Genomic DNA, 143,416 nt, shown 5'->3' on the forward strand with positions numbered 1-143,416 from the left:
CATGGGAATAGATGGTATTCTGGCTCAATAGTAGTAATTGTGAATGGGATCTGGGAGTCCTGGTTTACAAACATCTTTTGCCTCACCACATACAGATTTTTTAGAAGCCATTCAAATTACTCCTGCAGTTGTAGAAACATTTTCTGCCTTTCAGCTTTCTAGCATAAGATCGTGGCAGAGGAAGGCATCCCATAAGATCCTATAGGAATGTTCCAATATCTAAAGATATTGCCACAAAGAAGAGGGGATCAACCTATTCTCCAAGTCACCTGAAGGCAGGGCAAGAAACAATGGATGGAAACTAATCAAGGACAGAAGCAACTTAGAGAAATTTCCTGGAGGTTAGAACTGGAAGACCTCTAAAGTCCCTTCCAACTCTGTTATTCTGTCATTTTCTTTTATTTCTGTGATTCTGGTACTTTATGAATAAAAAATATAAATAATATTCTTTCAAGATACCTTGAGGACAGAGAAAATCCTCCTGAAATATGTACATACATACTACAAATGGTCTAAGACAGTTCCACTAATGAACTTGAGTCACATGTGATCAGGTTACATACCTTGAACCATGATAAGATGGACCTAGAGACACAGAAGGTGCCCCTTCATTGCTCCAGAATGTCCAGAGGGAGATCAGAGGGACCCTGTTCTTGAAAACTCACACAGGTTCCTACAGACCCAAAGGTGCTTTTTACAAAAGGCAATTGGATTTTCTTTTTCTTCGAAAACATTTTGCTTCCCATCCAAGAAACTTTTTGGATGAAAAGTAAAATGTTTGAAAAGAAAAAAAATAAAAATAACTCCAGGTGCTTTTTTAAAAAAAAAGAAAAGAAAGAAAAAAAACCACCTTTGGGACAACCATGATCTTGATGATTGAGAATCTCCATAAATATCCTCCTACACAGAGGTGGGCTTCACATACTGTAGCAACCGGTTCGCCCAGCACCGGAAATGTGAGCTCACATATGCGCCATCCATGCGATGTCAACCAATGCGGCAATTTATTTGGCATATGATGTCACAAAACACAGCAATTTGCTCATATGTGCTGTCCGCACAAACATGCGACATCACAAAAAATGGCAATTCGCATGCACACGCCATCTGCACATGCATGTGATGTCAAAAACACAGCAATATAGGAAAGGATTGCGGCTGGGCAGGTGGGCGGGGCTGGCCCACCCGCAAGTGGCCACTACCGGTTCTCATGAACCGGTCTGAACCGGTTGAATCCCACCTCTCCTCCTACAGACTTCCTTTTTTTCTATGTGACAGTTTCAGCAAATCAAGGGGCAGAACTGGTAAGTATTTTTCTGAATTAGGAGGTTGTGAGATGAGAAGGGAAAACTTATCTGACTACTAATCTATTTCCTCCTCTTTTAACCAGCATGCAAAACTCAGTTTCCAAGATCTCAAGATCATTTCTATCTTGCCTGATGAGGAGCTGCCAAGAGATGAGTTTGGACTGTACAATTTCTTCATTTGGAAGAAGAGCTGAATAGCTTAGCGAAAGGGATTCATCCACCTTGTAATTATCTAAATTAATTAATTAAACTTGTTTTTTAGGGGGAGGCATAGAACCTAGGGAGACTTAATAGTTTAAAATTAACAACTCCATGAGGCTCCATAGGTTCAGTATGAATCACTCAGATGATAATAATTGTAATCTACAGTTTTAGTTGTGCATAAAACCAATAGAGGTTCTTTCATTGTTCCAGGCAAAGTGTTGTGATGATGAAGATTTGGCTGCACTGCTGTGATTGGAGCCAAATTGCTTCGGCATTCAAAGAGACTCACATACTTTGCCATTGGCTTTTATTCTCTCTCCTTGTCCTCCAAGCTTCTTTTAGCAAGACCTTCAACTCCATGTGTCGAAACAAAGAACATTTGCAGACTAATCTCCCAGCTCTCTCCAGTGAGATCGTCATTGCAGAATTTGTGTCTACTGTATATCCTGAATGGTCTTTCCTCCACTTTATGGAACGCCCAGTAGGGTCTTTGAAAGGAAGGCAAGTACTCCTTTGAAAGAAACTGTGATATGTCTTTCAAGGTTTTTTTTAACATGATTGTATTCAGGATATTCTGATTCTGAATTCATCTGTTCATAAGAAAAACTCACAATTTTAATAACATTGTTCCTCTATATATTTTATTTTTTATGCAAAAATAAAAATAAACCCAGGAAAAATATTTAGCATTTTAATAAAAATATATTATTTTTTGCGTCATTCCTGCTGTTTATTGACACTATTAGAATTTTATCACTTATTCCTTGTTTGCCTCCTTGCTTACTGCAGGGTAAGGAGAAATGTAGATCTGCTTAAATATGTGAATGTAACAAAATCTTACATCTTCAGCATTGTCATTAACAGTTGGCACAATCCATCAGTTTCTGTCCTCCACTTCCATTGCTGCCCTACATATGTTAAACAATCCTTTTGATTACCCACAGGATACTTAAGCGTAATTCAAACACTCCACCTCAGCTCCTCATTCCCTGCTTTCCTCACTTCTGGAATATCTTAACTACTGAATTTTAAGAACCAAACCTTCTTCTTCAAACCTTCTTTAGTTTTGGTTGCCACATTCTAAAAAGGCATTGAGACTCTAGAAACAGTGCAGAGAACAGCAGCCCAGATAATCAGGGGACTGCGGGCTAAAATATATGAAATGAATATGAATATCTAATTTAATTTTTAGAAAAAGGAAGGAGTAGGGGTGACAGGATAGCAGTGTTTCAATATCTAAGGCATTGTCACAAAGAAGAGAGAGTCAATCAATTCTGCAAAGAAGGCCGGACAAGAAGCAATGGAAGTTCTGAATGCTCCAACACTGGAAGATTATAAGAAGAGATTGGAGAACCACTTGCCTCAAATGGTATAAGGTTTCCTGGCTGAGCCACAGTTGGGCTAGAAGACCTCGAAGGTCCCTTCCAACTCTGTTATTCTGTTTATTCTTTTTCAAAGAAGTGCTTCAGAACATGAGTGCTTCCTTTATTTCCCTAATACTCATTAAAGCCGAGAGATACATCATTTTAGGCATGGAGAAAAACCTTATGAAAGATGTCTGTCTAAATCCAATTATTGTCACATTAGAATATGATAGAACTAAATGAAATTCTTCTTGCAGGCCATTGCCTAAAAGTTTCCAGCATGTCCTAGCCTTCAGTTTTGCCATTCAGGAGATCAACAGGAATGAGAACTTGTTACCCAACATCACCTTGGTCTCCAAGATATACGAGAATGGTTTTCAGGCAATGAAAGCCTCTGAGAGCCTTTTCACTCTCTTCTTTGTGGAAGACCGCTGTCAGCTCAATTACAGGAAGGGAAAGGAGCAAAACATCATGGCTGTCATCGGTGATCTCCCTTCCCAGAACACAATTCAGGTGGCCAACACCTTAAATGCCTACAAGATTCCACAGGTAGGTATCTGGGCTCACATAAATGCACAAGAAGAAGGAAAGGGGGGTAGTTTTTAAAAAAACTATCTGTGGACAAAAAGTGGGGGGGAGCCTTCAAAAACAGGTAAAAATATTGGGGAAGTCATTTTGGGTAGTTTTTATTCATTTATTTTGCCAGAGGAATGCAATGCATCAATTACTATTGTAACAGCAGTAATTCTTAATAAGTACAAACATTACATTTAGTATGTAAGAAATAGTGTAGCTGTCATTCTTCCTATCTTGATCCTTCTTCTTCTTCTTCTTCTTCTTCTTCTTCTTCTTCTTCTTCTTCTTCTTCTTCTTCTTCTTCTTCTTCTTCTTCTTCTTCTTCTTCTTCTTCTTCTTCTTCTCCACCTCCTCCTCCTCCTCCTCCTCCACCACCACCACCACCACCAACACCACCACCTCCTCTTTTATCATTTCAGGTGTCAAGAGATCTCTGTGTCTTGATCTTATGGCAGCCTTAGCCATTCTTAATTTATATTGTAGTAGGGTCTGATGTTGTCTCTCCATCTTCTGGGTATGCCTCAGTTATTTGACTTTCTCTCTTTTTGTTTATGCCACAACAATTTTAAATATATTTATCAGTAAAGTAATAGATATGTTATCCTTATAATATAAAATGCTAGTTGAAAGTTATTTGAGTGTCACTGTGGGCAATTAATACTGTCCAATCCTTAATGAATAAGCCTCCTCTCTTGTGACTCATTCCTATCTGCTGTCTATTTCTGCTTAGCACAATGAAAGATTGAGGTGACTTTGTCTAAAAAGGGATGAATGAAATGCTAATGGTGGTCTGGTTGCAAAAGCTCTCAGGAAACACTTGTTGATCCAAAGATTTAATATTTATCTCTCCCATTAATTATTTTTATGGAAATAAGGTACAAAAGAAATGTGCTTCCTTCATTCTTTTTGACATGTCTGCAAAAAGATTTCCTAGCCTGAAGTACATCATTATTATTCCCACTCTGCAGCTCAGTTATGGCACTTTTGACCTGACATTGAGTGATAAACAGCAGTTTCCTTCTTTCTTCTGGATGACTCCGAATGAAAACCTCCACTATGCTGGGATTATTCAGCTTCTGAAATATTATGGATGGAATTGGATTGACCTGCTCATTCCAGAAGATGCCAGTGGAGAGAGATTTCTCAGAATTCTGAGACCAAAATTCATCCAGAGTGATATTTGCATTTCTGTAATTCAATTTATTCCAAGATTGACAAATTATGACCCCAGTACTTTACGGAAGATTAATCTAGGTAAAATAGGGCATGTCCTCTGGTATAGTAAAACCAAAATAATATTAGTTTATGGGGACATTCAATCTATAGAAGGCTTACGAGTAATTCTTGAATGCTATGAACTTGATCATAGGCTCCCAATAGAGAGGGTTTGGGTCATAAGTGCTCTCTGGGATGTCACTTCTGTCTTTGAGTCACGCAAATTCACCCCATTGTCCTTCAATGGCAGCTTGTCATTTGCCCTACACAAAAATAGGGTCCCAGGCTTTCAAGAGTTCCTTGAGAAGCTAAATCCATATCACTCTAAAGTGCATTTCCTACCTGCATTCTGGGGTACCACATTTAGCTGTTCATTTCCAAAATACAATATATATGTACTAGACAAAGGAAGCTGCACTGGGAAAGAGGATGTGAGGAGTCTCCTTGGAACTGTCTTTGAAATGGAGATGTCTGGCCAGAGCTACAGTATTTACAATGCTGTCTATGCTGTAGCACATGGTCTCCATGCTATATATTCATCCAGAGCCAGGCAGAAGACAAGAGGCTATGGAAAGAAGTGGAATTTTCTGAAAGTCCAACCTTGGCAGGTTAGTAATGATGCCTTTCAATGGGAACATAGCCATAATAATATAGTAATTTCAATTTTTACAAAATTCACTAAGTATAGCAATTGCAATAGCACTTATGTACTGCTTTACAGTGCTTTACAGCCCTCTCTAAGCAGTTTACAGAATCAGCATATTGCCCCCAACAATTTGGGTCCTCATTTTACCAATCTCAGAAGGCTGGAAGGCTGAGTCAACCTTCACCCTGGTGAGATTTGAACAATCAAATTGCAGGCACCTGGCAGGCAGCAGAAGGAGCCGGCAGTATTGCACTCTAACCACTGCGCCACTGTAAACTTTTACGAATGAAGGCAAAAATACATGTCTCAGGATAATAATGCAAGATCAAATTTGGGTAGGTCAATGGGACCAGAGATTTACTCATCTGAGCTTTCAGATTCATGCTGGGGCCCATCTTCAGGAAATTTCTCTCTACTGAAATACCTGCTTTGGGTTGTTATGTCAGACATCTTTATGTGGTGTCTTCCTGTTGCTGCAAAATTAAATCTGTGTCCTTGGTCACTGCAATGTGAGGCTACCAGTGAGTTTGGGTCTCCTCATCTGACTTGTTGTATTGCAAGCTGTGCCATATAGTTGGTGTTTTTCTTTCTTTTTCCTTTTCTCTTCTTTTTCTGACCCACAATTTTTGTCACTTTGTCAAATATTACAATAAGGTTTGTCTGACATGATCTTTTTTTGACAAACCTATGTTGGCTTTTGGTTCTGACTTTTTTGCCTCTAGGTGTTCACAGATTCATTCCAAAAGATAATCATCTTTTCCAGAATCTTCCCAGGGGAAGGTTGAGGTCAGGCTGATAGGTCTGAAATTTCTTGGATTTATGTTTTTTCTCTTTTTTGAAGATGGGAACTACATCGGCTATTTTCCAGTCCTCTCGTAGTTCCCAGCTACTCCAGGATTTTTGAAAGATATAATTCATTGGTCCTGAGATCATGTCTGCCAGTTCCTTCAGAACCTTCGGATGTAATCCATCCGGTCCTGATGATTTGATATCATCTAGGCTGGATTTACCATTTTCTTATCTATTTTAAGTTGTATTCCTGATCTGTTTTTCACGGTTCTCTTTTTGATAGGTTGGGTTGTTTGTTCCTTTTTGGTTAAAACAGATGGAAAAAAGTGAATTAAGCAGTTCTTTCTCCCTGTTGCTCATCACTTGCCATTTTTTCCCATTGGTAGACCAATCATTTCCTTGACTTTTTCCTTGTTTTTTCCTTGATTTTAACATGTAAAGCTTTTTTTGTCACAAGATTTGGCGCCTTAGCTCTCCTGATTTCATCTTTGCAACCTCAGGTTATTTGTTGGTATTCTGCCTTAAATGGATGCCCTTCTTTCCACTTTTTATACTTTTTCTTTTTGTCTTTCAAATTTATAATTTTTAGTTGTCTAGAGGCTTTGTGGTAACCTCTGAAAGTGCTTATTCCTTGTGGCAATTTAGATTTTTATTTACAGATATTATGTTCAGATATTTACAGATCTGATTTTTATTTACCAATATTATAATTATGGAAGTAATTTTTTTCCCAGAGGCCTCTTGCTTCCTTTCCAATCTTCAATCCAAAAAAACTCTCAAATCCAGTAAAAGCCTACCATTGTTCAGCATTTTGTAATTGAGTAGTAGAAGAAAAAATCACTAAAGTAGAAGAGAAGGAAGAATTTTGCATAATAATAGTAATAATCAATGAAATGGGAGGCAGAGGTAGGATGGAAGGACAATACTTGTCTTTCTGTAAGATATGTTTGGTGTAAGAGTTCTCTATCCCGTGCTTGAAGAAAAAATTGATTTAATCTACCAAACTCATAATTGAATTTCCTAATCATATTTTCTGGACCAGAACTCCAACAAATACGTTTTGTTGTGATATGCATTATATACTGTATAATAGGCTGCCAAAAAGAAGAGCTGGTCAATCTATTGTTCCAAGCACATTAAGGCAGAAGCAGCAATGGATGGAAAACAGTCAAAGAGAAAACCAACGTAGAACTAAGGAGAAATTTCTTGACAGTTAGAACAGTTAATCCATGGAATGACTTGTTTCCAGAAATTGTGGGTGCTCAAACACTGGAGGTTTTTAAGATCAGACAACCATTTGTCTGAAATGGTTTAGGGTTTCTTGCTTGAACAGGGGGTGGGACTAGAAGACTTCCAAGGTCCCTTCCAACTCTGTTATTCTATATTCTGTTATATTTCTTAGCAATAGTTCTTATCCCTCATGAAGGTCAAATATGCAATATATCTAACAAAATCTCTATTAATAAAACTTAAACATAAAAATGTGAATATAGTCCAGCAAAATAAAATTTTGCCTTTGGAATGTAAAAAAAAATATTATTAACTCTACAATTTGAATGCTCATTAAATATTAAATGAGCACCATTTGATAAATCCCAGCATGGAACTATACATTCTATTGCCCGCTATTGGCATAAATTTCTCACTTATCTCTCTTATTTTTTAGCTCCGTTTATTTCTGAAAAACCTCCATTTCAACAATAGTGCTGGGGAAGAAATAGTTTTCAATGAGAATGGAAACCTGGCAGCAGCATACGATATCATCAACTTGATTACTTTCCCCAATCGATCCTTTCAGAAGGTCCAAGTTGGACGTGTTGAACCTCAGAGTTCTCAAAAGGAAGGCCTCACCATAAATACAACTGCCATCGTATGGAATCCCAAATTTAAGCAGGCGAGTTAAACAAACCAGCTAAAACATGGGGATATTTTCTCAATTTCTGGGATTTTAAACCAGTAATCTTAGAGTGGTTCCAAGGTCATTTGATATCTTTTTAATGATGTTAAAACACTTTTGTATCCTGGAAAAATGAAGAAGTTCTCAATTCTACATTACACTTTCAGATTGTAGGGAAAGAGCTCACTGGGGTTATGGAAACTCTGGGTTCAGTGGCCTCTTAAGAGCTTAGAGAGGTGGAAGATTGACCTTTTGAAAGGTGATACTGAAGGGAAGATTTACCTTTCTTTATTTAAAAAATATTTAAAATTACAGTTAAAATAATACAAACAAGAAGGGGAAAGATTTGAGATAGATAGATAGATAGATAGATAGATAGATAGATAGATAGATAGATGGATGGATGGATGGATGGATGGATGGATGGATGGATGGATGGATGGATGGATAGATGATAGACAAAGAGAGAGAGAGAGAGAAAGAGACAGACAGACAGACAGACAGACAGACAGACAGACAGAATTACTTTTCCACTAATGAGTTTATCTGACATTTTAGGTAGGCAGGCAGGCAGGCATTTTCCCACTAAGAAGTTATCGGACTTCTTAGTCAATGTTTGAATCAGTTGAAACACAAAGCACGAAAAAAGTCATCACACTTATTTTCCACTTCAGGCTAAAATAAACATCCCATTTCCCTGAAGTTTTGCAGGAAATATTTCTCTTGCCACTTCCATAGCCAATTCAAAAATCTGGGGACAGCTTCTGGCCATTTAGAGATTCAGTGGTATTTTCTCTTCTTTTTCCCAGAAAACTGAATAAAATTTCAGCAGGTTCTAGTGCTTATATATTTTGAAATACAGGCAAGATTGGATTATTGTGCTATCCCATATTATTGTTCATCATAGAATACTACAGATGGACTGTGGACATATACCAAAGTAGGCCATCACTCAAGACCCTTGCAACATTCTCCTAATTGTCAGATGGTTTTTTGATATCTGAGTATGTGCAGAACAACGGAGGCCACTGAAGCTGGACAATCTGCTTGTTTTGCTTCACCCATCCTGTACATGGAAAATCAGGATACCACTCTTGAGTGACAACATAACACAGGGATAATTGGAAAAGGATAGCAAATACTAGACGAGAATATTTTTGTGTCATCTCAGAAGTTTCAACACTATTTCCCATACATTAAATTTTATTTTGGATTTTCTTATTACTATTCGAATTTAAAACAGCTCATTAAGATTATGAGAAACATACTATTTTATGACCCCGTTCAGGACATCTCAAATTCCTTTACGTACTCTGTAGAGGCCATGAACTGATTTGTACTCAAATTTTCAATAGCAATTCAAAGATTTTTCAGATGTCAACTTCTCCTCTGACTGATCCTAGCAATCAGTCCTGGGAGTTCCAAATTTTGCATTATTCAAAATTATAAGAAGTTGGGGGGGGTTGGATTTATTTAAAGAGAATGACTGCTGACTGGTTGATTCAAAGCTTGATTATAATCCACTTTAATTCCTTACTCTGGCCATTCCCATTAGACTCCACCTGCTGCCACCTGTGTAGAAAGCTGCCATCCTGGGTACCGGAAATTGATTAAGGAGGGAAAACAGGTTTGCTGCTTTGACTGTGTTGAGTGTTCAGAGGGAAGCATTTCCACCATGATTGGTAAGAAAACAATATGGATATTTCTTTAAAAATACATTATGCTCTAACCAAGTTGGGTTCTTGAATATAGTTTTAAAGAAAAGCATAGATTAATTGGGAGCTCTCACTAGCCTTGTTCTCTTTCTTCTTTTTTTAAGTAAAAAACTTTTCCTTATTTAACTGTGTAATCTCTTGTTCAGGAAATGTAGTCTATTGAATAAAAAAATAAACTTTAAAAGGATTTTTTTAAAGCAAACATTTTAATAGCTTTATTCTCTCCAAAAACAGGCATAATCAGGAGGCATAATTGCTAAAAACTTAATCCAATTCAATGTGTAGAGTTTTTAGATATTTTATTTATGGTTTTTAGATTCCAACCAATGTGAGAGGTGTCCAGAAAAACAATATCCAAATGAGAAACACCATCAATGTATTCCCAAAATTATCACCTACTTATCCTACAAAGAAGCCCTGGGAGAAGTCCTGACTGGATTTGCTGTTTCTTTTGCTGTCATCACAGTTGTGGTGATGGGGACATTCATCTTCCACCAGAATACTCCCATCGTCAAAGCCAACAATTGGGATATCACCTGCACCCTGCTCGTCTCGCTTCTGCTGTGTTTTCTTTGCTCCTTCCTCTTCCTCGGATGTCCAGGGACAGTCACATGTCTCCTCCGGCAAGCAGTTTTTGGAGTTGTCTTCTCCATTGCGGTGTCTTGTGTGTTAGCCAAAACCATCACGGTGGTTCTGGCCTTCATGGCCACAAAGCCAGGGAACCGCATGAGGTTGTGGGTGGGGAAAAGGCTGTCCGTCTCAGTCATTGTTTTGTGCTCCCTTATTCAAACAAGCATCTGTGCTGGGTGGTTGACCATTTCTCCTCCTTTTCCAGACTTGGACATGCATTCCCAGGTGGATGAGATCTTAGTGCAATGCAACGAAGGCTCGGAGATCATGTTTTATGTTGTGCTGGGCTACATGTGGCTTCTGGCCCTCATCAGCTTCACGGTGGCCTTCTTTGCCCGGAAGTTGCCCGACACTTTCAATGAAGCCAAGCTTATCACCTTCAGCATGCTGGTCTTCTGCAGTGTTTGGGTGTCTTTTGTGCCCACCTACTTGAGCACCAAGGGGAAATCCATGGTGGCTGTGGAAGTCTTCTCTATCTTGGCCTCAAGTGGTGGCTTATTAGGCTGCATTTTCCTGCCCAAGTGCTACATCATCCTACTGAGACCAGAGCTGAATACAAGAGAGCAGCTAGTTAGGAAAAAGACAGATGTGATATCAAGGGCAACATGAATGATACCTGAATTTATATGATTTGGATGAAAATTTCTGAATTCTGAATTTTATTCAGAAATAATTGTCTTCTTCAATTTTTTAATAGCAATCACATTTATTGCCCCATAGTGCTTTATAACATTCTCTGGGTGGTTTACAATGTAAGCATTGTTTGCATACTGTGCCCAACAATCTGGGTCTATTCTTCCATCCTCAGATGGATGAAAGACTGAGTCAATCTTGAGCACCTTCATGATCAAAGTCCAGGCTCTGGGCAGAGTTTGCAGGCAAATTTGCTTTTACTATGCCACCAGGCCTCTTAATGTAAGAAACTTCACATATACACAATATCAAGGCGAAAAAATGTGCACAACTTTTTCTAGATGAAGATTTCTTTGTCTTTGACAAATAAACTGGAAACTACATTCAGAAATAAAATACTTGTGCTTTCCAAAACTGATTGTGTTTATTAAGTAAGATTTTATCTCATTTATATTTAGATTTAGCTTAGAATATCTTTATTGTCACTTTAAATTACACTAATCGGCATATATTAAAGTGAAATTTCATTGCATACAGCACTCAAATCGTCATCACCTCCAATATACACTTCATAAATATGACAAATAAATAAATAAATACCCACATACCCCATATATTATATGACACAGAGAAACAACACAGTTTCGTTTGGATGCATAAATGTACTTGGCGAGAAAAATGAATCTTGCATGGTTACCAGACGGATGGCATAGGGAACAAAGCTGTTACAGAATCAGGTAGTCCTGGTAAAAATACTTCAAAAACTCCTTCCGGAGGGGAGCAACAGAAACAGATCATGAAGTGTGTGTGTGGGGGGGTCTTTAACAACGCTTTGAGCTCTAAGCACATAGAGCTTATAAGGAGCATCCTGAATAATGGGAAGCGAGTTTCCTAAACTTTTTGTTTGTCCTTACCACTCTCTGTATGGACTTTCTATCTGAGGCGTTGCTACCCACCAAATCGAAGAGTGATGCAGTTTGTTAAAACGATCTCAATCGTGCCTCTGTAAAAAATGGCCAGGACGGAAGGAGAAAAATGTGCTCTCCTCATCCTACACAGGAAATACAGACACTGATTTGCATGCTACACTAAGAATGATGTGTGGAGAGACTAATTCACATTCTTAGTTGTCTGCACCCACAGATACTTAACCCAGTTGATTACCTCTAAAGCTGCATCCTTGATTCTGAGTGGAGTATGATATGCTTCCTAAAATCTCCTTTGTTTTATTAACATTTAGAACCAGGTTTCTTTTATTGCACCAGACCACCAGAATCTTCACCTCTTCCCTATAAGCATCTTCATTGTTCTCCTGGATAAGACTCAACACTGCCGTGCCATCCGCAGACTTCACAATATGATTCGTATTAGATATGGCACAGCAGTCGTGGGTCATCAAGGTGAACAGTAATGGACTCAAGACACAGCCCTGGGGGGAATCTGTACTCTGCAGATGGAGTTGGCAACTTCTCTTCCAACTCGCACAAACTGGGGGCTATCAATAAGGAAATCAAGTATCTAGTTAGATAAAGGAGTATTAAAACCTAATAGGCCCAGTTTGTTCAGCAAATGCTGAGGAATGATTGTGTTGAGTGCCGAACTAAAATCAACAAACAGCATTCGCACATGAGTATTCTTGTCCTCCAGGTGCACCAAGCTAACATGAAGCACACCCAAAAGTGCTTCGTCAATAGAGTGGTTTTCGAATAGAATAGAATAGAATAGAATAGAGTAGAATAGAATAGAATAGAATAGAATAGAATAGAATAGAATAGAATAGAATAGAATAGAATAGAATAGAATAGAATAGAATAGAAATTTTATTGGCCAAGTGTGATTGGACATACAAGAAATTTGTCTTTGGTGCATAGGATCTCAGTGTCTCAGGGCCTGGGCCTTCGGTTGTTGTTGTGCAATGCCAGGTCTACGACTAATAAAGCCCCCCGCATTCATGATTCAGTTCAAGAGGGGGGTGCGGACCTGGCTGGGATCACAGAGACCTGGCTGGGCCACGAGGGGAGGGTGTTCCCCTCGTGGAGATGTGCCCACCAGGCTTCCATGCATTTCATCAGCCGAGGGCCCAGGGGAGGGGCGGAGAAGTAGCGGTGATTATTAAAGAAAGTCTTAGTCCAAGGGAGGCCACTGTTCCTCAGATAGCTGGCTGTGAGTCCCTCTTTGTGGACTCTGATTGGATAGTTTCAGATGGGATGACGGAGGCAAGTCTTGAGATTGTTATCTGGGAGGAGTTTGAACCTGTGACTCCTGAGGACATGGACAGGATTTTGGGGAGGCTTAATGCTACCACATGTTTACTGGACCCGTGTCCTTCCTGGTTGGTACTGGCCTCCCGGGAGGTTACACGAGGCTGGTTTCAGGAGATTACCAATGCTTCGCTGGGTGAGAGTGTCTTCCTAGCCCCCCTGAAAGAGGCAGTGCTGAGGCCCCTCCTCAAGAAGCCTTCCCTGGACCCAGCTGTTTTAGCTAATTATCGTCCTGTCTCCAACCTTCGCTTCGCGGCGAAGGTTGTCGAGAGTGTGGTAGTGAGGCAACTTCCTCGATTCCTGGATGAAGCTGTCTATCTAGATCCATGCCAGTCGGGCTTCAGGGCGGGTTACAGCATGGAAACGGCATTGATAGCATTGGTTGATGATCTCTGGAGGGCTCGGGACAGGGGTTGCTCCTCTGTTCTGGTCCTCCTAGACCTCTCAGTGGCTTTTGATACCATTGATCATGGTATCATGCTGCGTCAGCTAGAGGGGTTGGGAGTGGGGGGCACCGTTTTACGGTGGTTCTCCTCCTTCCTCTCTGACCATACACAGTCTGTGTTGACGGGAGGGCAGAGGTCGACCTCGAGGTTCCTCACTTGTGGGGTGCCGCAGGGATCGGTTCTCTTGCCCTTCCTGTTCAACATTTATGTGAAGCCGCTGGGCGAGATCATCCGTGCTTTGGGATGAAGTGTCAACTGTATGCTGATGACACGCAGTTGTACATTTCAACCCCAGGCCACCCCAATGATGCCCTTGACGTGATGTCCCGTTGCCTGGAGGCCGTGCGGATCTGGATGGGGAGGAACAGGCTCAGACTCAACCCCTCCAAGACTGAGTGGCTGTGGTTCCTGGCATCCCGATATAGCCAGCTTACACCATCACTGACTATTAGTGAGGAAATCTTACCCCCCTCACAGAGGGCTCGCAACTTGGGCATCCTCCTGGACTCACGGCTGGTTTTGGATGATCATATGACGGCCGTGGCCAGGGGGGCTTTTTATCAGGTTCGCCTGATATCCCAGTTGCACCCCTTTCTGGATCAGGATGCCTTGTGCATAGTCACTCATGCCCTCGTCACTTCCCATCTGGACTATTGTAACACTCTCTACATGGGGCTTCCCTTGAGGAGCACCCGGAGGCTCCAACTGGTCAGAATGCGGCTGCACGAATAATAATGGGGGCAACCCGTTGTTCCCATGTAACACCCCTCATGCGTGAGCTGCACTGGCTCCTGGTGGTGTTTCGGGTGTGCTTCAAGGTGTTGGTTACCACATTTAAAGCGCTCCATGGTTTAGGACCTGGCTATCTACAAGATCGCATTCTGCCACCGATTGCCTCCCACCGACCGGTACGCTCACACAAAGAGGGCCTCCTCAGGGTGCCGTCAGCCAAACAATGTAGACTGGTGACCCCCAGGGGGAGAGCCTTCTCTGTGGGGGCCCCTGCCCTCTGGAATGAATTACCCCCAGACATACGAAGGATCCCCAACCTCCACACCTTCTGTCGTGCAGTGAAGACCCTGTTATTCCAACAAGCCGCTCTGATGGGATAAATGATTTTAATTTGGTCTTAATGGGGTTTTAAAATTGGTTTTAAAATGAGAGTTTTAAATTCGGCCCATGATTTAATTATTTTAATCTGCTCTTAAATTCTATTTTTGTACATTGTTTTTATTATGGCTGTTCACCGCCCTGAGTCATTCAGGAGAAGGGCGGTATATAAATTAAATAAAATAAAATAAATAAATAAATAAAGTGTACATAAAAGAAAAGATACGTTCATCAAGAATCATAAGATACAACACTTAATGATAGTCATAGGGTACAAATAAGCAATCAGGAAAAAAATAAATATAAATCGTAAAGATACAAGCAACAGAGTTGCAGTCATACAGTCATAAGTGAAGGAGATGGTTGGTGGGAAGGCAAGCTAGAATGAGTCAAATGTAGGGGGAAGGCATGAAACCATATAGTCCTTTACCAATCTCTCAAAACATTTCATCATAATAGAAGTGAGTGCAACTGGACGGTAATCATTAAGGCATGTGATTATAGTTTGGGGGGGGCACTGGTACAATGACAGCATTCTTAAAACATGTCAGCAAAGTGAGCAAAGAAGAGATATGCATTTAACTGAATTAGGAGATTGTGAGGTGAGAAGGGAGAATTTATTGGCTACTAATCCATCTCCTGTTCTTTTAATCAGCATTGCTTTCCTTCGGTTGAGAAAGCCAGACTCGGTTATGATCCCAAGATCATTTCTTTCTTCCCTGATGAGGAGCTGCCAAGAGATGGGTTTCGGTCATATAATTTCTTCAACTGGAAAAATACTTGATAATAGCTTTGGGAAAGAGAATTCCCTACCTAATGATTATCAGAATTAATGAATTAAACTTGGTTTTTGGGCAAGCACAGAACCTAGGGAGACTTAGCAGTTTAAGTTTACCATGAGCAACAGCTTCATGAGTAAGTGGCCTTATGAATCACTCAGATGATAATAATTGTAATCTACAACTTTAGCTATGCATAAAACCAGTAGAGGTTCTTTCATTGTTCCAGGCAAAGTGAAGATGTGGTTGCACTGCTCTGATTGGAGCCAAATTGCTTTGGCATTCAAAGAGACTCACACACTTTCCCATGGGTTTCTGCTCTCTCTCCTTCTCCTCCAGGCTTCTTTCAACAAGACCTTTAACTCCATGTGTCATAACAAACGACATTTGCAGTTTAATCTCCCTGCCCTCTCCAGTGATATCGTCATTGGAGAATTTGTGTCGACTTTATATCCCAAATGGTCTTTGCTCCACTTTATGGAACATCCAGCAGGATCTTTGGAAGGATGGCAAGTACTCCTTTGAAAGAAACTGTGATATGCCTTTCAAGGTTGTTTTTTTTTTTAATTGATTGTATTCAGGACATTCTGATTAATTTTTTTCCATTTTAGATGAGAATTAAAACTGGTTTAGGTATATTTTTTATTTATATATCTGTCTTGGTTAATGATATTTCAGGTGCTGAAATATACAGTAGCTGTTAAATGTTGCCTTGTAGACATGGTTTTTCATGTTGCTGTTGTTATACATCAATTAACCTGTTCATGAGAAGATTTGATTTTAATGACACTGTTCCCCTATTTTTTTTATTTAACATTCAAAATGAAAGCAAAACCATATCAAAACTATTTAGCATGAATATTTTATTAAAGGTTTAAATACATATCTATGATTCTCATACTACATAATGCCACTGTTAGGAATTTGTCACTTTTTCCTGATTTGCAAACACTTCTACATACCAAGACTTTTATTTTATAAAGATTGTGATAGCTTGAGTTTTCTACTTCTTATGCAGTAAGTCTCCTTAGTAGAAAGACGGAGCATATTTAAATATATGAATGTGATAAAATGTGAATTGTTGTTAACAGTTGGCAAAATCCATCAGTTTCTGCCCTTCTATTGCATTGCTGCCCTACATACACAAAACAATGCTTGTAATTGCATTAAAATTCTCAAAATATGATCACAGTTCCCACATGATCCTCCAATGAGATTCAAGCACTGCACTTCAGCCCAGATACATCATTTTAGATGTATCTAAATCCAGTTATTGTCACATTCGAAGATTATAGAACTAAATGAAACTCTTCTTGCAGGCCATTGTCTAAAAACGTACAGCATGTCCTAGCCTTCAGTTTTGCCATTCAGGAGATCAACAGGAATGAGAACTTGTTACCCAACATCACCTTGGTCTCTAAGATATACGAGAATGGTTTTCAGGCAATGAAAGCCTCTGAGAACCTTTTCACTCTCTTCTTTTTGGAAGGCCTCTGTCAGCTCAATTACAGGAAGGGAAAGGAGCAAAACATCATGGCTGTCATCGGTGATCTCCCTTCCCAGAACACCATCCAGATGGCCAACACCTTAAATGCCTACAAGATTCCACAGGCAGGTATCTGGTTTCACATTATGCACAAGAAAAGAAAGGATGGCAATTAAAAGTGAAGACAACCCCTCAAAAACAGCTGCAATATTGGGGAACTCGTTTTAGAGTTTTTATTTACTTATTTTGTCAGAGAAATGCAATGCATCAATTACTATTTTATGTGTAGTAATTCTTAATAAGCACAAACATATTTAGTTTGTAGAAACTGTATAGGTATCACTGTTTCGGACTTCTCCTCCTCCTCCTCCTCCTCCTCCTCCTCCTCCTCCTCCTCCTCCTCCTCCTCCTTCTTGTCTTTCTCTTTATCACTTTGGGTTCTTGTTCTTGCTCTTCTGGTGGCCTCAAGCATTGTTAATTGATATTGTAGTAGTGTATCTGATGTTGTCTCTCCATCTTCTGGGTATTCTATATTCACAAGAATTTTAAATATGCTTATCCTAATTATCTTACCCTCATAATATAAAATGGAAGATGAATACTGTCAGATCCTTAATGAAAAAGCCGCCTCTCTTATTACTCATTCCTATCTGCTCTCTAAAAGGCATATGGTGGCTCAGTAGCTGCTGACCTTGTCAATTTAAGTTCAGTGGTTCGAATCCCTAGTGCTGCATAATGGGCTGAGCTCCTGTTACTTGTCCCAGCTTTTGCTAATCTAGCAGTTCGAAAGCAGGTAAAAAATGTACATAGAAAAATAGGGACCACCTTTGGTGGGAAAGTAACAGGGTTCCATGGATGTTTGGCATTTAGTCATGCCGGCCATATGAACATGGAGACATCTTCAGACAGCACTGACTCTTTGGCTTTGAAATGGAAATGAGCACCACCCCCTAGAGTCAGGAACGACTAGCACATATGTGCGAGTAGAACCTTTATCTTTATCTGCTCTCTATTTCTACTTAGCACAATCAAAGATTGAGGTGACTTTGTCTAAAAAGGGATGAATGGAATTCTAATGGTGGTCTGGTTACCAAAGCTCTCAGGAAAGACTTGTTGATCTCCAGATTTAGTATTTATCTCACCCATCAAGATTTTTTTATGGAAAAACAGGTCCAAAAGAAATACTTCCATTTTTTTTTATGTGTCTACAGAAGCAGTATTTCATCTAAAAATACATCATTATTATTCCCAATCTGCAGCTCAGTTATGGCACTTTTGACCTGGCATTGAGTGATAAACAGCAATTTCCTTCTTTCTTCTGGATGACTCCAAATGAAAACCTCCAGTATGCTGGGATTATTCAGCTCTTGAAATATTTTGGATGGAATTGGATTGACCTGCTCATTCCAGAAGACACCAGTGGAGAGAGATTTCTCAGAATTCTGAGACCAAAATTCATCCAGAGTGATATTTGCATTTCTTTAATTCAACTTATTCCAAGATTGACAAATTATGACCCCAGTACCTTACGGAAGATTAATCTAGGTAAAACAGGATGTGTCCTGTGGTATAGTAAAACCAATGTAATACTAGTTTATGGGGACATGCAATCTATAGAAGGCTTACAAGTAATTCTTGAATGGTATGAAATTAGTCAAAGGCTCCCAATTGAGAGGGTTTGGGTCCTAAGTGCTCTCTGGGATGTCACTTCTGTCTTTGAACCTCAGAAATTTACAGCATTGTCTTTCAATGGAAGCTTGTCTTTTGCCCTACACACAAATAGGGTACCAGGCTTTCAAGAGTTCCTTGAGAAGCTAAATCCATATCACTCTAAAGTGCATTTCCTACCTCAATTCTGGAGTGCAGCATTTATCTGTTCACTTCCAATGTACAATATATATGGAGCAGGCAAAGGAAGCTGCACTGGGAAAGAGGATGTGCGGAGTCTCCTTGGAACTGCCTTTGAAATGGAGATGTCTGGCCAGAGCTACAGTATTTACAATGTTGTCTATGCTGTAGCACATGGTCTCCATGCTATGTATTCATCCAGAGCCAGGCAGAAGACAAGAGGCAATGGAGAGAAGTGGAATTTGCTGAAAGTCCAACCTTGGCAGGTTAGTTATGGTTCCTTCTAATGTAGTGGGAATGTAGCCATAATAACATATTGATTTCAATTTTTACAAAATTCAAAATTCATTAACAGTATATTTTACAACAGTCTGCATTCAACTGAAAGTGTCTGAACGAAACATCTTTTCATTTAGATAATGTAGGAGATTACAAGGTTGAGCCCGAGGGTAGAGTCAAATGCATCATCCGTTTGGTGTCTCTACACCCCCATAAAAGACCTAATTCCAGCCCCCATTTAAGTCCGTTGGCTCTTCTCTGGTGCCAATTCACCTTGACCATTGATAGTTCAGAATGTTGTAATAGGTAGCATGAAATAAACTTGTAGTACTTTTGAACTCTGTTCTGATTCCATGAAACAAGGAATAATATCATATTCTTTATTTAGCTGCTCCTCTAAAGTGTATGTATGTATGTATGTATATGTGTGTGTGTGTGTGTATGTGTAGAGATAGATAGATAGATAGATAGATGATAGATAGTTAGATAGATAGATAGATAGATAGATAGATAGATAGATAGATAGATTTAAAATATATGTTTAAAAATTACTGTTTAATAACAGCATAGTTGGAAGGGACCTTGGAGGTCTTCTAGTCCAACCCCCTGCTCAGGCAGGAAACCCTATACCAGTGATGATTAACCTTTTTGGTGCCGAGTGCCCAAAGCATGCGCGCACGAATGCATTCACATGAGGGCTTCCCCTGTACCCCATTTTTGGCCTGGAAAGCCTCCTGAACCCCCATGCATTCACTCTGCCCCCCCAAACAGACATGGACATGGACATACCGCACATGCGCCCCACCCCTGCACATGCACGGCAGAGACCAAAAGACCAGGTGGTTGGCTGGAGGCACACATGCATACGCGGTGGAGCTGGACTGGGGCGACTGCTGGCGTGCTGCAGAGAAGGCTTTGCATGCCATAAGTTCACCATCACAGCCCTACACCACTTCAGATAAATGGTTATCCAATATCTACTTAAAAACTTCCAGTGTTGGAGCATTCACAACTTCTGCAGGCAAGTGGTTCCACTGATTAATTGTTCTAACTGTCAGAAAATTTCTCCTCAGTTCTAGGTTGATTCGCTCCTTGATTAGTTTCCACCCATTGCTTCTTGTCCTCTTTCAGGTGCTTTGGAGAATAGGTTGACCCCCTGTTCTTTGTAGAACCCCTTATATATTTTTAAGATTGCTATCAAATCACAACTAGTCCTTCTTTTCATTAAACTAGACATACCTAATTCGAGCAACCTTTTTTTACACATCTTAGTCTCCAGTCCCCTAATCATCTTGGTTGCTCTGCACTCTTTCTAGAATTGCAACATCCTTTTTACAATGTGGTGACCAAAACTGGATGCAGTATTCGAAATGTGTTCTGCAGGATGAAGGCATCTTCCCATGTTTCAAACCAATATGGTCTGAGCTTTCTTTTGCCAATTAGACCCACAATATTTGGTGATGTCATTGATCCATCTTCTTTTTGGTCTCTTTTGTAGACACCTTTTATCAACAGTGAAAAGTGATTAGAGTTGATAAAACACTTTTTTATCAACTGGGATCCATTCTATGACTGCCTTGGTCCATCTGCCAAGTCATTGTCAAGTGGTATTAACACTTCAAATGATCTTGATTCTATCCTCTGTTAAGGCAGCCTAGGATTGAGTTGGCTTTTTTGGCAGCTGCAGCACACTGCTGACTCATATTGTCCACCAGACTCCAAGATCCCTGTCACCGTTACTACTGTTGAGTCAGGTATCGCCTATACTATACCTGTGTATTTGTATTTTCTTACCAAAATATAGAAACTTTGTTTTTTCACCATTGAATTTTCTTTTGTTAGATAGTGCCCGATAGGTCACGTCTGACAACATCCTTCTGTATTTTAAGCCTATCTTCTGGAGTGTTGGCTACTCCCGCCAATTTTGTGTCATATGCAAATTTGATGGCTTATCTATCCCTCATCCAAATCATTGATGAAGATGTTGAAGAGTACTGGGCCTAAAACAGAGCCTTGGGGTACCCCACTTCATATTTCCATCCATGTAGATGCAGTTCCATTGAGGACTACATGTTGAGTGCGGTTGGTCAGCCAATTATGAATCCATCTGGTGGTGATGCTGTCTAACCCACATTTTTCTACTTTAGCAAGTAGTAGGTTATGGTCTACCTTATCAAATGCCTTACTGAAGTCCAAGTAAATTATATCCACAGCATTTTTCTTGTTCACTAAAATTTGTCTGGCATGATCTGTTTTTAACAAACTGATGTTGGCGGTTCCTTCAGAAGCTTGGAGTGTAATCCATCTGGTCCTGTTGATTTGAACTCGCATAGGGTAGACAGGTGCTCTCTTACCTTTTTCTTATCTATTTCTTATCTATTTTAAGTTGTATTCCTGCATTTCCCATGCAGCTGCAAAAAATTAATTAAGCAGTTCTTCTTCTTCCTGTTGTTCATTACTTTCTTGCCATTTTCTCCCATTAATGGACAATAATTTCCTTGACATTTTTCTTGTTTTTTACATGTTGAAAGAAGCTTTTGTTGTTGTTGTTGTTGTTGTTTTTTACTTTTGTCGCAAGACTTAGTTCATTTTGAGCCTTAGCTTTCCTGACTTCATTTTTGCAGACTCAAGATATTTGTTGATATTCTGCTTTGGTTAGGTGCCTCTCTTTCCAGTTTTTATATTTGTCCCTTTTGTCTTTAAAATTTATAATTTTTAGTTGTCTATAGGCTTGGTGGTAACCTCTGAAAGTATGTATTTCTTGTTGCAATTTTGATTTTGATTTTTCACAGATATTATATTAGGTATATGGAGATATTTTTTTCCCAGAGGTCTTCTGCTTCCTTTCCAAGTTTCAATCCAGTAAATGATTACCTTTTATGCAGCATTTTGTGGTTGAATAGCAGAAGAAAAATTCACTAAAGTAGAGAGAAGGAAAAATTGTGCAAAATAATAATAATAATCAATGAAATTGGTGGCAGGGGTAAGATAATTAATTGTTCTAACTGTTCTAACTTTTAGAAATTGTGGATGCTCCAACACTGGAAGTTTTTTTTTATTATTGAAAAAATTTTCAAATACAAAATTTCCCCCCATTTTTCTCCCCCCCTCCTCCCTAACCCCCCCTCACCACCCATCCCCCCTGTGACTTCTTCACAACAAAAACCTAATTCATAACAGATTATATAATATTTTGCCATCCTCTTACTCCCTCCTCTAAATACTGACCCTTACATGCTAATAATATTATTAATATTATTACTTCCCCCTTTTACCATACGTTTCAAAATAACATTATATAATAACTTCTAATTTAGCATAATAATATTATTATAACTCCCAATCTAGCAACAATCTGCCTTTTTTTCTCCTCCCCCATACTTATATATATAACATTTCAAAGCAGCCTTCCCCATAAATCTTAATTTAACATTTATTCAACTCTATCCATTTCCTCCACTCCCCTAAATATATCACTTAAACATCCCTTTTCTTAAACTAAACAATCAGTAAACTAACCTATTTCCACCCACTTTCCTACAAAATTGCCATGCACAACAATTCTTAATATCTTTAATCAAAAAAGGAAAACAACCACCCGAGTGACATTATAATTATATTCCATATAGTATCTGTAATTGTGGCTTTCATTAGGATTATTAATTCCCATCATCATAATGGGTAACAACCAGAACTTCTGCGTGCCCCAGCGTAGCTCTCTTGCCTTATAGCTCAAGATAAATATAATACATTTATCAATAAAAAAAAGAAATCCAAAATAGATAATTCCAATCCAACAATTTAAGGCTCTTTTCACATCCCAAAGTTACGGCATTGCAGAGGTCTGTCACTCTCCTCAGGATAATGTTAACCAATACTTCGCCTCAACTATCTTTTCATATATTCATTCATTTTTTAAAAATAACTGGCTTCACTGTTGCTTAATTCAGAAATTTTTATTTTTGTGAGACCTATTTCTTTTTTTCTTTTCTTTTTGTGGGTTTGAGCTCCATCCTAATTTCCCTTCTACAAGTTGTATATCAACTGATCGATTTTCATTCTGCTTTATGACTTGATCTTGTTGGTTTCGCTTTTGTATCTCATATTTCTTTTTTATCAATTGTGTATCAGCTAATTGGTTTCCATCCTTGTCTGTGACTTGATGAATCATCACATTAGAGTCCGATACCACTTCTCTCATATTTGTAGATAATCCAGCTGAGGTGTCTAAAGAATCCAAAGGCAATTTGTCCACAGCAGCCTCTATAATTCGATGTTTTCCCTTTATTTCCAACTCCTTCTGCTTATCCTGTATTGTGCATAAAGATGTTAAGTTCATTTTCAAAAATTTTTGATAAAATTCTTCCGCTTTTTCAACAGTATTTAGTTGGTATCTTTCTCCTTGATATCTCAATATTATGCCAACTGGAGCATCCCACCTGAATAGAATATTTCTTTTTTTAAGCTCAGTCACTAGAAAACCAAATTTCTTTCTTTCCGATAACATCTTAGGCGGGAGCTCTTTGTAAATCCAAATCTTTCTTCCAAACAATTGCAAAGTAGAGTTGAAGGAATTTTGCACAATATTATTTCTTATTTCTTTATCTGTAAAATAAATCACCACATCTCTAGGCAATTGCCTTTGCTTTGCAGTCCAGGAATTTATTCTATAAACTCTATCGATCCTACAAAATACTTCCTCAGGTTGAACCTTTAAAATCCCAGCCAAAATTTCAGAAGATATTTTCCTTAAATCATCTCTGTTATTTTCCTGCAATCCTCTCAGTCTAATCGCATATTCAGTAAAATTATATTGCATCATTAAAACTTCTCTTTCAATCCGTTGTTGTATATTTTCTCCATTACAAGTCTTTTGATCAGCCTCCATTTTAGGTTTTTCTTCTGAGCTATTGTCTTGAGTGTTTGTCAAATCATTTTCAATTTTTTGTATTCTATTGTCCATATTGTCCTCAATTTCTTCCATTTTAGACTCTAATAAATTAGTATTTGCATCCAACTTGATCATAAATTCTGTAAAACCATTAGCCATTTTTATAATCTTTCGATCCAAAGTATCAAACTTTAATTGCACTAATTCTTTAATTTCCTGCTTAAATTTTTCAAAGTTCTGATTCACAATCTCATCCCTTCTTACAATCTTCTCCAAAAGAAATTCAATTATGTTAAAATCAGTTTTCTGAGACTGGAGATTTAGAACTTGTTCACGTAATTTATTAATGGGGGAATCCCCCCCCCACTGCTTGTTTGTCTCGCTTTGTAAGTTTTAATGCCATGTTTCCACACAGACAAACTTTTTTAGAAAAGAAAAGAGAGGCAAAGAAGAAAAAAAAACTTCTTTCCAACCAAGATCACTATCAGATCTCCAGGAAAAAGAGAACACAAAAGTAGAGCTTTATCTTCAATTGTAACCAGAGGTATTTATTCTGCTACTTTGTATCTTAATAGGAAACGGAAGGACTCTCCCTTTCAGCCCCTTCTCAAGCCTCAGCAGTCGCCATTTTTAAAAAATTCTTTTTTCCCTTTTCCTTTTCCTTCTTCAGTAACTGTTATAAAATAAATAAGATACTTGCGATTCAGGGTCACAGGTCCAGCTCACATCCTTTTTAATTATTCTGTTAATTTTGTATGCTTGTTCTTGTCGCCTAGCTCTGCATAAGCAGAGGTCTCCCAAAGCCGGAGCGGCGGCGAGGGAAATAGGGAGCTTCATCTGCTTCGTCCCCAAAAGTAAAAAAAAAACTTTTGGGGCTACACAGAGAGCTGGGGAATGGCCTGTTTTCCTTTCTTACCTGGCTCCAGATCCTCTCTATTTATCTGGGAAGGGTGAAAAACAGCCTTTCTCACTCCCTCGGAGGCCTCTCTAGGAGTCTCTGGAGACTGGGTACAGCAAAAAAGGTCACTTCCTGTCCCACCAGGAATTGAGAAATGGGCCCTTTCAGGCCTCTGGAGGGCCTCCGAGGGAGTGGGAAAGGCTGTTTTCGCCCTCCCCAGATACACAGAGATGATCTGGAGCCAGGTAAGAAAGAAAAATGGGCCTACCAGGCCATCGCGTGCCAGGAGCGGGGGGGAGGGGGATTGCGCATGCATGCGCAGGGGGGTCGCATAGAATTATGGGTATGGGCATGCGCACATGCAAACCTCCCCCACCCACCCCCCCTCCTGGCATGCGATGACAAAAAGGTTAGCCATCGCTGGTATAGGGTTTCCCACTTGAGCAGGGGGTTGGACTAGAAGACTAAAAGACCTCCAAGATCTCTTCCAACTCTGTCATTCTATTATTCTGTTATATTTCTTAGCAAAAAAATTATCCATCATGAAGTGCAACATGTGCTATATATCTGACCAAAAAACTCTATTTTGATTAAAGTCAATTCCATTTATTACAGTCATAGACCAGACACCAGAAACAATAAAAACACTCAGTAAATATGCAATTAAAAATTCTACTATAAAATAATAAATAACAGCTAAAATCTATGATAAAATCCAGCCTGTCGATTATATATGGTCTAAAATTACAATTCATAAACTTGTAGCCCATAGTCAGTTTAATATTTAAAAAGAAAGAAAGAAGCAGTGCAACAGGTTTGCCATATTTGTTGTGTAAAATAGCTATGGTGGATTAGCAATGTGTTTCTGATGAATCCCCAATGCTGGTGTGCAGAATTTAGCCACCTGCGCAGAAGAAATGGACTTAAGCAGCCACTGGAGATAAGGAGTGTCGGAGTGGCCAGGATACCCAGTAAATGTTGGAAGAATATGTTTCTTTGAATCTCTCTGTAAAGGCACATCGAAAGAATAATACTTAAACATAAAATATAGTCCTGCAAAATAGAATTATGCCTTTGGAATATTAAAAAAAATACTATTAACGCTAAAGTTTGGCTGCTAGTTAAAAATGACTTGAGTGCCATTTGGTAAATCCCAGCATGGAACTGTACATTCTATTGCCTACTATTGGCATAAATTTCTCACTTATCTCTCTTATTTTTTAGCTTCGATTATTTCTGAAAAACCTCCATTTCAACAATAGTGCTGGGGAAGAAATAGTTTTCAATGAGAATGGAAACCTGGCAGCAGCATACGATATCATCAACTTGATTACTTTCCCCAATCGATCCTTTCAGAAGGTCCAAGTTGGAGGTGTTGAACCTCAGAGTTCTCAAAAGGAAGGCCTCACCATAAATGCAACTACCATTGGATGGAATCCCAAATTTAAGCAGGTGAGTTAAACAAACCAACGAAAACACGAGGATATTTTCTCAATTTCTGGGATTTTAAATCAGTAACCTTAGAGTGGTTCCAAGGTCATTTGGTATCTTCTTAATGATGTTAGAACACTTTTGTATCCTGGAAAAATGAAGAAGTTCTCAATTCTACATTACACTTTCAGAATGTGGGGAAAGAGCTCACTGGGATTATTATTTATTTATATATTTTTGTATAAGATAACAGATATAAGTATAAGATTATGAATATAGGAAATGGGTACAAATAAAAGGGGACAGTAGGACAGTGATGGTAGGAATGTAAGTGCACTTATGCATGCCCCTTACAGGCCTCATAGGAATGGGGTGAGGTCAACAGTAGACAGTCTAAGGTTAAAGTTATGGGCGTTTGGGGATGAAACCACAGAGTCAGGTAGTGCATTCCAGGCATTGACCACTCTGTTGCTGAAGTCGTATTTTCTGCAATCCAGTTTGGAGCAGTTTACCTTTAGTGAGGTGGAAGATTCATCTTTTGAAAGGTAATACTGAAGGGAGGATTAACCTTTCTTCTTTGAAAAAAATATTAAAAATTACAGTTACAATAATACAAACAAGAAAAGGAAAGATTTTACATAGCTATACTGTAGATGATAGATAGATGAGATAGATAGATAGATAGATAGATAGATAGATAGATAGATAGATAGATAGATAGATGACAGACAGACAGACAGACAGACAGAGAGACAGACAGACAGACAGACAGACAGACAGACAGACAGACAGACAGATAGATAGGACTCTCCCACTAATGAGTTTATCTGACTTTTTTTTTTTGAATCAGTTGAGACACAAAGCATGAAAAAGGTCATCACACCTATTTTCCACTTCAGGCTAATATAAACATCCATTTCTCTGGAGTTTTGCAGGAAATGTTTCTCTTGCCAGTTCCCATAGCCAATTCAAAAATCTGGGGACAGCTTCTGGCCATATAGAGATTTAGTCATTTTTTTCCCTCTTCTTTTTCTCAGAGAACTGAATAGCTTTTCTGCAGGTACTAATGCTTGTGTATTTTGAAATACAGGCAAGTTTGGATTATTGTGCTATCCCATTTTATTGTTCATCACAGAATACCACAGATGGACTGTGGACATATATCAAAGTTTGCCATCACCCCAACTCCTGTGTTCACCACACTTGCATGACTGTCCTAATTGTCAGATGGTTTTTTGATAACTGAGTATGTGCAGAACAAGGGAGGCCACTGAAGCTGGGCAATCTGCTTGTTTTGCTTCACTCATCCTGTACATGGAAAATCAGGATACCACTCTTGAGTGGCAACGTAACACAGGGATAATTGGAAAAGGATAGCAAATACTAGACCAGAATATTTTTGCTGTCATCTCAGCAGTTTCAACACTATTTCCCATACATTACAAATTTATTTTGGATTTTCTTCTTACTATTCAAATTTAACAGCTCATTAAGATTATGAGAAACATCCTGTTTTATCAACCCCTTTAGGACATCTCAAGTTCCTTTACACACTCTGCAGGGTTCATGAACTGATTTGTATTCAAATTTTCAATAGCAATTCAAAGATTTTTCAGATTTTAACTGCTCCTCTGACTGATTCTAGCAATCAGTCCTAGGAATTCCAAATTTTGCATTATTATAAATTACAAGAAGCTGGTTTTCTTTAGGTAAATGTAAAGGTTCCCCACGCACAGATGTGCTAGTTGTTCCCAACTCTAGGGGGCGGTACTCATCTCTGTTTCAAAGCCAAAGAGCCAGCACTGTCCAAAGACGTCTTTGTGGTCATGTGGCCGGCATGACTAAAAGCCAAAGGCGCACGGAATGCTGTTACCTTCCCACCAAAAGTGGTCTCTATTTTTCTACTTGCATTTTTTACCTTCTTTCAAACTGCTACATTGGCAGAAGCTGGGACAAATAACGGGAGCTCACCCAATTACGCAGCACTAGGGATTCGAACTGCTGAACTTCTGATCTTTCCATCAACAAGCTCAGAGTCTTAGCCACTAAGCCACTGCGTCCCATGTTTTCTTTAGCTTTTATTTAAAGAGAATGACTGCTGACTGATTGATTCAAAGCTTGATTATAATCCATTTTAATTCCTTACTCTGGCCATTCCCATTAGACTCCACCTGCTGCCACCTGTGTAGAAAGCTGCCATCCTGGGTACCGGAAATTGATTAAGGAGGGGAAACAGGTTTGCTGCTATGACTGTGTCGAGTGTTCAGAGGGAAGCATTTCCACCACGATTGGTAAGAAAACAATATGGATGTTTCCTTAAAAATACAGTATGCTCTAACCAAGTTTGGGTTCTTGAATATAGTTTTAAAGAAAAGCATAGATTGATTGAGATCTCTCACTAGCCTTGGTCTCTTTCTTCTTTTTTTAAAGTGAAAACTTTTCCTTATTTAACTGTGTAATCTCTTGTTCAGGAAATGTAGTCTATTGAATAAAAAATAAACTTTAAAAGGATTTTCTTAAAGCAAACATTTTAATAGCTTTATTCTCTCCAAAAACAGGCATAATCAGGAGGCATAATTACTAAAAACTTAATTTGATTCAATGTGTAGAATTTTTAGATATTTTATTTATGGTTTTTAGATTCCAACCGATGTGAGAGGTGTCCAGAAAAACAATATCCAAATGAGAAGCACCAGCAATGTATTCCCAAAATTATCATCTACTTATCCTACAAAGAAGTCCTGGGAGAAGTCCTGACTGGCTTTGCTGTTTCTTTTGCTGTCATCACAGTTGTGGTGATGGGGACATTCATCTTCCACCAGAACACTCCCATCGTCAAAGCCAACAATTGGGATATCACCTGCACCCTGCTCGTCTCGCTCCTGCTGTGTTTTCTTTGCTCCTTCCTCTTCCTTGGATGTCCAGGGACAGTCACATGTCTCCTCCGGCAAGCAGTTTTTGGAGTGGTCTTCTCCATTGCGGTGTCCTGTGTGTTAGCCAAAACCATCACGGTGGTTCTGGCCTTCATGGCCACAAAGCCAGGGAACCGCATGAGGTTGTGGGTGGGGAAAAGGCTGTCCGTCTCAGTCATTGTTTTTTGCTCCCTTATTCAAACAAGCATCTGTGCTGGGTGGTTGACCATTTCTCCTCCTTTCCCAGACTTGGACATGCATTCCCAGGTGGATGAGATCTTAGTGCAATGCAACGAAGGCTCGGAGATCATGTTTTATGTTGTGCTGGGCTACATGTGGCTTCTGGCCCTCATCAGCTTCACGGTGGCCTTCTTTGCCCGGAAGTTGCCCGAGACTTTCAATGAAGCCAAGCTCATCACCTTCAGCATGCTGGTCTTCTGCAGTGTTTGGGTGTCTTTTGTGCCCACCTACTTGAGCACCAAGGGGAAATCCATGGTGGCTGTGGAAGTCTTTTCTATCTTGGCCTCAAGTGGTGGCTTATTAGGCTGCATTTTCCTGCCCAAGTGCTACATCATCATGCTGAGACCAGAGCTGAATACAAGAGAGCAGCTAGTTAGGAAAAAGACAGATGTGATATCAAGGGCAGCATGAATGATACCTGAATTTATATGATTTGGATGAAAATGTTCTGCCTTCTGAATTTTATTCAGAAATAATTGTCTTCTTAATTTTTTTAATTGCAATAGAATTTAGATTGATTAAGTGTGTGAATTGCAATAGAATTTAGACTTGTTAAGTGGGTGAGAATGACCAAGGTTCTCCAAACTGTCCTGACCAATGTAATTTTGTTGATTGTAAAGGAATGTTAAGTTAACCTTGATGAAGGAATGGACGTCCAGGGAAAGTAGAAAGTGAGGGAAAAAAACTCAGAGTGACCCCATCTTGATTCTGTTTAATTCAGAAAAGGTCAAAGAAGTTCAGGCAGGCTTTCAAGATAGCCTACAACAATGGTGTACCATTGGAATAAGACAAAAAATGAATATGATTGAATACAGACAGGTTATTTGAAGAACCACCTTGTCCCAGGCACATCTACCTGACCCACCAGAGCACAGAGGAAGGGAGTGTTAAAGAACTCCTCTGCTAAGAAGGAACTAACATGTTCTGAGTAACGAACCCAATCAAATCAGGACTCTGAGGCTTCAGTCAGGCTCAAAAGACCTTTTATTGAGTATATCATATTGGCATGTAGAACGGTGAAGCTAGCTCTAAGTAATTCCCGGCTTTAGGGTTATTAAAAGGATAGAAACTTCCCACCCACCTTGGGTGTCCCAGGTCACGTTAGCCAATCAGTCCGGTGGCAGCTTTCCCCTCGGTCTCACCACATGTTTGTTGCCTTGACCTTGGTTCTCATGCTGAGCCTGGTTGATGTTTTGTCTAGAGGTTAAGGCACCACCTTCTGACACCATCCCCTTCCCCCAAGAGTGGCAAATGAGAAACGAAACAAAAGAAAGTGCAGAGTCCAGATAATATCAGTGTCCTGACTGAAGGGCCATTCATGAGGAGGAACAGAATCAGATTACATCAGCTGAGGAGTTGCAGTTTGAGTTGCAGATTCAAATCCCGGCACTACTGGTTCACTATTGGGAACGTGCGGGTGCGCACACTTTCTTTGCAGGCACGCAGTGCTTCTGTGGCCCAACCGGTAGCAACCCACTCCTGTCCAAACCATAGCTACTGTTTGATGATCAGTTGATAACTGGCCAGGAGTCCTTTGTTGAGGTCCCTTATTTGCCAATTGAGTCATTCCTAGAATGGGAGGTCCCCTCAGGTAGTCACATACTCTAGTCACTTCATTTCTCCCCCCCAACTTTTTTTAAAATTAAGATTTATTATAAATCCATATAACACATGAAAATAAAGATGAGAACAAAGAGAAAAAAGGATTATAGGGAAAAAGAAAAGGGAAAAAAGCTGTGATCTAACTCTTGTTAGTACAGTACAATAGAATAACAAATGCATCACCACCAGATGGATTAGTAACTGGCTCAACAATCGCATTCAAAATGTAGTCCTTAAATAAACTGCATCCGCGTGGAGGGAAATATGCAGTGGACTACTTCAGGGCTCTGCCTTAGGCCCAGTACTCTACAATATTTTCATAAACAATTTTGATGGGGGAATAGAAGGGGAATTCATCAAATTTGCAGATGATACCAACCTGGTGGAAATAGACAATATTCTAGAATATGGGTCCTCAAACTAGAGCCTGCAGGCCACATGCGGCCCGCTAAAGCAATTAATCCGGCCCGCGGAGAGCCACGAGGTTGCCCCATCCACCCTTAAGCAGAGCTCAGGACGTGCCTTCAGGAGCCCTGCAGGCTGGAACCAAAAGCCTGCAGAATGCTTACAGAGGTGGAGGGGGGTGGGTGAAAGGAGGTCAAAAAACAGGCAAAAATGGTCAATTTTTTGCCAAAAAACAAGCCGCTTTTACCTGGTTTTAGCCTGCAGAATGCTTGTGGGGGAGGCAAAAAACAGACAAAAACAGCCCATTTTTTACCTTCCCTGCCTCCAAAAGATAGATAGAGATAGACACAGAGAGAGAGACAGTCAGAAAAAGAGAGAGAGAGAGGAAAAGAGAGAGAGAAACAGAGGGACAGAGGGACAGAAAGAGAGAGAGAGGGAGGGAGGGAGGAAGAGAAGGAAAGAGAGAGGGAAAGAGAAAGAAAGAGTAAAAGAGAGAGAGAGAGAAAGGGGGAGAGAGAGGGAGAGAGACAAAGAAAGAAAGACAGAGAGACAGACAAAGAGAGAGAGAGAGACAGAGAGATTTCTCAAGGTCCTTGGAGCTGAGAAGAATTACTGCAAAACTGAGTTTCCTGAAGTGGACCACTAGACTCCTAAATAACTGAAAAAATGACATAGTAAAAAGAAAAGGCAACCAAAAGAGCAACATACAAACAAAAGCAAATAAAACACCCCAGGAGCAAAACAAATTAAAGTTTAATTTGTGTGCATTGTTCAATGGATTGTTAAATTGGCCATGCCCACCTAGTCACATGACCTAGCCACACCCACCTAGCCACATTGTTGTGTCCTTATACGGGCATCCGCCGGTGGTTGGCTAATCCACCGGCGGGAAGTTTAAATGAATGTCATTGGCCGGCTAGCTTGCCAGAGCTGTATATAAGGAGGGCTCAGCAGCACAGCTGGCAGTTCCGTATGAGCTGAATAAAGTGCTGAACGGACCTCTGCTGAGTCACATCTTTTTTTCCATGCACCAATCTAACACTGGCAACAAAGGACACAAAAGAACCGACAGCATACCTCGTGGCACAATCGCCACCATTTACCAAGAGCTGAGTCACTTGAGCGAAGTCACTGCAACTGAACCACAGAACCATGTCTGGACCACAGATCTCACTGGCTCCGTTCGAGCCTAACCAGGAGAAATGGAGGTCCTTCATGGTCCGGTTCAGACAGTTCCTGGTGGGCAGTGGTTTCATCGACCTGGACCACAACCGAAAGCGAGCCCTGTTCCTGGCTCACTGAGGCTCCGGGGTCCTGGAAATGGCCATGGATCTCGTGACACCGAGGGATATTGAGCTGATGCCTTGGACTGAACCACAGGAAGTCCTGCAAGAGCATTACGTTCCAACCAGCACCCCGTTGGCCAACTGGTTTGATTTCCACCAGCGGAATCAACAAGACGGCGAATCGGTTAAGGACTTCGTATCTGCCCTCCGGACAATCGCAGCCAGCTGTGAGTTTGAGAATGTGGACATCCAACTGAGAGACCGGATCGTCTTCAGGATGAGGAAGGCTTCTGTCCAGAAGAAACTCCTCAGCCGTAAGAAGGTCTCACTGAGAGATGTGATTGAAGAAGCCACAGCTGCAGAATCGTCAGAGAGAGCAGCAGCCGCCATGAGGAGGTCTAAGGAGATCAACAAGATCGACAAAGATTCCCAACCTTCATCAGATGAGACCACCACAGAGTCAGAGTCAGAAGCTGAAATGGCCGTCCACAAGGTTCTCAGACCCCAACGGTGGGAAAACCCTCAAGATGGCGGACGAGAGGAACGCTGTGCCAGCTGCAACGGGGATCACGTGCATGCCAGATGTCGCTGGCGGGATGCGACATGCAGGCGCTGCAGGAGGAAGGGCCACATCGCCGAGGCGTGCAGAGCAGCAGAACTGGTCATGGAGGCTCCCAGAACCCGCAACTGCGAGAACCAGAGGCCATCCAAACGGTCCCAATACCCCAGGCGCGAGGGAGAAGGCTACCCAAAGAGCAGAGGGGTCCATCAGACCACCATAGTGCATGCCACTGCTGAGGGATCCAACAAGTTCCACATGACCGTCCACGTGGAAGGGACACCATGTCCCATGGAGATCGACTCTGGATCGCCCTATTCTATTATAGACTGGGTTCAGCTCAAGAAACTCAAGCCGCAGATTGCCAAAAGCCACCTCAAGCCGCTGCAAGCGAAATTGGTGGATTTTGGAGGCCATCCAATCAGAATCCTGGGAAGGACCAAGCTCAGAGTCCATTACAAAGACTTCTCTGGGGACCTACCCATCGCAGTTGTCAAGGAGACCCAACCAACCCTTCTTGGAGTGGAGTGGTTCAAGCCTCTAGGGCTCACCATTGGCAGGATTAATCAGATTAGACAGAGCGAACTCGACAAGCTCCTAGGGGACTTCCAGGATGTCTTCAACAGGAGCCTAGGTAAATTTGTGGGGAAACCCATTTCATTTAATTTAGATCCAACAATTACTCCAATTCAGCTAAAGCCCCGCAGGGTTCCATTCGCCCTCCGGCCTAAAGTTGACGCCCAACTGGACAAATTAATTGCCCAGGGCATATTGGAGCCGACTGATCATGCTGCATGGGAGACCCCCATTGTGACCCCAATGAAGCATGAGGGATCTGTGTGCATCTGCGCTGACTATAAATGCATCATTAATAGCAGAGCGTATACCCAGTCCCAGTGGTGCAACATCTGTTGCATTCGCTAGGGAGTGGAACCATATTCGCAAAACTGGACCTGGCCCAGGCTTACCAGCAACTGCCAGTCAATGAAAAACTGTGGAGGCTCAGACTATTGTCACTCACCGGGGCACATTCAAATGCAAACGCCTCCAATTTGGAGTCAGCGCTGCCCCAGGCATTTTCCAGTCTAACACATATGACCACCTAGCCATTCCCACCCCGCCAATCCAGGCACCCAACAGTCTGAGGGACTGTGAATTGGCCCCCTAAAAAGTTGGAGGACCCCTGCTCTAGAAGGTAGGCTCAAAATAGAGAAGGATCTTGATACACTTGAACACTGGGTTCTATCATGCAAAATGAAATTCATTGGTGAGGAAAGTAAGATTTTAGACTTAGGCAAGTAAAACAAAACCCACAGATATAGAATAGGCGATGGCGAACCTTTTTGCCATCATGGGCTAAAAGCGGGGGGAGCGCGGGGGGTCGTGCATGCGTGTGCCCACACCCATAATTCTCTGTACAATGCTGCTCTGAAAGTGCATGCAACACTCCCCTGGGGTCCTCCCGCTTTTGGCACGGTGGGCCCGCTAGGCCCATTTTTTGCTCTTCCCATGCTCAAGAGCCTTTCTAGGAGCCTGGGGGGGCAAAAATGGTTTCCCCCCCAGAGGCCCTCCAGAGGCTGAATATGAACCATCTGCCAACTTCTGGTAGGACCAGAAGACCCATTTTTTACTCTCCCCAGGCTCCAGAGCCTTGGGAAAACCAAAATGGCCTTCCCCAAAACTCCCCGGAGGCTCTCTGGAGGCCAGAAATGGCCCATTTGCTGACTTCCAGTGGAAAGTCGGCAAATGGGCTTTTTCTGGCCTCCGGAGGGCCTCCGGGGGTTGGGGAAGGCTGTTTCCCCCCCCAGCTCCTAGAAAGGCTCTGGAACCTGGGGAGAGCAAAAAAACAGGCCTTCCCCATCCTTTTCAGTCCCTCTGGAGGTAGGAAGCAGCCTGTGCCATAGTTCCGATGGGTCCAGAAGCTGGCTGGCATGCACATGCATGCCCACCAATATGAATACGCGTGCCACCTGTGGCACACGTGCCATAGGTTCGCCATCATGGGAATAGATGGTATTCTGGCTCAATAGTAGTAATTGTGAATGGGATCTGGGAGTCCTGGTTTACAAACATCGTTTGCCTCACCACATACAGATTTTTTAGAAGCCATTCAAATTACTCCTGCAGTTGTAGAAACATTTTCTGCCTTTCAGCTTTCTAGCACAAGATCCTGGCAGAGGAAGGCATCCCATAAGATCCTATAGGAATGTTCCAATATCTAAAGGGCTGCCACAAAGAAGAGGGGATCAACCTATTTTCCAAGTCACCTGAAGGCAGGACAAGAAACAATGGATGGAAACTAATCAAGGAGAGAAGCAACTTAGAACTAAGGAGAAATTTCCTGGAGGTTAAAACTAGAAGACCTCTAAAGTCCCTTCCAACTCTGTTATTCTGTCATTCTGTGATTCTGGTACTTTATGAATAAAAAATATAAATAATATTCTTTCAAGATACCTTGAGGACAGAGAAAATCCTCCTGAAATATGTACATACATGCTACAAATGATCTAAGACAGTTCCACTAATGAACTTGAGTCACATGTGATCAGGTTACATACCTTGAACCATGATAAGATGGACCTGGAGACACAGAAGGTGCCCCTTCATTGCTCCAGAATGTCCAGAGGGAGATCAGAGGGACCCTGTTCTTGAAAACTCACACAGGTTCCTACAGACCCAAAGGTGCTTTTTACAAAAGGCAATTGGATTTTCTTGAGTTTTTTTCTTCGAAAACATTTTGCTTCCCATCCAAGAAACATTTTGGATGAAAAGTAAAATGTTTGAAAAGAAAAAAAATAAAAATAACTCCAGATGCTTTTTACAAAAAAGAAAAGAAAGGAAAAAAAACCACCTTTGGAACAACCATGATCTGGATGATGGAGAATCTCCATAAATATCCTCCTACACAGAGGTGGGCTTCACATACTGTAGCAACCGGTTCGCCCAGCACCGGAAATGTGAGCTCACATATGCGCCATCCATGCGATGTCAACCAATGCGGCAATTTGCTCATACGTGCTGTCCGCACATGCATGCGACATCACAAAAAATGGCAATTCACATGCACACGCCATCCGCACATGCATGTGATGTCAAAAACTACCGGTTCCCATGAACCGGTCTGAACCGGTTGAATCCCACCTCTCCTCCTACAGACTTTCTTTTTTTTTCAACGTGACAGTTTTAGCAAAGCAAGAGGCAGAACTGGTAAGTATTTTTCTGAATTAGGAGGTTGTGAGATGAGAAGAGAAAACTTATCTGACTACTAATCTGTTTCCTCCTCTTTTAACCAGCATGCAAAACTCAGTTTCCAAGATCTCAAGATCATTTCTATCTTGCCTGATGAGGAGCTGCCAAGAGATGAGTTTGGACTGTACAATTTCTTCATTTGGAAGAAGAGCTGAATAGCTTGGCGAAAGGGATTCATCCACCTTGTAATTATCTAAATAAACTTGTTTTTTAGGGGGAGGCATAGAACCTAGGGAGACTTAATAGTTTAAAATTAACAACTCCATGAGGCTCCATAGGTTCAGTATGAATCACTCAGATGATAATAATTGTAATCTACAGTTTTAGTTATGCTTAAGACCAATAGAGGTTCTTTCATTGTTCCAGGCAAAGTGTTGTGATGATGAAGATTTGGCTGCACTGCTGTGATTGGAGCCAAATTGCTTCGGCATTCAAAGAGACTCACATACTTTGCCATTGGCTTTTATTCTCTCTCCTTGCCCTCCAAGCTTCTTTTAGCAAGACCTTCAACTCCATGTGTCGAAACAAACGACATTTGCAGACTAATCTCCCAGCTCTCTCCAGTGAGATCGTCATTGCAGAATTTGTGTCTACTGCATATCCTGAATGGTCTTTCCTCCACTTTATGGAACGCCCAGTAGGGTCTTTGAGAGGAAGGCAAGTACTCCTTTGAAAGAAACTGTGATATGCCTTTCAAGGTTTTTTTTTAACATGATTGTATTCAGGATATTCTGATTCTGAATTCATCTGTTCATAAGAAAAACTCACAATTTTAATAACATTGTTCCTCTATATATTTTATTTTTTCTGCAAACATAAAAATAAACCCAGGAAAAATATTTAGCATTTTAATAAAAAATATTATTTTTTGCGTCATTCCTGCTGTTTATTGACACTATTAGAATTTTATCACTTATTCCTTGTTTGCCTCCTTGCTTACTGCAGGGTAAGGAGAAATGTAGATCTGCTTAAATATGTGAATGTAACAAAATCTTACATCTTCAGCACTTGGATTGTCATTAACAGTTGGCACAATCCATCAGTTTCTGTCCTCCACTTCCATTGCTGCCCTACATATGTTAAACAATCCTTTTGATTACCCACAGGATCCTTAAGCGTAATTCAAACACTCCACCTCAGCTCCTCATTCCCTGCTTTCCTCACTTCTGGAATATCTTAACTACTGAATTTTAAGAACCAAAGCTTCTTCTTCAAACCTTCTTTAGTTTTTTTTTTTTAATTTGATTTATATGCCGCCCTTCTCCGAAGACTCAGGGCGGCTTACAATGTGCTCAGCAATAGCCTTCATCCTTTTTGTATATTTATACAAAGTCAGCTTATTGCCCCCACAACTGGGTCCTCAATTTACCTACCTTAGAAAGGATGGAAGGCTGAGTCAACCTTGAGCCTTGGCGAGATTCGAACCCTGCAGTAATTGCAGGCAGCTGGTCTTAATAACCAGCTTAATAACAGGGTGCCTTAAACCTCTGTACTACCAAGGCTTTTGTTTGGGTTGCCACATTCTAAAAAAGGCATTGAGACTCTAGAAACAGTGCAGAGAACAGCAGCCCAGATAATCAGGGGACTGCGGGCTAAAATATATGAAATGAATATGAATATCTAATTTAATTTTTAGAAAAAGGAAGGAGTGGGGGTGACAGGATAGCAGTGTTTCAATATCTAAGGCATTGTCACAAAGAAGAGAGAGTCAATCAATTCTGCAAAGAAGGCCGGACAAGAAGCAATGGAAGTTCTGAATGCTCCAACACTGGAAGATTATAAGAAGAGATTGGAGAACCACTTGCCTCAAATGGTATAAGGTTTCCTGGCTGAGCCACAGTTGGGTTAGAAGACCTCGAAGGTCCCTTCCAACTCTATTATTCTGTTTATTCTTTTTCAAAGAAGTGCTTCAGGACATGAGTGCTTCTTTTATCTCTCTAATACTCATTAAAGCCGAGAGATACATCATTTTAGGCATGGAGAAAAACCTTATGAAAAATGTCTGTCTAAATCCAATTATTGTCACATTAGAATATGATAGAACTAAATGAAATTCTTCTTGCAGGCCATTGCCTAAAAGTTTCCAGCATGTCCTAGCCTTCAGTTTTGCCATTCAGGAGATCAACAGGAATGAGAACTTGTTACCCAACATCACCTTGGTCTCCAAGATATATGAGAATGGTTTTCAGGCAATGAAAGCCTCTGAGAGCCTTTTCACTCTCTTCTTTGTGGAAGACCGCTGTCAGCTCAATTACAGGAAGGGAAAGGAGCAAAACATCATGGCTGTCATCGGTGATCTCCCTTCCCAGAACACCATCCAGGTGGCCAACACCTTAAATGCCTACAAGATTCCACAGGTAGGTATCTGGGCTCACATAAATGCACAAGAAGAAGGAAAGGGGGGTAGTTTTTAAAAAAACTATCTGTGGACAAAAAGTGGGGGGGAGCCTTCAAAAACAGGTAAAAATATTAGGGAAGTCATTTTGGGTAATTTTTATTCATTTATTTTGCCAGAGGAATGCAATGCATCAATTACTATTGTAACAGCAGTAATTCTTAATAAGTACAAACATTACATTTAGTATATAAGAAATAGTGTAGCTGTCATTCTTCCTATCTTGATCCTTCTTCTTCTTCTTCTTCTTCTTCTTCTTCTTCTTCTTCTTCTTCTTCTTCTTCTTCTTCTTCTTCTTCTTCTTCTTCTTCTTCTTCTTCTTCTCCTCCTCCTCCTCCTCCTCCTCCTCCTCCTCCTCCTCCTCCTCCTCCTCCTCCTCCTCCTCCTCCACCACCACCACCACCTCCTCTTTTATCACTTCAGGTGTCAAGAGATCTCTGTATCTCGATCTTATGGCAGCCTAAAGCCATTCTTAATTTATATTGTAGTAGTGTCTGATGTTGTCTCTCCATCTTCTGGGTATGCCTCATGTTATTTGACTTTCTCTCTTTTTGTTTATGCCACAACAATTTTAAATATATTTATCAGTAAAGTAATAGATATGTTATCCTTATAATATAAAATGCTAGTTGAAAGTTATTTGAGTGTCACTGTGGGTAATTAATACTGTCCAATCCTTAATGAATAAGACTCCTCTCTTGTGACTCATTCCTATCTGCTGTCTATTTCTGCTTAGCACAATGAAAGATTGAGGTGACTTTGTCTAAAAAAGGATGAATGAAATGCTAATGGTGGTCTGGTTGCAAAAGCTCTCAGGAAATACTTGTTGATCCAAAGATTTAATATTTATCTCTCCCATTAATGATTTTTATGGAAATAAGGTATAAAAGAAATGTGCTTCCTTCATTCTTTTTGACATGTCTGCAAAAAGATTTCCTAGCCTGAACTACATCATTATTATTCCCAATCTGCAGCTCAGTTATGGCACTTTTGACCTGACATTGAGTGATAAACAGCAGTTTCCTTCTTTCTTCTGGATGACTCCAAATGAAAACCTCCAGTATGCTGGGATTATTCAGCTCCTGAAATATTATGGATGGAATTGGATTGACCTGGTCATTCCAGAAGATGCCAGTGGAGAGAGATTTCTCAGAATTCTGAGACCAAAATTCATCCAGAGTGATATTTGCATTTCTGTAATTCAATTTATTCCAAGATTGACAAATTATGACCCCAGTACTTTACGGAAGATTAATCTAGGTAAAATAGGGCGTGTCCTCTGGTATAGTAAAACCAAAGTAATATTAGTTTATGGGGACATTCAATCTATAGAAGGCTTACGAGTAATTCTTGAATACTATGAACTTGATCATAGGCTCCCAATAGAGAGGGTTTGGGTCATAAGCGCTCTCTGGGATGTCACTTCTGTCTTTGAGTCACACAAATTCACCCCATTGTCCTTCAATGGCAGCTTGTCATTTGCCCAACACACAAATAGGGTACCAGGCTTTCAAGAGTTCCTTGAGAAGCTAAATCCATATCACTCTAAAGTGCATTTCCTACCTGCATTCTGGGGTACCGCATTTAGCTGTTCATTTCCAAAATACAATATATATGTACTAGACAAAGGAAGCTGCACTGGGAAAGGGGATGTGAGGAGTCTCCTTGGAACTGTCTTTGAAATGGAGATGTCTGGCCAGAGCTACAGTATTTACAATGCTGTCTATGCTGTAGCACATGGTCTCCATGCTATGTATTTATCCAGAGCCAGGCAGAACACAAGAGGCTATGGAGAGAAGTGGAATTTTCTGAAAGTCCAACCTTGGCAGGTTAGTAATGATGCCTTTCAATGGGAACATAGCCATAATAATATAGTAATTTCAATTTTTACAGAATTCACTAAGTATAGCAATTGCAATAGCACATATATACTGCTTTACAGTGCTTTACAGCCCTCTCTAAGCAGTTTACAGAATCAGCATATTGCCCCCAACAATTTGGGTCCTCATTTTACCAACCTCGGAAGGCTGGAAGGCTGAGTCAACCTTCACCCTGGTGAGATTTGAACAATCAAATTGCAGGCAGCAGAAGTAGCCTGGAGTATTGCACTCTAACCACTGCACCACTGTAAACTTTTACGAATGAAGGCAAAAATACATGTCTCAGGATAATGATGCAAGATCAGATTTGGGTAGGTCAATGGGACCAGAGATTTACTCATCTGAGCTGTCAGATTCATGCTGGGGCCCATCTTCAGGAAATTTCTCTCTACTGAAATACCTGCTTTGGGTTGTTATGTCAGTCATGTTTATGTGGTGTCTTCCTGTTGCTGCAAAATTAAATCTGTGTCCTTGGTCACTGCAATGTGAGGCTACCAGTGAGTTTGGGTCTCCTCATCTGACTTGTTGTATTGCAAGCTGTGCCATATAGTTGGTGTTTTTCCTTCTTTTTCCTTTTCTCTTCTTTTTCTGACCCACAATTTTTGTCACTTTGTCAAATATTACAATAAGGTTTGTCTGACATGATCTTTTTTTGACAAACCCATGTTGGCTTTTGGTTCTGACTTTTTTGCCTCTAGGTGTTCACAGATTCATTCCAAAAGATAATCATCTTTTCCAGAATCTTCCCAGGGGAAGGCTGAGGTCAGGCTGATAGGTCTGAAATTTCTTGGATTTATGTTTTTTCTCTTTTTTGAAGATGGGAACTACATTGGCTATTTTCCAGTCCTCTGGTAGTTCCCAGCTACTCCAGATTTTTTGAAAGATATAGTTCATTGGTCCTGAGATCATGTCTGCCAGTTCCTTCAGAACCTTCGGAAGTAATCCATCCGGTCCTGATGATTTGATATCATCTAGGCTGGATTTACCATTTTCTTATCTATTTTAAGTTGTATTCCTGATCTGTTTTTCACGGTTCTGTTTTTGATAGGTTGGGTTGTTTGTTCCTTTTTGGTTAAGACAGATGGAAAAAAGTGAATTAAGCAGTTCTTTCTCCCTGTTGCTCATCACTTGCCATTTTCTCCCATTGGTAGACCAATCATTTCCTTGACTTTTTCCTTGTTTTTTCCTTGTTTTTAACATGTAAAGCTTTTTTTGTCACAAGATTTGGCGCCTTAGCTCTCCTGATTTCATCTTTGCAACCTCAGGTTATTTGTTGGTATTCTGCCTTAATTGAATGCCCTTCTTTCCACTTTTTATACTTGTTCTTTTTGTCTTTCAAATTTATAATTTTTAGTTGTCTGGAGGCTTTGTGGTAACCTCTGAAAGTGCTTATTCCTTGTGGCAATTTAGATTTTTATTTACAGATATTATGTTCAGATATTTACAGATCTGATTTTTATTTACCAATATTATAATTATGGAAGTAATTTTTTTCCCAGAGGCCTCTTGCTTCCTTTCCAATCTTCAATCCAAAAAAACTCTCAAATCCAGTAAAAGCCTACCATTTTTCAGCATTTTGTAATTGAGTAGTAGAAGAAAAAATCACTAAAGTAGAAGAGAAGGAAGAATTTTGCATAATAATAGTAATAATCAATGAAATTGGAGGCAGAGGTAGGATGGAAGGACAATACTTGTCTTTCTGTAAGATATGTTTGGTGTCAGAGTTTTCTATCCCGTGCTTGAAGAAAAAATTGATTTAATCTACCAAGCTCATAATTGAATTTCCTAATCATATTTTCTGGACCAGAACTCCAACAAATACGTTTTGTTGTGATATGCATTATATACTGTATAATAGGCTGCCAAAAAGAAGAGCTCGTCAATCTATTGTTCCAAGCACATTAAGGCAGAAGCAGCAATGGATGGAAAACAGTCAAAGAGAAAACCAACCTAGAACTAAGGAGAAATTTCTTGACAGTTAGAACAGTTAATCCGTGGAATGACTTGCTTCCAGAAATTGTGGGTGCTCAAACACTGGAGGTTTTTAAGATCAGACATTTGTCTGAAATGGTTTAGGGTTTCTTGCTTGAACAGGGGGTGGGACTAGAAGACTTCCAAGGTCCCTTCCAACTCTGTTATTCTATATTCTGTTATATTTCTTAGCAATAGTTCTTATCCCTCATGAAGTTCAAATATGCAATATATCTAACAAAATCTCTATTAATAAAACTTAAACATAAAAATGTGAATATAGTCCAGCAAAATAACATTTTGCCTTTGGAATGTAAAAAAAAATATTATTAACTCTACAATTTGGATGCTCATTAAATATTAATTGAGTGCCATTTGGTAAATCCCAGCATGGAATTGTACATTCTATTACCTACTATTGGTATCAATATCTCACTTATCTCTCTTATCTTTCAGCTTCATTTATTTCTGAAAAACCTCCATTTCAACAATAGTGCTGGGGAAGAAATAGTTTTCAATGAGAATGGAAACCTGGCAGCAGCATACGATATCATCAACTTGATTACTTTCCCCAATCGATCCTTTCAGAAGGTCCAAGTTGGAGGTGTTGAACCTCAGAGTTCTCAAAAGGAAGGCCTCACCATAAATACAACTGCCATTGTATGGAATCCCAAATTTAAGCAGGCGAGTTAAACAAACCAACTAAAACATGGGGATATTTTCTCAATTTCTGGGATTTTAAACTAGTAATCTTAGAGTGGTTCCAAGGTCATTTGGTATCTTTTTAATGTTGTTAAAACACTTTTGCATCCTGGAAAAATGAAGTAGTTCTCAATTCTACATTACACTTTCAGATTGTAGGGAAAGAGCTCACTGGGGTTATGGAAACTCTGGGTTCAGTGGCCTCTTAAGAGCTTAGAGAGGTGGAAGATTGACCTTTTGAAAGATGATACTGAAGGGAAAATCTACCTTTCTTTATTTAAAAAAATATTTAAAATGACAGTTAAAATAATACAAACAAGAAGGGGAAAGATTTGAGATAGATAGATAGATAGATAGATAGATAGATAGATAGATAGATAGATAGATAGATGGATGGATGGATGGATGGATGGATGGATGGATGGATGGATGGATGGATGATAGACAAAGAGAGAGAGAGAGAGAGACAGACAGACAGACAGACAGACAGACAGACAGAATTCTTTCCCACTAATGAGTTTATCTGACATTTTAGGTAGGCAGGCAGGCAGGCATTTTCCCACTAAGAAGTTATCTGACTTCTTAGTGGGAAATCAGTTGAAACACAAAGCATGAAAAAAGTCATCACACTTATTTTCCACTTCAGGCTAAAATAAACATCCCATTTCCCTGAAGTTTTGCAGGAAAGATTTCTCTTGCCACTTCCATAGCCAATTCAAAAATCTGGGGACAGCTTCTGGCCACTTAGAAATTCAGTGGTATTTTCTCTTCTTTTTCCCAGAAAACTGAATAACATTTCAGCAGGTTCTAGTGCTTGTATATTTTGAAATACAGGCAAGATTGGATTATTGTGCTATCCCATATTATTGTTCATCACAGAATACTACAGATGGACTGTGGACATATACCAAAGTAGGCCATCACTCAAGACCCTTGCAACATTCTCCTAATTGTCAGATGGTTTTTTGATAACTGAGTATGTGCAGAACAACGGAGGCCACTGAAGCTGGACAATCTGCTTGTTTTGCTTCACCCATCCAGTACATGGAAAACCAGGATACCACTCTTGAGTAGCAATGTAACACAGGGATAATTGGAAAAGGATTTCAAAGTTTTCTTTAGGTAAATGTAAAGGTTCCCCACGCACAGATGTGCTAGTTGTTCCCAACTCTAGGGGGCGGTACTCATCTCTGTTTCAAAGCCAAAGAGCCAGCACTGTCCAAAGACGTCTCTGTGGTCATGTGGCCGGCATGACTAAAAGCCAAAGGCGCACGGAATGCTGTTACCTTCCCACCAAAAGTGGTCTCTATTTTTCTACTTGCATTTTTTACCTTCTTTCAAACTGCTAGATTGGCAGAACCTGGGACAAGTAACGGGAGCTCACCCCATTACGCAGCACTAGGGATTCGAACTGCTGAACTTCTGATCTTTCCATCAACAAGCTCAGAGTCTTAGCCACTAAGCCACTGCGTCCCTTGGTTTTCTTTAGCTTTTATTTAAAGAGAATGACTGTTGACCGATTGATTCAAAACTTGATTATAATCCATTTTAATTCCTTACTCTGGCCATTCCCATTAGACACCACCTTCTGCCACCTGTGTAGAGAGCTGCCATCCTGGGTACCGGAAATTGATTAAGGAGGGGAAACAGGTTTGCTGCTATGACTGTGTCGAGTGTTCAGAGGGAAGCATTTCCACCATGATTGGTAAGAAAACAATATGGATATTTCCTTAAAAATACATTAAGCTCTAACCAAGTTTGGGTTCTTGAATATAGTTTTAAAGAAAAGCATAGATTGATTGGGATCTCTCACTAGCCTTGGTCTCTTTCTTCTTTTTTTAAAGTAAAAACTTTTCCTTATTTAACTGTGTAATCTCTTGTTCACGAAATGTAGTCTATTGAATAAAAAAATAAACTTTAAAAGGATTTTCTTAAAGCAAACATTTTAATAGCTTTATTCTCTCCAAAAACAGGCATAATCAGGAGGCATAATTGCTAAAAACTTAATTCGATTCAATGTATAGAATATTTAGATATTTTATTTATGGTTTTTAGATTCCAACCAATGTGAGAGGTGTCCAGAAAAACAATATCCAAATGAGAAACACCATCAATGTATTCCCAAAATTATCATCTACTTATCCTACAAAGAAGTCCTGGGAGAAGTCCTGACTGGCTTTGCTGTTTCTTTTGCTGTCATCACAGTTGTGGTGATGGGGACATTCATCTTCCACCAGAACACTCCCATCGTCAAAGCCAACAATTGGGATATCACCTGCACCCTGCTCGTCTCGCTCCTGCTGTGTTTTCTTTGCTCCTTCCTCTTCCTCGGATGTCCAGGGACAGTCACATGTCTCCTCCGACAAGCAGTTTTTGGAGTTGTCTTCTCCATTGCAGTGTCTTGTGTGTTAGCGAAAACCATCACGGTGGTTCTGGCCTTCATGGCCACAAAGCCAGGGAACCGAATGAGGTTGTGGGTGGGGAAAAGGCTGTCCGTCTCAGTCATTGTTTTTTGCTCCCTTATTCAAACAAGCATCTGTGCTGGGTGGTTGACCATTTCTCCTCCTTTCCCAGACCTGAACATGCATTCCCAGGTGGATGAGATCTTAGTGCAATGCAACGAAGGCTCGGAGATCATGTTTTATGTTGTGCTGGGCTACATGTGGCTTCTGGCCCTCATCAGCTTCACGGTGGCCTTCTTTGCCCGGAAGTTACCTGACACTTTCAATGAAGCCAAACTCATCACCTTCAGCATGCTGGTCTTCTGCAGTGTTTGGGTGTCCTTTGTGCCCACTTACTTGAGCACCAAGGGGAAATCCATGGTGGCTGTGGAAATCTTCTCTATCTTGGCCTCAAGTGGTGGCTTATTAGGTTGCATTTTCCTGCCCAAGTGCTACATCATCATACTGAGACCAGAGCTGAATACAAAAGAGCAGCTAATTAGGAAAAAGACAGATGTGGTATCAAGGGCAGCATGAATGATACCTGAATTTATATGATTTGGATGAAAATGTTCTGCATTCTGAATTTTATTCAGAAATAATTGTCTTCTTAATTTTTTTTAATTGCAATAGAATTTAGATTTGTTAAGTGGGTGAATTGCAATAGAATTTAGACTTGTTAAGTGGGTGAGAGTGACCAAGGTTCAGGCTCTCCAGACGGTCTTCACCAATGTAATTTTGTACGCTCCGCCTACCTGCGCGATTACGTGACCTACGTTGGCCACGGATTGACAGACTGACGACTAGGAGGAGAGGGGTTTTGTGTCCTTATACGGGCATCCGCCGGTGGTTGGCTAATCCACCGGCAGGAAGTTTAAATGAATGTCATTGGCCGGCTAGCTTGCCAGAGCTGTATATAAGGAGGGCTCGGCAGCACAGCCGGCAGTTCCGTATGAGCTGAATAAAATGCTGAACGGACCTCTGCTGAGTCGCGTCTTCTTTTCCCTGTGCCAATCTAACACACATGACCACCTAGCCATTTCCACCCAGCCAATCCAGGCCCCCAACAGTCTGAGGGACTGTGAATTGGCCCCCTGTTTAAGAAGCTGGAGGACCCCTGCTCTAGAAGGTAGGCTCAAAATAGAGAAGGATCTTGATACACTTGAACACTGGGTTCTACCATGCAAAATGAAATTCATTGGTGAGGAAAGTAAGATTTTAGACTTAGGCAAGTAAAACAAAACCCGCAGATATAGAATATGCGATGGTGAACCTTTTTGCCATCATAGGCCAAAAGCGGAGGGAGCGCGGGGGGTCGTGCATGTGTGTGCCCACACCCATAATTCTCTGTACAATGCTGCTCTGCAAGTGCATGAGACACTCCCCCGGGGTCCTCCTGCTTTTGGCACGGTTGTCCCGCTAGGCCCATTTTTTGCTCTTCCCAGGCTCAAGAGCCTTTCTAGGAGCTGGGGGGGCAAAAAAATGATTCCCCCCCCAGAGGCCCTCCAGAGGCTGAAAATGACCCATCTGCCGACTTCTGGTGGGACCAGAAGACCCATTTTTTACTCTCCCCAGGCTCCAGAGCCTTTCTAGGAGCCTTGGGAAAACCAACATGGCCTTCCCTGCAATCCCCCGGAGGCCCTCCGGAGGCCAGAAATGGCCCGTTTGCCGACTTCCAGTGGGAAGTCGGCAAATGAGCTATTTCTGGCCTCCGGAGGGCCTCCGGGGGTTGGGAAAGGCCTTTTGCTCCCCCACCCCCAAGCTCCTAGAAAGGCTCTGGTTCCTGGGGAGAGCAAAAAAACAGGCCTTCCCCACCCTTTTCAGTCCCTCTGGAGGTAGGAAACAGCCTGTTTCCATAGTGCTGGTGGGTCCAGAAGCTGGCTGGCATGCACATGCGTGCCCACCAATATGACTATGCATGCCACCTGTGGCACACATGCCATAGGTTCGCCATCATGGGAATAGATGGTATTCTGGCTCAATAGTAGTAATTGTGAATGGGATCTGGGAGTCCTGGTTTACAAATATCATTTGCCTCACCACATACAGGTTTTTTAGAAGCCATTCAAATTACTCCTGTAGTTGTGGAAACATTTTCTGCCTTTCAGCTTTCTAGCACGAGATCCTGGCAGAGGAAGGCATCCCATAAGATCCTATAGTAATGTTCCAATATCTAAAGATATTGCCACAAAGAAGAGGGGATCAACCTATTCTCCAAGTCACCTGAAGGCAGGACAAGAAACGATGGATGGAAACTAATCAAGGAGGGAAGCAACTTAGAACTACGGAGAAATTTCCTGGAGGTTAGAACTAGAAGACCTCTAAAGTCCCTTCCAACTCTGTTATTCTGTCATTTTCTTTTATTTCTGTGATTCTGGTACTTTATGAATAAAAAATACAAATAATATTCTTTCAAGATACCTTGAGGACAGAGAAAATCCTCCTTAAATATGTACATACATGCTACAAATGATCTAAGACAGTTCCACTAATGAACTTGAGTCACATGTGATCAGGTTACATACCTTGAACCATGATAAGATGGACCTGGAGGCACAGAAGGTGCCCCTTCATTGCTCCAGAATGTCCAGAGGGAGATCAGAGGGACCCTGTTCTTGAAAACTCACACAGGTTCCTACAGACCCAAAGGTGCTTTTTACAAAAGGCAATTGGATTTTCTTCTTCTTTTTCTTCGAAAACATTTTGCTTCCCATCCAAGAAACATTTTGGATGAAAAGTAAAATGTTTGAAAAGAAAAAAAATAAAAATAACTCCAGATGCTTTTTAAAAAAAAAGAAAAGAAAGAAAAAAAACCACCTTTGGGACAACCATGATCTGGATGATGGAGAATCTCCATAAATATCCTCCTACACAGAGGTGGGCTTCACATACTGTAGCAACCGGTTCGCCCAGCACTGGAAATGTGAGCTCACATATGTGCCATCCATGCGATGTCAAACAACACAGCAATTTGCTCATACGTGCTGTCCGCACATGCATGCGACATCACAAAACATGGCAATTCACATGTACACTCCATCTGCACACGCATCCGGCGTCAAACAACACAGTAATTCGCAAATACGCACTGTCCGCACACATGTGACACGTCAATAAACAAAATAAGTCACTCGCATGTGCCATCTGCACATGCATGCAATGTCAAACAAAATGGCAATTCTCTCGTGCATGTCGTCCACACATGCACGTAACGTCAAAATCACAGCGATATAGGACAGGATTGCGGCCGGGCAGGTGGGTGGGGGCAGGCCCACCCGCAAGTGGCCACTACCGGTTCCCATGAACTGGTCTGAACCAGCTGAATCCCACCTCTGCTCCTGTAACTTCCTTCTTTTCTATGTGACAGTTTCAGCAAATCAAGGGGCAGAACTGGTAAGTATTTCTCTGAATTAGGAGGTTGTGAGATGAGAAGAGAAAACTTATCTGACTACTAATCTATTTCCTCCTCTTTTAACCAACATGCAAAACTCAGTTTCCAAGATCTCAAGATCATTTCTATCTTGCCTGATGAGGAGCTGCCAAGAGATGGGTTTGGACTGTACAATTTCTTCAATTGGAAGAAGAGCTGAATAGCTTGGCGAAAGGGATTCATCCACCTTGTAATTATCTAAATAAACTTGTTTTTAGGGGGAGGAATAGAACCTAGGGAGACTTAATAGTTTAAAATTAACAACAACTCCATGAGGCTCCATAGGTACAGTATGAATCACTCAGATGATAATAATTGTAATCTACAGTTTTAGTTGTGCATAAAACCAGTAGAGGTTCTTTCATTGTTCCAGGCAAAGTTTTGTGATGGAGATGTGGCTGCACTGCTGTGATTGGAGCCAAACTGCTTTGGCATTCAAAGAGACTCACATACTTTGCCATTGGCTTTTATTCTCTCTCCTTGCCCTCCAGGCTTCTTTCAACAAGATCTTTAACTCCATGTGTCGAAACAAACGACATTTGCAGCTTAATCTCCCTGCCCTCTCCAGTGATATCGTCATTGCAGAATTTGTGTCGACTTTATATCCCAAATGGTCTTTGCTCCACTTTATGGAACATCCAGCAGGATCTTTGGAAGGATGGCAAGTACTCCTTTGAAAGAAACTGTGATATGCCTTTCAAGGTTTTTTTTTTTTTTAGTTGATTGTATTCAGGACATTCTGATTATTTTTTTTCCATTTTAGATGAGAATTAAAACTGGTTTAGGCATATTTTTTATTTATATATCTGTCTTGGTTAATGATATTTCAGGTGCTGAAATATACAGTAGCTGTTAAATGTTGCCTTGTAGACATGGTTTTTCATGTTGCTGTTGTTATACATCAATTAACCTGTTCATGAGAAGATTTGATTTTAATGACACTGTTCCCCTATTTTTTTTATTTAACATTCAAAATGAAAGCGAAACCATATCAAAACTATTTAGGATGAATATTTTAATAAAGGTTTTAATACATATCTATGATTCTCATACTACATAATGACACTGTTGGAATTTGTCACTTTTTCCTGATTTGCAAATACTTCTACATACCAAGACTTTTATTTTATAAAGATTGTGGTAGCTTGAGTTTTCTACTTCTTATGCAGTAAGTCTCCTGAGTAGAAAGACGGACCATATTTAAATATATGAATGTGATAAAATGTGAATTGTTGTTAACAGTTGGCAAAATCCATCAGTTTCTGCCCTTCTATTGCATTGCTGCCCTACATACACAAAACAATGCTTGTAATTGCATTACACTTCTCAAAATATGATCACAGTTCCCACATGATCCTCCAATGAGATTCAAGCACTGCACTTCAGCCCAGATACATCATTTTAGATGTATCTAAATCCAGTTATTGTCACATTTGAAGATTATAGAACTAAATGAAACTCTTCTTGCAGGCCATTGCCTAAAAACGTACAGCATGTCCTAGCCTTCAGTTTTGCCATTCAGGAGATCAACAGGAATGAGAATTTGTTACCCAACATCACCTTGGTCTCCAAGATATACGAGAATGGTTTTCAGGCAATGAAAGCCTCTGAGAACCTTTTCACTCTCCTCTTTGTGGAAGGCCTCTGTCAACTCAATTACAGGAAGGGAAAGGACCAAAACATCATGGCCGTCATTGGTGATCTCCCTTCCCAGAACACCATCCAGATGGCCAACATCTTAAATGCCTACAAGATTCCACAGGTAGGTATCTGGTTTCACATTATGCACAAGAAAAGAAAGGATAGCAATTAAAAGTGAAGACAACCCCTCAAAAACAGCTGCAATATTGGGAAACTCGTTTTAGAGTTTTTATTTACTTATTTTGTCAGAGAAATGCAATGCATCAATTACTATTACATATGTAGTAATTCTTAATAAGCACGAACATACTTAGTTTGTAGAAATTGTATAGCTATCACTGTTTCGGACTATTTCTTCTTCTTCTTTTTCTTCTTCCCTTCCTCCTCCTCCTCCTCCTCCTCCTCCTCCTCCTCCTCCTCCTCCTCCTCCTTCTTTTTGTCTTTCTCTTTATCACTTTGGGTTCTTGTTCTTGCTCTTCTGGTGGCCTCAAGCATTGTTAATTGATATTGTAGTAATGTATCTAATATTGTCTCTCCATCTTCTGGGTATTCTATGTTCACAAGAATTTTAAATATGCTTATCCTAATTATCTTACCCTCATAATATAAAATGGAAGATGAATACTGTCAGATCCTTAATGAAAAAGCCGCCTCTCTTACTACTCATTCCTATCTGCTCTCTAAAAGGCATATGGTGGCTCAATGGCTGCTGATCTTGTCGATCTAAGTTCAGTGGTTTGAATCCCTAGTGCTGCATAATGGACTGAGCTCCTGTTACTTGTCCCAGCTTTTGCCAATCTAGCAGTTCGAAAGCAGGTAAAAAATGTACGTAGAAAAATAGGGACCACCTTTGGTGGGAAGGTAACAGCGTTCCATGAACGTTTGGCATTTAGTCATGCCGGCCATATGACCACGGAGACGTCTTCAGACAGCACTGACTCTTTGGCTTTGAAATGGAAATGAGCACCACCCCCTAGAGTCAGGAACGACTAGCACATATGTGCGAGTAGAACCTTTATCTTTATCTGCTCTCTATTTCTACTTAGCACAATCAAAGATTGAGGTGACTTTGTCTAAAAAGGGATGAATGGAATTCTAATGGTGATCTGGTTGCAAAAGCTCTCAGGAAAGACTTGTTGATCTCCAGATTTAGTATTTATCTCACCCATCAAGATATTTTTATGGAAAAACAGGTCCAAAAGAAATACTTCCATTTTTTTTATGTGTCTACAGAAGCAGTACTTCATCTAAAAGTACATCATTATTATTCCCACTCTGCAGCTCAGTTATGGCACTTTTGACCTGGCATTGAGTGATAAACAGCAGTTTCCTTCTTTCTTCTGGATGACTCCAAATGAAAACCTCCAGTATGCTGGGATTATTCAGCTCTTGAAATATTTTGGATGGAATTGGATTGACCTGCTCATTCCAGAAGACACCACTGGAGAGAGATTTCTCAGAATTCTGAGACCAAAATTCATCCAGAGTGATATTTGCATTTCTTTAATTCAACTTATTCCAAGATTGACAAATTATGACCCCAGTACCTTACGGAAGATTAATCTAGGTAAAATAGGGCATGTCCTCTGGTATAGTAAAACCAATGTAATACTAGTTTATGGGGACATGCAATCTATAGAAGGCTTACGAGTAATTCTTGAATGGTATGAAATTAGTCAAAGGCTCCCAATTGAGAGGGTTTGGGTCATAAGTGCTCTCTGGGATGTCACTTCTGTCTTTGAACCTCAGAAATTTACAGCATTGTCTTTCAATGGAAGCTTGTCTTTTGCCCTACACACAAATAGCGTACCAGGCTTTCAAGAGTTCCTTGAGAAGCTAAATCCATATCAATCTAAAGTGCATTTCCTACCTCAATTCTGGAGTGCAGCATTTATCTGTTCACTTCCAATGTACAATATATATGGAGCAGGCAAAGGAAGCTGCACTGGGAAAGAGGATCTGGGGAGTCTCCCTGGAACTGCCTTTGAAATGGAGATGTCTGGCCAGAGCTACAGTATTTACAATGCTGTCTATGCTGTAGCACATGGTCTCCATGCTATGTATTCATCCAGAGCCAGGCAGAAGACAAGAGGCAATGGAGAGAAGTGGAATTTGCTGAAAGTCCAACCTTGGCAGGTTAGTTATGGTTCCTTCTAATGTAGTGGGAATGTAGCCATAATAACATATTGATTTCAATTTTTACAAAATTCAAAATTCATTAACAGTATATTTTACAACAGTCTGCATTCAACTGAAAGTGTCTGAACGAAACATCTTTTCATTTGGATAATGTAGGAGATTACAAGGTTGAGCCCGAGGGTAGGGTCAAATGCATCATCCGTTTGGTGTCTCTACACCCCCATAAAAGACCTAATTCCAGCCCCCCTTTAAGTCCGTTGGCTCTTCTCTGGTGCCAATTCACCTTGACCATTGATAATTCAGAATGTTGTAATAGGTAGCATGAAATAAACTTGTAGTACTTTTGAACTCTGTTCTGATTCCATGAAACAAGGAATAATATCATATTCTTTATTTAGCTGCTCCTCTAAAGTGTATGTATGTATGTATGTATATGTGTGTGTGTGTGTGTGTATGTGTAGAGATAGATAGATAGATAGATGATAGATAGATAGATAGATAGATAGATAGATAGATAGATAGATTTAAAATATATGTTTAAAAATTACTGTTTAATAACAGCATAGTTGGAAGGGACCTTGGAGGTCTTCTAGTCCAACCCCCTGCTCAGGCAGGAAACCCTATACCAGTGATGATTAACCTTTTTGGTGCCGAGTGCCCAAAGCATGCGCGCACGAATGCATTCACATGAGGGCTTCCCCTGTACCCCATTTTGGGCCTCGAAAGCCTCCTGAACCCCCATGCATTCACTCTGCCCCCCCCAAACAGACATGGACATGGACATCCCGCACATGCGCCCAACCCCTGCACATGCACGGCAGAGACCAAAAGACCAGGTGGTCGGCTGGAGGCACACATGCATACGCGGTGGAGCTGGACTGGGGCGACTGCTGGCGTGCTGCAGAGAAGGCTTTGCATGCCATAAGTTCACCATCACAGCCCTACACCACTTCAGATAAATGGTTATCCAATATCTACTTAAAAACTTCCAGTGTTGGAGCATTCACAACTTCTGCAGGCAAGTGGTTCCACTGATTAATTGTTCTAACTGTCAGAAAATTTCTCCTCAGTTCTAGGTTGATTCGCTCCTTGATTAGTTTCCACCCATTGCTTCTTGTCCTCTTTCAGGTGCTTTGGAGAATAGGTTGACCCCCTGTTCTTTGTAGCAACCCCTTATATATTTTTAAGATTGCTATCAAATCACAACTAGTCCTTCTTTTCATTAAACTAGACATACCTAATTCGAGCAACCTTTTTTTACACATCTTAGTCTCCAGTCCCCTAATCATCTTGGTTGCTCTGCACTCTTTCTAGAATTGCAACATCCTTTTTACAATGTGGTGACCAAAACTGGATGCAGTATTCGAAATGTGCTCTGCAGGATGAAGGCATCTTCCCATGTTTCAAACCAATATGGTCTGAGCTTTCTTTTGCCAATTAGACCCACAATATTTGGTGATGTCATTGAGCCATCTTCTTTTTGGTCTCTTTTGTAGACACCTTTTATCAACAGTGAAAAGTGATTAGAGTTGATAAAACACTTTTTTATCAACTGGGATCCATTCTATGACTGCCTTGGTCCACCTGCCAAGTCCTTGTCAAGTGGTATTAACACTTCAAATGATCTTGATTCTATCCTCTGTTAATTCAGCCTAGGATTGAGTTGGCTTTTTTGGCAGCTGAAGCACACTGCTGACTCATATTGTCCACCAGACCCCAAGATCCCTGTCACAGTTGGCTACTGAGTGTTGGCTACTTCTGCCAATTTTGTGTCATATGCAAATTTTATGGCTTATCTATCCCCTCATCCAAATCATTGATGAAGATGTTGAAGAGTACTGGGCCTAAAACAGAGCCTTGGGGTACCCCACTGCATATTTCCATCCATGTAGATGCAGTTCCATTGAGGACTACATGTTGAGTGTGGTTGGTCAGCCAATTATGAATCCATCTGGTGGTGATGCTGTCTAACCCACATTTTTCTACTTTAGCAAGTAGTAGGTTATGGTCTACCTTATCAAATGCCTTACTGAAGTCCAAGTAAATTATATCCACAGCATTTTTCTTGTTCACTAAAATTTGTCTGGCATGATCTGTTTTTAACAAACTGATGTTGGCGGTTCCTTCAGAAGCTTGGAGTGTAATCCATCTGGTCCTGTTGATTTGAACTCGCATAGGGTAGACAGGTGCTCTCTTACCTTTTTCTTATCTATTTCTTATCTATTTTAAGTTGTATTCCTGCATTTCCCATGCAGCTGCAAAAAATTAGTTAAGCAGTTCTTCTTTCTTCCTGTTGTTCATTACTTTCTTGCCATTTTCTCCCATTAATGGACAATAATTTCCTTGACATTTTTCTTGTTTTTTACATGTTGAAAGAAGCTTTTGTTGTTGTTGTTGTTGTTGTTTTTTACTTTTGTCGCAAGACTTAGTTCATTTTGAGCCTTAGCTTTCCTGACTTCATTTTTGCAGACTCAAGATATTTGTTGATATTCTGCTTTGGTTAGGTGCCTCTCTTTCCAGTTTTTATATTTGTCCCTTTTGTCTTTAAAATTTATAATTTTTAGTTGTCTATAGGCTTGGTGGTAACCTCTGAAAGTATGTATTTCTTGTTGCAATTTTGATTTTGATTTTTCACAGATATTATATTAGGTATATGGAGATATTTTTTTCCCAGAGGTCTTCTGCTTCCTTTCCAAGTTTCAATCCAGTAAATGATTACCTTTTATGCAGCATTTTGTGGTTGAATAGCAGAAGAAAAATTCACTAAAGTAGAGAGAAGGAAAAATTGTGCAAAATAATAATAATAATCAATGAAATTGGTGGCAGGGGTAAGATAATTAATTGTTCTAACTGTTCTAACTTTTAGAAATTGTGGATGCTCCAACACTGGAAGTTTTTTTTTTTTATTGAAAAAATTTTCAAATACAAAATTTCCCCCATTTTTCTCCCCCCCTCCTCCCTAACCCCCCCTCACCACCCATCCCCCCTGTGACTTCTTCACAACAAAAACCTAATTCATAACAGATTATATAATATTTTGCCATCCTCTTACTCCCTCCTCTAAATACTGACCCTTACATGCTAATAATATTATTAATATTATTACTTCCCCCTTTTACCATACGTTTCAAAATAACATTATATAATAACTTCTAATTTAGCATAATAATATTATTATAACTCCCAATCTAGCAACAATCTGCCTTTTTTTCTCCTCCCCCATACTTATATATATAACATTTCAAAGCAGCCTTCCCCATAAATCTTAATTTAACATTTATTCAACTCTATCCATTTCCTCCACTCCCCTAAATATATCACTTAAACATCCCTTTTCTTAAACTAAACAATCAGTAAACTAACCTATTTCCACCCACTTTCCTACAAAATTGCCATGCACAACAATTCTTAATATCTTTAATCTACTGCCCGCCCTGCTAAAAAAAATATATTCCATTATATAAAAAAAATCAATGACTTTAAATTTATAATCCATATAATATCTTCTTTGATGTCTTTCCACTGGATTGTTGAGTCCATCATCCATATTAGGGTAACATAGCATCCTGGTTGCAACAGTTTGTTCAAAATCCTCGGTCATCATCTGCCCCCATCAGTAATGAGTATCCTCATATATATATCAAAAAAGGAAAACAACCACCCGAGTGACATTATAATTATATTCCATATAGTATCTGTAATTGTGGCTTTCATTAGGATTATTAATTCCCATCATCATAATGGGTAACAACCAGAACTTCTGCGTGCCCCAGCGTAGCTCTCTTGCCTTATAGCTCAAGATAAATATAATACATTTATCAATAAAAAAAAGAAATCCAAAATAGATAATTCCAATCCAACAATTTAAGGCTCTTTTCACATCCCAAAGTTACGGCATTGCAGAGGTCTGTCACTCTCCTCAGGATAATGTTAACCAATACTTCGCCTCAACTATCTTTTCATATATTCATTCATTTTTTAAAAATAACTGGCTTCACTGTTGCTTAATTTAGAAATTTTTATTTTTGTGAGACCTATTTCTTTTTTTCTTTTCTTTTTGTGGGTTTGATCTCCATCCTAATTTCCCTTCTACAAGTTGTATATCAACTGATCGGTTTTCATTCTGCTTTATGACTTGATCTTGTTGGTTTTGCTTTTGTATCTCATATTTCTTTTTTATCAATTGTGTATCAGCTAATTGGTTTCCATGCTTGTCTGTGACTTGATGAATCATCACATTAGAGTCCGATACCACTTCTCTCATATTTGTAGATAATCCAGCTGAGGTGTCTAAAGAATCCAAAGGCAATTTGTCCACAGCAGCCTCTATAATTCGATGTTTTCCCTTTATTTCCAACTCCTTCTGCTTATCCTGTATTGTGCATAAAGATGTTAAGTTCATTTTCAAAAAATTTTGATAAAATTCTTCCGCTTTTTCAACAGTATTTAGTTGGTATCTTTCTCCTTGATATCTCAATATTATGCCAACTGGAGCATCCCACCTGAATAGAATATTTCTTTTTTTAAGCTCAGTCACTAGAAAACCAAATTTCTTTCTTTCCGATAACATCTTAGGCGGGAGCTCTTTGTAAATCCAAATCTTTCTTCCAAACAATTGCAAAGTAGAGTTGAAGGAATTTTGCACAATATTATTTCTTATTTCTTTATCTGTAAAATAAATCACCACATCTCTAGGCAATTGCCTTTGCTTTGCAGTCCAGGAATTTATTCTATAAACTCTATCGATCCTACAAAATACTTCCTCAGGTTGAACCTTTAAAATCCCAGCCAAAATTTCAGAAGATATTTTCCTTAAATCATCTCTGTTATTTTCCTGCAATCCTCTCAGTCTAATCGCATATTCAGTAAAATTATATTGCATCATTAAAACTTCTCTTTCAATCCGTTGTTGTATATTTTCTCCATTACAAGTCTTTTGATCAGCCTCCATTTTAGGTTTTTCTTCTGAGCTATTGTCTTGAGTGTTTGTCAAATCATTTTCAATTTTTTGTATTCTATTGTCCATATTGTCCTCAATTTCTTCCATTTTAGACTCTAATAAATTAGTATTTGCATCCAACTTGATCATAAATTCTGTAAAACCATTAGCCATTTTTATAATCTTTCGATCCAAAGTATCAAACTTTAATTGCACTAATTCTTTAATTTCCTGCTTAAATTTTTCAAAGTTCTGATTCACAATCTCATCCCTTCTTACAATCTCCTCCAAAAGAAATTCAATTATGTTAAAATCAGTTTTCTGAGACTGGAGATTTAGAACTTGTTCACGTAATTTATTAATGGGGGAATCCCCCCCCCCCACTGCTTGTTTGTCTGGCTTTGTAAGTTTTAATGCCATGTTTCCACACAGACAAACTTTTTTAGAAAAGAAAAGAGAGGCAAAGAAGAAAAAAAAACTTCTTTCCAACCAAGATCACTATCAGATCTCCAGGAAAAAGAGAACACAAAAGTAGAGCTTTATCTTCAATTGTAACCAGAGGTATTTATTCTGCTACTTTGTATCTTAATAGGAAACGGAAGGACTCTCCCTTTCAGCCCCTTCTCAAGCCTCAGCAGTCGCCATTTTTTAAAAATTCTTTTTTCCCTTTTCCTTTTCCTTCTTCAGTAACTGTTATAAAATAAATAAGATACTTGCGATTCAGGGTCACAGGTCCAGCTCACATCCTTTTTAATTATTCTGTTAATTTTGTATGCTTGTTCTTGTCGCCTAGCTCTGCATAAGCAGAGGTCTCCCAAAGCCCGGAGCGGCGGCGAGGGAAATAGGGAGCTTCATCTGCTTCGTCCCCCAAAGTAAAAAAAAAAACTTTTGGGGCTACACAGAGAGCTGGGGAATGGCCTGTTTTCCTTTCTTACCTGGCTCCAGATCCTCTCTATTTATCTGGGAAGGGTGAAAAACAGCCTTTCTCACTCCCTCGGAGGCCTCTCTAGGAGTCTCTGGAGACTGGGTACAGCAAAAAAGGTCACTTCCTGTCCCACCAGGAGTTGGGAAATGGGCCCTTTCAGGCCTCTGGAGGGCCTCTGAGGGAGTGGGAAAGGCTGTTTTCGCCCTCCCCAGATGCACAGAGACGATCTGGAGCCAGGTAAGAAAGAAAAATGGGCCTACCAGGCCATCGCGTGCCAGGAGCGGGGGGGGGATTGCGCATGCATGCGCAGGGGGGTCGCATAGAATTATGGGTGTGGGCACGCGCACATGCAAACCTCCCCCACCCACCCCCCCTCCTGGCATGCGATGACAAAAAGGTTAGCCATCGCTGGTATAGGGTTTCCCACTTGAGCAGGGGGTTGGACTAGAAGACTAAAAGACCTCCAAGATCTCTTCCAACTCTGTTATTCTATTATTCTGTTATATTTCTAAGCAAAAAAATTATCCATCATGAAGTGCAACATGTGCTATATATCTGACCAAAAAACTCTATTTTGATTAAAGTCAATTCCGTTTATTACAGTCATAGACCAGACACCAGAAACAATAAAAACACTCAGTAAATATGCAATTAAAAATTCTACTATAAAATAATAAATAACAGCTAAAATCTATGATAAAATCCAGCCTGTCGATTATATATGGTCTAAAATTACAATTCATAAACTTGTAGCCCATAGTCAGTTTAATATTTAAAAAGGAAGAAAGAAGCAGTGCAACAGGTTTGCCATATTTGTTGTGTAAAATAGCTATGGTGGATTAGAAATGTGTTTCTGATGAATCCCCAATGCTGGTGTGCAGAATCTAGCCACCTGCGCAGAAGAAATGGACTTAAGCAGCCACTGGAGATAAGGAGTGTCGGAGTGGCCAGGATACCCAGTAAATGTTGGAAGAATATGTTTCTTTGAATCTCTCTGTAAAGGCACATCGAAAGAATAATACTTAAACGTAAAATATAGTCCTGCAAAATAGAATTATGCCTTTGGAATATTAAAAAAAATACTATTAACGCTAAAGTTTGGCTGCTAGTTAAAAATGACTTGAGTGCCATTTGGTAAATCCCAGCATGGAACTGTACATTCTATTGCCTACTATTGGCATAAATTTCTCACTTATCTCTCTTATTTTTTAGCTTCGATTATTTCTGAAAAACCTCCATTTCAACAATAGTGCTGGGGAAGAAATAGTTTTCAATGAGAATGGAAACCTGGCAGCAGCATACGATATCATCAACTTGATTACTTTCCCCAATCGATCCTTTCAGAAGGTCCAAGTTGGAGGTGTTGAACCTCAGAGTTCTCAAAAGGAAGGCCTCACCATAAATGCAACTACCATTGGATGGAATCCCAAATTTAAGCAGGTGAGTTAAACAAACCAACGAAAACACGAGGATATTTTCTCAATTTCTGGGATTTTAAATCAGTAACCTTAGAGTGGTTCCAAGGTCATTTGGTATCTTCTTAATGATGTTAGAACACTTTTGTATCCTGGAAAAATGAAGAAGTTCTCAATTCTACATTACACTTTCAGAATGTGGGGAAAGAGCTCACTGGGATTATTATTTATTTATATATTTTTGTATAAGATAACAGATATAAGTATAAGATTATGAATATAGGAAATGGGTACAAATAAAAGGGGACAGTAGGACAGTGATGGTAGGAATGTAAGTGCACTTATGCATGCCCCTTACAGTCCTCATAGGAATGGGGTGAGGTCAACAGTAGACAGTCTAAGGTTAAAGTTATGGGGGTTTGGGGATGAAACCACAGAGTCAGGTAATGCATTCCAGGCATTGACCACTCTGTTGCTGAAGTCGTATTTTCTGCAATCCAGTTTGGAGCAGTTTACCTTTAGTGAGGTGGAAGATTCATCTTTTGAAAGGTAATACTGAAGGGAGGATTAACCTTTCTTCTTTGAAAAAAATATTAAAAATTACAGTTACAATAATACAAACAAGAAAAGGAAAGATTTTACATAGCTATACTGTAGATGATAGATAGATGATATAGATAGATAGATGATAGATAGATAGATAGATAGATAGATAGATAGATAGATAGATGACAGACAGACAGACAGACAGACAGACAGACAGACAGACAGACAGACAGACAGATAGATAGATAGATAGATAGATAGATAGATAGATAGGACTCTCCCACTAATGAGTTTATCTGACTTTTTTTTTTTGAATCAGTTGAGACACAAAGCATGAAAAAGGTCATCACACCTATTTTCCACTTCAGGCTAATATAAACATCCATTTCTCTGGAGTTTTGCAGGAAATGTTTCTCTTGCCAGTTCCCATAGCCAATTCAAAAATCTGGGGACAGCTTCTGGCCATATAGAGATTTAGTCATTTTTTTCCCTCTTCTTTTTCTCAGAGAACTGAATAGCTTTTCTGCAGGTACTAATGCTTGTGTATTTTGAAATACAGGCAAGTTTGGATTATTGTGCTATCCCATTTTATTGTTCATCACAGAATACCACAGATGGACTGTGGACATATATCAAAGTTTGCCATCACCCCAACTCCTGTGTTCACCACACTTGCATGACTGTCCTAATTGTCAGATGGTTTTTTGATAACTGAGTATGTGCAGAACAAGGGAGGCCACTGAAGCTGGGCAATCTGCTTGTTTTGCTTCACTCATCCTGTACATGGAAAATCAGGATACCACTCTTGAGTGGCAACGTAACACAGGGATAATTGGAAAAGGATAGCAAATACTAGACCAGAATATTTTTGCTGTTATCTCAGCAGTTTCAACACTATTTCCCATACATTACAAATTTATTTTGGATTTTCTTCTTACTATTCAAATTTAACAGCTCATTAAGATTATGAGAAACATCCTGTTTTATCAACCCCTTTAGGACATCTCAAGTTCCTTTACACACTCTGCAGGGTTCATGAACTGATTTGTATTCAAATTTTCAATAGCAATTCAAAGATTTTTCAGATTTTAACTGCTCCTCTGACTGATTCTAGCAATCAGTCCTAGGAATTCCAAATTTTGCATTATTATAAATTACAAGAAGCTGGTTTTCTTTAGGTAAATGTAAAGGTTCCCCACGCACAGATGTGCTAGTTGTTCCCAACTCTAGGGGGCGGTACTCATCTCTGTTTCAAAGCCAAAGAGCCAGCACTGTCCAAAGATGTCTCTGTGGTCATGTGGCCGGCATGACTAAAAGCCAAAGGCACACGGAATGCTGTTACCTTCCCACCAAAAGTGGTCTCTATTTTTCTACTTGCATTTTTTACGTTCTTTCAAACTGCTACATTGGCAGAAGCTGAGACAAATAACGGGAGCTCACCCAATTACGCAGCACTAGGGATTCGAACTGCTGAACTTCTGATCTTTCCATCAACAAGCTCAGAGTCTTAGCCACTAAGCCACTGCGTCCCTTCGTTTTCTTTAGCTTTTATTTAAAGAGAATGACTGCTGACTGATTGATTCAAAGCTTGATTATAATCCATTTTAATTCCTTACTCTGGCCATTCCCATTAGACTCCACCTGCTGCCACCTGTGTAGAAAGCTGCCATCCTGGGTACCGGAAATTGATTAAGGAGGGGAAACAGGTTTGCTGCTATGACTGTGTTGAGTGTTCAGAGGGAAGCATTTCCACCATGATTGGTAAGAAAACAATATGGATGTTTCCTTAAAAATACAGTATGCTCTAACCAAGTTTGGGTTCTTGAATATAGTTTTAAAGAAAAGCATAGATTGATTGAGATCTCTCACTAGCCTTGGTCTCTTTCTTCTTTTTTTAAAGTGAAAACTTTTCCTTATTTAACTGTGTAATCTCTTGTTCAGGAAATGTAGTCTATTGAATAAAAAATAAACTTTAAAAGGATTTTCTTAAAGCAAACATTTTAATAGCTTTATTCTCTCCAAAAACAGGCATAATCAGGAGGCATAATTACTAAAAACTTAATTTGATTCAATGTGTAGAATTTTTAGATATTTTATTTATGGTTTTTAGATTCCAACCGATGTGAGAGGTGTCCAGAAAAACAATATCCAAATGAGAAGCACCAGCAATGTATTCCCAAAATTATCATCTACTTATCCTACAAAGAAGTCCTGGGAGAAGTCCTGACTGGCTTTGCTGTTTCTTTTGCTGTCATCACAGTTGTGGTGATGGGGACATTCATCTTCCACCAGAACACTCCCATCGTCAAAGCCAACAATTGGGATATCACCTGCACCCTGCTCGTCTCGCTCCTGCTGTGTTTTCTTTGCTCCTTTCTCTTCCTCGGGTGTCCAGGGACAGTCACATGTCTCCTCCGACAAGCAGTTTTTGGAGTGGTCTTCTCCATTGTGGTGTCTTGTGTGTTAGCCAAAACCATCACGGTGGTTCTGGCCTTCATGGCCACAAAGCCAGGGAACCGCATGAGGTTGTGGGTGGGGAAAAGGCTGTCCGTCTCAGTCATTGTTTTTTGCTCCCTTATTCAAACAAGCATCTGTGCTGTGTGGTTGACCATTTCTCCTCCTTTCCCAGACTTGGACATGCATTCCCAGGTGGATGAGATCTTAGTGCAATGCAATGAAGGCTCGGAGATTATGTTTTATGTTGTGCTGGGCTACATGTGGCTTCTGGCCCTCATCAGCTTCACGGTAGCCTTCTTTGCCCGGAAGTTGCCCGACACTTTCAATGAAGCCAAACTCATCACCTTCAGCATGCTGGTCTTCTGCAGTGTTTGGGTGTCCTTTGTGCCCACCTACTTGAGCACCAAGGGGAAATCCATGGTGGCTGTGGAAGTCTTCTCTATCTTGGCCTCAAGTGGTGGCTTATTAGGCTGCATTTTCCTGCCCAAGTGCTACATCATCATACTGAGACCAGAGCTGAATACAAGAGAGCAGCTAGTTAGGAAAAAGACTGATGTGATATCAAGGGCAGCATGAATGATACCTGAATTTATATGATTTGGATGAAAATGTTCTGCATTCTGAATTGTATTCAGAAATAATTGTCTTCTTAATTTTTTTAATTGCAATAGAATTTAGATTTGTTAAGTGTGAGAATTGCAATAGAATTTAGACTTGTTAAGTGGGTGAGAGTGACCAAGGTTCTCCAAACTGTCCTGACCAATGTAATTTTGTTGATTGTAAAGGAATGTTAAGTTAACCTTGATGAAGGAATCGACGTCCTGGGAAAGTAGAAAGTGAGGGGAAAAAACTCAGAGTAACTCCATCTTGATTCTGTTTAATTCAGAAAGGGTCAAAGAAGTTCAGGCAGGCTTTCAAGATAGCCTACAACAATGGTGTACCATTGGAATAAGACAAAAAATGAATATGATTGAATACAGACAACAGCCCATATAGGGGATTATACTGTGGATCGTAATGGCAGCAAAATGTCATTATATCTCTGCTCTCATTGTTTCTGGAGATAGCTATTCAAGTAACAGAAATCCTTCATGGCTTCAGACCAGGTTATTTGAAGAACCACCTTGTCCCAGGCACATCTACCTGACCCACCAGAGCACAGAGGAAGGGAGTGTTAAAGAACTCCTCTGCTAAGAAGGAACTGACATGTTCTGAGTAACGAACCCAATCAAATCAGGACTCTGAGGCTTCAGTCAGGCTCAAAAGACCTTTTATTGAGTATATCATATTGGCATGTAGAACAGTGAAGCTAGCTCTAAGTAATTCCCGGCTTTAGGGTTATTAAAAGGATAGAAACTTCCCACCCACCTTGGTTGTCCCAGGTCACGTTAGCCAATCAGTCCGGTGGCAGCTTTCCCCTCGGTCTCAGCACATGTTCGTTGCCTTGACCTTGGTTCTCATGCTGAGCCTGGTTGATGTTTTGTCTAGAGGTTAAGGCACCACCTTCTGACACCATCCCCTTCCCCCAAGAGTGGCAAATGAGAAACGAAACAAAAGAAAGTGCAGAGTCAGCCAAAGTCATTTCCAGAGTTGACAAGTACATCTGATAGGACACATAAGAAGAAGGATCTTCTCTATGGTGGCTTCCTCGCTTTGGAATATGATCCCCACAGAGAGTAAATTGCCCCTCATACTGACATTCATTTACAAGGTCCTGAACACCAGGTTTGCCAAGGGGCATGGGGAACCCAAAGTGAGATGGAGCCTATCAAGTGGTTTATCTGATTGATTATAATCACCAGGATGGTAGAGTCTATTGTTTTTATTGTTTATATATTGGGATATGGCGGGCAGCCATAAAAATGTACTACAAACATAGCTATCCAGATAATATCAGTGTCCTGACTGAAGGCCCATTCATGAGGAGGAACAGAATCAGATTACATCAGCTGAGGAGTTGCAGTTTGAGTTGCAGATTCAAATCCCGGCACTACTGGTTCACTATTGGGAACGTGCGGGTGCGCACACTTTCTTTGCAGGCACGCAGTGCTTCTGTGGCCCAACCGGTAGCAACCCACTCCTGTCCAAACCATAGCTACTGTTTGATGATCAGTTGATAACTGGCCAGGAGTCCTTTGTTGAGGTCCCTTATTTGCCAATTGAGTCATTCCTAGAATGGGAGGTCCCCTCAGGCAGTCACATACTCTAGTCATTTCATTTCTCCCCCCCAACTTTTTTTTAAATTAAGATTTATTATAAATCCATATAACACATGAAAATAAAGATGAGAACAAAGAGAAAAAAGGATTATAGGGAAAAAGAAAAGGGAAAAAAGCTGTGATCTAACTCTTGTTAGTACAGTACAATAGAATAACAAATGCATCACCACCAGATGGATTAGTAACTGGCTCAACAATCGCATTCAACATGTAGTCCTTAAATAAACTGCATCCGCGTGGAGGGAAATATGCAGTGGACTACTTCAGGGCTCTGCCTTAGGCCTAGTACTCTACAATATTTTCATATACAATTTTGATGGGGGAATAGAAGGGGAATTCATCCAATTTGCAGATGATACCAACCTGGTGGAAATAGACAATATTCTAGAATATGGGTCCTCAAACTAGAGCCTGCAGGCCACATGCGGCCCGCTAAAGCAATTAATCCGGCCCGCGGAGAGCCACGAGGTTGCCCCATCCACCCTTAAGCAGAGCTCAGAATGTTCCTTCAGGAGCCCTGCGGGCTGGAACCAAAAGCCTGCAGAATGCTTACAGAGGTGGAGGGGGGTGGGTGAAAGGAGGTCAAAAAACAGGCAAAAATGGTCAATTTTTTGCCAAAAAACAAGCCGCTTTTACCTGGTTTTAGTCTGCAGAATGCTTGTGGGGGAGGCAAAAAACAGACAAAAACAGCCCATTTTTTACCTTCCCTGCCTCCAAAAGATAGATAGAGATAGACACAGAGAGAGAGACAGTCAGAAAAAGAGAGAGAGAGAGGAAAAGAGAGAGAGAAACAGAGGGACAGAGGGACAGAAAGAGAGAGAGAGGGAGGGAGGGAGGAAGAGAAGGAAAGAGAGAGGGAAAGAGAAAGAAAGAGTAAAAGAGAGAGAGAGAGAAAGGGGGAGAGAGAGGGAGAGAGACAAAGAAAGAAAGACAGAGAGACAGACAAAGAGAGAGAGAGAGACAGAGAGATTTCTCAAGGTCCTTGGAGCTGAGAAGAATTACTGCAAAACTGAGTTTCCTGAAGTGGACCACTAGACTCCTAAATAACTGAAAAAATGACATAGTAAAAAGAAAAGGCAACCAAAAGAGCAACATACAAACAAAAGCAAATAAAACACCCCAGGAGCAAAACAAATTAAAGTTTAATTTGTGTGCATTGTTCAATGGATTGTTAAATTGGCCATGCCCACCTAGTCACATGACCTAGCCACACCCACCTAGCCACATTGTTGTGTCCTTATACGGGCATCCGCCGGTGGTTGGCTAATCCACCGGCGGGAAGTTTAAATGAATGTCATTGGCCGGCTAGCTTGCCAGAGCTGTATATAAGGAGGGCTCAGCAGCACAGCCGGCAGTTCCGTATGAGCTGAATAAAGTGCTGAACGGACCTCTGCTGAGTCACATCTTTTTTTCCATGCACCAATCTAACACTGGCAACAAAGGACACAAAAGAACCGACAGCATACCTCGTGGCACAATCGCCACCATTTACCAAGAGCTGAGTCACTTGAGCGAAGTCACTGCAACTGAACCACAGAACCATGTCTGGACCACAGATCTCACTGGCTCCGTTCGAGCCTAACCAGGAGAAATGGAAGTCCTTCATGGTCCGGTTCAGACAGTTCCTGGCGGGCAGTGGTTTCATCGACCTGGACCACAACCGAAAGCGAGCCCTGTTCCTGGCTCACTGAGGCTCCGGGGTCCTGGAAATGGCCATGGATCTCGTGACACCGAGGGATATTGAGCTGATGCCTTGGACTGAACCACAGGAAGTCCTGCAAGAGCATTACGTTCCAACCAGCACCCCGTTGGCCAACTGGTTTGATTTCCACCAGCGGAATCAACAAGACGGCGAATCGGTTAAGGACTTCGTATCTGCCCTCCGGACAATCGCAGCCAGCTGTGAGTTTGAGAATGTGGACATCCAACTGAGAGACCGGATCGTCTTCAGGATGAGGAAGGCTTCTGTCCAGAAGAAACTCCTCAGCCGTAAGAAGGTCTCACTGAGAGATGTGATTGAAGAAGCCACAGCTGCAGAATCGTCAGAGAGAGCAGCAGCCGCCATGAGGAGGTCTAAGGAGATCAACAAGATCGACAAAGATTCCCAACCTTCATCAGATGAGACCACCACAGAGTCAGAGTCAGAAGCTGAAATGGCCGTCCACAAGGTTCTCAGACCCCAACGGTGGGAAAACCCTCAAGATGGCAGACGAGAGGAACGCTGTGCCAGCTGCAACGGGGATCACGTGCATGCCAGATGTCGCTGGCGGGATGCGACATGCAGGCGCTGCAGGAGGAAGGGCCACATCACCGAGGCATGCAGAGCAGCAGAACTGGTCATGGAGGCTCCCAGAACCCGCAACTGCGAGAACCAGAGGCCATCCAAACGGTCCCAATACCCCAGGCGCGAGGGAGAAGGCTACCCAAAGAGCAGAGGGGTCCATCAGACCACCATAGTGCATGCCACTGCTGAGGGATCCAACAAGTTCCACATGACCGTCCACGTGGAAGGGACACCATGTCCCATGGAGATCGACTCTGGATCGCCCTATTCTATTATAGACTGGGTTCAGCTCAAGAAACTCAAGCCGCAGATTGCCAAAAGCCACCTCAAGCCGCTGCAAGCGAAATTGGTGGATTTTGGAGGCCATCCAATCAGAATCCTGGGAAGGACCAAGCTCAGAGTCCATTACAAAGACTTCTCCGGGGACCTACCCATCGCAGTTGTCAAGGAGACCCAACCAACCCTTCTTGGAGTGGAGTGGTTCAAGCCTCTAGGGCTCACCATTGGCAGGATTAATCAGATTAGACAGAGCGAACTCGACAAGCTCCTAGGGGACTTCCAGGATGTCTTCAACAGGAGCCTAGGTAAATTTGTGGGGAAACCCATTTCATTTAATTTAGATCCAACAATTACTCCAATTCAGCTAAAGCCCCGCAGGGTTCCATTCGCCCTCCGGCCTAAAGTTGACGCCCAACTGGACAAATTAATTGCCCAGGGCATATTGCAGCCGACTGATCATGCTGCATGGGAGACCCCCATTGTGACCCCAATGAAGCATGAGGGATCTGTGCACATCTGCGCTGACTATAAATGCATCATTAATAGCAGAGCGTATACCCAATCCCAGTGGTGCAACATCTGTTGCATTCGCTAGGGAGTGGAACCATATTCGCAAAACTGGACCTGGCCCAGGCTTACCAGCAACTGCCAGTCAATGAAAAACTGTGGAGGCTCAGACTATTGTCACTCACCGGGGCACATTCAAATGCAAACGCCTCCAATTTGGAGTCAGCGCTGCCCCAGGCATTTTCCAGTCTAACACATATGACCACCTAGCCATTCCTACCCAACCAATCCAGGCCCCCAACAGTCTTAGGGACTGTGAATTGGCCCCCTGTTTAAGAAGCTGGAGGACCCCTGCTCTAGAAGGTAGGCTCAAAATAGAGAAGGATCTTGATACACTTGAACACTGGGTTCTACCATGCAAAATGAAATTCATTGGTGAGGAAAGTAAGATTTTAGACTTAGGCAAGTAAAACAAAACCCACAGATATAGAATAGGCGATGGTGAATCTTTTTGCCATCATGGGCTAAAAGCGGGGGGAGCGCGGGGGGTCGTGCATGGGTGTGCCCACACCCATAATTCTCTGTACAATGCTGCTCTGAAAGTGCATGAGACACTCCCCTGGGGTCCTCCTGCTTTTGGCACGGTGGGCCCGCTAGGCCCATTTTTTGCTCTTCCCAGGCTCAAGAGCCTTTCTAGGAGCCTGGGGGGGCAAAAATGGTTTCCCCCCCAGAGGCCCTCCAGAGGCTGAATATGAACCATCTGCCGACTTCTGGTAGGACCAGAAGACCCATTTTTTACTCTCACCAGGCTCCAGAGCCTTGGGAAAACCAAAATGGCCTTCCCCAAAACTCCCCAGAGGCTCTCCGGAGGCCAGAAACAGCCCATTTGCTGACTTCCAGTGGGAAGTCGGCAAATGGGCTGTTTCTGGCCTCCGGAGGGCCTCCGGGGGTTGGGGAAGGCCGTTTCCCCTCCCAGCTCCTAGAAAGGCTCTGGATCCTGGGGAGAGCAAAAAAACAGGCCTTCCCCACCCTTTTCAGTCCCTCTGGAGGTAGGAAGCAGCCTGTGCCATAGTTCCGATGGGTCCAGAAGCTGGCTGGCATGCACATGCATGCCCACCAATATGAGTACGCGTGCCACCTGTGGCACACGTGCCATAGGTTCGCCATCATGGGAATAGATGGTATTCTGGCTCAATAGTAGTAATTGTGAATGGGATCTGGGAGTCCTGGTTTACAAACATCTTTTGCCTCACCACATACAGATTTTTTAGAAGCCATTCAAATTACTCCTGCAGTTGTAGAAACATTTTCTGCCTTTCAGCTTTCTAGCATAAGATCGTGGCAGAGGAAGGCATCCCATAAGATCCTATAGGAATGTTCCAATATCTAAAGATATTGCCACAAAGAAGAGGGGATCAACCTATTCTCCAAGTCACCTGAAGGCAGGGCAAGAAACAATGGATGGAAACTAATCAAGGACAGAAGCAACTTAGAGAAATTTCCTGGAGGTTAGAACTGGAAGACCTCTAAAGTCCCTTCCAACTCTGTTATTCTGTCATTTTCTTTTATTTCTGTGATTCTGGTACTTTATGAATAAAAAATATAAATAATATTCTTTCAAGATACCTTGAGGACAGAGAAAATCCTCCTGAAATATGTACATACATGCTACAAATGGTCTAAGACAGTTCCACTAATGTACTTGAGTCACATGTGATCAGGTTACATACCTTGAACCATGATAAGATGGACCTGGAGGCACAGAAGGTGCCCCTTCATTGCTCCGGAATGTCCAGAGAGAGACCAGAGGGACCCTGTTCTTGAAAACTCACACAGGTTCCTACAGACCCAAAGGTGCTTTTTACAAAAGGCAATTGGATTTTCTTCTTCTTTTTCTTCGAAAACATTTTGCTTCCCATCCAAGAAACTTTTTGGATGAAAAGTAAAATGTTTGAAAAGAAAAAAAATAAAAATAACTCCAGGTGCTTTTTTAAAAAAAAAGAAAAGAAAGAAAAAAAACCACCTTTGGGACAACCATGATCTTGATGATTGAGAATCTCCATAAATATCCTCCTACACAGAGGTGGGCTTCACATACTGTAGCAACCGGTTCGCCCAGCACCGGAAATGTGAGCTCACATATGCGCCATCCATGCGATGTCAACCAATGCGGCAATTTATTTGGCATATGATGTCACAAAACACAGCAATTTGCTCATATGTGCTGTCCGCACAAACATGCGACATCACAAAAAATGGCAATTTGCATGCACACGCCATCCGCACATGCATGCGATGCCAAAAACACAGCAATATAGGAAAGGATTGCGGCTGGGCAGGTGGGCGGGGCTGGCCCACCCGCAAGTGGCCACTACCGGTTCCCATGAACCGGTCTGAACCGGTTGAATCCCACCTCTCCTCCTACAGACTTCCTTTTTTTCTATGTGACAGTTTCAGCAAATCAAGGGTCAGAACTGGTAAGTATTTTTCTGAATTAGGAGGTTGTGAGATGAGAAGGGAAAACTTATCTGACTACTAATCTATTTCCTCCTCTTTTAACCAGCATGCAAAACTCAGTTTCCAAGATCTCAAGATCATTTCTATCTTGCCTGATGAGGAGCTGCCAAGAGATGAGTTTGGACTGTACAATTTCTTCATTTGGAAGAAGAGCTGAATAGCTTAGCGAAAGGGATTCATCCACCTTGTAATTATCTAAATTAATTAATTAAACTTGTTTTTTAGGGGGAGGCATAGAACCTAGGGAGACTTAATAGTTTAAAATTAACAACTCCATGAGGCTCCATAGGTTCAGTATGAATTACTCAGATGATAATAATTGTAATCTACAGTTTTAGTTGTGCATAAAACCAATAGAGGTTCTTTCATTGTTCCAGGCAAAGTGTTGTGATGATGAAGATTTGGCTGCACTGCTGTGATTGGAGCCAAATTGCTTCGGCATTCAAAGAGACTCACACACTTTGCCATTGGCTTTTATTCTCTCTCCTTGTCCTCCAAGCTTCTTTTAGCAAGACCTTCAACTCCATGTGTCGAAACAAAGAACATTTGCAGACTAATCTCCCAGCTCTCTCCAGTGAGATCGTCATTGCAGAATTTGTGTCTACTGTATATCCTGAATGGTCTTTCCTCCACTTTATGGAACGCCCAGTAGGGTCTTTGAGAGGAAGGCAAGTACTCCTTTGAAAGAAACTGTGATATGCCTTTCAAGGTTTTTTTTAACATGATTGTATTCAGGATATTCTGATTCTGAATTCATCTGTTCATAAGAAAAACTCACAATTTTAATAACATTGTTCCTCTATATATTTTATTTTTTATGGAAAAATAAAAATAAACCCAGGAAAAATATTTAGCATTTTAATAAAAAAAATATTATTTTTTGCGTCATTCCTGCTGTTTATTGACACTATTAGAATTTTATCACTTATTCCTTGTTTGCCTCCTTGCTTACTGCAGGGTAAGGAGAAATGTAGATCTGCTTAAATATGTGAATGTAACAAAATCTTACATCTTCAGCATTGTCATTAACAGTTGGCACAATCCATCAGTTTCTGTCCTCCACTTCCATTGCTGCCCTACATATGTTAAACAATCCTTTTGATTACCCACAGGATCCTTAAGCGTAATTCAAACACTCCACCTCAGCTCCTCATTCCCTGCTTTCCTCACTTCTGGAATATCTTAACTACTGAATTTTAAGAACCAAACCTTCTTCTTCAAACCTTCTTTAGTTTTGGTTGCCACATTCTAAAAAGGCATTGAGACTCTAGAAAGAGTGCAGAGAACAGCAGCCCAGATAATCAGGGGACTGCGGGCTAAAATATATGAAATGAATATGAATATCTAATTTAATTTTTAGAAAAAGGAAGGACTAGGGGTGACAGGATAGCAGTGTTTCAATATCTAAGGCATTGTCACAAAGAAGAGAGAGTCAATCAATTCTGCAAAGAAGGCCGGACAAGAAGCAATGGAAGTTCTGAATGCTCCAACACTGGAAGATTATAAGAAGAGATTGGAGAACCACTTGCCTCAAATGGTATAAGGTTTCCTGGCTGAGCCACAGTTGGGCTAGAAGACCTCGAAGGTCCCTTCCAACTCTGTTATTCTGTTTATTCTTTTTCAAAGAAGTGCTTCAGAACATGAGTGCTTCCTTTATTTCCCTAATACTCATTAAAGCCGAGAGATACATCATTTTAGGCATGGAGAAAAACCTTATGAAAGATGTCTGTCTAAATCCAATTATTGTCACATTAGAATATGATAGAACTAAATGAAATTCTTCTTGCAGGCCATTGCCTAAAAGTTTCCAGCATGTCCTAGCCTTCAGTTTTGCCATTCAGGAGATCAACAGGAATGAGAACTTGTTACCCAACATCACCTTGGTCTCCAAGATATACGAGAATGGTTTTCAGGCAATGAAAGCCTCTGAGAGCCTTTTCACTCTCTTCTTTGTGGAAGACCGCTGTCAGCTCAATTACAGGAAGGGAAAGGAGCAAAACATCATGGCTGTCATCGGTGATCTCCCTTCCCAGAACACAATTCAGGTGGCCAACACCTTAAATGCCTACAAGATTCCACAGGTAGGTATCTGGGCTCACATAAATGCACAAGAAGAAGGAAAGGGGGGTAGTTTTTAAAAAAACTATCTGTGGACAAAAAGTGGGGGGGAGCCTTCAAAAACAGGTAAAAATATTGGGGAAGTCATTTTGGGTAGTTTTTATTCATTTATTTTGCCAGAGGAATGCAATGCATCAATTACTATTGTAACAGCAGTAATTCTTAATAAGTACAAACATTACATTTAGTATGTAAGAAATAGTGTAGCTGTCATTCTTCTTCTTCTTCTTCTTCTTCTTCTTCTTCTTCTTCTTCTTCTCCACCTCCTCCTCCTCCTCCTCCTCCACCACCACCACCACCACCAACACCACCACCTCCTCTTTTATCATTTCAGGTGTCAAGAGATCTCTGTGTCTTGATCTTATGGCAGCCTTAGCCATTCTTAATTTATATTGTAGTAGGGTCTGATGTTGTCTCTCCATCTTCTGGGTATGCCTCAGTTATTTGACTTTCTCTCTTTTTGTTTATGCCACAACAATTTTAAATATATTTATCAGTAAAGTAATAGATATGTTATCCTTATAATATAAAATGCTAGTTGAAAGTTATTTGAGTGTCACTGTGGGCAATTAATACTGTCCAATCCTTAATGAATAAGCCTCCTCTCTTGTGACTCATTCCTATCTGCTGTCTATTTCTGCTTAGCACAATGAAAGCTTCAGGTGACTTTGTCTAAAAAGGGATGAATGAAATGCTAATGGTGGTCTGGTTGCAAAAGCTCTCAGGAAACACTTGTTGATCCAAAGATTTAATATTTATCTCTCCCATTAATTATTTTTATGGAAATAAGGTACAAAAGAAATGTGCTTCCTTCATTCTTTTTGACATGTCTGCAAAAAGATTTCCTAGCCTGAAGTACATCATTATTATTCCCACTCTGCAGCTCAGTTATGGCACTTTTGACTTGGCATTGAGTGATAAACAGCAGTTTCCTTCTTTCTTCTGGATGACTCCGAATGAAAACCTCCACTATGCTGGGATTATTCAGCTTCTGAAATATTATGGATGGAATTGGATTGACCTGCTCATTCCAGAAGATGCCAGTGGAGAGAGATTTCTCAGAATTCTGAGACCAAAATTCATCCAGAGTGATATTTGCATTTCTGTAATTCAATTTATTCCAAGATTGACAAATTATGACCACAGTACTTTACGGAAGATTAATCTAGGTAAAATAGGGCGTGTCCTCTGGTATAGTAAAACCAAAATAATATTAGTTTATGGGGACATTCAATCTATAGAAGGCTTACGAGTAATTCTTGAATGCTATGAACTTGATCATAGGCTCCCAATAGAGAGGGTTTGGGTCATAAGTGCTCTCTGGGATGTCACTTCTGTCTTTGAGTCACGCAAATTCACCCCATTGTCCTTCAATGGCAGCTTGTCATTTGCCCTACACAAAAATAGGGTCCCAGGCTTTCAAGAGTTCCTTGAGAAGCTAAATCCATATCACTCTAAAGTGCATTTCCTACCTGCATTCTGGGGTACCACATTTAGCTGTTCATTTCCAAAATACAATATATATGTACTAGACAAAGGAAGCTGCACTGGGAAAGAGGATGTGAGGAGTCTCCTTGGAACTGTCTTTGAAATGGAGATGTCTGGCCAGAGCTACAGTATTTACAATGCTGTCTATGCTGTAGCACATGGTCTCCATGCTATATATTCATCCAGAGCCAGGCAGAAGACAAGAGGCTATGGAAAGAAGTGGAATTTTCTGAAAGTCCAACCTTGGCAGGTTAGTAATGATGCCTTTCAATGGGAACATAGCCATAATAATATAGTAATTTCAATTTTTACAAAATTCACTAAGTATAGCAATTGCAATAGCACTTATGTACTGCTTTACAGTGCTTTACAGCCCTCTCTAAGCAGTTTACAGAACCAGCATATTGCCCCCAACAATTTGGGTCCTCATTTTACCAATCTCAGAAGGCTGGAAGGCTGAGTCAACCTTCACCCTGGTGAGATTTGAACAATCAAATTGCAGGCACCTGGCAGGCAGCAGAAGTAGCCGGCAGTATTGCACTCTAACCACTGCGCCACTGTAAACTTTTACGAATGAAGGCAAAAATACATGTCTCAGGATAATAATGCAAGATCAAATTTGGGTAGGTCAATGGGACCAGAGATTTACTCATCTGAGCTTTCAGATTCATGCTGGGGCCCATCTTCAGGAAATTTCTCTCTACTGAAATACCTGCTTTGGGTTGTTATGTCAGACATCTTTATGTGGTGTCTTCCTGTTGCTGCAAAATTAAATCTGTGTCCTTGGTCACTGCAATGTGAGGCTACCAGTGAGTTTGGGTCTCCTCATCTGACTTGTTGTATTGCAAGCTGTGCCATATAGTTGGTGTTTTTCCTTCTTTTTCCTTTTCTCTTCTTTTTCTGACCCACAATTTTTGTCACTTTGTCAAATATTACAATAAGGTTTGTCTGACATGATCTTTTTTTGACAAACCTATGTTGGCTTTTGGTTCTGACTTTTTTGCCTCTAGGTGTTCACAGATTCATTCCAAAAGATAATCATCTTTTCCAGAATCTTCCCAGGGGAAGGTTGAGGTCAGGCTGATAGGTCTGAAATTTCTTGGATTTATGTTTTTTCTCTTTTTTGAAGATGGGAACTACATCGGCTATTTTCCAGTCCTCTCGTAGTTCCCAGCTACTCCAGGATTTTTGAAAGATATAATTCATTGGTCCTGAGATCATGTCTGCCAGTTCCTTCAGAACCTTCGGATGTAATCCATCCGGTCCTGATGATTTGATATCATCTAGGCTGGATTTACCATTTTCTTATCTATTTTAAGTTGTATTCCTGATCTGTTTTTCACGGTTCTCTTTTTGATAGGTTGGGTTGTTTGTTCCTTTTTGGTTAAAACAGATGGAAAAAAGTGAATTAAGCAGTTCTTTCTCCCTGTTGCTCATCACTTGCCATTTTTTCCCATTGGTAGACCAATCATTGACTTTTTCCTTGTTTTTTCCTTGATTTTAACATGTAAAGCTTTTTTTGTCACAAGATTTGGCGCCTTAGCTCTCCTGATTTCATCTTTGCAACCTCAGGTTATTTGTTGGTATTCTGCCTTAAATGGATGCCCTTCTTTCCACTTTTTATACTTTTTCTTTTTGTCTTTCAAATTTATAATTTTTAGTTGTCTAGAGGCTTTGTGGTAACCTCTGAAAGTGCTTATTCCTTGTGGCAATTTAGATTTTTATTTACAGATATTATGTTCAGATATTTACAGATCTGATTTTTATTTACCAATATTATAATTATGGAAGTAATTTTTTTCCCAGAGGCCTCTTGCTTCCTTTCCAATCTTCAATCCAAAAAAACTCTCAAATCCAGTAAAAGCCTACCATTGTTCAGCATTTTGTAATTGAGTAGTAGAAGAAAAAATCACTAAAGTAGAAGAGAAGGAAGAATTTTGCATAATAATAGTAATAATCAATGAAATGGGAGGCAGAGGTAGGATGGAAGGACAATACTTGTCTTTCTGTAAGATATGTTTGGTGTAAGAGTTCTCTATCCCGTGCTTGAAGAAAAAATTGATTTAATCTACCAAACTCATAATTGAATTTCCTAATCATATTTTCTGGACCAGAACTCCAACAAATACGTTTTGTTGTGATATGCATTATATACTGTATAATAGGCTGCCAAAAAGAAGAGCTCGTCAATCTATTGTTCCAAGCACATTAAGGCAGAAGCAGCAATGGATGGAAAACAGTCAAAGAGAAAACCAACCTAGAACTAAGGAGAAATTTCTTGACAGTTAGAACAGTTAATCCGTGGAATGACTTGCTTCCAGAAATTGTGGGTGCTCAAACACTGGAGGTTTTTAAGATCAGACATTTGTCTGAAATGGTTTAGGGTTTCTTGCTTGAACAGGGGGTGGGACTAGAAGACTTCCAAGGTCCCTTCCAACTCTGTTATTCTATATTCTGTTATATTTCTTAGCAATAGTTCTTATCCCTCATGAAGTTCAAATATGCAATATATCTAACAAAATCTCTATTAATAAAACTTAAACATAAAAATGTGAATATAGTCCAGCAAAATAAAATTTTGCCTTTGGAATGTAAAAAAAAATATTATTAACTCTACAATTTGGATGCTCATTAAATATTAATTGAGCACCATTTGGTAAATCCCAGCATGGAATTGTACATTCTATTACCTACTATTGGTATCAATATCTCACTTATCTCTCTTATCTTTCAGCTTCGTTTATTTCTGAAAAACCTCCATTTCAACAATAGTGCTGGGGAAGAAATAGTTTTCAATGAGAATGGAAACCTGGCAGCAGCATACGATATCATCAACTTGATTACTTTCCCCAATCGATCCTTTCAGAAGGTCCAAGTTGGAGGTGTTGAACCTCAGAGTTCTCAAAAGGAAGGCCTCACCATAAATACAACTGCCATTGTATGGAATCCCAAATTTAAGCAGGCGAGTTAAACAAACCAACTAAAACATGGGGATATTTTCTCAATTTCTGGGATTTTAAACTAGTAATCTTAGAGTGGTTCCAAGGTCATTTGGTATCTTTTTAATGTTGTTAAAACACTTTTGCATCCTGGAAAAATGAAGTAGTTCTCAATTCTACATTACACTTTCAGATTGTAGGGAAAGAGCTCACTGGGGTTATGGAAACTCTGGGTTCAGTGGCCTCTTAAGAGCTTAGAGAGGTGGAAGATTGACCTTTTGAAAGGTGATACTGAAGGGAAAATCTACCTTTCTTTATTTAAAAAAATATTTAAAATGACAGTTAAAATAATACAAACAAGAAGGGGAAAGATTTGAGATAGATAGATAGATAGATAGATAGATAGATAGATAGATAGATAGATGGATGGATGGATGGATGGATGGATGGATGGATGGATGGATGGATGGATGATAGACAAAGAGAGAGAGAGAGAGAGACAGACAGACAGACAGACAGACAGAATTCTTTCCCACTAATGAGTTTATCTGACATTTTAGGTAGGCAGGCAGGCAGGCATTTTCCCACTAAGAAGTTATCTGACTTCTTAGTGGGAAATCAGTTGAAACACAAAGCATGAAAAAAGTCATCACACTTATTTTCCACTTCAGGCTAAAATAAACATCCCATTTCCCTGAAGTTTTGCAGGAAAGATTTCTCTTGCCACTTCCATAGCCAATTCAAAAATCTGGGGACAGCTTCTGGCCACTTAGAAATTCAGTGGTATTTTCTCTTCTTTTTCCCAGAAAACTGAATAACATTTCAGCAGGTTCTAGTGCTTGTATATTTTGAAATACAGGCAAGATTGGATTATTGTGCTATCCCATATTATTGTTCATCACAGAATACTACAGATGGACTGTGGACATATACCAAAGTAGGCCATCACTCAAGACCCTTGCAACATTCTCCTAATTGTCAGATGGTTTTTTGATAACTGAGTATGTGCAGAACAACGGAGGCCACTGAAGCTGGACAATCTGCTTGTTTTGCTTCACCCATCCAGTACATGGAAAACCAGGATACCACTCTTGAGTAGCAATGTAACACAGGGATAATTGGAAAAGGATTTCAAAGTTTTCTTTAGGTAAATGTAAAGGTTCCCCACGCACAGATGTGCTAGTTGTTCCCAACTCTAGGGGGCGGTACTCATCTCTGTTTCAAAGCCAAAGAGCCAGCACTGTCCAAAGACGTCTCTGTGGTCATGTGGCCGGCATGACTAAAAGCCAAAGGCGCACGGAATGCTGTTACCTTCCCACCAAAAGTGGTCTCTATTTTTCTACTTGCATTTTTTACCTTCTTTCAAACTGCTAGATTGGCAGAACCTGGGACAAGTAACGGGAGCTCACCCCATTACGCAGCACTAGGGATTCGAACTGCTGAACTTCTGATCTTTCCATCAACAAGCTCAGAGTCTTAGCCACTAAGCCACTGCGTCCCTTGGTTTTCTTTAGCTTTTATTTAAAGAGAATGACTGTTGACTGATTGATTCAAAACTTGATTATAATCCATTTTAATTCCTTACTCTGGCCATTCCCATTAGACACCACCTTCTGCTACCTGTGTAGAGAGCTGCCATCCTGGGTACCGGAAATTGATTAAGGAGGGGAAACAGGTTTGCTGCTATGACTGTGTCGAGTGTTCAGAGGGAAGCATTTCCACCATGATTGGTAAGAAAACAATATGGATATTTCCTTAAAAATACATTAAGCTCTAACCAAGTTTGGGTTCTTGAATATAGTTTTAAAGAAAAGCATAGATTGATTGGGATCTCTCACTAGCCTTGGTCTCTTTCTTCTTTTTTTAAAGTAAAAACTTTTCCTTATTTAACTGTGTAATCTCTTGTTCACGAAATGTAGTCTATTGAATAAAAAAATAAACTTTAAAAGGATTTTCTTAAAGCAAACATTTTAATAGCTTTATTCTCTCCAAAAACAGGCATAATCAGGAGGCATAATTGCTAAAAACTTAATTCGATTCAATGTATAGAATATTTAGATATTTTATTTATGGTTTTTAGATTCCAACCAATGTGAGAGGTGTCCAGAAAAACAATATCCAAATGAGAAACACCATCAATGTATTCCCAAAATTATCATCTACTTATCCTACAAAGAAGTCCTGGGAGAAGTCCTGACTGGCTTTGCTGTTTCTTTTGCTGTCATCACAGTTGTGGTGATGGGGACATTCATCTTCCACCAGAACACTCCCATCGTCAAAGCCAACAATTGGGATATCACCTGCACCCTGCTCGTCTCGCTCCTGCTGTGTTTTCTTTGCTCCTTCCTCTTCCTCGGATGTCCAGGGACAGTCACATGTCTCCTCCGACAAGCAGTTTTTGGAGTTGTCTTCTCCATTGCAGTGTCTTGTGTGTTAGCGAAAACCATCACGGTGGTTCTGGCCTTCATGGCCACAAAGCCAGGGAACCGAATGAGGTTGTGGGTGGGGAAAAGGCTGTCCGTCTCAGTCATTGTTTTTTGCTCCCTTATTCAAACAAGCATCTGTGCTGGGTGGTTGACCATTTCTCCTCCTTTCCCAGACTTGGACATGCATTCCCAGGTGGATGAGATCTTAGTGCAATGCAACGAAGGCTCGGAGATCATGTTTTATGTTGTGCTGGGCTACATGTGGCTTCTGGCCCTCATCAGCTTCACGGTGGCCTTCTTTGCCCGGAAGTTACCTGACACTTTCAATGAAGCCAAACTCATCACCTTCAGCATGCTGGTCTTCTGCAGTGTTTGGGTGTCCTTTGTGCCCACTTACTTGAGCACCAAGGGGAAATCCATGGTGGCTGTGGAAATCTTCTCTATCTTGGCCTCAAGTGGTGGCTTATTAGGTTGCATTTTCCTGCCCAAGTGCTACATCATCATACTGAGACCAGAGCTGAATACAAAAGAGCAGCTAATTAGGAAAAAGACAGATGTGGTATCAAGGGCAGCATGAATGATATCTGAATTTCTATGATTTGGATGAAAATGTTCTGCATTCTGAATTTTATTCAGAAATAATTGTCTTCTTAATTTTTTTAATTGCAATAGAATTTAGATTTGTTAAGTGGGTGAATTGCAATAGAATTTAGACTTGTTAAGTGGGTGAGAGTGACCAAGGTTCAGACTCTCCAGACGGTCTTCACCAATGTAATTTTGTACGCTCCGCCTACCTGCGCGACTACGTGACCTACGTTGGCCACGGATTGACAGACTGAGAACTAGGAGGAGAGGGGTTTTGTGTCCTTATACGGGCATCCGCCGGTGGTTGGCTAATCCACCGGCGGGAAGTTTAAATGAATGTCATTGTCCGGCTAGCTTGCCAGAGCTGTATATAAGGAGGGCTCGGCAGCACAGCCAGCAGTTCCATATGAGCTGAATAAAGTGCTGAACGGACCTCTGCTGAGTCGCGTCTTCTTTTCCCTGCGCCAATCTAACACACATGACCACCTAGCTATTCCCACCCAGCCAATCCAGGCCCCCAACAGTCTGAGGGACTGTGAATTGGCCCCCTGTTTAAGAAGCTGGAGGACCCCTGCTCTAGAAGGTAGGCTCAAAATAGAGAAGGATCTTGATACACTTGAACACTGGGTTCTACCAGGCAAAATGAAATTCATTGGTGAGGAAAGTAAGATTTTAGACTTAGGCAAGTAAAACAAAACCCACAGATATAGAATAGGCGATGGTGAACCTTTTTGCCATCATAGGCCAAAAGCGGAGGGAGTGCGGGGGGTCGTGCATGCGTGTGCCCACACCCATAATTCTCTGTACAATGCTGCTCTGCAAGTGCATGAGACACTCCCCTGGTTTTGGCACTCCCCCTCCTGCTTTTGGCACGGTTGTCCCGCTAGGCCCATTTTTTGCTCTTCCCAGGCTCAAGAGCCTTTCTAGGAGCTGGGGGGGGCAAAAAATGATTCCCCCCCCAGAGGCCCTCCAGAGGCTGAAAATGACCCATCTGCCGACTTCTGGTGGGACCAGAAGACCCATTTTTTACTCTCCCCAGGCTCCAGAGCCTTTCTAGGAGCCTTGGGAAAACCAAAATGGCCTTCCCCTCAATCCCCCAGAGGCCCTCCGGAGGCCAGAAATGGCCCGTTTGCCGACTTCCAGTGGGAAGTCGGCAAATGGGCTATTTCTGGCCTCCGGAGGGCCTCCGGGGGTTGGGAAAGGCCGTTTCCCCCCCCAGCTCCTAGAAAGGCTCTGGATCCTGGGGAGAGCAAAAAAACAGGCCTTCCCCATTCTTTTCAGTCCCTTTGGAGGTAGGAAACAGCCTGTTTCCATAGTGCCAGTGGGTCCAGAAGCTGGCTGGCATGCACATGTGTGCCCACCAATATGACTAGATGTGCCACCTGTGGCACACGTGCCATAGGTTCGCCATCATGGGAATAGATGGTATTCTGGCTCAATAGTAGTAATTGTGATCCTATAGGAATGTTCCAATATCTAAAGATATTGCCACAAAGAAGAGGGGATCAACCTATGCTCCAAGTCACCTGAAGGCAGGGCAAGAAACAATGGATGGAAACTAATCAAGGAGAGAAGCAACTTAGAACTAAGGAGAAATTTCCTGGAGGTTAGAACTAGAAGACCTCTAAAGTCCCTTCTAACTCTGTTATTCAGTCATTTTTTTTTATTTCTGTGATTCTGGTACTTTATGAATAAAAAATATAAATAATATTCTTTCAAGATACCTTGAGGACAGAGAAAATCCTCCTGAAATATGTACATACATGCTACAAATGGTCTAAGACAGTTCCACTAATGTACTTGAGTCACATGTGATCAGGTTTTATACCTTGAACCATGATAAGATGGACCTGGAGACACAGAAGGTGCCCCTTCATTGCTCCAGAATGTCCAGAGAGAGACCAGAGGGACCCTGTTCTTGAAAACTCACACAGGTTCCTACAGACCCAAAGGTGCTTTTTACAAAAGGCAATTGGATTTTCTTCTTCTTTTTCTTCGAAAACATTTTGCTTCCCATCCAAGAAACTTTTTGGATGAAAAGTAAAATGTTTGAAAAGAAAAAAAATAAAAATAACTCCAGATGCTTTTTTAAAAAAAAAGAAAAGAAAGAAAAAAAACCACCTTTGGGACAACCATGATCTTGATGATTGAGAATCTCCATAAATATCTTCCTACACAGAGGTGGGCTTCACATACTGTAGCAACCGGTTCGCCCAGCACTGGAAATGTGAGCTCACATATGTGCCATCCATGCGATGTCAAACAACACAGCAATTTATTTGGCATGTGATGTCACAAAACACAGCAATTTGCTCATATGTGCTGTCTGCACATACATGCGACATCACAAAACATGGCAATTCACATGCACATGCCATCCGCACATGCATGCGATGCCAAAAACACAGCAATATAGGACAGGATTGCAGCTGGGCAGGTGGGCGGGGGCAGGCCAACCCGCAAGTGGCCACTACCGGTTCGCATGAACCAGTTTGAACTGGCTGAATCCCACCTCTCCTCCTACAGACTTTCTTTTTTTTCAATGTGACAGTTTTAGCAAAGCAAGAGGCAGAACTGGTAAGTATTTTTCTGAATTAGGAGGTTGTGAGATGAGAAGGGAAAACTTATCTGACTACTAATCTGTTTCCTCCTCTTTTAACCAACATACAAAACTCAGTTTCCAAGATCTCAAGATCATTTCTATCTTGCCTGATGAGGAGCTACCAAGAGATGAGTTTGGACTGTACAATTTCTTCAATTGGAAGAATAGCTGAATAGCTTGGCGAAAGGGATTTATCTACCTTCTAATTATCTAAATTAATTAATTAAACTTGTTTTTAGGGAAGGCATAGAACCTAGGGAGATTTAATAGTTTAAGATTAACAACAACTCCATGAGGCGCAGTAGGTTGCAGTATGAATCACTCAGATGATAATAATTGTAATCTACAACTTTAGTTATGCTTAAAACCAATAGAGGTTCTTTCATTGTTCCAGGCAAAGTGTTGTGATGATGGAGATGTGGCTGCACTGCTGTGATTGGAGCCAAATTGCTTCGGCATTCAAAGAGACTCACATACTTTGCCATTGGCTTTTATTCTCTCTCCTTGCCCTCCAAGCTTCTTTTAGCAAGACCTTCAACTCCATGTGTCGAAACAAAGAACATTTGCAGACTAATCTCCCAGCTCTCTCCAGTGAGATCGTCATTGCAGAATTTGTGTCTACTGCATATTCTGCATGGTCTTTGCCCAACTTTATGGAACGCCCAGTAGGGTCTTTGAGAGGAAGGCAAGTACTCCTTTGAAGAAAACTGTGATATGCCTTTCAAGGTTTTTTTAAATTGATTGTATTCAGGATATGTTGTTTAATTCCTTAATTTTAGAAGAGAATAAAAAATGGTTGAGCAAGACTCTTATTTATACTTCTGTCTTGATTAATGATATTTCAGGTGCTGGACTATAGCTGTTGAATGTTGCCTTGCAGGGATGGCTTTTCATGTGCCTCTTTTACATATGAATTCATCGGCTCATAAGAAAAACTCGCAATTTTAATAACATTGTTCCTCTATAGTTTTTATTTTGTATGCAAAAGGGGAAAAAAACCCAGTCAAAAATATTTAGCATTTTAATAAAAGTTATAAATGTAACTCTTACATCTTCAGTACTTGGATTGTCATTAACAGTTGGCACAGTCCATCAGTTTCTGTCATGCAGTTCCATTGCTGCCCTACATATATGAAACAATCCTTTTGATTGCATTAAAACGCAGTTTTATATTTCTCAAAATGTGATGCACAACTGCCCACAGGATTCTTAAGTGTGTTTCAAACTCTCCACCTCAACCTTCCTCACTTCTGGAATATCTTAAGTACTGAATTTTAAGAATCAAAGCTTTTTCTTCAAAGCTTCTTTAGTTTTGGTTGCCACATTACTCTAGAAAGAGTGCAAAGAACAGCAGCCAAGATAATTAGGGGATTGCACTGCAGGCTAAAACATATCTCTACATGGGGCTCCCCTTGAGGTGCACCCAGAGGCTGCAACTTGTCCAGAATGCAGCCGCACGGGTGATTAGGGAGCGACATGGCGCTCACATGTAACACCTCTCCTACGTGAGCTGCACTGGCTCCCGGTGGTCTTCCGAGTGCGCTTCAAGGTGTTGGTTCTTACCTTTAAAGTGCTCCATGGCTTAGGACCTGGGTACCTACGAGACCACCTTCTGCAACCGATAACCTCCCACCAACCATTTAATAAATTTAATAAAATGAAAATGAAATGAAATGAAAACCAGTACGCTCCCACAGAGTGGGCCTCCTCAGGGTGCCGTCACTAAAGCAATGTCGACTGGTGGTTCCCAGGGGGAGAGCCTTCTCTGTGGGGACACCTACCCTTTGGAACAGGATACCCCCAGGGATACGAATGATCCCAGATCTCCGTACTTTCCGTCGTGCACTTAAGACCTTTCTGTTTCACCAAGCCAGGCTGGCATAAATTTTCAAATTGTCTAAATTCTATGCTGAGGATCTTAACTGATGAGCCAAATTGGTTTAATTATTTTAAATTGTTTTTATTTCACATTTTTATAAGTATGTTATTCTGACTGTTCACCGCCCTGAGTCCTTTGGGAGAAGGCCTGTATAAAAATTAAATAAATAATAATAAAAATAATAATAATATGAAAAATTGTTGCAGGAATTGGGAATATCTAGTTTAATTTTTTTTAAAAAAGAAGGACTAGGGGAGACATGATAGCAATGTTTCAATATTTAAGACACAGAGAAGTGGGAGTCAATCGATTCTGTAAAGCACCTGAAGGCAGGACAAGAAGCAATGGATAGAAACTACTCAAGAAGAGAAGCAACCTAGAACTAAGCAGAAATTCCTGACAGTTAGAATAATCCATCAGTGGAATGATTTGCCATCAGAAGTTCTGAATGCTACAACACTGGGAGATTTTAAGAAGAGATTGGAGAACCACTTGCCTCAAATGGTATAAGGTTTCCTGGCTGAGCAACAGTTGGACTAGAAGATCTCCAAAGGCCCTTCCAACTCCATTATTCTGTTTTTTCTTTTTCAAAGAAGTGCTTCAGAACATGAGTGCTTCCTTTATTTCTCTAATACTCATTAAAGCAGAGAGATATATCACTTTAGGCATTATGAAAGATGTCTGTCTAAATTTAATTATTGTCAGATTCGAAGATGATAGAACTAAATGAAATTCTTCTTGCAGCTTATTGCCTAAAAACTTACAGCATATCCTAGCCTTCAGTTTTGCCATTCAGGAGATCAACAGGAATGAGAACTTGTTACCCAATATCACCTTGGTCTCCAAGATATATGAGAATGGTTTTCAGGCAGTGAAAGCCTCTGAGAGCCTTTTGAGTCTCTTCTTTTTGGAAGGACTCTGTCAGTTCAATTACAGGAAGGAAAAGGACCAAAACATCATGGCTGTCATTGGTGATCTCCCTTCCCAGAACACCATCCAGATGGCCAACATCTTAAATGCCTACAAGATTCCACAGGTAGGTATCTGGGCTCACATAAATGCACAAGAAGAAGGAAAGGGGGGTAGTTTAAAAAATATATATCTGAGGAAAAAAGGTGGGGGGAGCCTTCAAGAATAAGTAAAAGTATTGGAAAGTTATTTTGGGTAGTTATTATTTATTTATTTTGCCAGAGAAATGCAATGCATCTTTTATCTTCTGGTTCTCACCCTTCTGGTAGCCTTAGCCATTCTTAATTTATATTGTAGTAGGGTCTGATGTTGTCTCTCCATCTTCTGGGTATGCCTCATGTTATTTGACTTTCTCTCTTTTTGTTTATGCCACAACAATTTTAAATATATTTATCAGTAAAGTAATAGATATCTTATCCTTATAATATAAAATGCAAGATGAATGTTATTTGAGTGTCACTATGTGTAATTAATACTGTCCAATCCTTAATGAATAAGCCTCCTCTCTTGTGACTCATTCCTATCTGCTGTCTATTTCTGCTTAGCACAATCAAAGCTTCAGGTGACTTTGTCTAAAAAGGGATGAATGAAATGCTAATGGTGGTCTGGTTGCAAAAGCTCTCAGGAAAGACTTGTTGATCCCCAGATTTAATTTTTATCTCTCCCATTAATGATTTTTTTTATGGAAATAAGATGTAAAAGAAATATGCTTCCTTCCTTCTTTTTGACATATCTGCAAAAAGATTTCCTAGCCTAAAGCACATCATTATTATTCCCACTCTGCAGCTCAGTTATGGCACTTTTGACCTGACATTGAGTGATAAACAGCAGTTTCCTTCTTTCTTCTGGATGACTCCAAATGAAAACCTCCAGTATGCTGGGATTATTCAGCTCTTGACATATTTTGGATGGAATTGGATTGACCTGCTCATTCCAGAAGACACCACTGGAGAGAGATTTCTCAGAATTCTGAGACCAAAATTCATCCAGAGTGATATTTGTATTTCTTTAATTCAATTTATTCCAAGATTGACAGATTATGACCCCAGTACCTTACGGAAGAATAATCTAGGTAAAATAGGACATGTCCTGTGGTATAGTAAAACCAAAGTAATACTAGTTTATGGGGACATTCAATCTATAGAAGGCTTACGGGTAATTCTTGAATGCTATGAACTTGGTAACAGGCTCCCAATAGAGAGGGTTTGGGTCATAAGTGCTCTCTGGGATGTCACTTCTGTCTTTGAGTCACACAAATTCACTTCATTGTCTTTCAATGGCAGCTTGTCATTTGCCCAACACACAAATAGGGTCCCAGGCTTTCAAGAGTTCCTCGAGAAGCTAAATCCATATCACTCTAAAGTGCATTTCCTACCTGTATTCTGGGGTGCCGTATTTATCTGTTCACTTCCAATGTACAATATATATGCAGCAGGCAAAGGAAGCTGCACTGGGAAAGAGGATGTGCGGAGTCTCCCTGGAACTGTCTTTGAAATGGAGATGTCTGGCCAGAGCTACAGTATTTACAATGCTGTCTATGCTGTAGCACATGGTCTCCATGCTATGTATTCATCCAGAGCCAGGCAGAAGACAACAGGCAATGGAGAGAAGTGGAAGTTGCTGAAAGTCCAACCTTGGCAGGTGAGTTACGTTGCTTTCAATGGGAACACAACTATAATACTATAGTTATTTCAATACTAATACTATACTTTTACTAATGAAAGCACATGTCCCAGGATAATGATGCGAGATCGAATTTGGGTCGGTCAATGGGACCAGAGATTTACTCATCCAGAGCTTTTCTGATTCCATCTTTGCAGCCTCTAGTTATTTGTTGGTATCCTGCCTTAACTGGGTGTTCCTCTTTCCACTTTTCATACTTGTTCTTTTGTCTTTCAAATTTATAGTTTTTAGTTATCTATAGGATTGGTGGTAACCTCTGAAAGTGCTTATTCCTTGTAGCAATTTTGATTTTTATTTACAGATATTATCTTAGATCAGTGTTTCCCAAACTTTTGACATATGTGTACCCCTTCTATAATTTTCGTAACGCTGAGTACCCCTCATAAAAAACATATGCTTTAATAAAAATCAAAATATATTTATTTTTTCTACACAAAATAAACGAAAGTTATATTATAAAGAACATTTATTTGATTCAATGAGAAGGATGAAATTGTTTATGTTGAGATGACAGATCATCATAATTTGGTTCCCTGGTTGTTAATTTTAATCTGAGACGCGGTTCCATGTCCAATAGTCTGTTCCTTTTTTTCGACTTAATGTCTACAAATGCAGAAAAAGCAACTTCGCATAAATATGAAGTTGGAAAAGGCAAGATGTATTTCAGGACTTTTTCTGTTAAAACCGGATACACATGTTGCATTTGTAACCAGAATAATGTTAAAGTACACTCCTTATGTTTATTTCTCAAGAATCCGTCCGAAGCTAACTCCAACAATTGCTCTTCTTCCGCATGCGACAAACCTTCTGGCATGGATGTTGTGTTAATGTTGAACGGATATCTTATCCATTCAATATTTTTGTTTAAATCAGGGAAATAGTTTTTCAAGCCAACTTGCAAACTCTCCAAATGCTGTATTATGCATTTCAGAGTATCAGCCTCAATTTTAGTAGCTGAACTTGTTATAAACTCATGAAGAGAGGGAAACGAGTCTATTTCTCCATTACCAACTCTCTTTTGCCATAAATTTAGTTTTGCGATGGTAGCGTTCACTTTATCTTGAACGTGAAACAATGAAATTTCTTTGCCTTGTAATGATAAGTTGAGGCAATTTAAAACAGAGAATATATCTGCTAAGTATGCTAGTTTACAAAGCCATTTCCAGTCATGTAAACAATTTCTCAACTCAAATCTATCATTAAGAAAGCATTGAAGTTCATGTCTAAGTTCGAACAATCGGTTTAGAATTTTTCCCCGAGATAGCCAACGAACATCGGTATGAAAAAGCAGCTGGGTATGACTACTTCCCATTTCTTCACATATTTGTGAAAAAAGTCATGCATTCAAAGGACGGCTTTTAATGTAGTTAATGATTTTCACGCTTTCATCCAAAACTTTCTGTAGATCAGCGGGCATCTTACGTGTTGCCAAAGCCTCTCTATGTATGCAACAATGTGTGGATATGACATTTGGAGCAACATTTTGAATTCTTGCAACGAGTCCTTTATTAATTCCGATCATACTTTTTGCTCCACCTGTGCTTATTCCAACACATCTATTCCAATCAATTTTGTTCTCTTGCATAAATGTATTCATAACATTAAAGATATCTTCTCCTGTTGTGTGACCTAATAAAGGCTGGCAAAATAAAAAGTCATCATGAATTTCTTGATTTTTTTCGTATCTAACAAACGCCATAAGATTTGCAAAATTCGCAATGTCGGTGGACTCATCGACTTGCAAAGCATAATAACGACTTTGAGAAATACCAGATAATAACATCTGTTTTACATTATTAAACATATCAATGATTCGTCGATGAACTGTATTATTTGAGAGAGGAACGCGGTCAAAAGTTTGTTTCGCTCTATCTCCTATCATTACTTCTGCCATTATCTTGGCTGCAGGCTTGATTAAAATTTCGCCAATGGTTTCTGCTGCACTACATTTGGCAATTAAAAGCGACACGCGATACAAAGCTTCTAGTATTTTTTGATTGTCACCTCCTGTCAAACCCCGCATTACTTTTCGAGACTGATTTAAACCCTTAAGTTTATTTTCAAAAAAATCTATGGGTTTATCTTTGTACTGATTATGGTTTGTCTCAAAATGGCGTTTTAAGTTGGATGGTTTCATGCTTTCATTTGTTAGATTTTCAAAACAAATGACACAAATTGGAATAGGCTCATTTTCATCTCCAGTCCATGAGAATCCAAACTTAAGATATTCTTTGTCGTACTTGCGAGTTTTCCTTGCTTTTTTCTTAACAGGTTCTTTCAGAATTGAAATTGATTCGTCGTTAATTTCATTTTTTCCTGTTCGTTCATTGCTACTACAATCATTACTTTCTTTCGGTTTAGTAGTTCCAGATTCCAACCAGCGATCCATAATCTCTGTTAGGGATAAAAATTGTATTTTATAAAAATAATCAAAATCAGTGGAACTTACTAAAGCATGATAACAGGCACCCGGAACTAAATATTAAAGAAGTAAGTTGTCTCTGTAACGAAGTGCAATATATTCATGCCGTGTCACACCTCACAAGACTGTCTAACAGTTAGATAACACTGCAATTCTCCGGCGTTTAAACAGCTCCGCGGCTCAACATCAACTGTTAATGTTCCCGCAGTTTAAAAATGGCCGAACCCGAGCTGCGCGAAGAATGCGCAGAAGTTCCCGCCATAGTTGCGATACGATGTACGATGGCCCCAGTTCCTGTGTAAAACTGCGATACGCGCCTATTTCTTTCCTTGTTCTGTGGGCGCAGCTAAGCACGGTGCAGTGGATATTCCCACGTGATCCCCACCAAACTCCGGTGCAACGCGTACCCCCACCAAACTCTTCCCGTACCCCTGGGGGTACGCATACCACACTTTGGGAAACACTGTCTTAGATATATGGAAGTAATTTTTTCCCAGAGGCCTTCTTCTTCCTTTCCAATCTTCACTCCAAAAAAACTCTCAAATCCAGTAAAAGGCTACCATTTTTGCAGCATTTTGTAGTTGAGTAGAAGAAGAAAAATTCACTAAAGTAGAGAGAAGGAAGAATTTTGCAAAATAATAATAATAATCGATGAAATTGGAAGGGGTAGAATAGAATGACAATACTGTCATTCTCTAAGGTATGTCTGATCTAAGCATTCACAGAAGTTATGGACTGTTCATCTTTAAGTAGCCACTGGAGATAAGCAGTGTCGGAATGGCCAGGATACCCAGTAAATGTTGGAAGAATATGTTTCTTTGAATCTATCCATAAAGGAACATTGAAAGAATAATACTTAAACATAAAATATAGTCCTGCAAAACAGAATTATGCCTTTGGAACATAAAAAAAAATACTATTAACTCAAAGCTTTGGATGTTCATTAAAAATTAGTTGAGCACCATTTGGTAAATCCCAGCATGGAACTGTACTTTCTATTACCTGCTATTGGCATAAATTTCTCACTTATCTTTCAGCTTCATTTATTTCTGAAAAACCTCCATTTCAACAATAGTGCTGGGGAAGAAATAGTTTTCAATGAGAATGGAAACCTGGCAGCAGCATACGATATCATCAACTTGATTACTTTCCCCAATCAATCCTTTCAGAAGGTCCAAATTGGACGTATTGAACTTCAGAGTTCTCAAAAGGAAGATCTCACCATAAATGCAACTACCATTGTATGGAATCCCAAATTTAAGCAGGTGAGTTAAACAAATCAACCAACACATGGCAATATTGAAAATATTTCTGGGATTTTAAACCAGTAGTCTTAGAGTGGTTTCAGTGTGATTTGTTATTTTCTTAATGATGTTAGAACACTTTTGCATCCTGGAAAAATGAAGTAGTTCTCAATTCTACATTGCACTTTCATATTGTAGGGAAAGAGCTCACTGGGGTTATGGAAACTCTGGGTTCAGTGGCTCCTTAAGAGCTTAGAGAGGTGGAAGATTCATCTTTTGAAAGGTAACACTGAAGGAAAGATTTACCTTTCTTCTTTTTAAAAATATTTAAAATTACAGTTACAATAATACAAACAAGAAAAGGAAAGATTTTATATAGAGATTGATAGATGATAGATGAGATAGATGAGATGATAGATAGATAGATAGATAGATAGATAGATAGATAGATAGATAGACAGACAGACAGATGATGGATGATGGATAGATAGATAGATAGATAGATAGATAGATAGATAGATAGATAGACAGACAGACAGACAGACGATGGATGATGGATAGATAGATAGATAGATAGATAGATAGATAGATAGATAGATAGACAGACAGACGATGGATGATGGATGGATGGATGGATAGATAGATAGATAGATAGATAGATAGATAGATAGATAGATATAGACAGACAGACAGACAGACAGACAGATAATGAATGATAGATGGATGGATGGAAAGATAGAGAGATAGGATAGGATAGATAGATATAGATGATAGATAGATAGATAGATAGATAGATAGATAGATAGATAGATAGATAGCTGATGGATGGGTGATGGATGATGGATGGATGGATGGATGGATGGATGGATGGATGGATAGATGGATAGATAGATAGATGGATGGATTAGATAGATAGATAGATAGATAGATAGATAGATAGATAGATATAGATAGATAGATAGATAGATTGATAGATGATAGATAGATGATGATGATAGATAGATAGATATAGATAGATGAAAGATAGATGATAGATAGATAGATAGATAGATAGATAGATAGATAGATAGATAGATAGATAAATTGAGTCAACTTAGTGTATCTGCTAAGACCTTGGCATAGAATTTAGATGTTTATGCTGGCCCTGCTTGTTGAAACAGAAAGGTCTTCAGGACACGTTGGAAAGTGCGAAGATCTGGGATTATTCGTATTCCAGGGGGTATTTTGTTCCAAAGAGTAGATGCCCCCACAAAGAAGGCTCTCTCCCTTGGAACTACTAGACGACATTGTTTTAATGATGGTGCTATGAGTAGGCCGACTGTGTGAGAGCGTATTGGTTGGTGGGAGGTTATTGGTTGCAGCAGGTGGTCTCTTAAGTACTCAGGTCCTAAGCCATGGAGCACTTTAAAGGTAAGAACCAACACCTTGAAGCGCACTTGGAAGGCCACCGGAAGCCAGTGCAGCTCGCGTAGAAGAGGTGTTACATGTGAGCGCCATGTTGCTCCCATAATTACTCACGCGGCCGCATTCTGGACCAGTTGGAGCTTCCGGGTGCACTTCAAGGGGAGCCCCATGTAGAGAGCATTGCAGTAGTCAAGTTGGAAAATGACAAGGGCTTGAGCGACTGTGCGTAATGAGTCCCAGTCTAGAAAGGGACGCAATTGGCGAATCAGCAAACCTGATAGAAAGCTCCTCTGGCCATGGCTGTTATATGATCTTCTAAAGACAGTCGTGCATCCAGGAGGATGCCTAAATTGCGAGCTTTTTCTGTGGAGGTCAATGACTCATCCCCAATAGTGATGGGACTAACTGGCTGTACCAGGACGCCGGCAGCCACAGCCACTCAGTCTTGGAAGGGTTGAGTCGAAGCCTGTTTCTCCCCATCCAGACCCGTACAGCCTCAAGGCACCGGGACATCACTTCAAGGGCATCATTGGGGTGGTTTGTGGTGGAGATGTACAGCTGAGTGTCATCAGCATACAGATGACATTGCACCCCAAAACCACGGATGATCTCCCCCAACGGCTTCACATAAATGTTGAACAGGAGAGGTGAGAGGACCGACCCCTGTGACACCCTGCAATTAAGGGGCCTCAAGGTCGATTTCTGTCCACCTGTCAACACTGACTGCAACCTGTCAGAGAGGTAGGACAAGAAACACCGTAAAAAGGTGCCTCCCATTCCCAGCCCCTCCAACCGGTGCAGCATGATACCATGATCAATGGTATCAAAAGCCGCTGAGAGATCTAATAGGACCAGGATAGAGGAACATCCCTTATCCCGAGCCCTCCAGAGATCATCAACCAACGCGACCAATGCTGTTTCTGTGCTGTATCCAGGCCTGAAGCCGGACTGGAACGAGTCTAGATAGACAGCTTCATCCAGGTACTGTGGGAGCTGTCGTGCCACCACACTTTCGACAACCTTCACTAAAAAGCGAAGGTTGGAGACTGGACAGTAGTTTGCTAAAACAACCATTCTTCTTCTTAAGGAGGGGCATCTTAAGGAGGCGGTCTCACCACCACCTCTTTCAAGGCGGGAGATAAGAATCCCTCACTCAGAGAAGCGTTAATAATTCTCTGGAGCCAGCTATGTGTAACCTCCTGGGTAGCCAGAGTAGCAAGGAAAGGCACGGGTCCAATAAACATGTGGTCGCATTCAGCTTCCCCAGTAACCTGTCCACGTCCTCAGGAGTCACAGTATCAAACTCATCCCAGATAATGTCCTCAAGATCTGCCCTCATCATTTCATCCGAATTAACCCGGTTAGAGTCCAAGCCTTCCTGAATCTGAGCAATTTTATCGTGCAGATATTGTGCAAAATCCACAGCTCGTCCTTGCAGAGGGTCTTCCCGGGCTCTCAGCTGGAGTAGAGAGCGGGTAACCCTAAACAAGGTGGCTGGGCGATTATCTGCCAATGCAATAAGAGCGGAAAAATAGTTACATTTTGCTGCTTTTATCGCCACTAAGTAGGTCTTAATATAAGATCTCACTAGTGTTCAGTCGGATTCAGAATAGCTGGTCCTCCAACTGCTCTCTAGGTGTCTTTTCTGGCGTTTCATCCCCCTCAGCTCATCAGAGAACCAAGGAGCTGGGTAGGTTCGACGCCAGGTCAGAGGCCGCAAAGGCACGACCTGGTCTAAAGCACCAGCGGCCATCCTATCCCAGGACGCCACTAGGTCTTCAGCCAAGTCGTGAGATGAGAGAGAGTGAGAGAGAGAGAAAAATGATGGAAGATAGATAGATAGATAGATAGATAGATAGATAGATAGATAGATTGATTATAGGTAGATAGACAGATAGATATAAGATAAAAGATAGATAGATGATAGATGATAGATAGATAGATGATAGATAGATAGATAGATAGATAGATAGATAGATAGATAGATAGATGAAGGTAGATAGACAGATAGATATAAGATAAAAGATAGATGATAGATAGATAGATAGATAGATAGATAGATAGATAGATAGATAGATAGATAAATGATAGGTGGATAGATAGATAGATAGATAGATAGATAGATAGATAGATAGAGGATGTATGATAGATGGATGGATAGATAGATGAGAGAAAGAGCGAGAGAGAGAGAGAAAGATGATGGAAGATAGATAGATGGATGGATGGATGGATGGATGGATGGATGGATGATAGATAGATAGATAGATAGATAGATAGATAGATAGATAGATAGATAGATAGATGAAGGTAGATAGACAGGTAGATATAAGATAAAAGATAGATGATAGATAGATAGATAGATAGATAGATAGATAGATAGATGAATGATAGGTGGATAGATAGATAGATAGATAGATAAATAGATAGATAGATAGAGGATGTATGATAGATGGATGGAGAGAAAGAGCGAGAGAGAAAGATGATGGAAGATAGATAGATGGATGGATGGATGGATGGATGGATGGATGGATGATAGATAGATAGATAGATAGATAGATAGATAGATAGATAGATATGATAGATTGGAAGGCTGGCTGGCTGACTTTCCCACTAATGAGTTTATCTGACCTTTTAGTCAATGTTTGAATCAGGTGAGACACAAACCATGAAAAAGGTCATCATATCTATTTTCCAATTCAGGCTAATATAAACATCCCATTTCCCTGGAGTTTTGCAGGAAATATTTTTTTTGCCACTATCACATTTTGCTTCCTACAGCCAATTTAAAAATCCAGAGACAACTGCTGGCCATTTAGAGATTCAGTGGTTTTTTTTCTCTTCCTTTTCCCAGAATACTTTTTCTGCATGCTTGTGTATTTTAAAATACAGGCAAGATTCGGCTATTTTGCTATCCCATTTTATTGTTCATCACAGAATACTACAGATGGACATATACCAGTCCTGGGTTCACCACACTTGGATCATTCTCCTAATTGTCAGATGGTTTTTTGATAGCTGAGTATGTTCAGAAAAAGGGAGGTCACTGAAGCTGGGCAATTTGCTTGTTTTGCTTCATCCTGTACATGGAAAATGAGGATACCACTCTTGAGTAGCAACGTAACACAACAAGGATACTTGGAAAACAATAACATTATTAGAAATTACAAGAACCTGGGTTTTCTGGATTTCTTTAAAGAGAATGACTGATTGATTCAAAGATTATAAACCATTTAATTCCTTACTCTGGCCATTCCCATTAGACACCACCTTCTGCCACCTGTGTAGAAAGCTGCCATCCTGGGTACCGGAAATTGATTAAGGAGGGGAAACAGGTTTGCTGCTATGACTGTGTTGAGTGTTCAGAGGGAAGCATTTCCACCATGATTGGTAAGAAAACAATATGGATATTTCCTTAAAAATACTGTATGCTCTAACCAAGTTTGGGTTCTTGAATTTAGTTTTAAAGAAAAGCATAGATTAATTGGGAGCTCTCACTAGCCTTGTTCTCTCATTCAGGAAATGTGGTCTATTGAATAAAAAAATAAAGTTTAAAACGCTTTTTTTAAAGCACGACTTTTAAAAGAAGTTCATTCTCTCCAAAAAGAGCTTCAGGAAGGAATAATTGCTAAAAACGTAATTTGATTCAATGTGTAGAATTTTTAGAGATTTTATTTATGGTTTTTAGATTCCAAGCAATGTGAGAGGTGTCCGGAAAAGCAATATCCAAATGAGAAGCAGCATCAATGTATTCCCAAAATTATCACCTACTTATCCTACAAAGAAGTCCTGGGAGAAGTCCTGACTGGCTTTGCTGTTTCTTTTGCTGTCATCACAGTTGTGGTGATGGGGACATTCATCTTCCACCAGAACACTCCCATCGTCAAAGCCAACAATTGGGATATCACCTGCACCCTGCTCGTCTCGCTCCTGCTGTGTTTTCTTTGCTCCTTTCTCTTCCTCGGATGTCCAGGGACAGTCACATGTCTCCTCCGGCAAGCAGTTTTTGGAGTTGTCTTCTCCATTGCAGTGTCTTGTGTGTTAGCCAAAACCATCACGGTGGTTCTGGCCTTCATGGCCACAAAGCCAGGGAACCGAATGAGGTTGTGGGTGGGGAAAAGGCTGTCCGTCTCAGTCATTGTTTTTTGCTCCCTTATTCAAACAAGCATCTGTGCTGGGTGGTTGACCATTTCTCCTCCTTTCCCAGACTTGGACATGCATTCCCAGGTGGATGAGATCTTAGTGCAATGCAACGAAGGCTCGGAGATCATGTTTTATGTTGTGCTGGGCTACATGTGGCTTCTGGCCCTCATCAGCTTCACGGTAGCCTTCTTTGCCCGGAAGTTGCCCGACACTTTCAATGAAGCCAAGCTCATCACCTTCAGCATGCTGGTCTTCTGCAGTGTTTGGGTGTCTTTTGTGCCCACCTACTTGAGCACCAAGGGGAAATCCATGGTGGCTGTGGAAGTCTTCTCTATCTTGGCCTCAAGTGGTGGCTTATTAGGTTGCATTTTCCTGCCCAAGTGCTACATCATCATACTGAGACCAGAGCTGAATACCAGAGAGCAGCTAGTTAGGAAAAAGACAGATGTGATATCAAGGGCAGCATGAATGATACCTGAATTTATATGATTTGGATGAAAATTTCTGAATTCTGAATTTTATTCAGAAATAATTGTCTTCTTCAATTTTTTAATAGCAATCACATTTACTGCCCCCTAGTGCTTTATAACATTCTCTGGGTGGTTTACAATGTAAGCATTGTTTGCATACTGTGCCCAACAATCTGGGTCTATTCTGCCATCCTCAGATGGATGAAAGACTGAGTCAATCTTGAGCAGGCAAATTTGCTTTTACTATGCCACCAGGGCTCTTAATGTAAGAAACTTCACATATACACAATATCAAGGAGAAAAAATGTGCACAACGTTTTCTAGATGAAGATTTCTTTGTCTTTGACAAATAAACTGGAAAGTACATTCAGAAATAAAATATTTGTGCTTTCCAGAACTGATTGTGTTTATTAAGTAAGATTTTATCTCATTTATATTTAGATTTAGCTTAGAATATCTTTATTGTCACTTTAAATTACACTAATCGGCATATATTAAAGTGAAATTTCATTGCATACAGCACTCAAATGGTCATCACCTCCAATATACACTTCATAAACATGACAAATAAATAAATAAATACCCACATACCCCATGTATTATATGACACAGAGAAACAACACAATTTAGTTTGGATGCATAAATGTACTTGGCGAGAAAAATGAATCTTGCATGGGTACCAGACGGATGGCATAGGGAACAAAGCTGTTACAGAATCAGGTAGTCCTGGTAAAAATACTTCAAAAACTCCTCCCAGAGGGGAGCAACAGAAACAGATCATGAAGTGTGTGTGTGTGTGTGTGGGTCTCTAACAACGCTTTGAGCTCTAAGCACATAGAGCTTATAAGGAGCATCCTGAATAACGGGAAAGCGAGTTTCCTAAACTTTTTGTTTGTCCTTACCACTCTCTGTATGGACTTTCTATCTGAGGCCCTGCTACCCACCAAATCGAAGAGTGATGCAGTTTGTTAAAACGATCTCAATCGTGCCTCTGTAAAAAATGGCCAGGACGGAAGGAGAAAAATGTGCTCTCCTCATCCGACACAGGAAATACAGACACTGATTTGCATGCTACACTAAGAATGATGTGTGGAGAGACTAATTCACATTGTTAGTTGTCTGCACCCCCAGATACTTAACACAGTTGATTACCTCTAAAGCTGCATCATTGATTCTGAGTGGAGTATGATATGCTTCCTAAAATCTGCAATGATCTCCTTTGTTTTATTAACATATAGAACCACGTTTCTTTTATTGCACCAGACCACCAGACTCTTCACCTCTTCCCTATAAGCATCTTCATTGTTCTCCTGGATAAGTCTCAACACTGCCGTGCCATCTGCAGACTTCACAATATGATTCGTATTAGATATGGCACAGCAGTCGTGGGTCATCAAGGTGAACAGTAATGGACTCAAGACACAGCCCTGGGGGGAATCTGTACTCTGCAGATGGAGTTGGCAATTTTTCTTCCAACTCGCACAAACTGGGGGCTATCAATAAGGAAATCAAGTATCTAGTTAGATAAAGGAGTATTGAAACCTAATAGGCCCAGTTTGTTCACCAAATGCTGAGGAATGATTGTGTTGAGCGCCAAACTAAAATCAACAAACAGCATTCGCACATGAGTATTCTTCTCCTCCAGGTGCACCAAGCTAACATGAAGCACACCCAAAAGTGCTTCGTCTATAGAGTGGTTTTTCGAATAGAATAGAATAGAATAGAATAGAATAGAATAGAATAGAATAGAATAGAATAGAATAGAATAGAATAGAATAGAATAGAATAGAATAGAATAGAATAGAATAGAATAGAAATTTTATTGGCCAAGTGTGATTGGACATACAAGAAATTTGTCTTTGGTGCATAGGATCTCAGTGTCTCAGGGCCCGGGCCTTCGGTTGTTGTTGTGCAATGCCAGGTCTATGACTAATAAAGCCCCCCGCATTCATGATTCAGTTCAAGAGGGGGGTGCGGACCTGGCTGGGATCACAGAGACCTGGCTGGGCCACGAGGGGAGGGTGTTCCCCTCATGGAGATGTGCCCACCAGGCTTCCATGCATTTCATCAGCCGAGGGCCCAGGGGAGGGGCGGAGGAGTAGCGGTGATTATTAAAGAAAGTCTTAGTCCAAGGGAGGCCACTGTTCCTCAGATAGCTGGCTGTGAGTCCCTCTTTGTGGACTCTGATTGGATAGTTTCAGACGGGATGACGGAGGCAAGTCTTGCGATTGTTATCTGGGAGGAGTTTGAACCTGTGACTCCTGAGGACATGGACAGGATTTTCGGGAGGCTTAATGCTACCACATATTTACTGGACCCGTGTCCCTCCTGGTTGGTACTGGCCTCCCGGGAGGTTACACGAGGCTGGTTTCAGGAGATTACCAATGCTTTGCTGGGTGAGGGTGTCTTCCTAGCCGCCCTGAAAGAGGCAGTGCTGAGGCCCCTCCTCAAGAAGCCTTCCCTGGACCCAGCTGTTTTAGCTAATTATTGTCCTGTCTCCAACCTTCGCTTCACGGCGAAGGTTGTCGAGAGTGTGGTAGTGAGGCAACTTCCTCGATTCCTGGATGAAGCTGTCTATCTAGATCCATGCCAGTCGGGCTTCAGGGCGGGTTACAGCATGGAAACGGCATTGATAGCATTGGTTGATGATCTCTGGAGGGCTCAGGACAGGGGTTGCTCCTCTGTTCTGGTCCTCCTAGACCTCTCAGCGGCTTTTGATACCATTGATCATGGTATCATGCTGCGTCAGCTAGAGGGGTTGGGAGTGGGGGGCACCGTTTTATGGTGGTTCTCCTCCTTCCTCTCTGACAGTACGCAGTCTGTGTTGACGGGAGGGCAGAGGTCGACCTCGAGGTTCCTCACTTGTGGGGTGCCGCAGGGATCGGTTCTCTCGCCCCTCCTGTTCAACATTTATGTGAAGCCGCTGGGCGAGATCATCCGTGCTTTGGGATGAAGTGTCAACTGTATGCTGATGACACGCAGTTGTACATTTCAACCCCAGGCCACCCCAATGATGCCCTTGACGTGATGTCCCATTGCCTGGAGGCCGTGCGGATCTGGATGGGGAGGAACAGGCTCAGACTCAACCCCTCCAAGACTGAGTGGCTGTGGTTCCTGGCGTCCCGATATAGCCAGCTTACACCATCACTGACTATTGGTGAGGAAATCTTACCCCCCTCAGAGAGGGCTCGCAACTTGGGCATCCTCCTGGACTCATGGCTGGTTTTGGATGATCATATGACGGCCGTGGCCAGGGGGGCTTTTTATCAGGTTCGCCTGATTTCCCAGTTGCGCCCCTTTCTGGATCAGGATGCCTTGTGCATAGTCACTCATGCCCTCGTCACTTCCCATCTGGACTATTGTAACACTCTCTACATGGGGCTCCCCTTGAGGGGCACCCGGAGGCTCCAACTGGTCAGAATGCGGCTGCACGAATAATAATGGGGGCAACCCGTTGTTCCCATGTAACACCCCTCATGCGTGAGCTGCACTGGCTCCTGGTGGTGTTTCGGGTGTGCTTCAAGGTGTTGGTTACCACATTTAAAGCGCTCCATGGTTTAGGACCTGGCTATCTACAAGATCGCATTCTGCCACCGATTGCCTCCCACCGACCGGTACGCTCACACAAAGAGGGCCTCCTCAGGGTGCCATCAGCCAAACAATGTAGACTGGTGACCCCCAGGGGGAGAGCCTTCTCTGTGGGGGCCCCTGCCCTCTGGAATGAATTACCCCCAGACATACGAAGGATCCCCAACCTCCACACCTTCCGTCGTGCAGTGAAGACCCTGTTATTCCAACAAGCCGCTCTGATGGGATAAATGGTTTTAATTTGGTCTTAATGGGGTTTTAAAATTGGTTTTAAAATGAGAGTTTTAAATTCGGCCCATGATTTAATTATTTTAATCTGCTCTTAAATTCTATTTTTACATTGTTTTTATTATGGCTGTTCACCGCCCTGAGTCATTCTGGAGAAGGGCGGTATATAAATTAAATAAAATAAAATAAATAAAGTGTACATAAAAGGAAAGATACGTTCATCAAGAATCATAAGATACAACACTTAATGATAGTCATAGGGTACAAATAAGCAATCAGGAAAAAAATAAATATAAATCATAAAGATACAAGCAACAGAGTTGCAGTCATACAGTCATAAGTGAAGGAGATGGTTGGTGGGAAGGCAAGCTAGAATGAGTCAAATGTAGGGGGAAGGCATGAAACCATATAGTCCTTTACCAATCTCTCAAAACATTTCATCATAATAGAAGTGAGTGCAACTGGACGGTAATCATTAAGGCATGTGATTATAGTTTTTGGGGGGGCACTGGTACAATGACAGCATTCTTAAAACATGTCAGCAAAGTGAGCAAAGAAGAGATATGCATTTAACTGAATTAGGAGATTGTGAGGTGAGAAGGGAGAATTTATTTGGCTACTAATCCATCTCTTGTTCTTTTAATCAGCATTGCTTTCCTTTGGTTGAGAAAGCCAGACTCGGTTCCCAAAATCTGTTATGATCCCAAGATCATTTCTTTCTTCCCTGATGAGGAGCTGCCAAGAAATGGGTTTCGGTCATATAATTTCTTCAACTGGAAAAATACTTGATAATAGCTTTGGGAAAGAGAATTCCCTACCTAATGATTATCAGAATTAATCAATTAAATTTGGTTTTTTTTTTGGGCAAGCACAGAACCTAGGGAGACTTAGCAGTTTAAGTTTACCATGAGCAACAGCTTCATGAGTAAGTGGCCTTATGAATCACTCAGATGATAATGATTGTAATCTACAACTTTAGTTGTGCATAAAACCAGTAGAGGTTCTTTCATTGTTCCAGTCAAAGTGTTGTGATGAAGATGTGGTTGCATTGCTCTGATTGGAGCCAAATTGCTTTGGCATTCAAAGAGACTCACACACTTTCCCATGGGTTTCTGTTCTCTCTCCTTCTCCTCCAGGCTTCTTTCAACAAGACCTTTAACTCCATGGGTCGTAACAAACGACATTTGCAGCTTACTCTCCCTGCCTTCTCCAGTGATATCGTCATTGGAGAATTTGTGTCGACTTTATATCCCAAATGGTCTTTGCTCCACTTTATGGAACATCCAGCAGGATCTTTGGAAGGATGGCAAGTACTCCTTTGAAAGAAACTGTGATATGCCTTTCAAGGTTTTTTTTTTTTTAATTGATTGTATTCAGGACATTCTGATTAATTTTTTTCCATTTTAGATGAGAATTAAAACTGGTTTAGGCATATTTTTTATTTATATATCTGTCTTGGTTAATGATATTTCAGGTGCTGAAATATACAGTAGCTGTTAAATGTTGCCTTGTAGACATGGTTTTTCATGTTGCTGTTGTTATACATCAATTAACCTGTTCATGAGAAGATTTGATTTTAATGACACTGTTCCCCTATTTTTTTTATTTAACATTCAAAATGAAAGCAAAACCATATCAAAACTATTTAGCATGAATATTTTATTAAAGGTTTAAATACATATCTATGATTCTCATACTACATAATGCCACTGTTAAGAATTTGTCACTTTTTCCTGATTAGCAAACACTTCTACATACCAAGACTTTTATTTTATAAAGATTGTGGTAGCTTGAGTTTTCTACTTCTTATGCAGTAAGTCTCCTTAGTAGAAAGACGGAGCATATTTAAATATATGAATGTGATAAAATGTGAATTGTTGTTAACAGTTGGCAAAATCCATCAGTTTCTGTCCTTCTATTGCATTGCTGCCCTACATACACAAAACAATGCTTGTAATTGCATTAAACTTCTCAAAATATGATCACAGTTCCCACATGATCCTCCAATGAGATTCAAGCACTGCACTTCAGCCCAGATACATCATTTTAGATGTATCTAAATCCAGTTATTGTCACATTCGAAGATTATAGAACTAAATGAAACTCTTCTTGCAGGCCATTGTCTAAAAACGTACAGCATGTCCTAGCCTTCAGTTTTGCCATTCAGGAGATCAACAGGAATGAGAACTTGTTACCCAACATCACCTTGGTCTCTAAGATATACGAGAATGGTTTTCAGGCAATGAAAGCCTCTGAGAACCTTTTCACTCTCTTCTTTTTGGAAGGCCTCTGTCAGTTCAATTACAGGAAGGGAAAGGACCAAAACATCATGGCCGTCATTGGTGATCTCCCTTCCCAGAACACCATCCAGATGGCCAACACCTTAAATGCCTACAAGATTCCACAGGCAGGTATCTGGTTTCACATTATGCACAAGAAAAGAAAGGATGGCAATTAAAAGTGAAGACAACCCCTCAAAAACAGCTGCAATATTGGGGAACTCGTTTTAGAGTTTTTATTTACTTATTTTGTCAGAGAAATGCAATGCATCAATTACTATTATATGTGTAGTAATTCTTAATAAGCACAAACATATTTAGTTTGTAGAAACTGTATAGCTATCACTGTTTCGAACTTCTTCTCCTCCTCCTCCTCCTCCTCCTCCTCCTCCTCCTCCTCCTCCTCCTCCTCCTCCTCCTCCTTCTTGTCTTTCTCTTTATCACTTTGGGTTCTTGTTCTTGCTCTTTTGGTGGCCTCAAGCATTGTTAATTGATATTGTAGTAGTGTATCTGATGTTGTCTCTCCATCTTCTGGGTATTCTATATTCACAAGAATTTTAAATATGCTTATCCTAATTATCTTACCCTCATAATATAAAATGGAAGATGAATACTGTCAGATCCTTAATGAAAAAGCCGCCTCTCTTATTACTCATTCCTATCTGCTCTCTAAAAGGCATATGGTGGCTCAGTAGCTGCTGACCTTGTCAATCTAAGTTCAGTGGTTCGAATCCCTAGTGCTGCATAATGGGCTGAGCTCCTGTTACTTGTCCCCGCTTTTGCTAATCTAGCAGTTCGAAAGCAGGTAAAAAATGTACATAGAAAAATAGAGACCACCTTTGGTGGGAAAGTAACAGGGTTCCATGGATGTTTGGCATTTAGTCATGCCGGCCATATGAACATGGAGACATCTTCAGACAGCACTGACTCTTTGGCTTTGAAATGGAAATGAGCACCACCCCCTAGAGTCAGGAACGACTAGCACATATGTGCGAGTAGAACCTTTATCTTTATCTGCTCTCTATTTCTACTTAGCACAATCAAAGATTGAGGTGACTTTGTCTAAAAAGGGATGAATGGAATTCTAATGGTGATCTGGTTGCAAAAGCTCTCAGGAAAGACTTGTTGATCTCCAGATTTAGTATTTATCTCACCCATCAAGATTTTTTTTATTGAAAAACAGGTCCAAAAGAAATACTTCCATTTTTTTTATGTGTCTACAGAAGCAGTATTTCATCTAAAAATACATCATTATTATTCCCAATCTGCAGCTCAGTTATGGCACTTTTGACCTGGCATTGAGTGATAAACAGCAATTTCCTTCTTTCTTCTGGATGACTCCAAATGAAAACCTCCAGTATGCTGGGATTATTCAGCTCTTGAAATATTTTGGATGGAATTGGATTGACCTGCTCATTCCAGAAGACACCAGTGGAGAGAGATTTCTCAGAATTCTGAGACCAAAATTCATCCAGAGTGATATTTGCATTTCTTTAATTCAACTTATTCCAAGATTGACAAATTATGACCCCAGTACCTTACGGAAGATTAATCTAGGTAAAATAGGGCTTGTCCTCTGGTATAGTAAAACCAATGTAATACTAGTTTATGGGGACATGCAATCTATAGAAGGCTTACGAGTAATTCTTGAATGGTATGAAATTAGTCAAAGGCTCCCAATTGAGAGGGTTTGGGTCATAAGTGCTCTCTGGGATGTCACTTCTGTCTTTGAACCTCAGAAATTTACAGCATTGTCTTTCAATGGAAGCTTGTCTTTTGCCCTACACACAAATAGCGTACCAGGCTTTCAAGAGTTCCTTGAGAAGCTAAATCCATATCAATCTAAAGTGCATTTCCTACCTCAATTCTGGAGTGCAGCATTTATCTGTTCACTTCCAATGTACAATATATATGGAGCAGGCAAAGGAAGCTGCACTGGGAAAGAGGATCTGGGGAGTCTCCCTGGAACTGTCTTTGAAATGGAGATGTCTGGCCAGAGCTACAGTATTTACAATGCTGTCTATGCTGTAGCACATGGTCTCCATGCTATGTATTCATCCAGAGCCAGGCAGAAGACAAGAGGCAATGGAGAGAAGTGGAATTTGCTGAAAGTCCAACCTTGGCAGGTTAGTTATGGTTCCTTCTAATGTAGTGGGAATGTAGCCATAATAACATATTGATTTCAATTTTTACAAAATTCAAAATTCATTAACAGTATATTTTACAACAGTCTGCATTCAACTGAAAGTGTCTGAACGAAACATCTTTTCATTTGGATAATGTAGGAGATTACAAGGTTGAGCCCGAGGGTAGGGTCAAATGCATCATCCGTTTGGTGTCTCTACACCCCCATAAAAGACCTAATTCCAGCCCCCCTTTAAGTCCGTTGGCTCTTCTCTGGTGCCAATTCACCTTGACCATTGATAATTCAGAATGTTGTAATAGGTAGCATGAAATAAACTTGTAGTACTTTTGAACTCTGTTCTGATTCCATGAAACAAGGAATAATATCATATTCTTTATTTAGCTGCTCCTCTAAAGTGTATGTATGTATGTATGTATATGTGTGTGTGTGTGTGTGTATGTGTAGAGATAGATAGATAGATAGATGATAGATAGATAGATAGATAGATAGATAGATCGATTTAAAATATATGTTTAAAAATTACTGTTTAATAACAGCATAGTTGGAAGGGACCTTGGAGGTCTTCTAGTCCAACCCCCTGCTCAGGCAGGAAACCCTATACCAGTGATGATTAACCTTTTTGGTGCCGAGTGCCCAAAGCATGCGCGCACGAATGCATTCACATGAGGGCTTCCCCTGTACCCCATTTTGGGCCTCGAAAGCCTCCTGAACCCCCATGCATTCACTCTGCCCCCCCAAACAGACATGGACATGGACATCCCGCACATGCGCCCAACCCCTGCACATGCACGGCAGAGACCAAAAGACCAGGTGGTCGGCTGGAGGCACACATGCATACGCGGTGGAGCTGGACTGGGGCGACTGCTGGCGTGCTGCAGAGAAGGCTTTGCATGCCATAAGTTCACCATCACAGCCCTACACCACTTCAGATAAATGGTTATCCAATATCTACTTAAAAACTTCCAGTGTTGGAGCATTCACAACTTCTGCAGGCAAGTGGTTCCACTGATTAATTGTTCTAACTGTCAGAAAATTTCTCCTCAGTTCTAGGTTGATTCGCTCCTTGATTAGTTTCCACCCATTGCTTCTTGTCCTCTTTCAGGTGCTTTGGAGAATAGGTTGACCCCCTGTTCTTTGTAGCAACCCCTTATATATTTTTAAGATTGCTATCAAATCACAACTAGTCCTTCTTTTCATTAAACTAGACATACCTAATTCGAGCAACCTTTTTTTACACATCTTAGTCTCCAGTCCCCTAATCATCTTGGTTGCTCTGCACTCTTTCTAGAATTGCAACATCCTTTTTACAATGTGGTGACCAAAACTGGATGCAGTATTCGAAATGTGCTCTGCAGGATGAAGGCATCTTCCCATGTTTCAAACCAATATGGTCTGAGCTTTCTTTTGCCAATTAGACCCACAATATTTGGTGATGTCATTGAGCCATCTTCTTTTTGGTCTCTTTTGTAGACACCTTTTATCAACAGTGAAAAGTGATTAGAGTTGATAAAACACTTTTTTACCAACTGGGATCCATTCTATGACTGCCTTGGTCCACCTGCCAAGTCCTTGTCAAGTGGTATTAACACTTCAAATGATCTTGATTCTATCCTCTGTTAATGCAGCCTAGGATTGAGTTGGCTTTTTTGGCAGCTGCAGCACACTGCTGACTCATATTGTCCACCAGACTCCAAGATCCCTGTCACAGTTACTACTATTGAGTCAGGTATCGCCTATACTATACCTGTGTATTTGTATTTTCTTACCAAAATATAGAACCTTTCTTTTTTCACCATTGAATTTTCTTTTGTTAGATAGTGCCCGATAGGTCACGTCTGACAACATCCTTCTGTATTTTAAGCCTATCTTCTGGAGTGTTGGCTACTCCCGCCAATTTTGTGTCATATGCAAATTTGATGGCTTATCTATCCCTCATCCAAATCATTGATGAAGATGTTGAAGAGTACTGGGCCTAAAACTGAGCCTTGGGGTACCCCACTGCATATTTCCATCCATGTAGATGCAGTTCCATTGAGGACTACATGTTGAGTGCGGTTGGTCAGCCAATTATGAATCCATCTGGTGGTGATGCTGTCTAACCCACATTTTTCTACTTTAGCAAGTAGTAGGTTATGGTCTACCTTATCAAATGCCTTACTGAAGTCCAAGTAAATTATATCCACAGCATTTTTCTTGTTCACTAAAATTTGTCTGGCATGATCTGTTTTTAACAAACTGATGTTGGCGGTTCCTTCAGAAGCTTGGAGTGTAATCCATCTGGTCCTGTTGATTTGAACTCGCATAGGGTAGACAGGTGCTCTCTTACCTTTTTCTTATCTATTTCTTATCTATTTTAAGTTGTATTCCTGCATTTCCCATGCAGCTGCAAAAAATTAGTTAAGCAGTTCTTCTTTCTTCCTGTTGTTCATTACTTTCTTGCCATTTTCTCCCATTAATGGACAATAATTTCCTTGACATTTTTCTTGTTTTTTACATGTTGAAAGAAGCTTTTGTTGTTGTTGTTGTTGTTGTTTTTTACTTTTGTCGCAAGACTTAGTTCATTTTGAGCCTTAGCTTTCCTGACTTCATTTTTGCAGACTCAAGATATTTGTTGATATTCTGCTTTGGTTAGGTGCCTCTCTTTCCAGTTTTTATATTTGTCCCTTTTGTCTTTAAAATTTATAATTTTTAGTTGTCTATAGGCTTGGTGGTAACCTCTGAAAGTATGTATTTCTTGTTGCAATTTTGATTTTGATTTTTCACAGATATTATATTAGGTATATGGAGATATTTTTTTCCCAGAGGTCTTCTGCTTCCTTTCCAAGTTTCAATCCAGTAAATGATTACCTTTTATGCAGCATTTTGTGGTTGAATAGCAGAAGAAAAATTCACTAAAGTAGAGAGAAGGAAAAATTGTGCAAAATAATAATAATAATCAATGAAATTGGTGGCAGGGGTAAGATAATTAATTGTTCTAACTGTTCTAACTTTTAGAAATTGTGGATGCTCCAACACTGGAAGTTTTTTTTTTTTATTGAAAAAATTTTCAAATACAAAATTTCCCCCATTTTTCTCCCCCCCTCCTCCCTAACCCCCCCTCACCACCCATCCCCCCTGTGACTTCTTCACAACAAAAACCTAATTCATAACAGATTATATAATATTTTGCCATCTTCTTACTCCCTCCTCTAAATACTGACCCTTACATGCTAATAATATTATTAATATTATTACTTCCCCCTTTTACCATACGTTTCAAAATAACATTATATAATAACTTCTAATTTAGCATAATAATATTATTATAACTCCCAATCTAGCAACAATCTGCCTTTTTTTCTCCTCCCCCATACTTATATATATAACATTTCAAAGCAGCCTTCCCCATAAATCTTAATTTAACATTTATTCAACTCTATCCATTTCCTCCACTCCCCTAAATATATCACTTAAACATCCCTTTTCTTAAACTAAACAATCAGTAAACTAACCTATTTCCACCCACTTTCCTACAAAATTGCCATGCACAACAATTCTTAATATCTTTAATCTACTGCCCGCCCTGCTAAAAAAAATATATTCCATTATATAAAAAAAATCAATGACTTTAAATTTATAATCCATATAATATCTTCTTTGATGTCTTTCCACTGGATTGTTGAGTCCATCATCCATATTAGGGTAACATAGCATCCTGGTTGCAACAGTTTGTTCAAAATCCTCGGTCATCATCTGCCCCCATCAGTAATGAGTATCCTCATATATATATCAAAAAAGGAAAACAACCACCCGAGTGACATTATAATTATATTCCATATAGTATCTGTAATTGTGGCTTTCATTAGGATTATTAATTCCCATCATCATAATGGGTAACAACCAGAACTTCTGCGTGCCCCAGCATAGCTCTCTTGCCTTATAGCTCAAGATAAATATAATACATTTATCAATAAAAAAAAGAAATCCAAAATAGATAATTCCAATCCAACAATTTAAGGCTCTTTTCACATCCCAAAGTTACGGCATTGCAGAGGTCTGTCACTCTCCTCAGGATAATGTTAACCAATACTTCGCCTCAACTATCTTTTCATATATTCATTCATTTTTTAAAAATAACTGGCTTCACTGTTGCTTAATTTAGAATTTTTTATTTTTGTGAGACCTATTTCTTTTTTTCTTTTCTTTTTGTGGGTTTGATCTCCATCCTAATTTCCCTTCTACAAGTTGTATATCAACTGATCGGTTTTCATTCTGCTTTATGACTTGATCTTGTTGGTTTTGCTTTTGTATCTCATATTTCTTTTTTATCAATTGTGTATCAGCTAATTGGTTTCCATGCTTGTCTGTGACTTGATGAATCATCACATTAGAGTCCGATACCACTTCTCTCATATTTGTAGATAATCCAGCTGAGGTGTCTAAAGAATCCAAAGGCAATTTGTCCACAGCAGCCTCTATAATTCGATGTTTTCCCTTTATTTCCAACTCCTTCTGCTTATCCTGTATTGTGCATAAAGATGTTAAGTTCATTTTCAAAAAATTTTGATAAAATTCTTCCGCTTTTTCAACAGTATTTAGTTGGTATCTTTCTCCTTGATATCTCAATATTATGCCAACTGGAGCATCCCACCTGAATAGAATATTTCTTTTTTTAAGCTCAGTCACTAGAAAACCAAATTTCTTTCTTTCCGATAACATCTTAGGCGGGAGCTCTTTGTAAATCCAAATCTTTCTTCCAAACAATTGCAAAGTAGAGTTGAAGGAATTTTGCAATATTATTTCTTATTTCTTTATCTGTAAAATAAATCACCACATCTCTAGGCAATTGCCTTTGCTTTGCAGTCCAGGAATTTATTCTATAAACTCTATCGATCCTACAAAATACTTCCTCAGGTTGAACCTTTAAAATCCCAGCCAAAATTTCAGAAGATATTTTCCTTAAATCATCTCTGTTATTTTCCTGCAATCCTCTCAGTCTAATCGCATATTCAGTAAAATTATATTGCATCATTAAAACTTCTCTTTCAATCCGTTGTTGTATATTTTCTCCATTACAAGTCTTTTGATCAGCCTCCATTTTAGGTTTTTCTTCTGAGCTATTGTCTTGAGTGTTTGTCAAATCATTTTCAATTTTTTGTATTCTATTGTCCATATTGTCCTCAATTTCTTCCATTTTAGACTCTAATAAATTAGTATTTGCATCCAACTTGATCATAAATTCTGTAAAACCATTAGCCATTTTTATAATCTTTCGATCCAAAGTATCAAACTTTAATTGCACTAATTCTTTAATTTCCTGCTTAAATTTTTCAAAGTTCTGATTCACAATCTCATCCCTTCTTACAATCTCCTCCAAAAGAAATTCAATTATGTTAAAATCAGTTTTCTGAGACTGGAGATTTAGAACTTGTTCACGTAATTTATTAATGGGGGAATCCCCCCCCCCACTGCTTGTTTGTCTGGCTTTGTAAGTTTTAATGCCATGTTTCCACACAGACAAACTTTTTTAGAAAAGAAAAGAGAGGCAAAGAAGAAAAAAAAACTTCTTTCCAACCAAGATCACTATCAGATCTCCAGGAAAAAGAGAACACAAAAGTAGAGCTTTATCTTCAATTGTAACCAGAGGTATTTATTCTGCTACTTTGTATCTTAATAGGAAACGGAAGGACTCTCCCTTTCAGCCCCTTCTCAAGCCTCAGCAGTCGCCATTTTTTAAAAATTCTTTTTTCCCTTTTCCTTTTCCTTCTTCAGTAACTGTTATAAAATAAATAAGATACTTGCGATTCAGGGTCACAGGTCCAGCTCACATCCTTTTTAATTATTCTGTTAATTTTGTATCCTTGTTCTTGTCGCCTAGCTCTGCATAAGCAGAGGTCTCCCAAAGCCCGGAGCGGCGGCGAGGGAAATAGGGAGCTTCATCTGCTTCGTCCCCTAAAGTAAAAAAAAAAACTTTTGGGGCTACACAGAGAGCTGGGGAATGGCCTGTTTTCCTTTCTTACCTGGCTCCAGATCCTCTCTATTTATCTGGGAAGGGTGAAAAACAGCCTTTCTCACTCCCTCGGAGGCCTCTCTAGGAGTCTCTGGAGACTGGGTACAGCAAAAAAGGTCACTTCCTGTCCCACCAGGAGTTGGGAAATGGGCCCTTTCAGGCCTCTGGAGGGCCTCTGAGGGAGTGGGAAAGGCTGTTTTCGCCCTCCCCAGATGCACAGAGACGATCTGGAGCCAGGTAAGAAAGAAAAATGGGCCTACCAGGCCATCGCGTGCCAGGAGCGGGGGGGGGATTGCGCATGCATGCGCAGGGGGGTCGCATAGAATTATGGGTGTGGGCACGCGCACATGCAAACCTCCCCCACCCACCCCCCCTCCTGGCATGCGATGACAAAAAGGTTAGCCATCGCTGGTATAGGGTTTCCCACTTGAGCAGGGGGTTGGACTAGAAGACTAAAAGACCTCCAAGATCTCTTCCAACTCTGTTATTCTATTATTCTGTTATATTTCTTAGCAAAAAAATTATCCATCATGAAGTGCAACATGTGCTATATATCTGACCAAAAAACTCTATTTTGATTAAAGTCAATTCCGTTTATTACAGTCATAGACCAGACACCAGAAACAATAAAAACACTCAGTAAATATGCAATTAAAAATTCTACTATAAAATAATAAATAACAGCTAAAATCTATGATAAAATCCAGCCTGTCGATTATATATGGTCTAAAATTACAATTCATAAACTTGTAGCCCATAGTCAGTTTAATATTTAAAAAGAAAGAAAGAAGCAGTGCAACAGGTTTGCCATATTTGTTGTGTAAAATAGCTATGGTGGATTAGAAATGTGTTTCTGATGAATCCCCAATGCTGGTGTGCAGAATCTAGCCACCTGCGCAGAAGTAATGGACTTAAGCAGCCACTGGAGATAAGGGGTGTCGGAGTGGCCAGGATACCCAGTAAATGTTGGAAGAATATGTTTCTTTGAATCTCTCTGTAAAGGCACATCGAAAGAATAATACTTAAACGTAAAATATAGTCCTGCAAAATAGAATTATGCCTTTGGAATATTAAAAAAAATACTATTAACGCTAAAGTTTGGCTGCTAGTTAAAAATGACTTGAGTGCCATTTGGTAAATCCCAGCATGGAACTGTACATTCTATTACCTACTATTGGTATCAATATCTCACTTATCTCTCTTATTTTTTAGCTTCGTTTATTTCTGAAAAACCTCCATTTCAACAATAGTGCTGGGGAAGAAATAGTTTTCAATGAGAATGGAAACCTGGCAGCAGCATACGATATCATCAACTTGATTACTTTCCCCAATCGATCCTTTCAGAAGGTCCAAGTTGGACGTGTTGAAGCTCAGAGTTCTCAAAAGGAAGGCCTCACCATAAATGCAACTACCATTGTATGGAATCCCAAGTTTAAGCAGGTGAGTTAAACAAACCAACGAAAACACGAGGATATTTTCTCAATTTCTGGGATTTTAAATCAGTAACCTTAGAGTGGTTCCAAGGTCATTTGGTATCTTCTTAATGATGTTAGAACACTTTTGTATCCTGGAAAAATGAAGAAGTTCTCAATTCTACATTACACTTTCAGAATGTGGGGAAAGAGCTCACTGGGATTATTATTTATTTATATATTTTTGTATAAGATAACAGATATAAGTATAAGATTATGAATATAGGAAATGGGTACAAATAAAAGGGGACAGTAGGACAGTGATGGTAGGAATGTAAGTGCACTTATGCATGCCCCTTACAGTCCTCATAGGAATGGGGTGAGGTCAACAGTAGACAGTCTAAGGTTAAAGTTATGGGGGTTTGGGGATGAAACCACAGAGTCAGGTAATGCATTCCAGGCATTGACCACTCTGTTGCTGAAGTCGTATTTTCTGCAATCCAGTTTGGAGCAGTTTACCTTTAGTGAGGTGGAAGATTCATCTTTTGAAAGGTAATACTGAAGGGAAGATTAACCTTTCTTCTTTGAAAAAAATATTAAAAATTACAGTTACAATAATACAAACAAGAAAAGGAAAGATTTTACATAGCTATACTGTAGATGATAGATAGATGATATAGATAGATAGATGATAGATAGATAGATAGATAGATAGATAGATAGATAGATGACAGACAGACAGACAGACAGACAGACAGACAGACAGACAGACAGACAGACAGATAGATAGATAGATAGATAGATAGATAGATAGATAGATAGGACTCTCCCACTAATGAGTTTATCTGACTTTTTTTTTTTGAATCAGTTGAGACACAAAGCATGAAAAAGGTCATCACACCTATTTTCCACTTCAGGCTAATATAAACATCCATTTCTCTGGAGTTTTGCAGGAAATGTTTCTCTTGCCAGTTCCCATAGCCAATTCAAAAATCTGGGGACAGCTTCTGGCCATATAGAGATTTAGTCATTTTTTTCCCTCTTCTTTTTCTCAGAGAACTGAATAGCTTTTCTGCAGGTACTAATGCTTGTGTATTTTGAAATACAGGCAAGTTTGGATTATTGTGCTATCCCATTTTATTGTTCATCACAGAATACCACAGATGGACTGTGGACATATATCAAAGTTTGCCATCACCCCAACTCCTGTGTTCACCACACTTGCATGACTGTCCTAATTGTCAGATGGTTTTTTGATAACTGAGTATGTGCAGAACAAGGGAGGCCACTGAAGCTGGGCAATCTGCTTGTTTTGCTTCACTCATCCTGTACATGGAAAATCAGGATACCACTCTTGATATTTGTTCTGAACATATTCTATCCACCTTTTCCATTCCCATTCATAAATCTCTTGTGAACAATCTTTTAAGTATGCTGAAATCTTCGCCATCTCTGCAAAACTGGCCATCTTCAAAGTCCATTCTTCAATAGTGGGCAAAGCTTCATTTTTCCAATATTTACCTATCAACAATCTTGCTGCTGTTATCATATATAGAGTTTCTTTCTCCCCATCCCATTCCATCTTTTGCAAAACATGTTGGTACAGAAGCCACACAATATTTGAGAACTGGTAGTTCTAATATAGAGATTTATGACTTGGCAACGTAACACAGGGATAATTGGAAAAGGATAGCAAATACTAGACCAGAATATTTTTGCTGTCATCTCAGCAGTTTCAACACTATTTCCCATACATTACAAATTTATTTTGGATTTTCTTCTTACTATTCAAATTTAACAGCTCATTAAGATTATGAGAAACATCCTGTTTTATCAACCCCTTTAGGACATCTCAAGTTCCTTTACACACTCTGCAGGGTTCATGAACTGATTTGTATTCAAATTTTCAATAGCAATTCAAAGATTTTTCAGATTTTAACTGCTCCTCTGACTGATTCTAGCAATCAGTCCTAGGAATTCCAAATTTTGCATTATTATAAATTACAAGAAGCTGGTTTTCTTTAGGTAAATGTAAAGGTTCCCCACGCACAGATGTGCTAGTTGTTCCCAACTCTAGGGGGCGGTACTCATCTCTGTTTCAAAGCCAAAGAGCCAGCACTGTCCAAAGACGTCTCTGTGGTCATGTGGCCGGCATGACTAAAAGCCAAAGGCACACGGAATGCTGTTACCTTCCCACCAAAAGTGGTCTCTATTTTTCTACTTGCATTTTTTACGTTCTTTCAAACTGCTACATTGGCAGAAGCTGAGACAAATAACGGGAGCTCACCCAATTACGCAGCACTAGGGATTCGAACTGCTGAACTTCTGATCTTTCGATCAACAAGCTCAGAGTCTTAGCCACTAAGCCACTGCGTCCCTTCGTTTTCTTTAGCTTTTATTTAAAGAGAATGACTGCTGACTGATTGATTCAAAGCTTGATTATAATCCATTTTAATTCCTTACTCTGGCCATTCCCATTAGACTCCACCTGCTGCCACCTGTGTAGAAAGCTGCCATCCTGGGTACCGGAAATTGATTAAGGAGGGGAAACAGGTTTGCTGCTATGACTGTGTCGAGTGTTCAGAGGGAAGCATTTCCACCATGATTGGTAAGAAAACAATATGGATGTTTCCTTAAAAATACAGTATGCTCTAACCAAGTTTGGGTTCTTGAATATAGTTTTAAAGAAAAGCATAGATTGATTGAGATCTCTCACTAGCCTTGGTCTCTTTCTTCTTTTTTTAAAGTGAAAACTTTTCCTTATTTAACTGTGTAATCTCTTGTTCAGGAAATGTAGTCTATTGAATAAAAAATAAACTTTAAAAGGATTTTCTTAAAGCAAACATTTTAATAGCTTTATTCTCTCCAAAAACAGGCATAATCAGGAGGCATAATTGCTAAAAACTTAATTTGATTCAATGTGTAGAATTTTTAGATATTTTATTTATGGTTTTTAGATTCCAACCGATGTGAGAGGTGTCCAGAAAAACAATATCCAAATGAGAAGCACCAGCAATGTATTCCCAAAATTATCATCTACTTATCCTACAAAGAAGTCCTGGGAGAAGTCCTGACTGGCTTTGCTGTTTCTTTTGCTGTCATCACAGTTGTGGTGATGGGGACATTCATCTTCCACCAGAACACTCCCATCGTCAAAGCCAACAATTGGGATATCACCTGCACCCTGCTCGTCTCGCTCCTGCTGTGTTTTCTTTGCTCCTTCCTCTTCCTTGGATGTCCAGGGACAGTCACATGTCTCCTCCGGCAAGCAGTTTTTGGAGTGGTCTTCTCCATTGCGGTGTCCTGTGTGTTAGCCAAAACCATCACGGTGGTTCTGGCCTTCATGGCCACAAAGCCAGGGAACCGCATGAGGTTGTGGGTGGGGAAAAGGCTGTCCGTCTCAGTCATTGTTTTTTGCTCCCTTATTCAAACAAGCATCTGTGCTGGGTGGTTGACCATTTCTCCTCCTTTCCCAGACTTGGACATGCATTCCCAGGTGGATGAGATCTTAGTGCAATGCAACGAAGGCTCGGAGATCATGTTTTATGTTGTGCTGGGCTACATGTGGCTTCTGGCCCTCATCAGCTTCACGGTGGCCTTCTTTGCCCGGAAGTTGCCCGACACTTTCAATGAAGCCAAACTCATCACCTTCAGCATGCTGGTCTTCTGCAGTGTTTGGGTGTCTTTTGTGCCCACCTACTTGAGCACCAAGGGGAAATCCATGGTGGCTGTGGAAGTCTTTTCTATCTTGGCCTCAAGTGGTGGCTTATTAGGCTGCATTTTCCTGCCCAAGTGCTACATCATCATGCTGAGACCAGAGCTGAATACAAGAGAGCAGCTAGTTAGGAAAAAGACTGATGTGATATCAAGGGCAGCATGAATGATACCTGAATTTATATGATTTGGATGAAAATGTTCTGCCTTCTGAATTTTATTCAGAAATAATTGTCTTCTTAATTTTTTTAATTGCAATAGAATTTAGATTGGTTAAGTATGTGAATTGCAATAGAATTTAGACTTGTTAAGTGGGTGAGAATGACCAAGGTTCTCCAAACTGTCCTGACCAATGTAATTTTGTTGATTGTAAAGGAATGTTAAGTTAACTTTGATGAAGGAATGAACGTCCAGGGAAAGTAGAAAGTGAGGGAAAAAAACTCAGAGTGACCCCATCTTGATTCTGTTTAATTCAGAAAAGGTCAAAGAAGTTCAGGCAGGCTTTCAAGATAGCCTACAACAACAATGGGGCACCATTGGAATAAGACAAAAAATGAATATGATTGAATACAGACAACAGCCCATATAGGGGATTATACTGTGGATCGTAATGGCAGCAAAATGTCATTATATCTCTGCTCTCATTGTTTCTGGAGATAGCTATTCAAGTAACAGAAATCCTTCATGGCTTCAGACCAGGTTATTTGAAGAACCACCTTGTCCCAGGCACATCTACCTGACCCACCAGAGCACAGAGGAAGGGAGTGTTAAAGAACTCCTCTGCTAAGAAGGAACTGACATGTTCTGAGTAACGAACCCAATCAAATCAGGACTCTGAGGCTTCAGTCAGGCTCAAAAGACCTTTTATTGAGTATATCATATTGGCATGTAGAACGGTGAAGCTAGCTCTAAGTAATTCCCGGCTTTAGGGTTATTAAAAGGATAGAAACTTCCCACCCACCTTGGGTGTCCCAGGTCACGTTAGCCAATCAGTCCGCTGGCAGCTTTCCCCTCGGTCTCACCACATGTTCGTTGCCTTGACCTTGGTTCTCATGCTGAGCCTGGTTGATGTTTTGTCTAGAGGTTAAGGCACCACCTTCTGACACCATCCCCTTCCCCCAAGAGTGGCAAATGAGAAACGAAACAAAAGAAAGTGCAGAGTCCAGATAATATCAGTGTCCTGACTGAAGGGCCATTCATGAGGAGGAACAGAATCAGATTACATCAGCTGAGGAGTTGCAGTTTGAGTTGCAGATTCAAATCCCGGCACTACTGGTTCACTATTGGGAACGTGCGGGTGCGCACACTTTCTTTGCAGGCACGCAGTGCTTCTGTGGCCCAACCGGTAGCAACCCACTCCTGTCCAAACCATAGCTACTGTTTGATGATCAGTTGATAACTGGCCAGGAGTCCTTTGTTGAGGTCCCTTATTTGCCAATTGAGTCATTCCTAGAATGGGAGGTCCCCTCAGGTAGTCACATACTCTAGTCATTTCATTTCTCCCCCCCCAACTTTTTTTTAAATTAAGATTTATTATAAATCCATATAACACATGAAAATAAAGATGAGAACAAAGAGAAAAAAGGATTATAGGGAAAAAGAAAAGGGAAAAAAGCTGTGATCTAACTCTTGTTAGTACAGTACAATAGAATAACAAATGCATCACCACCAGATGGATTAGTAACTGGCTCAACAATCGCATTCAACATGTAGTCCTTAAATAAACTGCATCCGCGTGGAGGGAAATATGCAGTGGACTACTTCAGGGCTCTGCCTTAGGCCTAGTACTCTACAATATTTTCATATACAATTTTGATGGGGGAATAGAAGGGGAATTCATCCAATTTGCAGATGATACCAACCTGGTGGAAATAGACAATATTCTAGAATATGGGTCCTCAAACTAGAGCCTGCAGGCCACATGCGGCCCGCTAAAGCAATTAATCCGGCCCGTGGAGAGCCACGAGGTTGCCCCATCCACCCTTAAGCAGAGCTCAGGACGTGCCTTCAGGAGCCCTGCGGGCTGGAACCAAAAGCCTGCAGAATGCTTACAGAGGTGGAGGGGGGTGGGTGAAAGGAGGTCAAAAAACAGGCAAAAATGGTCAATTTTTTGCCAAAAAACAAGCCGCTTTTACCTGGTTTTAGTCTGCAGAATGCTTGTGGGGGAGGCAAAAAACAGACAAAAACAGCCCATTTTTTACCTTCCCTGCCTCCAAAAGATAGATAGAGATAGACACAGAGAGAGAGACAGTCAGAAAAAGAGAGAGAGAGAGGAAAAGAGAGAGAGAAACAGAGGGACAGAGGGACAGAAAGAGAGAGAGAGGGAGGGAGGGAGGAAGAGAAGGAAAGAGAGAGGGAAAGAAAGAAAGAGTAAAAGAGAGAGAGAGAGAAAGGGGGAGAGAGAGGGAGAGAGACAAAGAAAGAAAGACAGAGAGACAGACAAAGAGAGAGAGAGAGACAGAGAGATTTCTCAAGGTCCTTGGAGCTGAGAAGAATTACTGCAAAACTGAGTTTCCTGAAGTGGACCACTAGACTCCTAAATAACTGAAAAAATGACATAGTAAAAAGAAAAGGCAACCAAAAGAGCAACATACAAACAAAAGCAAATAAAACACCCCAGGAGCAAAACAAATTAAAGTTTAATTTGTGTGCATTGTTCAATGGATTGTTAAATTGGCCATGCCCACCTAGTCACATGACCTAGCCACACCCACCTAGCCACATTGTTGTGTCCTTATACGGGCATCCGCCGGTGGTTGGCTAATCCACCGGCGGGAAGTTTAAATGAATGTCATTGGCCGGCTAGCTTGCCAGAGCTGTATATAAGGAGGGCTCAGCAGCACAGCCGGCAGTTCCGTATGAGCTGAATAAAGTGCTGAACGGACCTCTGCTGAGTCACATCTTTTTTTCCATGCACCAATCTAACACTGGCAACAAAGGACACAAAAGAACCGACAGCATACCTCGTGGCACAATCGCCACCATTTACCAAGAGCTGAGTCACTTGAGCGAAGTCACTGCAACTGAACCACAGAACCATGTCTGGACCACAGATCTCACTGGCTCCGTTCGAGCCTAACCAGGAGAAATGGAAGTCCTTCATGGTCCGGTTCAGACAGTTCCTGGCGGGCAGTGGTTTCATCGACCTGGACCACAACCGAAAGCGAGCCCTGTTCCTGGCTCACTGAGGCTCCGGGGTCCTGGAAATGGCCATGGATCTCGTGACACCGAGGGATATTGAGCTGATGCCTTGGACTGAACCACAGGAAGTCCTGCAAGAGCATTACGTTCCAACCAGCACCCCGTTGGCCAACTGGTTTGATTTCCACCAGCGGAATCAACAAGACGGCGAATCGGTTAAGGACTTCGTATCTGCCCTCCGGACAATCGCAGCCAGCTGTGAGTTTGAGAATGTGGACATCCAACTGAGAGACCGGATCGTCTTCAGGATGAGGAAGGCTTCTGTCCAGAAGAAACTCCTCAGCCGTAAGAAGGTCTCACTGAGAGATGTGATTGAAGAAGCCACAGCTGCAGAATCGTCAGAGAGAGCAGCAGCCGCCATGAGGAGGTCTAAGGAGATCAACAAGATCGACAAAGATTCCCAACCTTCATCAGATGAGACCACCACAGAGTCAGAGTCAGAAGCTGAAATGGCCGTCCACAAGGTTCTCAGACCCCAACGGTGGGAAAACCCTCAAGATGGAGGACGAGAGGAACGCTGTGCCAGCTGCAACGGGGATCACGTGCATGCCAGATGTCGCTGGCGGGATGCGACATGCAGGCGCTGCAGGAGGAAGGACCACATCGCCGAGGCGTGCAGAGCAGCAGAACTGGTCATGGAGGCTCCCAGAACCCGCAACTGCGAGAACCAGAGGCCATCCAAACGGTCCCAATACCCCAGGCGCGAGGGAGAAGGCTACCCAAAGAGCAGAGGGGTCCATCAGACCACCATAGTGCATGCCACTGCTGAGGGATCTAACAAGTTCCACATGACCGTCCACGTGGAAGGGACACCATGTCCCATGGAGATCGACTCTGGATCGCCCTATTCTATTATAGACTGGGTTCAGCTCAAGAAACTCAAGCCGCAGATTGCCAAAAGCCACCTCAAGCCGCTGCAAGCGAAATTGGTGGATTTTGGAGGCCATCCAATCAGAATCCTGGGAAGGACCAAGCTCAGAGTCCATTACAAAGACTTCTCTGGGGACCTACCCATCGCAGTTGTCAAGGAGACCCAATCAACCCTTCTTGGAGTGGAGTGGTTCAAGCCTCTAGGGCTCACCATTGGCAGGATTAATCAGATTAGACAGAGCGAACTCGACAAGCTCCTAGGGGACTTCCAGGATGTCTTCAACAGGAGCCTAGGTAAATTTGTGGGGAAACCCATTTCATTTAATTTAGATCCAACAATTACTCCAATTCAGCTAAAGCCCCGCAGGGTTCCATTCGCCCTCCGGCCTAAAGTTGATGCCCAACTGGACAAATTAATTGCCCAGGGCATATTGCAGCCGACTGATCATGCTGCATGGGAGACCCCCATTGTGACCCCAATGAAGCATGAGGGATCTGTGCACATCTGCGCTGACAATAAATGCATCATTAATAGCAGAGCATATACCCAGTCCCAGTGGTGCAACATCTGTTGCATTCGCTAGGGAGTGGAACCATATTCGCAAAACTGGACCTGGCCCAGGCTTACCAGCAACTGCCAGTCAATGAAAAACTGTGGAGGCTCAGACTATTGTCACTCACTAGGGCGCATTCAAATGCAAATGCCTCCAATTTGGAGTCAGCGCTGCCCCAGGCATTTTCCAGTCTAACACATATGACCACCTAGCCATTCCCACCCCGCCAATCCAGGCCCCCAACAGTCTGAGGGACTGTGAATTGGCCCCCTGTTTAAAAAGTTGGAGGACCCCTGCTCTAGAAGGTAGGCTCAAAATAGAGAAGGATCTTGATACACTTGAACACTGGGTTCTGTCATGCAAAATGAAATTCATTGGTGAGGAAAGTAAGATTTTAGACTTAGGCAAGTAAAACAAAACCCACAGATATAGAATAGGCAACCTTTTTGCCATCATGGGCTAAAAGCGGGGGGAGCGCGGGGGGTCGTGCATGCGTGTGCCCACACCCATAATTCTCTGTACAATGCTGCTCTGAAAGTGCATGCAACACTCCCCTGGGGTTCTCCCGCTTTTGGCACGGTGGGCCCGCTAGGCCCATTTTTTGCTCTTCCCAGGCTCAAGAGCCTTTCTAGGAGCCTGGGGGGGCAAAAATGGTTTCCCCCCCAGAGGCCCTCCAGAGGCTGAATATGAACCATCTGCCAACTTCTGGTAGGACCAGAAGACCCATTTTTTACTCTCCCCAGGCTCCAGAGCCTTGGGAAAACCAAAATGGCCTTCCCCAAAACTCCCCGGAGACCCTCCAGAGGCCAGAAATGGCCCGTTTGCTGACTTCCAGTGGGAAGTCGGCAAATGGGCTTTTTCTGGCCTCCGGAGGGCCTCCGGGGGTTGGGGAAGGCTGTTTCCCCCCCCCAGCTCCTAGAAAGGCTCTGGATCCTGGGGAGAGCAAAAAAACAGGCCTTCCCCATCCTTTTCAGTCCCTCTGGAGGTAGGAAGCAGCCTGTGCCATAGTTCCGATGGGTCCAGAAGCTGGCTGGCATGCTCATGCGTGCCCACCAATATGAGTACGCGTGCCACCTGTGGCACACGTGCCATAGGTTCGCCATCATGGCAATAGATGGTATACTGGCTCAATAGTAGTAATTGTGAATGGGATCTGGGAGTCCTGGTTTACAAACATCGTTTGCCTCACCACATACAGATTTTTTAGAAGCCATTCAAATTACTCCTGCAGTTGTAGAAACATTTTCTGCCTTTCAGCTTTCTAGCACAAGATCCTGGCAGAGGAAGGCATCCCATAAGATCCTATAGGAATGTTCCAATATCTAAAGGGCTGCCACAAAGAAGAGGGGGTCAACCTATTCTCCAAGTCACCTGAAGGCAGGACAAGAAACGATGGATGGAAACTAATCAAGGAGAGAAGCAACTTAGAACTAAGGAGAAATTTCCTGGAGGTTAGAACTGGAAGACCTCTAAAGTCCCTTCCAACTCTGTTATTCTGTCATTTTCTTTTATTTCTGTGATTCTGGTACTTTATGAATAAAAAATACAAATAATATTCTTTCAAGATACCTTGAGGACAGAGAAAATCCTCCTTAAATATGTACATACATGCTACAAATGATCTAAGACAGTTCCACTAATGAACTTGAGTCACATGTGATCAGGTTACATACCTTGAACCATGATAAGATGGACCTGGAGGCACAGAACGTGCCCCTTCATTGCTCCAGAATGTCCAGAGGGAGATCAGAGGGACCCTGTTCTTGAAAACTCACACAGGTTCCTACAGACCCAAAGGTGCTTTTTACAAAAGGCAATTGGATTTTCTTCTTCTTTTTCTTCGAAAACATTTTGCTTCCCATCCAAGAAACTTTTTGGATGAAAAGTAAAATGTTTGAAAAGAAAAAAAATAAAAATAACTCCAGATGCTTTTTAAAAAAAAAAGAAAAGAAAGAAAAAAAACCACCTTTGGGACAACCATGATCTGGATGATGGAGAATCTCCATAAATATCCTCCTACACAGAGGTGGGCTTCACATACTGTAGCAACCGGTTCGCCCAGCACTGGAAATGTGAGCTCACATATGTGCCATCCATGCGATGTCAAACAACACAGCAATTTGCTCATACGTGCTGTCCGCACATGCATGCGACATCACAAAACATGGCAATTCACATGTACACTCCATCTGCACACGCATCCGGCGTCAAACAACACAGTAATTCGCAAATACGCACTGTCCGCACACATGTGACACGTCAATAAACAAAATAAGTCACTCGCATGTGCCATCTGCACATGCATGCAATGTCAAACAAAATGGCAATTCTCTCGTGCATGTCGTCCACACATGCACGTAACGTCAAAATCACAGCGATATAGGACAGGATTGCGGCCGGGCAGGTGGGTGGGGGCAGGCCCACCCGCAAGTGGCCACTACCGGTTCCCATGAACCAGTCTGAACCAGCTGAATCCCACCTCTGCTCCTGTAACTTCCTTCTTTTCTATGTGACAGTTTCAGCAAATCAAGGGGCAGAACTGGTAAGTATTTCTCTGAATTAGGAGGTTGTGAGATGAGAAGAGAAAACTTATCTGACTACTAATCTATTTCCTCCTCTTTTAACCAACATGCAAAACTCAGTTTCCAAGATCTCAAGATCATTTCTATCTTGCCTGATGAGGAGCTGCCAAGAGATGGGTTTGGACTGTACAATTTCTTCAATTGGAAGAAGAGCTGAATAGCTTGGCGAAAGGGATTCATCCACCTTGTAATTATCTAAATAAACTTGTTTTTAGGGGGAGGAATAGAACCTAGGGAGACTTAATAGTTTAAAATTAACAACAACTCCATGAGGCTCCATAGGTACAGTATGAATCACTCAGATGATAATAATTGTAATCTACAGTTTTAGTTGTGCATAAAACCAGTAGAGGTTCTTTCATTGTTCCAGGCAAAGTGTTGTGATGATGGAGATGTGGCTGCACTGCTGTGATTGGAGCCAAACTGCTTTGGCATTCAAAGAGACTCACATACTTTGCCATTGGCTTTTATTCTCTCTCCTTGCCCTCCAAGCTTCTTTTAGCAAGACCTTCAACTCCATGTGTCGAAACAAAGAACATTTGCAGCTTAATCTCCCTGCCTTCTCCAGTGATATCGTCATTGGAGAATTTGTGTCGACTTTATATCCCAAATGGTCTTTGCTCCACTTTATGGAACATCCAGCAGGATCTTTGGAAGGATGGCAAGTACTCCTTTGAAAGAAACTGTGATATGCCTTTCAAGGTTTTTTTTTTTTTTAGTTGATTGTATTCAGGACATTCTGATTATTTTTTTTCCATTTTAGATGAGAATTAAAACTGGTTTAGGCATATTTTTTATTTATATATCTGTCTTGGTTAATGATATTTCAGGTGCTGAAATATACAGTAGCTGTTAAATGTTGCCTTGTAGACATGGTTTTTCATGTTGCTGTTGTTATACATCAATTAACCTGTTCATGAGAAGATTTGATTTTAATGACACTGTTCCCCTATTTTTTTTATTTAACATTCAAAATGAAAGCGAAACCATATCAAAACTATTTAGCATGAATATTTTAATAAAGGTTTTAATACATATCTATGATTCTCATACTACATAATGACACTGTTGGAATTTGTCACTTTTTCCTGATTAGCAAACACTTCTACATACCAAGACTTTTATTTTATAAAGATTGTGGTAGCTTGAGTTTTCTACTTCTTATGCAGTAAGTCTCCTGAGTAGAAAGACGGAGCATATTTAAATATATGAATGTGATAAAATGTGAATTGTTGTTAACAGTTGGCAAAATCCATCAGTTTCTGCCCTTCTATTGCATTGCTGCCCTACATACACAAAACAATGCTTGTAATTGCATTACACTTCTCAAAATATGATCACAGTTCCCACATGATCCTCCAATGAGATTCAAGCACTGCACTTCAGCCCAGATACATCATTTTAGATGTATCTAAATCCAGTTATTGTCACATTCGAAGATTATAGAACTAAATGAAACTCTTCTTGCAGGCCATTGCCTAAAAACGTACAGCATGTCCTAGCCTTCAGTTTTGCCATTCAGGAGATCAACAGGAATGAGAATTTGTTACCCAACATCACCTTGGTCTCCAAGATATACGAGAATGGTTTTCAGGCAATGAAAGCCTCTGAGAACCTTTTCACTCTCCTCTTTGTGGAAGGCCTCTGTCAACTCAATTACAGGAAGGGAAAGGACCAAAACATCATGGCCGTCATTGGTGATCTCCCTTCCCAGAACACCATCCAGATGGCCAACATCTTAAATGCCTACAAGATTCCACAGGTAGGTATCTGGTTTCACATTATGCACAAGAAAAGAAAGGATAGCAATTAAAAGTGAAGACAACCCCTCAAAAACAGCTGCAATATTGGGAAACTCGTTTTAGAGTTTTTATTTACTTATTTTGTCAGAGAAATGCAATGCATCAATTACTATTACATATGTAGTAATTCTTAATAAGCACGAACATACTTAGTTTGTAGAAATTGTATAGCTATCACTGTTTCGGACTATTTCTTCTTCTTCTTTTTCTTCTTCCCTTCCTCCTCCTCCTCCTCCTCCTCCTCCTCCTCCTTCTTTTTGTCTTTCTCTTTATCACTTTGGGTTCTTGTTCTTGCTCTTCTGGTGGCCTCAAGCATTGTTAATTGATATTGTAGTAATGTATCTAATATTGTCTCTCCATCTTCTGGGTATTCTATGTTCACAAGAATTTTAAATATGCTTATCCTAATTATCTTACCCTCATAATATAAAATGGAAGATGAATACTGTCAGATCCTTAATGAAAAAGCCGCCTCTCTTACTACTCATTCCTATCTGCTCTCTAAAAGGCATATGGTGGCTCAATGGCTGCTGATCTTGTCGATCTAAGTTCAGTGGTTTGAATCCCTAGTGCTGCATAATGGACTGAGCTCCTGTTACTTGTCCCAGCTTCTGCCAATCTAGCAGTTCGAAAGCAGGTAAAAAATGTACGTAGAAAAATAGGGACCACCTTTGGTGGGAAGGTAACAGCGTTCCATGAATGTTTGGCATTTAGTCATGCCGGCCATATGACCACGGAGACGTCTTCAGACAGCACTGACTCTTTGGCTTTGAAATGGAAATGAGCACCACCCCCTAGAGTCGGGAACGACTAGCACATATGTGCGAGTAGAACCTTTATCTTTATCTGCTCTCTATTTCTACTTAGCACAATCAAAGATTGAGGTGACTTTGTCTAAAAAGGGATGAATGGAATTCTAATGGTGATCTGGTTGCAAAAGCTCTCAGGAAAGACTTGTTGATCTCCAGATTTAGTATTTATCTCACCCATCAAGATATTTTTATGGAAAAACAGGTCCAAAAGAAATACTTCCATTTTTTTTATGTGTCTACAGAAACAGTATTTCATCTAAAAGTACATCATTATTATTCCCACTCTGCAGCTCAGTTATGGCACTTTTGACCTGGCATTGAGTGATAAACAGCAGTTTCCTTCTTTCTTCTGGATGACTCCAAATGAAAACCTCCAGTATGCTGGGATTATTCAGCTCTTGACATATTTTGGATGGAATTGGATTGACCTGCTCATTCCAGAAGACACCACTGGAGAGACATTTCTCAGAATTCTGAGACCAAAATTCATCCAGAGTGATATTTGCATTTCTTTAATTCAACTTATTCCAAGATTGACAAATTATGACCCCAGTACCTTACGGAAGATTAATCTAGGTAAAATAGGACGTGTCCTGTGGTATAGTAAAACCAATGTAATACTAGTTTATGGGGACATGCAATCTATAGAAGTCTTACGAATAATTCTTGAATGCTATGAAATTAGTCAAAGGCTCCCAATTGAGAGGGTTTGGGTCATAAGTGCTCTCTGGGATCTCACTTCTGTCTTTGAACCTCAGAAATTTACAGCATTGTCTTTCAATGGAAGCCTGTCTTTTGCCCTACACACAAATAGGGTCCCAGGCTTTCAAGAGTTCCTTGAGAAGCTAAATCCATATCACTCTAAAGTGCATTTCCTACCTCAATTCTGGAGTGCAGCATTTATCTGTTCACTTCCAATGTACAATATATATGCAGCAGGCAAAGGAAGCTGCACTGGGAAAGAGGATCTGGGGAGTCTCCCTGGAACTGTCTTTGAAATGGAGATGTCTGGCCAGAGCTACAGTATTTACAATGCTGTCTATGCTGTAGCACATGGTCTCCATGCTATGTATTCATCCAGAGCCAGGCAGAAGACAAGAGGCAATGGAGAGAAGTGGAATTTGCTGAAAGTCCAACCTTGGCAGGTTAGTTATGGTTCCTTCTAATGTAGTGGGAATGTAGCCGTAATAACATATTGATTTCAATTTTTACAAAATTCAAAATTCATTAACGGTATATTTTACAACAGTCTGCATTCATCTGAAATTGTCTGAACGAAACATCTTTTCATTTGGATAATGTAGGAGATTACAAGGTTGAGCCCGAGGGTAGGGTCAAATGCATCATCAGTTTGGTGTCTCTACACCCCCATAAAAGACCTAATTCCAGCCCCCCTTTAAGTCCGTTGGCTCTTCTCTGGTGCCAATTCACCTTGACCATTGATAGTTCAGAATGTTGTAATAGGTAGCATGAAATAAACTTGTAGTACTTTTGAACTCTGTTCTGATTCCATGCAACAAGGAATAATATCATATTGTTTATTTAGCTGCTCCTCGAAAGTGTATGTATGTATGTATGTGTGTGTGTGTGTGTGTGTGTGTATGTGTAGAGATAGATAGATAGATAGATAGATAGATAGATAGATAGATTTAAAATATATGTTTAAAAATTATTGTTTAATAACAGCATAGTTGGAAGGGACCTTGGAGGTCTTCTAGTCCAACCCCCTGCTCAGGCAGGAAACCCTATACCAGTGATGATTAACCTTTTTGGTGCCGAGTGCCCAAAGCATGCGCGCGCGAATGCATTCACATGAGGGCTTCCCCTGTACCCAATTTTGGGCCTCGAAAGCCTCCTGAACCCCCATGCATGAACTCTGCCCCCCACACACACATGTACATGTACATCCCCCACATGCGCCCCACCCCTGCACATGCATGGCAGAGACCAAAAGACCAGGTGGCCGGCTGGAGGCACACATGCATACGCGGTGGAGCTGGGCTGGGGCGACCGCTGGCGTGCTGCAGAGAGGGCTTTGCATGCCATAAGTTCACCATCAAATCACACCTAGTCCTTCTTTTCATTAAACTAGACATACCTAATTCGAGCAACCTTTTTTTACACATCTTAGTCTCCAGTCCCCTAATCATCTTGGTTGCTCTGCACTCTTTCTAGAATTGCAACATCCTTTTTACAATGTGGTGACCAAAACTGGATGCAGTATTCGAAATGTGCTCTGCAGGATGAAGGCATCTTCCCATGTTTCAAACCAATATGGTCTGAGCTTTCTTTTGCCAATTAGACCCACAATATTTGGTGATGTCATTGAGCCATCTTCTTTTTGGTCTCTTTTGTAGACACCTTTTATCAACAGTGAAAAGTGATTAGAGTTGATAAAACACTTTTTTATCAACTGGGATCCATTCTATGACTGCCTTGGTCCACCTGCCAAGTCCTTGTCAAGTGGTATTAACACTTCAAATGATCTTGATTCTATCCTCTGTTAATTCAGCCTAGGATTGAGTTGGCTTTTTTGGCAGCTGCAGCACACTGCTGACTCATATTGTCCACCAGACTCCAAGATCCCTGTCATAGTTACTACTATTTTCTTACCAAAATATAGAACCTTACTTTTTTCACCATTGAATTTTCTTTTGTTAGATAGTGCCCGATAGGTCACATCTGACAACATCCTTCTGTATTTTAAGCCTATCTTCTGGAGTGTTGGCTACTTCTGCCAATTTTGTGTCATATGCCAATTTCATGGCTTATCTATCCCCTCATCCAAATCATTGATGAAGATGTTGAAGAGTACTGGGCCTAAAACAGAGCCTTGGGGTACCCCACTGCATATTTCCATCCATGTAGATGCAGTTCCATTGAGGACTACATGTTGAGTGCGGTTGGTCAGCCAATTATGAATCCATCTGGTGGTGACGCTGTCTAACCCACATTTTTCTACTTCAGCAAGTAGTAGGTTATGGTCTACCTTATCAAATGCCTTACTGAAGTCCAAGTAAATTATATCCACAGCATTTTTCTCGTTCACTAAAATTTATCTGGCATGATCTGTTTTTGACAAACTGATGTTGGCTCTTGGCTACAACTTTGCTTGCCTAAGGTGTTCACAGATTCATTATTTGATTTTCTTTTCCAGAATCTTCCCAGGTATTAATGTCAGGTTGATAAGTCTGTAGTTTCCTGGATCCATTTTTCCCCTTTTTTGAAGATGGGAACTACGTCACCTCTTTTCCAGTCCTCTGATAGTTCCCCAGAGCTCCAGGATTTTTGAAAGATATAGTTTGTTTGTTTATTTATTTATTTATTTATTTATTTATTTATTTATTTATTTATTTTGCCGAGTACATATTAGATAATATAAATAAGTATAAGCATGAATTGAATACATAAAATGAATACAATTAAAGGAAACATTAGGACAGGGACGGTAGGCTCTTATGATCACATTTGTCGGTTCCTTCAGAAGCTTGGAGTGTAATCCATCTGGTCCTGTTGATTTGAACTCGCGTAGGGTAGACAGGTGCTCTCTTACCTTTTTCTTATCTATTTCTTATCTATTTTAAGTTGTATTCCTGCATTTCCCATGCAGCTGCAAAAAATTAATTAAGCAGTTCTTCTTTCTTCCTGTTGTTCATTACTTTCTTGCCATTTTCTCCCATTAATGGACAATAATTTCCTTGACATTTTTCTTGTTTTTTACATGTTGAAAGAACCTTGTTGTTGTTGTTGTTGTTGTTGTTGTTGTTGTTGTTGTTGTTTACTTTTGTCGCAAGACTTAGTTCATTTTGAGCCTTAGCTTTCCTGACTTCATTTTTGCAGTCTCAAGATATTTGTTGATATTCTGCTTTGGTTAGGTGCCTCTCTTTCCAGTTTTTATATTTGTCCCTTTTGTCTTTAAAATTTATAATTTTTAGTTGTCTATAGGCTTGGTGGTAACCTCTGAAAGTAAGTATTTCTTGTTGCAATTTTGATTTTTTTTTCACAGATATTATATTAGGTATATGGAGATATTTTTTCCCAGAGGTCTTCTGCTTCCTTTCCAAGTTTCAATCCAGTAAATGACTACCTCTTATGCAGCATTTTGTGGTTGAATAGCAGAAGAAAAATTCACTAAAGTAGAGAGAAGGAAAAATTGTGCAAAATAATAATAATAATCAATGAAATTGGTGGCAGGGGTAAGATAATTAATTGTTCTAACTGTTCTAACTTCTAGAAATTGTGGATGCTCCAACACTGGAAGTTTTTAAGAAGAGATTGGACAACCATTTGTCTGAAATGGTATAGGGCCGTGATGACGAACCTATGGCATGCATGCCACAGGTGGCACACATAGCCATATCAGTGGGCAAGCCAGCTCAGCTCTGGCACGCATGCGCGTGCAGGCCAGCAAATTTTCCAGCCTTCTGGGCCCACCAGAAGTAGGGAAACAGGCTGTTTCCTGCCTCCGGAGGGCCTGGCCCGTTTTCCTTTCTTACCTGGCTCCAGATCCTCTCTATTTATCTGGGAAGGGTGAAAAACAGCCTTTCTCACTCCCTCGGGGGCCTCTCTAGGAGTCTCTGGAGACTGGGCACAGCAAAAAAGGTCACTTCCTGTCCCACCAGGAGTTGGGAAATGGGCCCTTTCAGGCCTCTGGAGGGCCTCCGAGGGAGTGGGAAAGGCTGTTTTCGCCCTCCCCAGATGCACAGAGACGATCTGGAGCCAGGTAAGAAAGAAAAATGGGCCTACCAGGCCATCGCGTGCCAGGAGCGGGGGGAGGGGGATTGCGCACGCATGCGCAGGGGGGTCGCATAGAATTATGGTGTGGATATGCACACATGCAAACCTCCCCCACCCACCCCCCCTCCTGGCATGCGATGGCAAAAAGGTTAGCCATCACTGGTATAGGGTTTCCCACTTGAGCAGGGGGTTGGACTAGAAGACTAAAAGACCTCCAAGATCTCTTCCAACTCTGTTATTCTATTATTCTGTTATATTTCTTAGCAAAAATTTTATCCATCATGAAGTGCAACATGTGCAATATATCTGACCAAAAAACTCTATTTTAATTAAAGTCAATTCCGTTTATTACAGTCATAGACCAGACACCAGAAACAATAAAAACACTCAGTAAATATGCAATTAAAAATTCTACTATAAAATAATAAATAACAGCTAAAATCGATGATAAAATCCAGCCTGTCGATTATATATGGTCTAAAACTGCAATTCATAAACTTGTAGCCCATAGTCAGTTTAATATTTAAAAAGAAAGAAAGAAGCAGTGCAACAGGTTTGCCATATTTGTTGTGTAAAATAGCTATGGTGGATTAGAAATGTGTTTCTGATGAATCCCCAATGCTGGTGTGCAGAATCTAGCCACCTGCGCAGAAGTAATGGACTTAAGCAGCCACTGGAGATAAGGAGTGTCGGAGTGGCCAGGATACCCAGTAAATGTTGGAAGAATATGTTTCTTTGAATCTCTCTGTAAAGGCACATCGAAAGAATAATACTTAAACATAAAATATAGTCCTGCAAAATAGAATTATGCCTTTGGAATATTAAAAAAAATACTATTAACGCTAAAGTTTGGCTGCTAGTTAAAAATGACTTGAGTGCCATTTGGTAAATCCCAGCATGGAATTGTACATTCTATTGCCTACTATTGGTATCAATACCTCACTTATCTCTCTTATCTTTCAGCTTCGTTTATTTCTGAAAAACCTCCATTTCAACAATAGTGCTGGGGAAGAAATAGTTTTCAATGAGAATGGAAACCTGGCAGCAGCATACGATATCATCAACTTGATTACTTTCCCCAATCGATCCTTTCAGAAGGTCCAAGTTGGAGATGTTGAACCTCAGAGTTCTCAAAAGGAAGGCCTCACCATAAATACAACTGCCATTGTATGGAATCCCAAATTTAAGCAGGTGAGTTAAACAAACCAACTAAAACATGAGGATATTTTCTCAATTTCTGGGATTTTAAATCAGTAACCTTAGAGTGGTTCCAAGGTCATTTTGTATCTTCTTAATGATGTTAGAACACTTTTGTATCCTGGAAAAATGAAGAAGTTCTCAATTCTACATTACACTTTCAGAATGTGGGGAAAGAGCTCACTGGGATTATTATTTATTTATTTATTTTTGTATAAAATAACAGATATAAGTATAAGATTATGAATATAGGAAATGGGTACAAATAAAAGGGGACAGTAGGACAGTGATGGTAGGAATGTAGGTGCACTTATGTATGTCCCTTACAGACCTCATAGGAATGGGGTGAGGTCAACAGTAGACAGTCTAAGGTTAAAGTTATGGGCGTTTGGGGATGAAACCACAGAGTCAGGTAGTGCATTCCAGGCATTGACCACTCTGTTGCTGAAGTCGTATTTTCTGCAATCCAGTTTGGAGCGGTTTACCTTTAGTGAAGTGGAAGATTCATCTTTTGAAAGGTAATACTGAAGGGAGGATTAACCTTTCTTCTTTGAAAAAAATATTAAAAATTACAGTTACAATAATACAAACAAGAAAAGGTAAGATTTTACATAGAGATACTGTAGATGATAGATAGATGAGATAGATAGATAGACAGATAGATAGATAGATAGATAGATAGATAGATGATAGATAGATGATAGATAGATAGATAGATAGATAGATAGATAGATAGATGATAGATAGATAGATAGATAGATAGATAGATAGATAGATGATAGATAGATAGATAGATAGATAGATAGATAGATAGATAGATAGATAGGACTCTCCCACTAATGAGTTTATCTGACTTTTTTTTTTTTTTGAATCAGTTGAGACACAAAGCATAAAAAAGGTCATCACACCTATTTTCCACTTCAGGCTAATATAAACATCCCATTTTTCTGGAGTTTTGCAGGAAATATTTCTCTTGCCAGTTCCCATAGCCAATTCAAAAATCTGGGGCAGCTTCTGGCCATATAGAGATTTAGACATTTTTTCCCCTCTTCTTTTTCTCAGAGAACTGAATAGCTTTTCTGCAGGTACTAATGCTTGTGTATTTTGAAATACAGGCAAGTTTGGATTATTGTGCTATCCCATTTTATTGTTCATCACAGAATACCACAGATGGACTGTGGACATATATCAAAGTTTGCCATCACCCCAACTCCTGTGTTCACCACACTTACATGACTGTCCTAATTGTCAGATGGTTTTTTGATAACTGAGTATGTGCAGAACAAGGGAGGCCACCGAAGCTGGGCAATCTGCTTGTTTTACTTCACTCATCCTGTACATTGAAAATCAGGATACCACTCTTGAGTGGCAACGTAACACAGGGATAATGGAAAAGGATAGCAAATACTAGACCAGAATATTTTTGCTGTCATCTCAGCAGTTTCAACACTATTTCCCATACATTACAAATTTATTTTGGATTTTCTTCTTACTATTCAAATTTAATTTAATTTAATTTAATTTAATTTCGAATTTATATACCGCCCTTCTCCCTGAGGACTCAGGGCGATGTACAGCCAAGATAAAAAACATAGAATACAAATATTAAAACATTTAAAAATATATATAAAATTTGGCCCAAAAAATTAAAAATCACAGACTAATTAAAAGGATTTAAAAGTTTTAAAATTTCTTCTTAAGCCAACCCGGCTTGCTGGAAAAGATAGGTTTTCAGGGAACGACGGAAGGCATTGAGGTCCTGGATTCTTCTTATCTCCGGGGGCAACTGATTCCAGAGGGTGGGAGCCCCCACAGAGAAAGCCCTCCCCCTGGGGGCCACCAGCCTGCATTGTTTGGCTGATGGCACCCTGAGGAGGCCCTCTCTGTGGGAGCGCACGGGTCGATGGGAGGTCATCGGTAGCAGTAGGCGGTCTCGGAGATAGCTAGGCCCTATGCCATGGAGCGCTTTAAAGGTGATAACCAACACCTTGAAGCGCACCCGGAAGACCACCGGGAGCCAGTGCAGCTCGCGCAGGAGTGGTGTTACATGGGAGCGCCATGTTGCTCCCATCACTACCCGCGCTGCTGCATTCTGGACCAGCTGGAGCCTCCGGGTGCTCTTCAAGGGGAGCCCCATGTAGAGAGCGTTACAGTAGTCAAGGCGAGAGGTGACGAGGGCATGAGTGACTGTGCACAGGGAATCCCAATCAAGAAAGGGCCGCAACTGGCGAATCAGGCGAACCTGATAAAAGGTCCCCCTGGTAACAGCCGTCAGATGTTCCTCCAAAGACAGCTGCCTATCCAGGAGGACTCCCAGATTGCGAGCCCTTTCAGTGGGGGCCAAAGACTCGCCCCCAATAGTCAGTGATGGAGTCAACTGACTATATCGGGATGCCGGGAGCCACAGCCACTCAGTCTTGGAAGGGTTGAGCCTGAGCCTGTTCCTCCCCATCCAGATCCGCACAGCCTCCAGGCACTGGGACATCACTTCAAGGGCATCGTTGGGGTGGCCTGGGGTGGAGATGTACAGCTGGATGTCATCCGCGTACTGGTGGTATCTCACCCCAAAGCCACGGATGATCTCGCCCAGCGGCTTCACATAAATGTTGAACAGAAGGGGCGAGAGGACCGATCCCTGCGGCACTCCACAAATGAGAGGCCTCGAGGTCGACCTCTGCCCCCCTGCCAACACAAACTGCGACCGGTCGGAGAGAAAGGAGGAGAACCACCGTAACACGGTGCCTCCCACCCCCAACTCTTCCAGCCGGTGCAGCATGATACCATGGTCGATGGTATCAAAAGCCGCTGAGAGATCTAATAGGACCAGAACAGAGGAATAACCCCTGTCCCGAGCCCTCCAGAGATCATCAACCAGCGCGACCAATGCCGTTTCCGTGCTGTGCCCAGACCTGAAACCTGACTGGAACGGATCCAGATAGGATGTTTCCTCCAGGAATTGTGGAAACTGTTGCGCAACCACACTCTCAACAACCTTCGCAATGAAGCGAAGGTTGGAGACAGGACGATAGTTAGCCAATATTGCTGGGTCCAGGGACGGCTTCTTGAGGAGAGGCCTCACCACCGCCTCTTTCAGGGCAGCGGGGAAGTGACCCTCACTCAAGGAAGCATTAATAACGCCCTGGAGCCAGCCTCGTGTAACCTCCCGGGAAGCCAGTACCAACCAGGAGGGACACGGGTCCAGTAAACATGTGGCCGCACTAAGTCTCCCCAAAATCCTGTCCACATCATCGGGAGTCACAGCATCAAACTCCTCCCAGATAACATTCTCAAGACTGTTCCTCGTCACCCTGCCCTGATCTACCCAGTCAGAGTCCAAATCCCCCCAGATCTGAGCGATTTTGTCATACAGGTATTGTCCGAAATCCTCCGCCCTGCCTTCTAAGGGATCCTCCCGCACTCCCAGATGGAGCAGGGCGCGGGTCACCCTAAACAGGGCGGCCGGACGATTCCCTGATGACGCAATAGAGGCGGAAAAGTAGTTAGACTTTGCCGTCTTTATCGCCACTAGGTAGGTCTTAATATGCGACCTTACCAGTGTTCGATCAGATTCAGCGAGACTGGCCCTCCAACCGCTCTCCAGGCGTCTTTTCCGGCGCTTCATTTCCCTCAGCTCCTCAGTAAACCAAGGAGCCACCCGGGATCGGCATCGGGTCAGAGGCCGCAAAGGCACAACTCGGTCCAAGGCCCCACCAGCCGCCCGATCCCAGGCGGCTACCAGGTCCTCGGCCGAGTCATGTGCTAGATCCTCAGGAAATGGCCCAAGCTCCGTCTGGAACCTATCAGGATCCATCAGGCGCCTGGGGCGGATCCATCTAATTGGATCCGCCTCCCTGCGGCGAGGGGTCGCGGTTCGAAGATCTAGGCGAAGGAGTGAGTGGTCAGTCCATGACAAGGGTTCCATGTCTATATCCCCTATAACAAGACCACTCAACCACTGGCCAGAGACAAAAATCAGATCCAGAGTGTGACCTCCCCTGTGAGTAGGGCCATGAACTAACTGGGTCAGGTCCATGGCCGTCATGGAAGCCATGAACTCCCGAGCCACCTCAGACGTTTCACCGACAGATGGCAAGTTGAAATCACCCATGACTAAAAGCCTGGGTGTATCTACTGCCACCGTGGCTATCACGTCGAGTAGCTCAGGAAGGGCTGTTGCCACGCGGCAGGGAGCCAGGTACGTAAGCAACAAGCCCATCTGAACCCCACGGCCCCACCTCACAAGGAGGGACTCACATCCGGCTATCTGAGGCACAGTGGTCTCCCTCGGATCCAGATCCTCGTTAATAATAACCGCCACCCCCCCGCCCCTCCCCTGGGCCCTCGGCTGACAACAAATTTAACAGCTCATTAAGATTATGAGAAACATCCTGTTTTATCAACCCCTTTAGGACATCTCAAGTTCCTTTACACACTCTGTAGGGTTCATGAACTGATTTGTATTCAAATTTTCAATAGCAATTCAAAGATTTTTCAGATTTTAACTGCTCCTCTGACTGATTCTAGCAATCAGTCCTAGGAATTCCAAATTTTGCATTATTAGAAATTACAAGAAGCTGGTTTTCTTTAGGTAAATGTAAAGGTTCCCCACGCACAGATGTGCTAGTTGTTCCCAACTCTAGGGCACAGTACTCATCTCTGTTTCAAAGCCAAAGAGCCAGCACTGTCCAAAGATGTCTCTGTGGTCATGTGGCCAGCATGACTAAAAGCCAAAGGCGCACGGAATGCTGTTACCTTCCCACCAAAAGTGGTCTCTATTTTTCTACTTGCACTTTTTACCTTCTTTCAAACTGCTAGATTGGCAGAAGCTGGGACAAGTAACAGGAGCTCACCCCATTACGCAGCACTAGGGATTCGAACTGCTGAACTTCTGATCTTTCCATCAACAAGCTCAGAGTCTTAGCCACTAAGCCACTGCGTCCCATGTTTTCTTTAGCTTTTATTTAAAGAGAATGACTGCTGACTGATTGATTCAAAGCTTGATTATAATCCATTTTAATTCCTTACTCTGGCCATTCCCATTAGACTCCACCTGCTGCCACCTGTGTGGAAAGCTGCCATCCTGGGTACCAGAAATTGATTAAGGAGGGAAAACAGGTTTGCTGCTATGACTGTGTCAAGTGTTCAGAGGGAAGCATTTCCACCATGATTGGTAAGAAAACAATATGGATATTTCTTTAAAAATACATTATGCTATAACCAAGTTTGGGTTCTTGAATTTAGTTTTAAAGAAAAGCATAGATTGATTGGGATCTCTCACTAGCCTTGGTCTCTTTCTTCTTTTTTTAAGTAAAAACTTTTCCTTATTTAACTGTGTAATCTCTTGTTCAGGAAATGTAGTCTATTGAATAAAAAAATAAACTTTAAAAGGATTTTCTTAAAGCAAACATTTTAATAGCTTTATTCTCTCCAAAAACAGGCATAATCAGGAGGCATAATTGCTAAAAACTTAATTTGATTCAGTGTGTAGAATTTTTAGATATTTTATTTATGGTTTTTAGATTCCAACCAATGTGAGAGGTGTCCGGAAAAACAATATCCAAATGAGAAACACCATCAATGTATTCCCAAAATTATCATCTACTTATCCTACAAAGAAGCCCTGGGAGAAGTCCTGACTGGCTTTGCTGTTTCTTTTGCTGTCATCACAGTTGTGGTGATGGGGACATTCATCTTCCACCAGAACACTCCCATCGTCAAAGCCAACAATTGGGATATCACCTGCACCCTGCTCGTCTCGCTCCTGCTGTGTTTTCTTTGCTCCTTCCTCTTCCTCGGGTGTCCAGGGACAGTCACATGTCTCCTCCGACAAGCAGTTTTTGGAGTGGTCTTCTCCATTGCGGTGTCTTGTGTGTTAGCCAAAACCATCACGGTGGTTCTGGCCTTCATGGCCACAAAGCCAGGGAACCGAATGAGGTTGTGGGTGGGGAAAAGGCTGTCCATCTCAGTCATTGTTTTTTGCTCCCTTATTCAAACAAGCATCTGTGCTGTGTGGTTGACCATTTCTCCTCCTTTCCCAGACTTGGACATGCATTCCCAGGTGGATGAGCTCTTAGTGCAATGCAACGAAGGCTCGGAGATCATGTTTTATGTTGTGCTGGGCTACATGTGGCTTCTGGCCCTCATCAGCTTCACGGTAGCCTTTTTTGCCCGGAAGTTGCCCGACACTTTCAATGAAGCCAAGCTCATCACCTTCAGCATGCTGGTCTTTTGCAGTGTTTGGGTGTCCTTTGTGCCCACTTACTTGAGCACCAAGGGGAAATCCATGGTGGCTGTGGAAGTCTTCTCTATCTTGGCCTCAAGTGGTGGCTTATTAGGCTGCATTTTCCTGCCCAAGTGCTACATCATCATACTGAGACCAGAGCTGAATACCAGAGAGCAGCTAGTTAGGAAAAAGACTGATGTGATATCAAGGGCAGCATGAATGATATCTGAATTTATATGATTTGGATGAAAATGTTCTGCATTCTGAATTTTATTCAGAAATAATTGTCTTCTTAATTTTTTTTAATTGCAATAGAATTTAGATTTGTTAAGTGGGTGAATTGCAATAGAATTTAGACTTGTTAAGTGGGTGAGAGTGACCAAGGTTCAGGCTCTCCAGACGGTCTTCACCAATGTAATTTTGTACGCTCCGCCTACCTGTGTGACTACGTGACCTACGTTGGCCACGGATTGACAGACTGAGAACTAGGAGGAGAGGGGTTTTGTGTCCTTATACGGGCATCCGCCGGTGGTTGGCTAATCCACCGGCAGGAAGTTTAAATGAATGTCATTGGCCGGCTAGCTTGCCAGAGCTGTATATAAGGAGGGCTCGGCAGCACAGCCAGCAGTTCCGTATGAGCTGAATAAAGTGCTGAACGGACCTCTGCTGAGTCGCGACTTCTTTTCCCTGCGCCAATCTAACACACATGACCACCTAGCCATTCCCACCCAGCCAATCCAGGCCCCCAACAGTCTGAGGGACTGTGAATTGGCCCCCTGTTTAAGAAGCTGGAGGACCCCTGCTCTAGAAGGTAGGCTCAAAATAGAGAAGGATCTTGATACACTTGAACACTGGGTTCTACCATGCAAAATGAAATTCATTGGTGAGGAAAGTAAGATTTTAGACTTAGGCAAGTAAAACAAAACCCACAGATATAGAATAGGCGATGGTGAACCTTTTTGCCATCATAGGCCAAAAGCGGAGGGAGTGCGGGGGGTCGTGCATGCGTGTGCCCACACCCATAATTCTCTGTACAATGCTGCTCTGCAAGTGCATGAGACACTCCCCTGGTTTTGGCACTCCCCCTCCTGCTTTTGGCACGGTTGTCCCGCTAGGCCCATTTTTTGCTCTTCCCAGGCTCAAGAGCCTTTCTAGGAGCTGGGGGGGCAAAAAATGATTCCCCCCCCCAGAGGCCCTCCAGAGGCTGAAAATGACCCATCTGCTGACTTCTGGTGGGACCAGAAGACCCATTTTTTACTCTCCCCAGGCTCCAGAGCCTTTCTAGGAGCCTTGGGAAAACCAAAATGGCCTTCCCCAAAACTCCCCGGAGGCCCTCCGGAGGCCAGAAATGGCCCGTTTGCCGACTTCCATTGGGAAGTCGGCAAATGGGCTATTTCTGGCCTCCGGAGGGCCTCCGGGGGTTGGGAAAGGCCGTTTTGCTCCCCCACCCCCAAGCTCCTAGAAAGGCTCTGGAGCCTGGGGAGAGCAAAAAAACAGGCCTTCCCCACCCTTTTCAGTCCCTCTGGAGGTAGGAAACAGCCTGTTTCCATAGTGCCGGTGGGTCCAGAAGCTGGCTGGCATGCACATGCGTGCCCACCAATATGACTATGCATGCCACCTGTGGCACACGTGCCATAGGTTCGCCATCATGGGAATAGATGGTATTCTGGCTCAATAGTAGTAATTGTGAATGGGATCTGGGAGTCCTGGTTTACAAATATCATTTGCCTCACCACATACAGGATTTTTAGAAGCCATTCAAATTACTCCTGTAGTTGTTGAACCATTTTCTGCCTTTCAGCTTTCTAGCACGAGATCCTGGCAAAGGAAGGCATCCCATAAGTTCCTATAGGAATGTTCCAATATCTAAAGGGCTGCCACAAAGAAGAGGTGATCAACCTATGCACCATGGAGGTATAATATATCCTAATGTATTAGAAAGGGGTAAAATGGTCAGATACAATGAACTATTAGATGGGGGAGGGAATCTTAAAACAAGGGAAGAATTGATGGAACAAGGCATTTCTATAGACTGGTGGCCATATAACCAAATTAAATCCAGATATAAAAAAGATAAGGAGGAATTTGGCATTGAGACGAGCATAAATGGATTTGACAAGATATGGATGGGTACGGATGACAAAATTCTAGCTAAATTATATAATTACTTATTGGAGTACGATATGGCAGAGGAAGTTGTTAAAGAACCGATGTTAGCATGGGCCAAAAATATCGGACAGAATATAAATCTGAACGAATGGGATTCAATATGGAATAGTAATCTTAAAATGACAAAGGCGACGGCTTACAAGGAAAACCAGTACAAGCTGTTTTATAGATGGCATATGGCCCCAGCTAGGATAGCGAAGATCTACCCCAATTCGAGCCCTAAATGTTGGAAATGTGACCATCAGCAGGGTACTTTCTATCACTGCTGGTGGACTTGTAATCAGGCACAAAAATTCTAGAGGATGATATGGATGTGGATTAGAGAAATAATAAAAGAAAATTTTGATTTTGAACCAAAAGCCTTTCTCCTGGGAATTTTGAAAATTGAATATGCAAAAAAGAAAAGGTACTTAATTACACATATTCTGACAGCCGCTAGAATTTCCTTTGCCCAGTGTTGGAAAGAAAAACAAATACCATCTCAAGAACATGTCATTGGGAAAATACTGGAATGCGCCGAAATGAACAAATTGACTTCAGAAATTAATGACAGAGAAAATTCAGAATTTTATAGCGTGTGGGACATGTGGTACGAATGGATGGGGAAAAGAAATAAAGAAGGAAATAGAGTATAGAGATCAAGTATTAATTAATCAACAAAATCAATGGAATAGAACAGAACAGTATTACATTTAGTCTTAGAGATTTGAGCACTATTATCTTTAAATGTTCTGAAATGAAATTTAGCTTTAAGAAACAATATCAAAAAAAAAAGACAAGTAATAATGCATGTAGATATATATATGTATATATTTGCACCAATGAACCGAAAATGTATTGAATGTACCACTTTATGTTATAATAAAAATCAAATTAAAAAATAAAATAAAAATAAAATAAAACTGAGAGGATGGGATCAAGCCAAAAAAAAAAAAAAGGAATGTTCCAATATCTAAAGATATTGCCACAAAGAAGAGGGGATCAACCTATTCTCCAAGTCACCTGAAGGCAGGACAAGAAACAATGGATGGAAACTAATCAAGGAGAGAAGCAACTTAGAACTAAGGAGAAATTTCCTGGAGGTTAGAACTAGGAGACCTCTAAAGTCCCTTCTAACTCTGTTATTCAGTCATTTTCTTTTATTTCTGTGATTCTGGTACTTTATGAATAAAAAATATAAATAATATTCTTTCAAGATACCTTGAGGACAGAGAAAATCCTCCTGAAATATGTACATACATGCTACAAATGGTCTAAGACAGTTCCACTAATGTACTTGAGTCACATGTGATCAGGTTACATACCTTGAACCATGATAAGATGGACCTGGAGACACAGAACGTGCCCCTTCATTGCTCCGGAATGTCCAGAGGGAGATCAGAGGGACCCTGTTCTTGAAAACTCACACAGGTTCCTACAGACCCAAAGATGCTTTTTACAAAAGGCAATTGGATTTTCTTGGGTTTTTTCCTTTGAAAACATTTTGCTTTCCATCCAAGAAACTTTTTGGATGAAAAGTAAAATGTTTGAAAAGAAAAAAAATAAAAATAACTCCAGATGCTTTTTTAAAAAAAGAAAAGAAATAAAAAAACCCACCTTTGGGACAATCATGATTTGGATGATTGAGAATCTCCATAAATATCCTCCTACACAGAGGTGGGCTTCACATACTGTAGCAAGCGGTTCGCCCAGCATCGGAAATGTGAGCTTACATATGCACCATCCATGCGATGTCAACCAATGCGGCAATTTATTTGGCATGTGATGTCACAAAACACAGCAATTTGCTCATATGTGCTGCCTGCACATACATGCGACATCACAAAACATGGCAATTCACATGCACACGCCATCCGCACATGCATGCGATGCCAAAAACACAGCAATATAGGACAGGATTGCGACTGGGCAGTGGGCGGGGGCAGGCCAACCCGCAAGTGGCCACTACCGGTTCGCATGAACCAGTTTGAACCGGCTGAATCCCACCTCTCCTCCTACAGACTTTCTTTTTTTTTCAATGAGACAGTTTCAGCAAAGCAAGAGGCAGAACTGGTAAGTATTTTTCTGAATTAGGAGGTTGTGAGATGAGAAGGGAAAATTTATCTGACTACTAATCTGTTTCCTCCTCTTTTAACCAACATGCAAAACTCAGTTTCCAAGATCTCAAGATCATTTCTATCTTGCCTGATGAGGAGCTAC

General features: G+C 40.9%; 8 protein-coding genes and 1 long non-coding RNA gene across 9 annotated transcripts in view; all 9 read left to right on the forward strand.

Annotated features, from left to right (window-relative positions):
* The first annotated feature begins 1,869 nt into the window (after positions 1-1,869).
* LOC148113899 (vomeronasal type-2 receptor 26-like) lies at positions 1,870-11,384 on the forward strand. Its single transcript, XM_087893520.1, has 6 exons — positions 1,870-2,012; positions 3,133-3,424; positions 4,420-5,274; positions 7,768-7,995; positions 9,554-9,680; positions 10,030-11,384. The coding sequence occupies exons 1-6, from the start codon at positions 1,870-1,872 to the stop codon at positions 10,950-10,952; spliced, it is 2,568 nt and encodes an 855-aa protein (XP_087749646.1). The 3' UTR covers positions 10,953-11,384.
* Positions 11,385-15,318: 3,934 nt separating this feature from the next.
* LOC148113900 (vomeronasal type-2 receptor 26-like) lies at positions 15,319-29,985 on the forward strand. The gene is made up of 7 exons (XM_087893521.1): positions 15,319-15,348; positions 15,912-16,081; positions 16,892-17,183; positions 18,318-19,172; positions 26,199-26,426; positions 28,570-28,696; positions 29,046-29,985. Exons 1-7 carry the CDS (start codon positions 15,319-15,321, stop codon positions 29,966-29,968), a joined length of 2,625 nt encoding a protein of 874 aa, XP_087749647.1. The 3' UTR covers positions 29,969-29,985.
* Positions 29,986-37,172: 7,187 nt separating this feature from the next.
* On the forward strand, positions 37,173-46,735 carry LOC148113901 (vomeronasal type-2 receptor 26-like). The gene is made up of 5 exons (XM_087893522.1): positions 37,173-37,315; positions 38,724-39,015; positions 43,361-43,588; positions 45,185-45,311; positions 45,662-46,735. Exons 1-5 carry the CDS (start codon positions 37,173-37,175, stop codon positions 46,582-46,584), a joined length of 1,713 nt encoding a protein of 570 aa, XP_087749648.1. The 3' UTR covers positions 46,585-46,735.
* A 1,853-nt stretch (positions 46,736-48,588) lies between these two features.
* Positions 48,589-65,417, forward strand: LOC148113902 (vomeronasal type-2 receptor 26-like). The gene is made up of 7 exons (XM_087893523.1): positions 48,589-48,609; positions 49,969-50,138; positions 50,948-51,239; positions 52,400-53,254; positions 60,334-60,561; positions 62,717-62,843; positions 63,193-65,417. The coding sequence occupies exons 1-7, from the start codon at positions 48,589-48,591 to the stop codon at positions 64,113-64,115; spliced, it is 2,616 nt and encodes an 871-aa protein (XP_087749649.1). The 3' UTR covers positions 64,116-65,417.
* Positions 65,418-67,473: 2,056 nt separating this feature from the next.
* On the forward strand, positions 67,474-80,893 carry LOC132711558 (vomeronasal type-2 receptor 26-like). Its single transcript, XM_087893524.1, has 7 exons — positions 67,474-68,626; positions 71,845-72,013; positions 73,135-73,426; positions 74,347-75,201; positions 77,686-77,913; positions 79,494-79,620; positions 79,971-80,893. The coding sequence occupies exons 1-7, from the start codon at positions 67,474-67,476 to the stop codon at positions 80,891-80,893; spliced, it is 3,747 nt and encodes a 1,248-aa protein (XP_087749650.1).
* Positions 80,894-84,045: 3,152 nt separating this feature from the next.
* LOC132711615 (vomeronasal type-2 receptor 26-like) lies at positions 84,046-98,108 on the forward strand. Its single transcript, XM_087893525.1, has 6 exons — positions 84,046-84,188; positions 86,127-86,418; positions 87,138-87,992; positions 91,494-91,721; positions 96,365-96,491; positions 96,790-98,108. The coding sequence occupies exons 1-6, from the start codon at positions 84,046-84,048 to the stop codon at positions 97,710-97,712; spliced, it is 2,568 nt and encodes an 855-aa protein (XP_087749651.1). The 3' UTR covers positions 97,713-98,108.
* Positions 98,109-99,920: 1,812 nt separating this feature from the next.
* Positions 99,921-117,270, forward strand: LOC148113903 (vomeronasal type-2 receptor 26-like). The gene is made up of 7 exons (XM_087893526.1): positions 99,921-99,929; positions 102,667-102,836; positions 103,646-103,937; positions 105,081-105,935; positions 113,157-113,384; positions 115,838-115,964; positions 116,314-117,270. The coding sequence occupies exons 1-7, from the start codon at positions 99,921-99,923 to the stop codon at positions 117,234-117,236; spliced, it is 2,604 nt and encodes an 867-aa protein (XP_087749652.1). The 3' UTR covers positions 117,237-117,270.
* Positions 117,271-120,282: 3,012 nt separating this feature from the next.
* Positions 120,283-139,709, forward strand: LOC148113904 (vomeronasal type-2 receptor 26-like). Its single transcript, XM_087893527.1, has 7 exons — positions 120,283-121,435; positions 124,770-124,938; positions 125,748-126,039; positions 127,182-128,036; positions 132,592-132,819; positions 137,869-137,995; positions 138,345-139,709. The coding sequence occupies exons 1-7, from the start codon at positions 120,283-120,285 to the stop codon at positions 139,265-139,267; spliced, it is 3,747 nt and encodes a 1,248-aa protein (XP_087749653.1). The 3' UTR covers positions 139,268-139,709.
* A 1,226-nt stretch (positions 139,710-140,935) lies between these two features.
* LOC148113905 (uncharacterized) overlaps positions 140,936-143,416 on the forward strand; it is a 2,793-nt gene continuing 312 nt past the window's right edge. Inside the window, exons 1-2 of the long non-coding RNA XR_015734316.1 lie at positions 140,936-140,962; positions 143,370-143,416. The exon at positions 143,370-143,416 is cut by the window's right edge and continues 80 nt beyond it. This is a non-coding gene — a long non-coding RNA (uncharacterized LOC148113905). The remainder of the gene's footprint in view (positions 140,963-143,369) is intronic.

This window comes from Pantherophis guttatus, chromosome 4 (genome assembly GCF_059756535.1).
Source record: "Pantherophis guttatus breed Tessera chromosome 4, ASM5975653v1, whole genome shotgun sequence".
Taxonomy (NCBI): Eukaryota; Metazoa; Chordata; class Lepidosauria; order Squamata; family Colubridae; genus Pantherophis; species Pantherophis guttatus.

Bases quoted from the DNA above. Each gene is read 5' to 3' on its own strand.
- LOC148113903 (XM_087893526.1), top strand. The intron at 102,837-103,645 runs GCAAGTACTCCT...CTCTTCTTGCAG, and splicing joins GCAGGATCTTTGGAAGGATG to GCCATTGTCTAAAAACGTAC. The intron at 115,965-116,313 runs GTAAGAAAACAA...TATGGTTTTTAG, and splicing joins AAGCATTTCCACCATGATTG to ATTCCAACCGATGTGAGAGG.
- LOC148113902 (XM_087893523.1), top strand. From the start codon at position 48,589: ATGGACCTGGAGGCACAGAAG. The intron at 50,139-50,947 runs GCAAGTACTCCT...CTCTTCTTGCAG, and splicing joins GCAGGATCTTTGGAAGGATG to GCCATTGCCTAAAAACGTAC. The intron at 62,844-63,192 runs GTAAGAAAACAA...TATGGTTTTTAG, and splicing joins AAGCATTTCCACCATGATTG to ATTCCAACCGATGTGAGAGG.
- LOC148113899 (XM_087893520.1), top strand. From the start codon at position 1,870: ATGTGTCGAAACAAAGAACATTTGCAGACTAATCTCCCAGCTCTCTCC. The intron at 7,996-9,553 runs GCGAGTTAAACA...CATTCCCATTAG, and splicing joins GGAATCCCAAATTTAAGCAG to ACTCCACCTGCTGCCACCTG. The intron at 9,681-10,029 runs GTAAGAAAACAA...TATGGTTTTTAG, and splicing joins AAGCATTTCCACCATGATTG to ATTCCAACCAATGTGAGAGG.
- LOC148113904 (XM_087893527.1), top strand. From the start codon at position 120,283: ATGGATCTCGTGACACCGAGGGATATTGAGCTGATGCCTTGGACTGAA. The intron at 126,040-127,181 runs GTAGGTATCTGG...CCCACTCTGCAG, and splicing joins ATGCCTACAAGATTCCACAG to CTCAGTTATGGCACTTTTGA. The intron at 128,037-132,591 runs GTTAGTTATGGT...CTTATCTTTCAG, and splicing joins TGAAAGTCCAACCTTGGCAG to CTTCGTTTATTTCTGAAAAA.
- LOC132711558 (XM_087893524.1), top strand. From the start codon at position 67,474: ATGGATCTCGTGACACCGAGGGATATTGAGCTGATGCCTTGGACTGAA. The intron at 77,914-79,493 runs GCGAGTTAAACA...CATTCCCATTAG, and splicing joins GGAATCCCAAATTTAAGCAG to ACACCACCTTCTGCTACCTG. The intron at 79,621-79,970 runs GTAAGAAAACAA...TATGGTTTTTAG, and splicing joins AAGCATTTCCACCATGATTG to ATTCCAACCAATGTGAGAGG.
- LOC148113901 (XM_087893522.1), top strand. From the start codon at position 37,173: ATGTGTCGAAACAAACGACATTTGCAGACTAATCTCCCAGCTCTCTCC. The intron at 39,016-43,360 runs GTAGGTATCTGG...CTTATCTTTCAG, and splicing joins ATGCCTACAAGATTCCACAG to CTTCATTTATTTCTGAAAAA. The intron at 45,312-45,661 runs GTAAGAAAACAA...TATGGTTTTTAG, and splicing joins AAGCATTTCCACCATGATTG to ATTCCAACCAATGTGAGAGG.
- LOC148113900 (XM_087893521.1), top strand. From the start codon at position 15,319: ATGACAGCATTCTTAAAACATGTCAGCAAA. The intron at 15,349-15,911 runs GTGAGCAAAGAA...CTTCTCCTCCAG, and splicing joins TCTTAAAACATGTCAGCAAA to GCTTCTTTCAACAAGACCTT. The intron at 28,697-29,045 runs GTAAGAAAACAA...TATGGTTTTTAG, and splicing joins AAGCATTTCCACCACGATTG to ATTCCAACCGATGTGAGAGG.
- LOC132711615 (XM_087893525.1), top strand. From the start codon at position 84,046: ATGTGTCGAAACAAAGAACATTTGCAGACTAATCTCCCAGCTCTCTCC. The intron at 86,419-87,137 runs GTAGGTATCTGG...CCCACTCTGCAG, and splicing joins ATGCCTACAAGATTCCACAG to CTCAGTTATGGCACTTTTGA. The intron at 91,722-96,364 runs GTGAGTTAAACA...CATTCCCATTAG, and splicing joins GGAATCCCAAATTTAAGCAG to ACACCACCTTCTGCCACCTG.